The sequence below is a fragment of the Lithobates pipiens genome, unplaced genomic scaffold (genome assembly GCF_037356315.1).
Source record: "Lithobates pipiens isolate NorthernLeopardFrog02 unplaced genomic scaffold, aLitPip1_a1.2 Scaffold_16, whole genome shotgun sequence".
In the NCBI taxonomy this organism is placed as follows: Eukaryota; Metazoa; Chordata; class Amphibia; order Anura; family Ranidae; genus Lithobates; species Lithobates pipiens.
Genome location: NW_027507748.1, coordinates 568549727 through 568693905, shown reverse-complemented (window position 1 = coordinate 568693905; position 144179 = coordinate 568549727). Strand labels below are relative to the sequence as shown.

Here is a 144179-nt window from a genome sequence, read left to right as displayed (position 1 = left end):
GGTCATACCACAACATCTCAATAGGATTCAGGTCAGGACTTTGGCTAGGCCACTCCAAAGTCTTCATTTTGTTTTTCTTCAGCCATTCGGTGGTGGACTTGCTGGTGTGTTTAGGATCATTGTCCTGCTGCAGAACCCAAGTTCGTTTCAGCTTGAGTACACGAACAGATGGTCGGACATTCTCCTTCAGGATCTCTTGGTAGACAGCAGAATTCATAGTTCCTTTTATCACGGCAAGTCTTCCAGGTCCTGAAGCAGCAAAACAGCCCCAGACCATCACACTACCACCACCATATTTTACTGTTGGTATAATGTTCTTTTTATAAAATGCAGTGTTCCTTCTACGCCAGATATACAGGGACACACACCTTCCAAAGAGTTCCACTTTTGTCTCATCGGTCCACAGAATGTTGTCCCAAAAGTCTTGGGGATCATCAAGATGTGTTGTGGAGAAATTGAGACGAGCTTTGATGTTCTTTTTGCTCAGCAGTGGTTTTCTCCTTGGAACTCTGCCATGCAGGCCATTTTTGCCCAGTCTTTTCCTGATGGTGGAGGCATGAACGCTGACCTTAACTGAGGCAAGTGAGGCCTGCAGTTCCTTGGACGTTGTTGTGGGGTCTTTTGTGACCTCTTGGATGAGTCGTCGCTGCGCTCTTGGGGTAATTTTGGGCGGCCGGCCACTCCTGGGAAGGTTCACCACTGTTCCATGTCTTCGCCATTTGTGGATAATGGCTCTCACTGTGGTTCGCTGGATTCCCAAAGCTTTGGAAATGGCTTTATAACCCTTTCCAGACTGATAGATCTCAATTACTTTCTTTCTCAATTGTTCCTGAATTTCTTTGGGTTTCGGCATGATGTGTAGCTTTTAAGGATCTTCTGGTGGACCTTACTGTGTCAAGCAGCTCCTATTTAAGTGATGCCTTGATTGTGAACAGGTGTGGCAATAATCATGCCTGGGTGTGGCTAGAGAAATTGAACTCAGGTGTGGACAACCACAGTTATAGTATGTTTTAACAAGGGGGGCAATCACTTTTTCACACAGGGCCATGATGGTTTGGATTTTTTTTCACCTTTAATAATAAACACCTTCATTTACAAATTGCATTTTGTGTTTACTTGTGTTGTCCTTGACTATTGTTTAAATTGGTTTGATGTTCCGAAACACTTAAGTGTGACAAACATGCAAAGGAACAGGAAATGAGGAAGGGGGCAAACACTTTTTCACACCACTGTATGTACACTAAAGAAAATTGGATTTTTATAACATCTTACCTTTAAATTCCTTTTCTTGGAGTACATCACGGGACACAGAGCTCCCTCCCCTCTTTCTGGTTACACACGTATTGCTTTACTACAAAACTGAGGTACTCCTGGTAAGGGGAGGGGTTATATAGGAAGTTAATCTTTCTGTCTAGGGTGTGCCAGTGTCCATCACCTAAAGGTGCCTATATAACCCATACAGTAATTATGTGGCCCTGTGTCCCTTGATGTACTCCAAGAAAATGATTTTACAGGTAAGCTGTTAATAAAAATCCTATTTTTTCATTAATAGCACAAAAAAAAACCCCAGTGGTGAATAAATACCACCAAACGAAAGCTATATTTCTGTGAAAAAAAGGGCATATGAGTACAGTGTTGCATGACTGAGTAGTTGTCATTCATAGTGTGAGAGCACTGAAAGCTGAAAATTTGGTCTGAGCAGGAAGGGGGTATAAGTAACCAATAGGCAAGTGGTTAAACAACAAACACATTCTGGAAAAATAAAAACACTTAACATTAAGAGAGCACATTTTCCACGGTTGTGGGCTGCTCTCCAGGACTTAGAGGAGGAGGGAATATTGGCATCGATGAACAGAAAAGGGAATTCTTCAAAACGACTGTATGCGAACACACTGCAAAATATATTTCCATGGGCAAGTTTAAAAAGTTAAAAATAAAACCTATGTGGCTCATGGTCAAAGTTCTTATTTTGTATAAAAAAAACTAAAAAGATTTTTCTAAAAATATAAAAATTAATAAACGCTATCATCATTTAAAAATTACTAAGAATATAACAGAATATATAAAGAGGAAATCAAGGACGCAAAACTTAAAAACGAAAGACAGATTGCAAAAGCGAGTAGGACAAACCCTGCAAAATTCTCAAAATATATCAATATAGTAAAAAGGTCAAGTCTGAGCATGTATGCCCTTTACAAAATAATCTGGAGTGGGTGACTGGTGACAAAGAAAAGGCAAGTCTGTTAACCACTTCAGCTCCGGGAAGGTTTTACCCCCTTCCTGACCAGGCCATTTTTTGTGATACGGCACTGCGATGCGATGATGATGATGACATAGCCCCAAATCAACCAGTATTGCTCAAAATGTATATGGTCTAGATATATTTATACAGAATAAAGGTTAATAAAGCACCTTAACCAGATGGCATACACCCACATGTCCTAAAAGAACAGAGATCTATGAGTAGTGATGGACGAACTTCCGACGGGACGTTTCGCGAACGCGAAACGCGAACGGACACAAACGTTCGCGAAAACGACCGTTCGCCGCGGGCTCCATTGACTTCAATGGGAGGCGAATTTCGCAAACCTTTAGGTCGAATTTGCGGCCACGGGGTAATTATTAGGGGGTAGCACGTAGTCCCACCACCTGGACAATAGCATAATACATGTATGAGGTGAATTTGGGATCGATAACTACAAGCATTTTTTTTTTATTTGGGAAATTGTTCTGACAATTCAGGACTATGGAGCTAATGAAGGCAATGGAGGAGAGGGAAGGTCAGGGACCAGGGTAGGCAAACAAGAGGGTGCAGGAGATACAGAGCACTGACAGCAGCACCGTAATACAGAGCACTGACATCAGCACCGTGACATACAGCGCTGACAGCAGCTCCGTGACATACAGCGCTGACAGCAGCTCCGTGACATACAGCGCTGACAGCAGCTCCGTGACATACAGCGCTGACAGCAGCTCCGTGACATACAGCGCTGACAGCAGCTCCGTGACATACAGCGCTGACAGCAGCACCGTGACATACAGCGCTGACAGCAGCTCCGTGACATACAGCGCTGACAGCAGCTCCGTGACATACAGCGCTGACAGCAGCTCCGTGACATACAGCACTGACAGCAGCTCCGTGACATACAGCGCTGACAGCAGCTCCGTGACATACAGCGCTGACAGCAGCACCGTGACATACAGCGCTGACAGCAGCTCCGTGACATACAGCGCTGACAGCAGCTCCGTGACATACAGCGCTGACAGCAGCTCCGTGACATACAGCGCTGACAGCAGCTCCGTGACATACAGCGCTGACAGCAGCTCCGTGACATACAGCGCTGACAGCAGCTCCGTGACATACAGCGCTGACAGCAGCTCCGTGACATACAGCGCTGACAGCAGCTCCGTGACATACAGCGCTGACAGCAGCTCCGTGACATACAGCGCTGACAGCAGCTCCGTGACATACAGCGCTGACAGCAGCACCGTAAGCAGCCCCAGGAGGAAGTCAGCACAGCACAGGGATGGTGTGATCCCCTCATAATAAGAACCCCCAGGAGGAAGTCAGCACAGCACAGGGATGGTGGGAGCCCCTCATAATAAGAACACCCAGGAGGAAGTCAGCACAGCACAGGGATGGTGGGAACCCCTCATAATAAGCAGCCCCAGTAGAAATATGACACCGCTCAACCTCTTCAAAGAGGAGGGTAGGGGCATATAGTACGGTGTGCTTTTTTGGGTCAGGGAAGTGAGCCAAATGAATTAAGAAGGTCTGTGTGCTTGATTCCAAAAATTGTTTATAGACATATACATGGTCTACTGATCACATGTGTTGAATTCCTCCGAGATCCATGCCTCATTCATTTTTAGAAATGTGAGGTAGTTAACACTGTGGTGAGCTAGGCGAGTACGCTTATCGGTCACAATCCCCCCTGCTGCGCTGAACGTCCTTTCGGACAGGACACTGGATGAGGGGCAAGCCAACAGTTCGATTGCAAATTGGGCAAGCTCTGGCCAGAGGTCAAGCCTGCCCACCCAGTAGTCTAGGGGTTCATCACTCCTCAGAGCGTCCACATCGGCCGTTAACCCAATGTAGTCGGACACCTGACGGTCTAGGCGTTCCCTGATGCTGGATCCGGATGACACCTGTCGATGGGTCGGCTGAAAGAATGACCTCATATCCGAAGTCACCAACACATCTTCAAACCGGCCTCTTCTTGCAGGCGCTGTTGGATTGGTACCCGCAAATCCTTCTCTGGGAGTGGGAATTGCTCCTCTGCCAGCGCACGCAAAAGCAGAATGCAGCATTTCTCGAAGCAAGGCCTGCAAGTGCTGCATTCTGACAGCCCTCTGCGACGGCGGTAACATTTCCGCCATTTTGTGTTTGTACCGGGGGTCTAAGTACGTTGCCACCCAGTACTGGTCCTTGACCCTCATGCTTTTTATACGGGGGTCCCTATTAAAACACTGGAGCATGAAGGCCCCCATTTGCACTAAAGTGGAAGCGGTGTGGTGGCCTGGCTCCTGCTCATCATCCAGGATAATGTCGTCCTCTTCATTCTCCTCTCCCCATCCTCGCACAACAGGGATCCCAGAAAGGTTTAAAGCATGCTCTTCTTGCTCCTGCTCATCCGCCCCGGCACCATCCTCCTCTGACTCCTCATCAGACTCCTGTTGTTGACTTGTCTCAGATAGAGTAGCCCCCCCTGGGAATTCATCCAGCATTGCGACTTCCTCATCTTCCCGCTCCTGCTCCTCCACAGCCTGATCAATGACACGACGCAATGCACGCTCCAGAAAGAAGGCATAAGGTACCATGTCACTGATGGCGCCATGGCTGCGACTGACCAGTTTGGTGATCTCCTCAAATGGCCGCAGAAGTCTGCATGTGTCGCGCATGAGCAGCCACTGGCGCGGTGAAAAAAAACCCAGCTCCCCAGAACCGTTTCTTTCGCAGAGTTCATACAGGTAGACGTTAACTGCACGTTTCTGCTGGAGCAGCCTATCAAGCATATAGAAGGTTGAGTTCCATCGCGTCGGGCAATCGCAAATAAGACGTCTGACCGGCAGATGGTGTCGCCGCTGAATGTCAGCAAGGCGAGCCATGGCCGTGTAAGATCTTCTGAAATGGGCCGAGATTTTCCTTGCCTGCCGCAAGATGTCCTGGACCCCAGGGTATTTGACAAGGAATCGCTGCACGACCAAGTTTAAGACGTGTGCCATGCACGGCACGTGCGTGATTTTGCCCTGTTTCAATGCGCTAAGCAGATTGGCACCGTTGTCACACACCACTTTACCAACTGTCAAATTGAGCGGTGTTAGCCACTCATCTGCCTGTGAACGCAAAGCTGAAAGGAGTGCCGGGCCAGTGTGGCTCTTTGCTTCCAGGCACAACAGACGCAGCACGGCATGGCAACGTCTCACCTGGCATGTGGAATAGGTTCTGGGGAGCTTGGGCGGTGCAGTGGAAGAGACGCTAGCAGCGGAAAAGGAGGAGGCAGCTGAGGAGGAGAGGGAGGAGGATGGAGTAGGAGGAGGAGAAGAAGAGTCAGGCCTGCATGCAATCCGTGGCGGTAAAACCAAATCTACACGGGTGCCACGGGTTACATGCTTGACGGCCGTCAGAAGGTTCACCCAGTGGGCAGTAAAACTGATATACCTTCCCTGCCCGTGTTTGCTAGACCACGTGTCTGTGGTCAGATGTATCTTGGCACCGACACTGTGTGCCAGAGATACATTCACTTGCCGCTGAACATGGCCATATAGCTCTGGGATGCCCTTCTCTGAGAAATACTTCCTTCCTGGGACCTTCCATTGTGGTGTTCCAATGGCCACAAATTTGCGAAAGGCCTCCGAGTCCACCAGTTTATATGGCAGTAGTTGGCGGGCTATGAGTTCTGACAAGCCAGCCGCCAACCGTTGGGCAAGAGGGTTATCCGGCGTCATCATTTTTTTACGCTCAAACATTAGGCCCACGGAAGCCTGCCTTTTTGCAGAAAAATGTGAGCTTGGCGTGATGGAAGGTGGAGTGGAGGACAATTGTGAGGAGAGAGGAGAAGGAGAAGTAGAAGACGAGGCTGGACGGTGAGAGCCTGCAGTGTGGCTTTGTGTGTTCCGTTGCTCCCACTGGGCTCGGTGATGGCTGCTCATGTGCCTTCTTAAGGCGGTCGTCCCTAGGTGAGTATTGGGCTTACCGCGACTAACGCGTTGACTGCAAAGATTGCAGATGGCAACGCTATTGTCAGCAGCGGACACGTTAAAAAAAGCCCACACTGCGGAGCCATGTGCCGGTGTCCTGGGAGCGCCAGATGTGACCGTACATGGTCGATGACTCGCTCCTGATACATTTGCAGTCTGCTTTGTCCCTGCTGTGCAATGTAAGTCATTGCTGCTTCTCCTCCCTATCTGCTGGTCCATATCTCCCTCTGAACTCCCCTCCTCTTCCTCTCTTGTGGGCACCCACGTGACATCACTAGACACGTCATCATCAACGTCACCTTCCCCACCGCTATAAGTAGAGTAGGCAGCAACACCGGGGACCAACCTCCTCCTTGGGCTGATCTGGGTACTGGCGTCAGACTGCTGAGTAGCGCTTGTTGCTACCTCCTCTTCCTGATCCAATACCAAGAGTGGCTGCGCATCAGAAATGTCCTCTTGATATGGATCGGAAAATAATTCCAGTGACTCAAGCGGAAGGTATGTGGTGGTGGTGGTGGTGGTCGTGTTGTTGGTGGTAGTGTCTTTGGGGGTGCACATAGCAGAGAGTGAAGAAGAGGGTGCAGATCGAGAGGATGAGGAGGGTGCAGAAGAGTAAGGCTGAGCGAGCCACTCAACCAAGTCTGGTGCATCCTTTAAAGTAATTGAACGCACCTTCTGCAACTTCCCACTTTGGCTCAAGCCTGTTGCTCCTGCCCTACCCCTACCACCCCTGCGGAAGGGCCTGCCTCTTCCTCTGCATGTCATTTTTTAAATGACCCTGTGACAAAACTCTTAGTCCCTATACCGCTGAAGGACTGCTGCAGTATAGGTGAGCGGTCAGCAGTGGTGCACGTCAACCCTATCTATTGTGGACCGATAGCGGTCCTTACAGAACAGCAGACTGTACCGCACTCAAGCCTATGTACCGTAGCACCCTATACCAAGTTACCAGTCCTTATAAGAACTTTTGTGGACCAAGCAGGTTGTGTATTAGTGTTTAGCAGACTGTACGTCAGTCCCTATACCGCTGAAGGACTGCTGCAGTATAGGGCAGCGGTCAGCAGTGGTGCACGTCAACCCTATCTATTGTGGACCGATAGCGGTCCTTACAGAACAGCAGACTGTACCGCACTCAAGCCTATGTACCGTAGCACCCTATACCAAGTTACCAGTCCTTATAAGAACTTTTGTGGAACAAGCAGGTTGTGTGTTAGTGATTAGCAGACTGTACGTCAGTCCCTATACCGCTGAAGGACTGCTGCAGTATAGGTGAGCGGTCAGCAGTGGTGCACGTCAACCCTATCTATTGTGGACCGATAGCGGTCCTTACAGAACAGCAGACTGTACCGCACTCAAGCCTATGTACCGTAGCACCCTATACCAAGTTACCAGTCCTTATAAGAACTTTTGTGGACCAAGCAGGTTGTGTATTAGTGTTTAGCAGACTGTACGTCAGTCCCTATACCGCTGAAGGACTGCTGCAGTATAGGGCAGCGGTCAGCAGTGGTGCACGTCAACCCTATCTATTGTGGACCGATAGCGGTCCTTACAGAACAGCAGACTGTACCGCACTCAAGCCTATGTACCGTAGCACCCTATACCAAGTTACCAGTCCTTATAAGAACTTTTGTGGACCAAGCAGGTTGTGTATTAGTGTTTAGCAGACTGTACGTCAGTCCCTATACCGCTGAAGGACTGCTGCAGTATAGGGCAGCGGTCAGCAGTGGTGCACGTCAACCCTATCTATTGTGGACCGATAGCGGTCCTTACAGAACAGCAGACTGTACCGCACTCAAGCCTATGTACCGTAGCACCCTATACCAAGTTACCAGTCCTTATAAGAACTTTTGTGGAACAAGCAGGTTGTGTGTTAGTGATTAGCAGACTGTACGTCAGTCCCTATACCGCTGAAGGACTGCTGCAGTATAGGTGAGCGGTCAGCAGTGGTGCACGTCAACCCTATCTATTGTGGACCGATAGCGGTCCTTACAGAACAGCAGACTGTACCGCACTCAAGCCTATGTACCGTAGCACCCTATACCAAGTTACCAGTCCTTATAAGAACTTTTGTGGACCAAGCAGGTTGTGTATTAGTGTTTAGCAGACTGTACGTCAGTCCCTATACCGCTGAAGGACTGCTGCAGTATAGGGCAGCGGTCAGCAGTGGTGCACGTCAACCCTATCTATTGTGGACCGATAGCGGTCCTTACAGAACAGCAGACTGTACCGCACTCAAGCCTATGTACCGTAGCACCCTATACCAAGTTACCAGTCCTTATAAGAACTTTTGTGGACCAAGCAGGTTGTGTGTTAGTGTTTAGCAGACTGTACGTCAGTCCCTATACCGCTGAAGGACTGCTGCAGTATAGGGCAGCGGTCAGCAGTGGTGCACGTCAACCCTATCTATTGTGGACCGATAGCGGTCCTTACAGAACAGCAGACTGTACCGCACTCAAGCCTATGTACCGTAGCACCCTATACCAAGTTACCAGTCCTTATAAGAACTTTTGTGGACCAAGCAGGTTGTGTATTAGTGTTTAGCAGACTGTACGTCAGTCCCTATACCGCTGAAGGACTGCTGCAGTATAGGGCAGCGGTCAGCAGTGGTGCACGTCAACCCTATCTATTGTGGACCGATAGCGGTCCTTACAGAACAGCAGACTGTACCGCACTCAAGCCTATGTACCGTAGCACCCTATACCAAGTTACCAGTCCTTATAAGAACTTTTGTGGAACAAGCAGGTTGTGTGTTAGTGATTAGCAGACTGTACGTCAGTCCCTATACCGCTGAAGGACTGCTGCAGTATAGGTGAGCGGTCAGCAGTGGTGCACGTCAACCCTATCTATTGTGGACCGATAGCGGTCCTTACAGAACAGCAGACTGTACCGCACTCAAGCCTATGTACCGTAGCACCCTATACCAAGTTACCAGTCCTTATAAGAACTTTTGTGGACCAAGCAGGTTGTGTATTAGTGTTTAGCAGACTGTACGTCAGTCCCTATACCGCTGAAGGACTGCTGCAGTATAGGGCAGCGGTCAGCAGTGGTGCACGTCAACCCTATCTATTGTGGACCGATAGCGGTCCTTACAGAACAGCAGACTGTACCGCACTCAAGCCTATGTACCGTAGCACCCTATACCAAGTTACCAGTCCTTATAAGAACTTTTGTGGACCAAGCAGGTTGTGTGTTAGTGTTTAGCAGACTGTACGTCAGTCCCTATACCGCTGAAGGACTGCTGCAGTATAGGGCAGCGGTCAGCAGTGGTGCACGTCAACCCTATCTATTGTGGACCGATAGCGGTCCTTACAGAACAGCAGACTGTACCGCACTCAAGCCTATGTACCGTAGCACCCTATACCAAGTTACCAGTCCTTATAAGAACTTTTGTGGAACAAGCAGGTTGTGTGTTAGTGATTAGCAGACTGTACGTCAGTCCCTATACCGCTGAAGGACTGCTGCAGTATAGGTGAGCGGTCAGCAGTGGTGCACGTCAACCCTATCTATTGTGGACCGATAGCGGTCCTTACAGAACAGCAGACTGTACCGCACTCAAGCCTATGTACCGTAGCACCCTATACCAAGTTACCAGTCCTTATAAGAACTTTTGTGGACCAAGCAGGTTGTGTATTAGTGTTTAGCAGACTGTACGTCAGTCCCTATACCGCTGAAGGACTGCTGCAGTATAGGGCAGCGGTCAGCAGTGGTGCACGTCAACCCTATCTATTGTGGACCGATAGCGGTCCTTACAGAACAGCAGACTGTACCGCACTCAAGCCTATGTACCGTAGCACCCTATACCAAGTTACCAGTCCTTATAAGAACTTTTGTGGACCAAGCAGGTTGTGTATTAGTGTTTAGCAGACTGTACGTCAGTCCCTATACCGCTGAAGGACTGCTGCAGTATAGGGCAGCGGTCAGCAGTGGTGCACGTCAACCCTATCTATTGTGGACCGATAGCGGTCCTTACAGAACAGCAGACTGTACCGCACTCAAGCCTATGTACCGTAGCACCCTATACCAAGTTACCAGTCCTTATAAGAACTTTTGTGGAACAAGCAGGTTGTGTGTTAGTGATTAGCAGACTGTACGTCAGTCCCTATACCGCTGAAGGACTGCTGCAGTATAGGGCAGCGGTCAGCAGTGGTGCACGTCAACCCTATCTATTGTGGACCGATAGCGGTCCTTACAGAACAGCAGACTGTACCGCACTCAAGCCTATGTACCGTAGCACCCTATACCAAGTTACCAGTCCTTATAAGAACTTTTGTGGAACAAGTGAGTTGTGAATGTTTAGCAGACTGCAGCAGAAGGGCAGCAGTCAAGTATAATATCCTTTCTATATTTGGAAGAAAGAATATTATACATGTACAAGCCTATTACTGTACCACTGATACCAGTCCTGAAAAGAACCTTTGTGGAACTAATAATAACAGCAAGTCTTTAAAATTACCCTCACTGCCTGACAACACTGCTTCCTTCCTGTCCCTATACAAATTGGCAAAAAAAGAGAACGATTAGTGGTTACTGGAACAGCTCTTTTGTGGACCTTGATAGTAACAGCTAATGATGATGATGATGATGATGATGATGAAAGACTAATCTGGCTGTCCCTGTAGCATACACCGTCCTTTCCCTTTCTCTAAACTAACAAAAGACACTCAGGCTGCTGCAAGAATCAGCAGCACAGCAAACCTATCAACACCTAACACCTATACCAGTCCTGAAAAGAACTTTTGTGTACCAAATAGCTAGTGGTTTATCTCTCCCTACTCCACACAGGAACCTGTCCCTATCTTAACAGAAGAAAGAATGTAAAATGGCCACCGGATCGGGTGTATTTATAGGTTAGGGGGAATGTACAAGTGTCCATGTGCTGTCATGTCTCAATTGGCTGTCCTGTATCACATGATAAACGTGTCACCAAAGGTTAAAGTTCTTGTATACATTAAACACGTAAGTCCGCCGCGGCGAACGACGGAAAAAGGCGTTCGAACGTGCGGACCGCGAATGTCGGAAATTCGCCGCGAAACGACCGCCGGGCGAACCGTTCGGCCATCACTATCTATGAGGCTAAAAATGGCCATGAGCTGATTTTTACACTAGCATAGGCAGCCAATCATCACCCTATGCCATGGCCAATGTGTGGTCTAGTATGAAATTTGACCTTGAGCATAAGAGTTTACACATTCTGACACCTATATTAGTTATATTTAAGCTATGATGTGCTGTTTTCCTAGGCTGATTTTTAGTAAATGCAGAACTCAAAGGAAATAAACAGCTAATATATAACTATTCAAGGATGATTTGGGATATTTGTTCCTGTTTTAGGTAACTAGGTTTAAACATACATATTATGCAAACTATTCTTAATAGATTATACTCTGTTTTTCAAATGATAAATGTTGCTTATGCAAGGTTTTTCAAAACCCAGATGATTACTAGTATTTATGGTGTTTGCATATGCATTTTTCTTGCTAGTTCTCACCCCCGCCCCCCCCCCCCCCCCCTACAGATACACATAGGCAAACCTGAGTTTAAACATATATAATCTGTCTGTATGGACTATCTCCATCTCCCTTCTAATATACACAGTAGGCATGTGCGATACGTTTCGTACGAATCTCAAATTCATACGAATTTCCCTAAATTCGTACGTTCGGGAGGATCCGAAATACGAATTGCCATGCGTCCGAATTTTGTACGAAATGCGAACTTTTGTTTACGAATCCCCAGGAGGAAGTCAGCACAGCACAGGGATGGTGGGAGCCACTCATCTAACGAAAATTTGTATTTCGGATAGGAAATTCTTCAACAGAATTTCGTATTTCGGATAAAAACCAAACTTCCATCAGCATCGACTGTCATATTGAGGTATATTTTTGCGTTTAAATTAATCGTAACTAACGTTCGTACAAGTTAACGAACCTAACGGCAATTCGTATTTCGTATGAATTGAAAGGGAATTTCGGACACGAAATACGAAGTACGAATTAATTTTAATAGGAACCGTAACGGAACAGAACAAAACGAATTTACTGACGGCGCCCATGTCTAATACACAGAGCATTACCATTACATAGTTGTCAACATAAAAAAAAAACTTCCAGGGGTACCTATTTTGGAGTATACAGTGGTGTGAAAAAGTGTTTGCCCCCTTCCTCATTTCCTGTTCCTTTGCATGTTTGTCACACTTAAGTGTTTCGGAACATCAAACCAATTTAACTAGTTGCTGACCGCCGGCCGTCAAATGACGGCCAGGCGGCGCACCTATTGTGGCGGGAGGCCGTCATATGACGGCCTCCCGTTTAAACAGGGAATGCGCGCGATCGTGCGCGCGCATCCCTGTTTCTTCGGTGGCGGCGTTTCACGGAGACACCGCTCGCCACCGAAGGGGGTGAACAGCCATTCGTTATGGCTGTTTACCACGTGATCGCCCGTGATGAAGTCACGGCCGATCACAGATGGTCACACCCCGAACGTGCACGGCGCATGCGCGCGATTGCGAGCGCGCTGCGCGTGCACGTCGGTGGCGGCGTGTTCCCCGGGAACACTGCTCGTCACCGACGCTGGTAAACAGCCATTGGCCGGCTGTTTATCCACGTGATCGGCTGTGATCCTTTCACAGCCGATCACAAAAATGTAAACAAACTGCGGTAACGGGATGTTACCGGGTTCTCCTCCTCACACACCGATCGTGTGTGAGGAGGAGATTGCGGTAACATCTCGTCACCGCATACAGTGTACACCAATCATACTGATTGCCCCCCCCCAATAAAGAGGACCTGTCACCACCCCTCATAGTACCTGTCAATCACAGTCCATCAGAGTACCTGCCACAGTCCATCAGAGTATTTGAGTACCTGTCACAGCACATCAGAGTACCCGAGTACCTGTCACAGCCCATCAGAGTACCTGTCAGCCCATTAGAGTACCCGAGTACCTGTCACAGTTCATCTGAGTACCCGAGTACCTGTCACAGCCCATCAGAGTACCCGAGTACCTGTCACAGCCCATCAGAGTACCCGAGTACCTGTCACAGCCCATCAGAGTACCCGAGTACCTGTCACAGCCCATCAGAGTACCCGAGTACCTGTCACGGCACATCAGAGTACCCGAGTACCTGTCACGGCACATCAGAGTACCCGAGTACCTGTCACGGCCCATCAGGGTACCCGAGTACCTGTCACGGCCCATCAGGGTACCCGAGTACCTGTCACGGCCCATCAGGGTGCCCGAGTACCTGTCACGGTCCATTAGAGTACCGAGTACCTGTCACAGTCCATTAGAGTACCGAGTACCTGTCACAGTCCATCAGGGTACCCGAGTACCTGTCACAGTCCATTAGAGTACCGAGTACCTGTCACAGTCCATTAGAGTACCCGAGTACCTGTCACAGTCCATTAGAGTACCGAGTACCTGTCACAGTCCATTAGAGTACCGAGTACCTGTCACAGTCCATCAGGGTACCCGAGTACCTGTCACAGCCCATCTGAGTACCCGAGTACCTGTTCCAGTCCATCTGTGTACCAGAGTACCTGTCACAGTCCATCTGAGTACCCGAGTACCTGTCACAGTCCATATGAGTACCTGTCACCACCCTTCAGAGTACCCAAATACCAGTCACCAAACCATCAGAGTACCTGTCACCAGGCCATCAGAGTACCCGAGTACCTGTCACCAGGCCATCAGAGTACCCGAGTACCTGTCACCAGACCATCAGAGTACCCGAGTACCTGTCACCAGGCCATCAGAGTACCCGAGTACCTGTCACCAGGCCATCAGAGTACCCGAGTACCTGTCACCAGGCCATCAGAGTACCCGAGTACCTGCCACCAGGCCATCAGAGTACCCGAGTACCTGCCACCAGACCATCAGAGTACCCGAGTACCTGTCACCAGACCATCAGAGTACCCGAGTACCTGTCACCAGACCATCAGAGTACCCGAGTACCTGTCACCAGACCATCAGAGTACCCGAGTACCTGTCACCAGACCATCAGAGTACCCGAGTACCTGACACCAGGCCATCAGAGTATCCGAGTACCTGTCACCAGGCCATCAGAGTACCCGAGTACCTATCTCCAGCCCATGTCTCATAGAATATACGTTGGGGTGTTTGCTTTCCAAAATGGGGTCATTTTGTGGGTAATTTCACTGTCCTGGTGGTCCAGGACCTTCAAAAGTGTGATGGGTAGGAATGAAATGAGATGTGTCATTTATGCTCCTAGAACGCCTGAACGTACTACTTCAATGTTCGGCCTCTCTATGTGGCCAGGCTGTGTAAAAGTCCTACACATGTGGTATCGCCATACTTGGGAGGAGTAGCAGAATGTATTTTGGGGTGTCATTTTTGCTATATACATGCTATGTGTTAGAAATATCTTATAAATTGACAATTTTGGGTAAAAAAAAAAAGTGTTTTAATTTTTTTCCACATATTCCAAAAACTTCTGGAAAAAAATGAACCGTTCAAAAGACTCATTATGCCTCACAGATTATACGTTGGGGTGTTTGCTTTCCAAAATGGGGTAATTTTATGGGAAATTCCATTGTCCTGGTACTCCAGGGCCTTCAAAAGTGTAATAGGTGGTTGAGAAATGAGAGGCGTAATTTTTGCTCGTAGAACGTCTGAAGGTACTACATCAATGTAAGTACTCTGTATGTGGCCAGGTTGTGTAAAAGTCCTACACATGTGGTATCGCCGTACTCGGGAAGAGTAGCAGAATGTATTTTGGGGTGTAATTTGTTGTATGCATATGCTGCGTGTGAGAAATAACCTGATAATATGACAATTTAGTAAAAAAAAAAAAAAAAAATCGAACATTTTGCAAAGAATTGTGGGAAAAAATGACAACTTAAAAAAACTCACCATGCTACTTACTTAATACCTTGGGATGTCTACTTTGTAAAAAGGGGTCATTTGGGGGGTATTTGTACTTTCCTGACTTGTTAGTGTCTCAAGAAATGAGGTACACCTGATGTACTGAAGGCCTGATCAGAAGTGATCAATTTTCAGTGATTGGCACCATAGTTTGTAGACTCTATAACTTTCACAAAGACCAAATAATATATACTAATGTGGGTTATTTTTACCAAAGATATGTAGCAGTATAAATTTTGGCCAAAATTTATGAAGAAAAATTACTAATTAGCAAAAATTTATGACAGAAACGAAGAAAAAGGCATTTTTTTCACAAAATTTACGTTTTATTTTATTTATAGCACAAAAAATAAAAAACCCACTAGTGATTAAATACCACTAAAAGAAAGCTCTATTTGTGTGGAAAAAAGGACGCAAGTTTCATATGGATACAGTGTAGAATGACTGAGTAATTGTCATTCAAACTGTGAGAGCGCTGAAAGCTGAAAATTGGTCTGGTCAGGAAGGGGGTGTAACTGCACTGTATTGAGGTGGTTAAACAATAGTCAAGGACAACACAAGTAAACACAAAATGCAATTTGTAAATGAAGGTGTTTATTATTAAAGGTGAAAAAAAATCCAAACCATCATGGCCCTGTGTGAAAAAGTGATTGCCCCCTTTGTTAAAACATACTATAACTGTGGTTGTCCACACCTGAGTTCAATTTCTCTAGCCACACCCAGGCCTGATTATTGCCACACCTGTTCACAATCAAGGCATCACTTAAATAGGAGCTGCTTGACACAGTAAGGTCCACCAGAAGATCCTTAAAAGCTACACATCATGCCGAGACCCAAAGAAATTCAGGAACAATTGAGAAAGAAAGTAATTGAGATCTATCAGTCTGGAAAGGGTTATAAAGCCATTTCCAAAGCTTTGGGAATCCAGCGAACCACAGTGAGAGCCATTATCCACAAATGGCGAAGACATGGAACAGTGGTGAACCTTCCCAGGAGTGGCCGGCCGCCCAAAATTACCCCAAGAGCGCAGCGACGACTCATCCAAGAGGTCACAAAAGACCCCACAACAACGTCCAAGGAACTGCAGGCCTCACTTGCCTCAGTTAAGGTCAGCATTCATGCCTCCACCATCAGGAAAAGACTGGGCAAAAATGGCCTGCATGGCAGAGTTCCAAGGAGAAAACCACTGCTGAGCAAAAAGAACATCAAAGCTCGTCTCAATTTCTCCACAACACATCTTGATGATCCCCAAGACTTTTGGGACAACATTCTGTGGACCGATGAGACAAAAGTGGAACTCTTTGGAAGGTGTGTGTCCCTGTATATCTGGCGTAGAAGGAACACTGCATTTCATAAAAAGAACATTATACCAACAGTAAAATATGGCGGTGGTAGTGTGATGGTCTGGGGCTGTTTTGCTGCTTCAGGACCTGGAAGACTTGCCGTGATAAAAGGAACTATGAATTCTGCTGTCTACCAAGAGATCCTGAAGGAGAATGTCCGACCATCTGTTCGTGTACTCAAGCTGAAACGAACTTGGGTTCTGCAGCAGGACAATGATCCTAAACACACCAGCAAGTCCACCACCGAATGGCTGAAGAAAAACAAAATGAAGACTTTGGAGTGGCCTAGCCAAAGTCCTGACCTGAATCCTATTGAGATGTTGTGGTATGACCTTAAAAAGGCCGTTCATGCTCGAAAACCCTCTAATGTAACTGAATTAGGACAATTCTGCAAAGATGAGTGGAACAAAAATTCCTCCAGGACGCTGTAAAAGCCTCATTGCACGTTATCGCAAACGCTTGGTTGCAGTTGTTGCTGCTAAGGGTGGCCCAACCAGTTATTAGGTTTAGGGGGCAATCACTTTTTCACACAGGGCCATGATGGTTTGGATTTTTTTTCACCTTTAATAATAAACACCTTCATTTACAAATTGCATTTTGTGTTTACTTGTGTTGTCCTTGACTATTGTTTAAATTGGTTTGATGTTCCGAAACACTTAAGTGTGACAAACATGCAAAGGAACAGGAAATGAGGAAGGGGGCAAACACTTTTTCACACCACTGTATCCAGCAAGCTATTGTAGGCAAAAATGTACTTTAATTGTAAGTCGGGCATTTATTTCATATGGCATCATTCTACAAGGGTCATATTGTTAACCCAATGGCATACTTGAATTAACCATATATAAGAGAACTCTAGTTGTCATGGTTAGCCACTTCAGTTCCAGAAGGTTTTACCACCTTCATGACCAGGCCAATTTTGAAAAAAAAACTATATGTTCCACTTTTTGTTATGAAACATATCCAATAAAATCTAATTTCTTCATAAATTTAAGCCAAAATGTATTCTGCTACAAAAATGCCAATAAGTGTATATTAATTGGTTTGCGTTAAAGTTATAGTGTCTACAAACTATGGTATATATATTTGAAAATTGATCAGTCCTGATGTACTGATGGCCTATCTCATTTCTTGAGGCCCTTAAAATGCCAGGACAGTACAAACTGAACAGAAGGGGTTAATCAGTCAGAATGAACAGACAGTGAAGCTGAGGAAGGCAGTACATCCTAGAGCCAAGCCTCCCACCTTCACTCTGCCTCCTATTGTAAGATGGCCAGCATCATGCTAATATCAGCCTTTGTGTTGGAGGTTACAGAAAAGAGGGGGAAAAAAAACTACGTTTTTTTTCTGCTGCTCTAATGGGGGACTGAGTCAATTTCTGTTGCCTTTGGCGGGATAACAACTGCAACCTGCCCCCATCTTTTCTCCAATAAATACACTGGTCTGTCTGCTGCTCCCACCATCATGTCATTTTTTCATTTAAAGACAGTGTTTTTCAACTTTTTTTCAGTCAAGACACCCTTGAGAATTGTACATAATCTCAGGGCACACCATTTTAAGAGCTCGTTCACAACAGGAAGTGCGTCCGAGCGTACACGCTTTTTTGAGTGTTCCCATTTGTAGCATTTTCAGTAGGCGGTCCTATGTGTGTAAAACATGCAAAAAAGTGCCAGAATGATTTTTTAAATTGTGCCAAACCAAAATTCATTGTACTGTGGTACCCCAAGTTTTAGCAGAATATAAATGCAAGCGTATTTGCTAGATGCTCGGGGGTGCCATTAAGAATTAGCATTTTTGTGCGGGGTGGAAAAATGTGCAACAAGCCCAAAAATGTTGTTTTTGAGCCTGTCATCTGTAGGTTGTAAATTCATTTGAGTTCATTAATTTGTAATGGAGAGTTCAGACATCAGTAGTTTGTAAGGCAGAGAAATCTGCCTTTCAAACTACTGAACTGTCCTTTACCAACTACATAACTGTGTCTTAGATGTGTCCATAGATGAATAGAAAGTTAGCTGGTTCAGACAGGTCCAGACAAATTTTGATCCATTTATGGCCAGGCTAGTTTTCCCAATAGGCTCATTGTACAGAATCCAAACTAAGAACAAGAACAAGATACCACTCAGGTGTAGTATGCCATGGATTACTTACAGGCGCCGGCCCCTGCTCGCTACCACAGTCACATGCAAATGATAAGAAAACTGGTTGCACGCTGCAGTTGTAATCCTATAAATCATCCTTTATTCTTCGAACATGGGACAGTGTTTGAAATGTTTGACATTTGTTCCATGTTTGAAGAATAAAGGACATTTTATTGGATTACAACTGGTGTGTGCGACCAGTTTTCAAGGTTGTACAGAAGTCAATCGAGAGATTGACTTTTGGAAAACCAGCCTGTTGGAAAATTTTTACTCAATCAGTGCTGCAGGCTATAGCCAGTGGTGCTGTTGAGTGTATTCTGGCGGTAGGGAAGCCTGTCAGAATACAATAGCTCAGCAGGAGGGATTCCCCCATCCACCTCAAATGTGTGAATGACAGAATCGTTTTTTTTTTCTTTCGTCCAACCCGCTGGTTGAACAAAAGAAAATTATTCATGTATGACGAGCCTTAGTAACTACTAATTATATGATTATATATAGAGCTCACAAAATCAATGGGATAACTAACAAGATCCCTAACGGAAGTCAGTGTGAAGCATCATTCACATGTATCCGTATACAGTTAACCAGCTTGTATTCAATGTTAAAGAGCTGAGGTCTGATAAACTCTGTTGTAGGTGCCGACATATAAATAGACTATAAACTGTGATCATTGCTGCTGGCCTGTATAGAAGAGATAGCAGGAGCAGAATTGGCGAAATAACTAGCAGTCTCCTCCGTCCAGCCAATCCAGCTAAAATCAAACACTTCAAACTTTGCTGCTAATACTACCACTGGTATGGCAGCAAGCTCCCGGGAAGACACAGACATTTGAGTATGTACCGTAGCTGGGAGCTGTGTCTCTGCTTATCACTGTGGTGCCGGAATTAAAAGCAGAGTTTTAGATTTTTCACATGATACAAAGGTGCTTTGGCACCCCAGTTGAGAAAGGCTAGTTTAAAGGCACAGTATGATCCTGGACAGAGCCCAGGACTGAGCCATAGCAGGACAGCTTACCAAAAATTTGACTCACCCAGCAAATCCAGGACAGTTAAAAAGTATGGCATTATCAACCCACAAGAGAATGAGCATTGATCTTAGTGGTTACAAACCACCTGAAGTCCACCTTTGGAGGGGTTTTGAGAAATGGCCCTCCTCAAACAATATATTGCACTAATCCTGTAGGAAAGATAAGAGGACCAAAACCTTTACTAAGTGAAAGTGTGGGTTTGAGAATAAGTTGGCAGTGCCTTCGCCCAGGGCAGGGATTCCGTTTCTGGCAAATGAATCAGTAATCTAAAAGTAATTGGGAGCAGAAGAAGGTCTGCACCTGGCATACACCAGTATAGAAATAATATAAGCTTTATATAAGAAGAGATTGATAACATCAGAGACACATAAGGGCAGGGGGGATCAAAGGCAGATTTCTCCAATGAGTTCATTGAAGCAACCTCCAGACTGCCCAGCAGGATGGACTCCGGAACACCTTTCGCAACTCTGTCCTCATTAAGATTTCCAGGTTTGCTAACCAGCTCCTATGCCTCAAAGAAGAACGACAATGAGTGTATCGTGCCCAGCACTTCCCAGCCCCCAAGGGGACATTGAGCAAAACCTCTGGGAGCTCAGAAGTGAAGCCCTATGTCAAGAGAGCTGCTGAAATATCATTGTGACGTAGCCTCTGATTTAGCTCCAACCATGAGATTTTCAAAACACTTTCTCACCACAGCACATTTGTATAGCTTTCCTTGTTGCATCCCCCAGTCACAAGTAATTACATCATCTGTTCACTTGCTGATCCTGACCATGATCACTCTCCTGGTCACGTGCATTCCATCCAACTCAGTGTATCCTGCTGACTACACCAAGTGTTAGCATGGGAGAACTGCATGCTGTTGTTTTTGTATGGTTATTAATGTGGGTTCAGGGCCCCTGCATGGTCAGGGGCCAAATTACTTTACTGGGCTCACATATGTTAGAACGTTGTCCTTTACACTTGGCACTGTCACCTGTCCTGGGCCTGTCATTTTGAAGGGAATAGTATTAAACACTGATTTATTGCTATCAGCTATTCTTATATTTTACACTTGGTCATGTTCAGCCTGAAGACAAAAAGGGGAGCCACTGTACATACTCTGCAAGGCCTCGCACACCATGGTTCCAGGCCAGGTCCCTAGGAGGGTCCTAAAATAGGGGCCAAGTTGCTTAGTAGGATGCACTACTGTAAAAAACTTTTTCTATCTTCATCCAAAAATCAGACCAGGCATTGTTACTTAACCAGAACTTCTTTTACTGAAGTAAATCACTCGTACACAGAGTCCTTAGTTGTTAACACAACATCCCAAAGAAACCTAACATTGTTAATCAGCATCCTGCTAAGGGTTTGCCCTTCTAAATGGGAAGTGACACATGCAGGAGGAAGGCACAACCACAGCATGCCATTATCCTCTAAGTCACCAAACGTTAAGTTTTTGTGTAAAACACAAATAACATTTAGGCACCTGCCTACAAGGGGTTATCAGTTTCCTCTTTAATTTAGGCCCCATCCTTTAACTTTCCCAGGAAGTGATGTGATAGCACTTCCCTAGGTGGCAGGATCCTATATAAATAGTGGGTAAAGCTTAGCTGAGTGGAGTTGTATCAAGAAGAACCCAGCAAGATGGAGCAGTGAGGCTTTTTCAGTTTCCCCTTAGTGCGCATGGGCATGACAGGGGACTCTGTATGAAAGCACTGCTTTATTCTGATAATAATAACTGTCCAGTAACAAGGTAGGTAGATTACCTTCATCAGAAAATTGTTAATTTGGGAATAAAAGTGAACTATACCCTTTGTGTCAATACTCACCCAATAATCCACAGTGTTCTAAAAACATAATGGCAACTATCATTTTCTATCGTATTGTTTTTGCCAGTACATACTGACCTGTAAGCGATACCACAAAAAAAGCAACCACCCCCGGGGTGGTTTGCCAAATGGAAACTTCCATTTTTCTGCCTTCCCAAGACAATAAATAAAGTAAATTTTTTGGCACAAAGCCTCCTAGCAAACTTTATGTAAGCATTCAAAGTGTCCTTGAATAAGAAAGGACAAACATATTTGATAAATTCAGCATATGAAACATCTGTGAATATTCCCTCCTTATCTGCCAAGCCCGGCTATTAAATAGCAGGACCCCACTGTAGCTGCTGGTCTTCTCAGGAACACAACTCATCCAGAATGTTGAAGCTAGTTTTACTTGCGGCATTTGTCCTCTGTGGTAAGTTATAGCAATTAGAGTATATCTATTAGAGTACCATATGACTTTTAACTATCCTGATCATACCTTGTTTTTGTGGTTCTCAATCTGTTTCATTGTTCCGTATCCTGTCTCCTGTGCTTGACAGTGACAGATCACAGAATCTGGGCTTTCATAGTAGAGGGCTATTAAACCAAACTCATGTAAAAAAGTATTTACTTTTGCATGGAAGCAAGGAAGATTTGGAACCATGTCTGTTTCTCATTTTTGCTTAGGCCCTTATTGGGGAATGTAAAGTGATGTGAAATCTTTGTGAGTGAGAGTTTTTATTGTCGTATAGCTTTCCTCTCCCATAGACTCCCTTTCCTCAATTTTCTAATACCATTTTCTTATGTCATTGCCACAGGGACAGTAAATGAGGGATTATTTTATCAGCAGGGGCAGTAAATGAGGGATTATCCTATCAGCAGGGCCATAGAGAAAAATAAAAACAGAAATATTACCTCTTGGTCACTTTTTCAAGATCAACCCTTTCACAACACAGGACAACACAAACCTAAATGCCCCAACCCAGTTTTGCAACTTTTGCCTGTGTTAACATAACTGTACATATCATTGCAACTACTTAAGAAAAAATAGATTTGGTGCCTGGATCAACCTAATTTATTAACATTATTACATTTAGAATTTATTAATCAGCAACTAAATTCTAGACTAAAATTAGTCAGAAACCGTGACTCCCCCGGTCTTAAAGCATATCAGGACAAACAGGGAGAAATTAAACAAGAGAAAAATTCCCCAAGAAGAATGGCAGGAGACCTGTTGCTAGATTAATCTAAAAACTTTTAATAATAATAAAAAAAAAAAATGAAAAAACACTTCAAGAACTTCTTATAGCGAAAAGAGATCAAATAGGCAAAACCGCTGAGAATTAAAAAGAGACAACGTTGTCTATTTAAAAAGGGGAAGTGCAGCTGCACATACACTTTCACACAACTCACCACATTCTATTCACAAGCACTCCAATGATTACAGATTTAATCAAGCAATTTAAGAAAAGGGGCATATGACTATAGTCCATATGTCGGTGGTTTTGTGTGTGCAATCAGACAAGGCTGAATAGGGACATTATATTTCAGCAAAACAAGGAACAAGATGGTAATGCATTATTTTAGTACTCATAGAGCAGTTCCATAGAAAGCATTTCATAGGTTAATTTTTGTTTCACAGAACAGTCCGGCAGCACAGTGTGATATTCTAAGCCCTTGTACACACGGTCGGACATTCCGACAACCAAATCCGTCGGATTTTGTCTGACGGATTTTGTCCGAAACTGGTGTTGCATACACACAGTCGGACAAAGTTGTCGGAAAATCCGATCGTTCAGAACGTGATGATGTTACTTCATTACGACGGGACTACGTTCAGGCTAGTAGCCAATATCTTTGGTCTAGGAATTTGATCTGAGAATGCGTGGCACTTTGTCCGATTGGAATTCTCTACATCCCAGCTCTAAAACTTTGTCGGTCAGATATTCTGATGGAAACAGTCCGATGGACCCCACAGACGGTCGGATTATCCGACAGCACGGTCCGATCGGACATTTTCCGTCGGAATGTCCGACCGTGTGTACAAGGGCTAACAGTCCATAAGCACATAGCAATTAAGCACTAGTCACATATTGGTATATCCTTAATTCAGCAGGGTGCAGTGGATCAACATCCACATCATTGCAACTACTTAGTATATACATTTTTAAGACAGATTGGGCTTTCATTTGGTGGAAAATGTTAATAGATATTGCCTGATTTTGTTTTACTATGAAAATAAAACTGGCCCCAAAAAAAAAAAAATCATAATTTAATTATTAACCCGATATTTTATGCTCTTACTATGTACCACCACCAAAAAACCTGCAAAATAAATTCTCTTACTCCTGACGATTGTGGTGATACCAAACATATTTGCTAAAATTGTTCTTTGTACCCATAGTAGGGCCAGGCATCAATAGTATGCATTTTGTTTTTTCTCCTTCCTGAACTGACACTAAGCCTGAGTTCACACTGCACCCCATTTTCACGTCATACCCCAGCACGACTTGCATGCAACTACCAAGTAGTAAAGGAACCTTTTTCTAAGTTGGACCGACTCAAGTTGCACCAATTAGAACGTTTCCATTGCACAGAATGGGGTCCAACTGGGATCCAACTTCTGATGCGACAAGTGCCCCAGAGTGAGAGATTGCCGCATCAGTGTGAACTAAGTCTCACACTCACACTCACACTAAATATATAACGTTTTTTTTCTTACCTAAACACACACTGACATGAACACTGCCACTAACTGACACTTACACTAAATGGCCCTGACAGCTACACTCACTAAACTAGGTCAAGCTTTGAACTAGGTAATTTTTATTTTCTTAAACAGACTTTTTATTTTTGTACAGACATCTCCTCCAGCAAGGAAAAAGAGATACAATGTATTTTTTCCACCTTTCTAGCAGAGAAGTCTATTATCTCACCTGTTCACAGAGAAGAAACAACACAAGCACAGGCTACAAAATGAATGATCATTGTGACAATCTCTCAGAGGCTATCATGGCAATCATGTGATCAGGATCCAGTTCTGCTGGGTCCCACTCGCTGGTAGGAGACCTGGGTCTGTCACGACCCGGTCTCCCTTTTGGAAACGTGTGATTGAGCATGCTTCCAGCAAAAACAGAAGAATTCATATGTGGTGCCCACCATTAAAGCCCGTTTCTGGGACACCGCATATTTGTGTTACGCCCTCATGAAGGGGTTGAAAACAAAAATCTTGTTTGGCTTTACCAACACTATAGGTAGCTTGGTAGAGTTCTGGGGAATTGTTGTTACTATTAATTGCTTTACCTTAGGTCACTTTTCCTCTGACTTAAGCAGCTACCACTTTTATATTTTCTGTAGGGATTACAGTGAAACATACAATATGTAGACTTGTTTAGAATTCTCTCTTTATTATAAATTGGTTGTAGATTACTTTTGAAGCTGTTGTGGTTACCTGTTTGCTTTCGCAGACACAGGGGAGCAAAATAGAGAAGAATTTCCAATTTACACATTTCTTTTTTCTTCAAATTACTTTTCATTAAAGGATTTGTCATTTTACATAAAACAAAGAAAAAAATACAATAACCAGTACTTGCGTCCTCACATATTTCTGATGTTATCATACATTTCCAGAATAATTTCTGAGCAAAACCTAGCGTCAAAGGCGAACTATTAGATGAATATTGGGTTATATCAAAAAATTACATACCAAGCCAAATGCCCTTGATTTGACTATATGCTGACCTAGTGAGGAACATTTCTGGTACATGAACAAACTTAACAAAAACAAAAAGGAAAAAAAAAAAACTGTAAGCCACCCCTTTACTTTAAACTTTGTGTCAGAGCAACTCATGGGGCTGCAGGCCAGCAGTCAATACATCTGCCTACTCTAATTAGAATTGCAGCAGACTTAAAGATATTAAGGCTAGTGGGGCAAGGCTAGGAGTCTGTATCCATGGGTCCCATATTTTATTAAATTTACGGGGATTACCCTGGCATTTCAAAATATGTTTCTCTTTAAGTAGGGTAGAATTAACTTGTGTACGCCAATCCTCAAACGTAGGAGGCATAGGGGAAAACCATTTCAACAGAACACATATATGGGGTAGAAACAATAGCCTAGTGACATCGGTATGAAAATTTACAAATTTCTGATTTGCCTAAATAATTGCATGTAGATCTGTCTAATCTACAGAAAATCACGCAATTTAGGAATTCAGACACTTGTTACTTGGCAAAATACCCCACCTATAGATAACTGAGCCTAAAACGGTTTAATCCAAGAAACCAGATTTGCACCAGGTAGTCACCTGATTCTGTAAGCAATCTATTTGATATATCCTCCAAATAGTTTTTTTTTTTTGCCTTGGATATAGAATGTGTTTTATTTTGAATTTGATATTGTAGTCTATAGGAAGCAGATGAAAAACCTGCACATCCAAATAGTTTTTCTCTGCAGGATCCCCAAATACAAGGTCTGACATAATTATTGACTTAACTTCATGGGTTTAGAGTCAGGTCCAACATCTCCTTCCCAAACATTACTATTTATCCATGTTTGTCTGGGTGAGTTCAGAACTGTAACACAGAAAGCTGTATATATATATATATATATATATATATATGAACAGTTTAGGATTTAGGGATGTGTTGTTGAAGAGGAAAGTTAAATGGAAGTGGTACCAGCGGTAAGTATTTTTTCCTTGGGTTTTCTTTAGCATATGCATACAGATGAGCAACTTTCAGCACCTTTACATGTCTGGATTCACCTATATTCACCAAACTTCTGCCAGTTAACCCCCCAACCTGTTGGCAAATGTGGTGATTGCGATCTGGAGCGAATGCCTTTTATTAAATGTGTTCTCTTTTTTCCAAAAGGACACTGCCATGATGATGTTCAGTACATTGAGAATTCTGAGGAGAATGCACGTGTAGTGGGAGGAACCAATGCTGCCAAAAATGCATGGCCATGGCAGGTAAGATAGAAGAGATTAAAATAAACAGTGTTTTTAAATCTGCAAAAAACACCCTCTGAGCACACTTTACAGTCGTGACATTTTAAAGGTTGCTTTATGTACATAGTTAAATACCTATTATACACAGAAACAAGATGGTATACACATTATTGGACCACATTAATGCGTACATTTTGGTAAAATGATTATAGTCTTCCTTTAAAAAGCTTTTTTTTGTACAATACCAATTAGATGGGACACTCTAGTACAGCTAAAAAAATAATCTTAAGGTATTATTGTTTACACAAATTCCATTATCCATTATCATTTTCCACCTCTAGGTATCTCTCCAATATATCTCTGGCAGCAGCTGGTACCACACCTGCGGAGGTTCCCTCATCCGTGCTAACCGTGTCTTGACTGCTGCTCACTGCGTGGACAGGTAACCAAAAACATTGCTACATACAGGTTATTGGTCAGTATTAACAAGATAAAAGTCGCAATGGATTTGGGAAATATTATGAGAGGACCTGTATACTGTCTTAGGAGCAGGAGCACAACAAACAACCTAGTCCATGAAACATTGTAATAAAACAATAATAAATGTTGATTAGAAGCCATGTAGATACAAGATGTGTGGTATATGGATTAATTATCAACCCTTATTTTTGTCCAGTGATGCTCAGACCATGCAAAAGCCATTCTAAAAGTTTAGAGAAACCGTGGAGGTGCTGTACTCAAGTCCTGTTTAAAACTCTTCATTTTTTTTTTTATACATGTCAGAAAAAACAGATCAGATCAATTTTAGTAAATAAACCCCATTGCGCCCCCTTAAAATACCACAAACAGTGGTAATTTGGTTACTGGTTTTAGAATGGCAGGCTACCTATTTTTGCCATGGTACTTTTTTGGCTCCCTGGATTGAATCTGAGACCAAGGCACAAGTGGGATCATTTTAATTATGGTATGCATATGATACAAGGCACAGGTAGTCTTGAAAATGTAAAGGTTCATCTTCTGATGTGAGCAAACAGTATCTGTTATTATGTGTAAAACCAGATTTGCGTATACTTACTTTTTAATGATATTTAAGGGACTTTCTCTTTGACTATGTTCAGGGTAGCCACCTATCGTGTGGTGTTGGGAGAACACAACCTTAGCGCAAACGATGGAACTGAACAGGTGATCTCAGTGTCTGCAAAACGTATTCATGCTTCATGGAATACCAACAATGTTGCTGCTGGGTAAGAACTAAGCAGATAAAGCAAAATTTCAGTTTGCCATTCAAATATCACATTTAATTTAAAACATTTACTGCATAATACGCAAACAAGGAATGTCTGCATGTGTAACAGTTCCATTACCAACATGAAGCTCAACCAGAGCATTTTATAATAATAATATCTACATTGTATAGAATTTTGCCATACAACTGGTGCTTCAGTTTGAAAGATATCTTGATGTCACCTAACAAAATCCTGTAGACTGCACAAGACTTTAGCGTTAACACATGCCATGCAATATACAGTAATGAGAGTAAGAGGCACAACCACCACCAGAGAGGTGATATTAACTTGATTCATCAAGACATCTGGGTTTTATTAATATTGAGGTCTAGTTCACACCTATGTAGGTTGCAGTTTGCATATTCCAGGTGCATTTTGCAATTTTCAATACACGTTTTTGAGTCATTGAAGTTTATGGAGCTAAAAACCAGAAAAAAGTCCCTGGTCCTTTCCATAAAATGCACAGATGTGAACATGACCCATAGGAAACCATGTTAAATGGACTGTAGTGTGTTTCTGTAAAACTAAAAAAGCACTAAAAAATGCATAGGTGTGAACCAGGCCTTAAGCTGAACTCCAACCTCCAAAGAACTTGTATTTCTGTCCATCTATGATCTAAGATTTACCGAGCTCTGCCACACAGCCCAGCTGTCTGCAAAGAAGGGAAACCTGACTTTTCTCTGCTGCATTAAAAAAAAATTCTTGTTAGCACATAAGCACTACAGGGCAACCGGTTGACTCCTTTTGGCAGTCTGCTGTACTTGGGCTGGCACCAAGTTAAATTTAGCACTTACAATGCTTGCAGTTAAAAAATTCTGCGATCTAAGTAAGGATCTTACCTGGGTTGCAAATTATAGAATGTATCTACACTGCATACTTGGCAGGTATGTGAAAAAAGCTAAATGCTTAGTGTGCTAAGTTAAAGCCCATCTCCAGCCAAATCTTTTGCTTTTTCAGATGGTGGATAAGGACTCCTATCAGGTTTAAACTGCTGTTTCTCTGTTTTAAAGGTTTCCACTCACTTCCTGTGTGGTCTCTAGGACAGGAAGGGAGCAGAATCTTTCAAAAGAGATAGAAATTAGGGGTAGAGATTAAAAAAACAAACGTTTTCAATTCATTAGAGAAGACCTAGAACTTTTGTCAGGTTTTTTTTTATACCATTAGGGAGATTTCCCTTTACTTTTTGTGTGGTCACAGGCACAGGTAGCAAAGGAGATATACCCCAGTGAAGATACTGGTTGTGTACTTTCTGCTTCTCCTGTATAAAAATGTAACAAAGAATGTTTGGTTGCTGTATTTAACTGTGTATATATTATACTTTGTCATTGCAGTTATGATATTGCCGTCCTCCATCTGGCTGCTAGCGCAACTCTGAACAGCTATGTAAAACTGGCTACACTGCCAGCTGATGGCACTGTCCTGGCTAACAACTACAACTGCATCATTTCTGGATGGGGAAGAACTACCAGTAAGTTGCTGCAAAATACGTTTAGGAATAAAATAATCTGATGAATGCTGCATCATGGCTAGGTTTACCATCACATTCAAGATGCTTACCAGGACTTATTTTTACCTCCTACAAACACCACAAACCGTTGTTCCAAGCAGTATGACAGATGAAACAAAAAATTAAGTATCGGGTGTACTTAGCATAGAACTTTTTAGTTTCATTTTTACCTATCCAAACTGGCCACCTAACAGATACTGTTTTGGAGAGCTGTGTGTGGACACTTCTCATCATCTCATTGCGTTACAAACCTAAGCTTTCATGATGTGCTGATTTCCCTGTTCAGACCTGTGTAAGCTATTCTATCATATAGCATGATGTAGTGGACGGGGTGGGCACAGACATGAAATCGGTTGCATTTAATGATTTACCTGTTCTCTTCAGACATAAAGTATATGTTTACTTTACTATTAGGACGGAATTCTTTAAATTATAATTTTCCAGTTAATTAATCAAAGAACGTCTAGAACCTTTGAGCGCTAGATGTTTTGTGCTATTGTTCTTTATGTGAAACTCATACTTTACATTAGACATGTCCGGTTCTTTTCATTCCAAATTAATATTAGGACAATTTTTTCGTTATTCAGAGATTTGGATATATCCAAATATTCAAATTACAATATAAACAAATTTTACCGAATGCTCCGAATAACGTAACGAAATTCGTTCGAATTTCGGAAATTCGGTCTGAAATTCAAATCAAATTTTACATTGAACTCCAGTTGAATTCTTACTACACATTTTGCTGAAATCAAAGACTCTGTGTGCTGTTAGAGTACAATTTCAAAATAATGCTGCTTTTGTTAAGCCCAAAGGTGATTTAAAGAGTCATTGTAATCATTTGATGAAGATTTTTCTTTTGTTTGTTCACTTTGCTGCATTCAAATCGAAAACAATATACCGTAACATTTTTGTTTCGGCCGATTTGAAAATGTATTACCTTGATTGTTTCGAATTGAAAGAAATTGGTAAATTTGAAAATTTCAAATACGGATTCCGAATACGGATTCTGAAAATGAATTCCAAAAACAAATTGAACGAATCAACCGAATTTACTTAAGCGAAATAACTAGATTAATGAATCAAAGTGAAGCTAAACGAAACAATTTTTTTTGCCATGCACATGTCTACTTTACACCTTTGTAACTTTTAACATGGAAAGTCCAGTTACTCCTAGTTTTCTGCCAGAATCAGGATGAAACTTATAGCTATGAGCTAATAAGAGAAATGTTCATTCTACTAGCACTAAAAATAGTAGTAAATCTTTTTTTTTTTTTTTTTTTTTTACAGCCGGTGGATCTCTGCCTTCCATCCTCCAGCAGGCTCCACTGCCCGTTGTTGCCCACTCAACTTGCTCTACCAGCTCATATTGGGGCAGCACTGTGAAGACAACCATGGTGTGCGCTGGTGGTAATGGAGTCCAGGCTGGTTGCAACGTAAGTAAAACTGGCCATAAATGTCTCAGACCCATCCCTAATCAAAAGACCAACATGAAACACAAGCCATAGTCAGGCTGTATAGTGTAGGAAGTGATAACATGTGATTACATCTTTGAAAGTGGTCATTACTGTTTGTGTTCCAATCAGGGTGGCCACCTGTCCGTTTTTCATCCAGACAATCTGGTTTTTCAATCATCTGTCCAGATTTCAACCTATCAGAAACCCAGACACATTACACTACATGTGCCAAGGGCGGCGTCAGGGACGCGCTTCCTCTCGCCGGTCCCATCGACAGCCCATAAATAGCAAAAGATAGGAGCTGCCCTGTATTTCCACTCACTGCTGCTAGGGATCCCCTGAGCATGGCTCCTTGTTTCTGGGGGCTTTACTCACTGAAGAAAGAGGGACACCGCCCCCTCAGTCTCGGCTCAGGCACACACCCCACTCCCCGCCACCCGTGTGTAGCAGAATGACCAGAGTCTGCATGGAAGTTCAGCAGATCTTTTTCAATGTGTTGTTATGCAAATGCCTAATGTGAAGAGGGAGAGGAGCGGTGGCAAAGTGTAGAACTTTGTGGCATTATTGCAATGATACATTCCCCCTTCTGTATACAGACTCCATAATGATACAGCCTCTTAGCCCCCATCAATGTGGTCAGCTTGGGCATGGAAGACTGCATAGAGAGAATGGTCTGACACCAACAATGGGATTTACTTTAGTTACAGCAATTACGTGTTTTTTTTTAATCACTGATGGCAAAGGTAGGACATTGTTTACTCTGACAACAGTCAGTGGGCTTACTCTAGGTACAAACTGACTGCAATGGCCAACAAACTGTAATGCAAGTGTTTCAAGCTCACAGGTCAGGATTTAAGGGGACCATACACTACACAATCTACTTGTACAATTAGCTTTTGATCTGACAAGAATTATATAGTGTAAGGTCCTGCATATTCTATTTAAAGATTGTACAATCAGATTGTGTAGTGTATGGCCACCTTAAGCCCCTGTCATGGAGAAGCACATTGAAGGAGTAGGAGAAGGCCTGTTCCTACGTTCTGGCTTTGTGAGTTTGCACTACTTGCAATAAAGCTTGTTGAATATCAAAGCAGACTTTCAGCTTAAATTGACTGCAAACCCTCATTTTTTTCAAATAACAAACATATCATACTTACCTCCAATGTGCAGCTCGTTTTGCACAGTGTGGCCCCGATCCTCCTCTTCTAGGGGCCCTGGTGGCTCTCGTGGCTCCTCACTGCATCAGATAACCCCATAGGAGAAGCGCTCTCCCGGGAGGTTACCTTATGGGTGCACTACCGAGTCCAGCATTCGGCGTCCATAGACACAAATCTCAGGCTTTGCCCCACCCCCCAGCATCTGCATCATTGAATTTGATTAACAGCAGCAGGAGCCAATGGTTGCTCTGCTATCAATCTATCCAATAAAGAGCCGGGGCCCTGTGCAGAGAGGGAGAACATGTCTCCGCCGAGGGAAACACGGGGCTCAGGTAAGTAAAACGGGGGGGGTGGGGGGGGCTGGGGGGCCGGTCACTGCCAAGTGTTTTTTCACCTTAATGCATAGGATGCATTAAGGTGAAAAAACATGAAGGTTTACAACCCCTTTAAGGCTGCATTCACACCTGAGCTTTTAAAGACATGCGTTTTTACTGCGATTGTGCCACAATTTTGTTCAGGTCACCAATGTTAACGGCAGAAAAAAGCCTGTAAACTGCCGAGAAGCTCATGTTCTCTTTTTGAGCTTAGGGCATTTTTCAGACGTTTTTCTTCAGGTGAAAAAACACTCAGATGTGAACAGGTGCCATTGAAATGAATGGAATTTTGATTGTTGGGCGTTTTTCAGGCATTTTTTCAGGCATTTTAGGGGCATTTTATGAGCGGAAAACGCTCAGGTGTGAATGCAGCCTAAATGTCATGTTATGCTGCCTCTTCCCTCCTTCTCTTACAAATGCAAATTAGCCTTTGGGGTGCAGAAAAGTATATGTTGCATTGTGTTTTTTTAAATTATAGTTTGTCCCAAAGTTTGTGTGTCTTAGCCCAGGTTCACACTGATCTGCGGGAATGAAGTCGTGCGTGTTCAGCTGAATGATTTCACTTCCTTAGTCAGTCCCAATTTCAGACGTGATTTCAGAGACTTCTGTGCAGGTTTCTGCATAGATGTCAATGTAAATCGCAGCCTGAAATCGCAAAAAGTAGTACAGAAAATAATCGGTGCAGCCACGCAGATGCGGAGGCAATTGCCACCAATTTGACATGTGATTTGACATGTCAAAACGCTCCAGTGTGAACCAGAGCATAAAGTGGAACAAAAAGTTCTGTCATTACATGCTGCGAGCAGGCGGGCTTTTTTTTTGCAGAAGAGACATGCAATTTCTTTTCTACAATAAAATACACCTACCTGATTGCTTACAGCAATCCATGGAATGTAAGCTGAGCTGTGCTTACAGCAGCCGGCCTGATCATGTGTGCCAGGATGATTAGCTTTTGTGCATGAAGTAATTCAAAAATGATTCTGCTGAGTCTGGAAGACTCTTACTTGTGGCACAGCAAACAAAGGATATTTTATGGTTAAAAGAATGTTTTTGTTTTACTTAACAATGTCCCGTTAAGCCTCCTACTCTCAATTTGGCCACACTCAATGTTTGGCGCTACACGCGCCACATTACTACTGGCCTTGGGGCACCCAAAGCTGTCCAAGGTCTTTTACAATACTATAATTGCCATGCGCTGGCAAAATGTTCAGGTTTTAACTCGAAGAAAAGGTGGCAGCCCTAGTTCCAACCAGCTGGAAAATCTACTTCTAAATGCCCTTTGGGTGAAGATGAAAGAGGCAAGAAAGGTGTTGAAGCGCATATGAACTTACACCTGTCACAACATCAGCTAAATACATGAAACAAAAGGTGTGCGAAATCATACAGTTGACTTTCCTTAGAAAGCAGCCAGAGCAGACAAGTCTGTTCCCTGTCAGCATTTTGCAAAGAACAACAACTGTCTTACTGCAGAGCTCTGGCACACCCTCTACTATGTCAGAACTAGACCAGTAGGCAGCATTACATTTCTGAGACTCAATCAGTCCTTTGCAGGAAGACCACTACTTCCTTACAGAGAGCAAATGTCCTTCTCTACAGGATGCTTCCAAGGAACAGGCTGTTCTATTAATACTGTGGCTACTTTCTAAAGAAATTAAACTGTTAAACTTTACATCAGGGGTCTCAAACTGGTGGCCCTCCAGATGTTGCAAAACTACAAGTCCCATCATGCCTCTGCCTCTGGGATTCATGCTTGTAACTGTCAACCTTGCAATGATCATGGGACTTGTAGTTTTGCAACAGCTGGAGGGCCGCCTGTTTGAGACCCCTGCTTTACATGCTTTAAACTAATGATCAGTTTCTGATCAATCTCTTCCAGTAGGAATAATTGATCTATAGTCGACACCACAATTAATCAATATGCCACATACAGGAAAATGTCTTTAGATCAATAGTGAAGACACGATCATAATTTACAGTTGTAAGTTATCAAACGCATCTGTTACCACTGACAGTGACTAGTTCTCTGTTCACTGAAGACGAGAACTGAGCTCTGTGGTCTTTGATCGGTGTAGAGGAGGTGGGGGACAGATGCAGCACCGGGCCGATGCTGCATCCACCTAGGTGAGTATGACTGTTTTTTTTTTTTCATGTCCCGCACTTCTCTTTTAAACCAACATGAAAGCAAGAGTGGTAAAAACAATTGATGGGGTTCTATGTAAAACAGTTTTCCTGTATTCTCTCCTAAATTCAGTTCCTGTCTTTTTTAGGGTGATTCTGGTGGACCTCTGAACTGTGCTGTCGGTGGCGGGTACCAGGTCCATGGTGTCACCAGCTTTGTTTCCTCCCTTGGTTGCAATGCTTACCTGAAGCCCACAGTGTTCACCAGAGTGTCTGCTTACATCTCCTGGATCAACAGTGTAAGTTGCAAATTTTAAATCTTACACATAACATTAGCATCGACCGTTTAGCTTATCTACTTATTTCAGAGTGTAATTTTCTGTGTGCTATAGATATGTGTTGAGTTTTCCTTATTATTCTGCTTTGCTTAGGTTATTGAAATTTTATTTTGTGTGCATTCTTTGTTAACTTTGTTATGACCTGCCATTGTAGTTAAATGGCTGGTGGGGGACCTGTTCTTCTAAATGGATGTTTTAAATGATAGATGTTTACTGGCCTGGAAGGAAAGGGGATGTAACATACTGGTATTGAGGTGGTTAAAACAATCCAAAAATACAACAATAAACAGCGGGAATATATATTTGTACAAAATGTACTATAATCCCTGTAGTACATTTTTCCAAAACTTTGAACATTTTACTACAGGCATTATAGCAGGTTAAGGAGGTGTGGGGTATCATAAAACCAAACATGTATACCCACCTATATGGCAGCAGCATCTAGCTCTAAGCCCTTGTACACACGGTCGGAGAATCCGTCGGAATGTGTCCTATCGGACCGTGTTGTCGTGTGGTATGCATCGGACTGATTCCGTCGGAATATCCGTCGGACCCAATTTTGCAACATGTTGGAAATATTTTCCGACCAACTGGTCCGATCGGACATACTCCGATCATGTGTAGAGAATTCAGATCGGACCAAGTGCCACGCATGCTCAGATCAAATTCCTAGACCAAAGCTATTGGCTACTAGCCTGAACGTAGTCCCATCATAACTAAATAACGTCATCATGTTCTGAATGATCGGATTTTCCGACAACTTGGTCCGACTGTGTGTATTCAACAGTTTCGGACACAATCCGTCAGACACAATCCGTCGGACACAATCCATCGGACAAAATCCGACGGATTTGGTTGGCAGAATGTCCGACCGTGTGTACAGGGGCTAAGACCAAGAACTGATCACTTAGTTCTCAGTCTTCACTGAGTGTTGGGCAGTGGAGGGGGCAGAAGCAGTTAGCAGTGCGCTAAAGGCTGAGCCAGCTCCCAGTCAGACATCTGGGTGGATCTTGATTTTAAATTTTTAGCCCACTGTCGGCTGAATCTGGGTCACAGGAGTGCTGAAATAAATAAGCTCCTGTGACCCAGAAGAGAAGTATGGCCAAAAAAGCTTTGGCCATACAGTACTTCTGTAGCACTTATTCCTGGAGGAGCTGCTTGGTAGAATGGGTTCTCTGTTCTTTGCCACAACTCTGGGAACCGCTTTACTCCCTCTGACACCTGGATGGGTAATGAGTTGCTGCTAATGTCTATGTGAGCACAAGGAGCAATATTCTACACACAGCTGTAAGGGTATCCGAAAATAAGAACCAAACTGTTTAATTGTAAGCAAAGCAAGTATATTGTCCCAGAACAAAAGTAAATAGTAATGTACAAAATATCAAAGAGCTGGTAAAATAAATTGTTTGCTCAAAGTAAACTGATGTAACGACTAGGTTATAGCATAGCAGTTTAGTCTAAATCAATTACTAAAACAAGATTAACCTAGCAATAAACATCATCAGTAAAATATAGTATCAACAGTAATGAAAAACCCCACAGTAGTTCCTCTGCAGTCAATAGTTAGTAAAGGTTTTAGAGTGTGTGTGTGTGTGTGTGTGTGTGTGTGTGTGTGTGTGTGTGTGTGTGTGTGTGTGTGTGTGTGTGTGTGTGTGTGTGTGTGTGTGTGTGTGTGTTTTACAAACAAGTTAGATCTGTAGGTTTGTTCTTAAGTTGAATCTGTTTGTAAGTCGGAACAGGTACATTTTTTTAAGTGTAGCTTCAGCCAAAAAATCTATTTTTAAGCTTTTTGGATAGCATAGGCAAGGGTTGTCACTCCTATAACACTTTTTTTGCTGTCTGTGCCCCTGTTTAGAAGATTTCACCTCATTTTCTGTCCCAGTGACAATTGGATTTTGAAAATTTTGGATTGTTAGGAAAACATGGACTGGTGATAAATCATCAGTGGAGACACCTTTTTCCCATTTTAACTCTTACAGGAGTGAATTTCCCTTCCTAGGGGTAGATTTCCTCTCACTTCCTGTTGTCTCCCTCCGTTTGTAAGTAGGAGTCGTTTGTAAGTCGGATGTTTGTAAGTAGGGGACCGCCTGTATATATATATCACTGGGGAAGAAAAATTCAAAATCGCGCTTCCTCCCACCTCAGCGCTAAAGGTTCAAGTATCACTCCACGCAAACTATTAAATAAATATATGGTTTGTACCAAAAGAGCAGGCACTTTCAAATAGCTATTATATATAAATAAAAATGATTAAAACCATTTTACAATCGCTCAAAAGCAATTAAAATTCAATAATCAAAGCAGCGCTCCAGTCAACATATACTATTGACATAAATGTACATGAATAATATATACACAAACAGACTCAAAATAGTGCTGATAATCACTGTATTTTGACTGTGATTATCAGCACTATTTTGAGTCTGTTTGTGTATTTATTATTTATGTACATTTATGTCAATAGTATATGTTGACTGGAGTGCTGCTTTGATTATTGAATTTTAATTGCTTTTAAGTGATTGTAAAATTGTTTTAATTATATATATATATATATATATATATATATATATATATATATATATATATATATATAATCTATCTATCTATCTATCTATCTATCTATCTATCTATCTATCTATCTATCTATCTATCTATCTATCTATCTATCTATCAATATCCCTGGAGAGGTACCACTGACTATTCGTAGTGGTTCAGGGTCCTTGTGGAATAGTTGGTAAGTGTACCTGTTTGTCTCCTGAGTCGTGATCTTCAGCCAGCTAATCGGTGGGTCCTAGTCTTTAAGGTGGTGCACATCTGTACCATGCCCTATACTGTAAAAGTCTGCAGTGATTCAAGACTACTTGTAGGCAGGTGCAGTTTGCCTGCCTCTCTGTAGATGGCACGGTGTACAGACCTCAGTACAGAAGGACAGAGAATGAGAGGAGCTTTTGTTCCTCTGAATCCTCAGTAGATGCCACTAGGGGAGCAGTGTCCGACTGGACACTGCAACTTTGGATGACCTCAGCCGCCATCTTTGGTGTGGATAATGCTAATAAATAGCAGAGCAGGAAAAAGACAACTTCTCCTGCGCTTTGGTGTCTCGGTCTTCAAAGTGTGATACTGACAGTTTGAGATGGTAGTTTCAAAAAAGGTCTTGCAGCCCTCACCTGGCTCTGAGGAAAGGGGTTCTCCCCAGAAACGCGTCAGATATTTACGTTGGGGTATTCATCAATCAATCTATCTGACATCAGATCTGGATGTGTCGATGTTCGGTGCGATGGATCCAATTGTATTATTAAGCCTTTTATCAATACTCGTTTGTGAGTAGCCATTTTGCTATATGTTGTGTTTTCAATAAAGCTCTTTTTATGGTAATGCACTAGGTCAGTGCGCCTTCCCTTTTTGTTTTGCTTTTCTCCAATAAATAGCAGAGCCCCACTGTAGTTGGCATGCAGTTGTAAAGTGGATAGAGTAGGGAGGGACAGGTTTCCCACTGGTTAGGGTCAGCTTAGCCCTAGGGAAAGGTTCCCAATGAAGAGGAACCTTCTAAGAACACAACAGCCCACTCTCCTGAGCTTCTGGGCCACTAGTGCTGTGAACTAGGACTTGCACCATTATTGAATAAGCATATATATAGTCTGGTTGATAAAAGACACAAGTCAATCCAGTTCAATCCACAGAGGAAAAAAACATACACACAATGCAGCTGCAGCACAGTGTCTTTATAGTTGCTCTCTCCCTCTACCCAAACACTTGGCTACAGTTCTCTTTTAACACATGTACTATGCAATATATGTTTAATGTTGACTGTATTACTTTTTTCCTGCATCTTATTAGCTGTAAGAATCTGGTTCAAAAATCCTCTTGCTTTTTCTAAAAATAAAAGCCCAAATGATCAAAAAAAATTTAATTTAACATTAAGTACAATACTTTGCTGAATAACTAAAAGACAAGTATGCACACAATTAAAAAAAAAATTATTCAGAAAACATTTTGAAGTTGGTAAGTGGAAGGTGACGTAATATGTGTGTTACACTTTGCTCAATAGCATGCTTCAGCAGATCCACCCATTGCCTATGTGGTGTTTGGTATAGTTGAGAATTCTCACAGACTTCTGTAAAACCACTTACTGTATTTATTGGCGTATAACACTCACTTTTTCACCTAGAAAATTGGGTGCAAATAGCATGTGTGTGTTATACGCCAATACAAAAATGTATTTTTTTTCCTGAAACTTCCCTATTAAAATTAATGTGCGTGTTATACACCTGTGCATGTTATACGCCGATAAATACGGTATGTTGATTCAGACATTGCAGTACAGCACATAGACAGGAAGTGTGTGGCATTAAAGAAGAACACGTTTTTAAACATTGTAACCACACAGTGTGACACCAACATCTGAGTCTATTTTATTAATTAAATGTGCTTTTCCGTTTTAGAACCTGTAAGAACATCAGTCTAAGAATTGGTAAAGGAACATATCTGAAGACATCTATAACAATAAAAATATTGAGTGTCTGTCTAAAACCAATTATGTAATAAAAGATCCTTTTCCATCTGCAAAGGGTGCTGATTCTTCATTTTATTATGAACTGTTTACATACATTATCTTTTATACAGCATATCTACTTTCTGCAAAATCCTTATGTTATTTTAAATCCATGATTATGTATGAAATGTCTTCTCACTCCTGGAAGACAGAACAAAAGTTCATAGCAATAAATCCAATTTTGGGATCAGAAGGTGTGCAGCCTAATGCCTCCTCACACTTGCCCTCTCTAGAGCTTCGAACCTCACGTTATCACTCCCTGAAACCATAACCCTGACATTACCCTTCCTGGAGCCTCAACCTTCACACTAACATCCCCCTTAGACCTCAACCCTCTCACTAACCCTTACTAAAACCCTAACCCTTACACTAATCTTCCCTGGAACCTCCCCCCGTAAACGACCCCTCCCTGGAACCTCAGCCATCACAATAAATGTCCCTGGAACCTTTACAGTAACCCTCACACACATTCTCTTGGAGTCTCAATCCTTGCACCAAAACTATCTAAAATCCAAGCCTCCCTGGAACCCCTAGTCCTCACACTAACCCTGCCTGGAATCCTGGTCCTTACACTAACCATCCTTTGGAATCCCAATCCTCACTGAAATACCCACCATCACATTGATCCTCCATGTGCCCTTATCTCTCACACTAACCCTTCTTGGAACGTCTACCCTCACACCAACCCTCCCTAAAATACCAATTCTCACACTATCACTCTTTAAAAGTGTCAACCCCCAAATGAACCCTCCTTAGAGCCCCAAAACTTATATTAATCCTCCCTAAAACCCTAACACTAACCCTCCCTGGAACTCTAATCCTCATTGGAACCTTGGTCCTCACACTAACCCTCCTTGGAACCCCAATATAACACTTACATTAAATCTTACTGTAACCATTTACTTTAACAAGGATCCTAACCTCAGTTAATTTAACACCTCTCCTCTCTATCCTGGGATCATCGCTGCTTAAGGATACCATTCCTGTTTTGAAATATACCAATTGCAAAGTCCTGAAAAGAAAATCCTGCTTGGTTTTATATCCTTTCTCCTAGCGATAAAGTGATGAAGATGCTACTTCCACCAAATGTAGCACAGTTATGGAAAGAGTGGATCTTTGCACAATAATTATTATTAGCAATTTCCCTCTCCCTGTGTTTATTAATACATTTGTGACAGAACTACCTCTGAGTAATGAAAAGCCTATATTCATGGGGATGATTGTTACTGATACAGTATTAGAATCTGAAAATATTCATCATTATCACTAACAGTTAATTTTTCAGGATTAACAGAAGTCTCAATACTGGTCAACCACCCAATCCCAACCATAAACTAATCGGAAGGAAACTCCATTATGATTCATGGAAATAAATAGGGGGAACAAAACCTTGTAATGATAAACTGTACTGCCACACCATTTAATATTATTGGATTGCACATCTACATTCCCAGTAATCTGGTATGTTTCTTTCAATGCAACAAGGGATGCCATACTGGAGAAAAAGGAAAGAAGTTGGAAAACACACAAATCTACTCAGACACTACAAATCATCAGTTCTCACAACCAGACCTCTATGGCACACATGAGTACAGGGGTGTAATTACAATTCACGGGGGCCCCACAGCAAGACTCCCCAGTGACCTATCTCTGATACACTTGGCAGTATTAATTGGGACAATAGAGTAATTGATCTATAAAACATGTCTATATCAAGGAAATGCACCTGGATAGCTGTTAATATAGTCAGCACTCAACTAGGAACCAGTGCTGTGGATATAAAACCCCATACACACTATCAGATTTTCTGCTGATTTTTTCCTTCAGATTTACCAAAACCATATAATATGAGGTCAAACCTTAGGAGTTTCAATTTGTATGAAATCAGGTAGGCCCTTTCACTTCATTGTTTTCGGTAAATCTGAAGGAAAAATTCAGCAGAAAATCTGATAGTGTGTATGGGGCTTCAGTTGCCAATAAGCAGTAGCAGGGTAGGGAATTCACTTTTAACCATATGTAGCACCCTCTACTTAGGGGTAGATGTGATATGGTAGAATTGGAGGCGTAGGATCTAGTATAAGTAAATTTAGCCAGGCCTGCAGTTCTTTATACCATGCCTGGTTGTTTGATTCCGGGTTGAAAGTATTAGAGTAGTAGGGGGTGTGGCCATCTACATTTGGGTTCAGAGATACCTCCTTTGTCTGATGGTGAATTGCACTAGCAGGAGAGGATGAGCTGAAACCTGAGTTGCAGGAAGTTTATGTGGGAGTCCTGACCAATCATTAACTTGTGTGGTCGAAAGTAGGTCTCCTATATAAATGGGGGTCACATGCTTCTCGGGGAGGCCTGAGGGCCCGAGCGTGGACAGAGGGCCTGGGGTCCGGGAGAGAAAGGAAAGAAGTCGAGGAGTGCTTCAGGAGGTTCAGGCCGGATGCCTGGAGTGGAGCAGAGTCAGCATTAGATGCTGGGAGAGAACCGGACATTACCATGTCAACATTCCTATTCAAGTTAAAGTTCTGCAAATAAAACCAAGTATAAAATCTTAACCTGGACTGTCTCTGTTTCTATGGGTTGTGATGTGTATGGCAGTAGGGGTGATTGGCAGATTACTACAACTAATTCAGCAGCTCCTACGGGTGTAGTGCACTACACATAATTCTCAGTAGCTCACCAGCATTAGATAATCTTTGTCAGAGTATGAAAATCTTTGGTGTAAGTTCTAAACCCTCTCTTCCCTTTTACCACCCATACAACATGTGTTAACCTACATTTGTATAGAATACAAAACAAAATCAGGATAGAATTCTTATAGAGATCTAAAGTAGTAAAAGTAAATTATAACAAAACAGGACTCGGCTTCTATTCTAATAGTGTTGGTCTCAATATAATGTAGCGCCGGTACTCCTAATGAGTACGCGCTATATGTTCAAATTTAGATTTTGCTCAAAACTGTAGTGAGTTTTGGGGTTGACTGTGTTAAATTTTACTTTGACATCAGTTTGGCTGGGTTGTATAGAAGTTCTGCCTGGTCATACGTGGGGTTGTACACCTTTGGGAGGCTATAGAACGCAGTCTGGTTTGGTGCATTAGGTACCAATCTTTATCTCGGAGCCAATCAGTGGGCGCATTTGTCTCACTGCGTAATCCGGGAAAGGGTACTTAAGGTGCCGAAGTCACGTGGTTCTGGGTTCCGGTCCATAAGTTGTTGCTGACTCCATGCTCCTGACCAGCCCCCCGGGGCCCTCAAGGCCTGGGGTGCAGATCCATCTAGTTCGAGGCGCAGTAACTGGAAGGAGGATTCTAAGGTGTTTTGGTGCCATCTCGGGTTTGGAGAGGCCCAGCAACTCTACATGCGACCAGGGGAGGACTCTTCAGTAAGAGAGCCACGCACAAGGCTGATTGCTCGGTAAGGGCCTGGAAGCAGAGCTGCCATGAACATTGATCAAATCCACAATTCTTACAGTATCGCCGGACCGGCTGAAAGATTCTGGTACAGTAAGAAAGGTTCCTACTTCTACCCTTCCAGTTGTAACTAAGTTTCCAACCAAGTCTGTGTGAGAGACTTTGAAAAGCTAGAATTACCTGTTGACTGCTAAACCCAACACTTAAGGATGTATATAACAGTTAAAGGATCCAGTTGCGAGTGGCTGTTCCCTGGATTGTGTACATAGAGAAAGACTTTATTTTAAGTCAGCAGTTCCAAGCACCTGAGCTAAATTTTACCCTGATACCCTCTATTCCCAACTTAGAGACTGAGTTTGTTCATTCGTTTCATGCAAAATAAAAATCCTAACAAGGAATTCAAGTGTCGGTCTCTACAGTTACTGGGTTATCAACCCTGGGAACCCCTAGACAAGAACAACAAGTACGAGCTGGAGAAGGTAATCGTAAGCCCAGAAAATTTCAGCCGCTCCTTCGGGGGTAAGTGCTACATAATAAAGCCAAAAGAGGCGGATAAATGAATTGAGAGGATATGACTTAACACAAAAGATAATCAAAATAAGTATAGGCTTGTAATAATATTAGCATGGTCTACTGAGCTATAAAAATAATGAATTCAAAAGGTATTTTGTGATGTATAGTTTTGTCATAGTGTAACTTTACATGCCAGCTCAAGCAAACACTTTAACCAGTTCCCGACCAGCGCACGCCGATGTATGTCGGCAGAATGGCACGGGCAGGCGTACAGGTACGGCCAATCTTTAATGCCGTCCTGCTGGTCGGGACCCCCGTGAGTCCGGTCGCGGATCCCGCGGACTCGATCGCCGTGGGCATACCCGCGATCGTCTCACGGGGTGGCTGAATGGAGAGATGCCATTGTAAACAGCATCACCCCGTTCTGCCTAGTTACAAGTGACGCTGATCTCTGCTCCATGTGATTGGAGCAGAGATCAGTGTTCACTAAATGAAAGCCCAGCCCCCAACAGTTAGTAACACACCCCTAGGAATACTTAACCCCTACATTGCCACCCACGGGTTAACCCCTTCACTGCCAGTGTCATTTACACAGGAATCACTGTATTTTTATAGCAGTGATTGCTGTATAAATGACAATGGTCCCAAAAATGTGTCAAAAATGTCCGATGTGTCTGCTATAATGTCGCAGTCACAATAAAAATCGCCGATCGCCGCCATTACTCGTAAAAAAATAATTATTAATAAAAATGCCATAAAACTATCCCCTATTTTGTAAACACTATAACTTTTGCGCAAACCAATCAATATTCGCTTATTGCGATTTTTTTTACCAAAAATATGTAGAAGAATACATATCGGCCTAAACTGAGGAAAACATTTTTTTTTTGATATTTTGGGGGGATATTTATTATAACAAAAAGTAAAAAATAATGCGTTTTTTTCAAAATTGTCGCTCTATTTTTGTTTATAACGCAAAAAATAAAAACCGCAGGGGTGATCAAATATCACCAAAAGAAAGCTCTATTTGTAGGAAAGAAAGGACGTCAAATTTGTTTGGGAGCCACATCGCATGACCGCGCAATTGTCAGTTAAAGCGACGCAGTGCCGAATCGCAAAAAGTGGTCTGATCTTTGGCCAGCAAAATGGTCCGGGGCTGAAGTGGTTAAGTGATCCAACTGATGTTTATCAATACTGTAGAGGTGTAATCTCTAAAGTAAAAATGATTCTTTATGTGCCCATTATAAGCTTGTAATTGTCAGAATACAGTGCCTTGCGAAAGTATTCGGCCCCCTTGAACTTTTCAACCTTTTGCCACATTTCAGGCTTCAAACATAAAGATATAAAATTTTAATTTTTTGTGAAGAATCACCAACAAGTGGGACACAATTGTGAAGTGGAACGAAATCTATTGGATATTTTAAACTTTTTTAGCAAATAAAAAACTGAAAAGTGGTGCGTGCAAAATTATTCGGCCCCTTTACTTTCAGTGCAGCAAACTCACTCCAGAAGTTCAGCGAGGATCTCTGAATGATCCAATGTTGTCCTAAATGACTGATGGTGATAAATAGAATCCACCTGTGTGTAATCAAGTCTCTGTATAAATGCACCTGCTCTGTGATAGTCTCAGGGTTCTGTTGAAAGCGCAGAGAGCATCATGAAGACCAAGGAACACACCAGGCAGGTCCGTAATACTGTTGTGGAGAAGTTTAAAGCCGGATTTGGATACAAAAAGATTTCCCAAGCTTTAAACATCCCAAGGAGCACTGTGCAAGCGATCATTTTGAAATTGAAGGAGTATCAGACCACTGCAAATCTACCAAGACCTGGCCTTCCCTCTAAACTTTCAGCTCAGACAAGGAGAAGACTGATCAGAGATGCAGCCAAGAGGCCCATGATCACTCTGGATGAACTGCAGAGGACTACAGCTGAGGTGGGAGAGTCTGTCCATAGGACAACAATCAGGCGTACACTGCACAAATCTGGCCTTTATGGAAGAGTGGCAAGAAGAAAGCCATTTCTCAAAGATATCCATAAAAAGTCTTGTCTAAAGTTTGCCACAAGCCACATGGGAGACACACCAAACATGTCCACATGCCCACAATGCAAAACGATATGTTTGTCGTAAAAGCAACACAGCTCATCACCCTAAACACACCATCCCCACTGTCAAACATGGTGGTGGCAGCATCATGGTTTGGGCCTGCTTTTCTTCACCAGGGACAGGGAAGATGGTTAAAATTGAGGGGAAGATGGATGCAGCCAAATACAGGACCATTCTGGATGAAAACCTGTTGGAGTCTGCAAAAGACCTGAAACTGGGACGGAGATTTATCTTCCAACAAGACAATGATCCCAAACATACAGCAAAATCTACAAAGGAATGGTTCACAAATAAACATATTTAGGTGTTAGAATGGCCAAGTCAAAGTCCAGACCTGAATCCAATCGAGAATCTGTGGAAAGAGCTGAAAACGGCTGTTCACAAACGCTCTCCATCCAACCTCACTGAGCTCGAGCTGTTTTGCAAGGAAGAATGGGCAAGAATTTCAGTCTCTCGATGTGCAAAACTGATAGAGACATACCCCAAGCGACTTGCAGCTGTAATCGCAGCAAAAGGTGGCTCTACAAAGTATTAACGCAAGGGGGCCGAATAATTTTGCACGCCCCACTTTTCATTTTTTTATTAGTTAAAAAAGTTTCAAAAATCCAATAGATTTCATTCCACTTCACAATTGTGTCCCACTTGTTGGTGATTCTTCACAAAAAATAAAATTTTTATATCTTTATGTTTGAAGCCTGAAATGTGGCAAAAGGTTGAAAAATTCAAGGGGGCCGAATACTTTTTTGTTCCCCTTTGCTGTGATGTGTTGTTCAATGGAGTTTTGCACTTGCATTTGAAGAAATAAAGGCACTTTATTTTTTACCCAATCCGGAGTGCGGCTATCCAGAGTTTTGTTCAGATTTTGCACACTTGGGCCGAATACTTTCGCAAGGCACTGTATCTAAAAATATAGGAGGTAGATAAGACTAGTAATTCACTTGCAAAATGACCCTGAAGTAAGATTTGCTAGCATCTGGAAAGGAAGGTCAGAATTTAAACCATCTCTGGTTTATGTGAGTTATATGTAAATTGTGGGTGGTAGTAAGGGTCCTGCACTGGGCCTCTTCCCTTTTCTTTGGGGGGAGGGAATGAGAGAGGTGTTTTTTTTTCTTTTCTTCCCGTTCCTCTCTCTCTGCCCCTCATAAAGAGGCACATTATTAGGGGTATATAGTGGTGGTTGAGATATGATTCTCTCCACCTCATAAATAAATAAAGATAAGGGTTTGGGAGGATCACAGATTCACGTATGTTTGTATATAAAAAAAGAGATATTACTTAACAGCACTTAATAAATAAGGAAGGAGCAGGGAGGGTGTTTACTAAATAAATAATATAGAGTAGAGTGAGGATTGGGGATAGGCATGGTAAGAAACAATGAGGTTGGAGGGGGGGGGGGGGGTTGTATATAAAAACATGTGTAAAAAGGAAAAACTGCGCTAAACCAAAAATTCTAATGAAAAAAAATAATAGCTGCTGGCACTCACACAAACAAAGTCTATAGCAGTGGATAACAAAATTAAGTGCAGCGATAAATGATGAAACCATATATATGGGAACATCTGTGAATCACTAGCACACAGTGATACGTGAAAATATTAAGTGTAAACCAACTATGTGAATTGTTTCAGAACACAGTAAAAGGATTAATGGCAATGAATCGCTAATAAAAGTAAAGCTGAATTTTTTTTTTTTTAAATACACTGTAACATATAAGTGATATGTTCAAATGAAAAACATCAAAACAAATAGAAAACACAAAAGCCAATGTGATAGATCCTATTGTTCAAATATTTGTGACAAACAGTGAACATAAGTGTCCAAATAGAAGCAGGTGAATTGAAGAGGAGGAACTTCCAGACTGAATTCTGACATGAAATCCTGATATACCGATCGAATGTCAAAGTACACTTGAAAGGTGTTCAGATGGAAGGTTGTGTACTCTTACCGGATATGATAGACACACATACCATACGGCAGTGGGTCAAACTGGCACACAACACCTTGATTCCTGGTGTTCCAATACTGTATGGATATCACACTGGATGTAGTAACGGGTATTGCGACTCCAAATCATGCGACTCAAGACCATGTGTCAGAACAACGATGGAACTGACACCTAGATAGGTCCAAAAGATGGCAACATAGGGAAAAAAAGGAGTTCACCAAGCTCTCACCTTTTTATAGGAAGCTCTGTTTTCTATTTGTTTGGTGTTTTTCATTTGAACATATCACTTATGTGTTACAGTGTGTTAAAAAAAAAAAATTCAGCTTTACTTTTATTAGCGATTCATTGCCATTAATCCTTGTACTGTGTTTTGATACAATTCACATGGTATAGTTGGTTTACACTTAATATTTCCTCTGCACATAAAAACACATTATACATTTAAAGAGAAAGGGGAGAGGAGGAAGGGGGGAGATGGGGGAGAGGGGGAGGAGGTAAGGGAGGGGTGAGAGGAGAGGGAAGAAAAAAAGGGATGAAAGAGAAAACATTTTTTGATTATACATTTTCAGAAATATGGCCATTTGAGAGAGGATGATAAAGGATATATAGGTATTAGGATTTTTATTGCGTTGAGCAGGTGCCTGACTAGAGAGTTTTTGTATTGGCGTATAGGTTGTGTGGAAATATTAAGAAGCCAAAGGGCCGGGTCTAACTCAACAACAGACCCTGTTATCTCTTTTATTTGTTTACACACATCTTTCCAAATTCGGATATTAACCACTTTCAGACCGGACCATTTTGCTGGCTTAAGACCAGACCACTTTTTTGCGATTTGGCACTGCGTCGCTTTAACTGACAATTCCGTGGTCGTGCAACGTGGCTCCCAAACAAAATTGACATCCTTTTTTTCCCACAAATAGAGCTTTCTTTTGGTGGTATTTGATCACCCCTGCGGTTTTTATTTTTTGCACTATAAACAAAAATAGAGCGTCAATTTTGAAAAAAAATTGCATTATTTTTTACTTTTTGTTATAATAAATATCCCCCAAATAAATATAAAAGGCCAATACGTATTCTTCTACATATTTTTGGTAAAAAAAAATCGCAATAAGCAATTATTGATTGGTTTTCGCAAAAGTTATAGCGTTTACAAAATAGGGAATAGATTTATGGCATTTTTATTAATAATATTTTTTTTTTTACTAGTAATGGCGGCAATCAGCGATTTATATTGTGACTGCGACATTATGGAGGACACATCGGACATTTTTGACACATTTTTGGGACCATTGTCATTTATACAGCAATCAGTGCTATACAAATGCAGTGATTCCTGTGTAAATGACACTGACAGTGAAGGGGTTAACCAGGGGGTGGCAGTGTAGGGGTTAAGTGTTCCAAGGGGCGTGTTACTAACTGTGGGGGGCTGGGCTTTGTTTTAGTGAACACTGATCTCTGCTCCAATCACATGGAGCAGAGATCAGCATCACTTGTTACTAGGCAGAACGGGGAGATGCTGTTTACAACGGCATCTCCCCATTCAGCCGCCCCGTGAGAAGATCGCGGGTATGCCCGCAGCTATCGAGTCCACAGGACCGTGACCGGACTCACGGGGGTCCCGACCGGCACACGACCGCGCTCACGCGATGGCAGGGCGGCATATAAAAATGGACATACCTGTATGCCAATATGCCTGCCCATGCCATTCTGCCGACGTACATCTGCGTGCACCGGTTGGGAACTGGTTAAAGGGCAGTTCCACCAGATATGTAACAAAGTTCCAGTTTATTTCTTACATCTCCAGCAAGAGTCTGTTGTCTGTGGAAACCAGGAGTGTAGTTTGTCTGAAGTGGCATACCACAGAGTCAAAATCTTATATGAGGTTTCTTGGAGGTTGGTGCTAATCAAGCACTTGTGTGCTAGTATACAGGCCTTATCCCACTGGGCATCTGCAAAGGATTTTCCCAACACTCTTTCCCATTTAGCTTTAAAGTTAAGATTATGTTTGTTGACAACGTTTGATGCCATGAGTATGCTAGTGAGGTTGTTTTCTTTGTAACTGTGGCATTCAAACAAATGGTTTCTAGTTGTGTAGGAACTTGGGAAAAGGAGCATTTGGATTTGACCTTACTCAAGAATCTTCAGAGTTGCAGATATATCCATTGGGGGAGAGACCAACCACCACACAAGTCTCGCAAATTATCCCTTGATTTTATCAATCCATCCTACATGCAATGAGAAGCTAGAAGAGGGGCGTCATTGCTGGTAGTTGAATTCCGGGTTATCTGCTAATCTGGTTAAGGGTCCAGGAACAGAGCCTATCTTATAACTGCGTGCCAATAAGTGGAATATTTGTAGAGTAACGCCTATTAAGGGATGTTGCCTTATTATCAGCAGGATATGGGATTTGTGGATCCAAGGTAGAAATCTTAAAGGGAGAGGGGTGATTGCTTTTTCAATAACTATCCAATCCTTGTTTTTGGCGTGGCAATGCCAGTCTATGATCCTTGTAATGTATATAGCATAATAATATCTTTTAAAGTCAGGTGGGACCTAATTTCTATCCTGCCATTAGAGGCTCTTAGCCCTTGTACACACGGTTGGAAAATCCGATGGAAAATGTCCGATTGGACCGCGTTGTCGGATAATCCGACCGTGTGTGGGCTCCATCGAAAAATCCGACCAACAAAGTTTTAGAGCTGGCTATAAAATTTTCCGACAACATGATCCAATGCGTGTCATTTCCGATCGTGTGTAGCCTAGTCCGACGGACAGGGTGCCAGGCATGCTCAGAATAAATTCTGAGACGGAAGCACTCGGTCAGGTAAAACTACCGTTCGTAAACGATATAGCACATTTGTCACGCTGCAATGTTAAAAATTCTTTAATGCAGCGCATTCTCTTTTTCTTTAGAATGCTGCAAGGATGAAGTTGTTTTGCTGCTCATATTCACACACACTTCTCCAAAAGGTATTTCTTTATTCTTTTTCCTCATTTCATGAATACAATATTTTAATTTGTCACATCTCCCCATAATTTTTTTCATTTTTTTTGTTTTGAATTTTGTGGTTGGTTTTTTTAATCAACCTCCCGGCTGCCACTTGCCACAGCCTCCTCCCGGCTGAGGTTTTCCTGTGTATGAAAATGGGACATCGTTTTAGTTTTTTGGTCATCAGTCACACAATTTTGTGCTCATGACTGTTGCAAATTGAATGTTACCAAATAGAACAGACTATCATTCTGAGCTCAGCATTTTTCATTCTTGTCCCAATCATTTTTGGTCACTACTGTCTATTGATACGTAAACCACCTTGTTAAATCACAACTTACTGATCAATAATAACATCTAGTTAACATCATTAAATGTACAACAAGAAATATGTTCAACAATGCTATACCTGTCTCAAGCTGGGCCCCTCCACATGTTGCTGCCTGGAAGGCCCAGGTTGGACATTGGAAGCCTCAGCTGGGGGTGAAGGAAGCCTTGAAGGAAAACTGTAGATTGGTGGCCTGGGTTCCCTCTGGTCTGCCAGAAAATGCAGCCTCTCGTAGTGCAACATCCTGGGGACATAAATGTCATCTGGATCTCCTGATCTCAGGGAATCCTGGAACTTCTTGTGCTCCCTCAGATATGTAATCATCAGGACTCCAATTTTGGCCTTCACATAGGTCATGTCTGCCGTGGGGACCATGATCTTCACCAAACCAAGCAGTTTCTCCAGCGCTGCCTTCCTCTTTCTTAGGTACTTATAAAAGGGGTTGTTCATCTGCCACAGACAGGGCAGCTCCCTGAGCATATCAATGATTAGCTCCAGAAAAAGACAAACTTTAATAATGTCAGGCTAAACTCTCCCAATTTTGTCCCAAGATAGGCCTATATAGAAGCAGTATAGGCTAGTGATATACCAAGTTAAAATTGTACCTTAGTTTGAACGATCGGCGCGTCAGCTCCTCACACTGCTCACAGATCATACGTACGACACACGCGTGTTGTGTTTTATATACAGTGCGCATGCATGAAACTCCGCCCGCCCCTGACATTCTTTCTAGACTATTCCCCGCCCCATTTTCTTTTGGCACAGTAGGGAGAGCACATGGCGGAGACACAGCAGGGGTATGATCAGAATTCTACGAGGAAGAGGACGAGGAAAGCCCGGAGCCTGAAACGTCCCAATCCCGGAGGAGAAGATTTAAGGCCTCAAATATGTCTTTTGGAGAGATATTGGAGATGGTGGACATACTGAAGAGGAACGACTATGATGGGAAGTATGGACCTTACCCAAACCCAAATGTCAGAAAGGCCAAGATCATGACTAAAGTTGTGAAGAGTCTTCAGAAGAATTTTGGGGTATGATGATCCAAGGATCAACTGAGAAAAAGCTGGTCAGACCTGAAACTGAGGGAGCACGATCAGTACAGAAGGATCAAGCGAGTTCTTGAAAAAAAAAGTAGTTGTCATGTGTTCATATTATTATTATTGCTTGCATACTGCTCCATGTGCTTTGATTTAATGTTGTACAGTTTAAAATGGCCACTTTCATGTTCATGGGTTCAATAATTCCTAATAAACATCGTTCGTTATCCCACTCCAAAAATGATGTTTTGCCAACTTGCACTTGACTACATTTGTTCACACAACAGGTAAGTATTCCAGCTTTAGAAAGTGTCAAAAATAATGTTTTCACCTTTGAACTCTGCCAAAAAACACAATTGTACGACACTTCCAAGCAATGTTTCATATTCCTATTTCTGCCCTCAAATATCTGTTTGCTAAGTATTCCTTTTTTACATTCTCATAGTGGAGAGAAGACTTGGGACGTCTGAGGACACCAGGGACCCCACACCTCCCAAAGAAGGGGAAATACCAACACCAGAAGCAGAGGAGGAGGAGGAAGGAGAGATTGTCGAAATTGGCAAAATTGGCACCACAAAAGGTGAGTGTCGGAGACCACAGCTTCAGGTAAAAGTGAACAGAGTCCTGCGCAAATCAATCAAAAAGTCCTTATAAAGTGCTAAGGGCTGATGAAATATGAATAAATAAAAAACTACAAATATATCTGAAAAAAATTATTCAGCAAAATATAAAAGTCCATAAAGTAAATATCAACGTGTAATTCACAGGCACCAATGGTGAAAAAATGCAGATGAAAGTATTGTTATAAATCCCAGGACTAAAGGCTCTCAGAACTCTCACCTCCAAGTATAAAAAACAGGCACATCAGACCAAGCTCCTCCACTGCAGCCAACTAGGAAGCGATATTCTCCACACCGGGCCACAAGGGGGCCATATAATACATGTAAACTCTACTGTAGTTGCGGGGAAGATATTCACAGAGGTGTGCGGCTCAAAAATATAATAAAAAACATGGAGAGAGAGGGAAGGCTCTGATAGTGTAGTAATTAGTTAAAATATAATGGTTTAATTGAAGAAATAAAAATCAGACTCTCACATTTAAACATACAAAATACAGCACAAGAAGTAAAATGGTGTAATGGCGTCTTCCGCCAGTCCTACTTCACTTCCGGTACAATGTATGGCCACTCCCTACGCGTTGCGTCAATCACGTGACTTCTTTAGGGGATTGTGATTGGCCGCTATCTAACTCCTTAAATACAACCAAACCGGAAGTGCCAAATCGGCCATCTTGGTAATGGTAATCAGGAAATAAACAAATGTGGACCGGAAGTATTGATTCCGCCATCTTGCTACTCCGGCTGAAAACAACCAGAAGTGCAAGCTACGCCATCTTGGTGCTCTCGGCAGAAACATAAACATTGAGAAAATTAATAAGAGAGGAAAAAATATCAAAAATAATAAGAATAATGGCATCAAAGAGGAGGTATCATTCCCCATATACCACACAATAGAATATAGAACAACTCGAGAGAAGAATTTAAAACCGCCGACATCCGTATGCATATGTATATGGATCGCAATTAATCAATAGCATATGGCCATAAAAGGAAATTTATTATATCTCAGCAGCAAAAATTAAACATAGCTAAAAAGATGAATTAAACAATGGCTATATAAGCCTAGGGTATTGAAAAATAAAGATACCTTACCAATAAAATAAATCATCTGCATATAGCAGAGAAAAAAATGTATAAAAAATCTTTAAAATTACATCTGTATCATGGTGTAAACGTCTGTATCATGGTGTAAACTGGTATAACACCAAATGTAAAATCGCATACCGAAAATGAAGTAGGACTTTACATATGTTAGAAAAATTAATGTAAAAAAAAAAACAGCATCACAGGACTATAAAATAATATACTATTAAAAAATTGGGATAAGGATAACAATTCCTCCATAGACTCGTTGTCTATAAGACCATCATTTGGTGGTAATTCCCACCTAATACGTCTGGGAGCAATGTTTTCTCTAATATATTGTTCAAAAGTATTGGTGTCCCACCATAAACTAATCTTTTTTCCATATGGTGCCCTAATTTCCTAACCAGACTTTCCATGTCAGAGTTACGTGCTTTATTATGTGAAAAAACTTCATCTAAATAAATATTCCTATTATCCATATAAGTAAACACCTCCATAGTGGCAGCAAAGGGATAGTGTAAGTGCTAACAGTAAAATAGTGAAAAGGGGGCCTTCGCTCTACTATTCAACAAATAAAACCAATAAACAGGGTGAAAGTACCTCTTCAAAAAATCAGTGTATAAAATAGTAAATATAGAAAAAAATATAAATAAACGATCAAAAGTGCACGTGCAAATGTAAGGTGCAAGAAATGCCGCTGAACCTGATAGTATACACAAACTACCCAGCAAAAATAAAAGTGAACAAAGAGTCCTGCGCAAATCAATCAAAAAGTCCTTATAAAGTGCTAAGTGCTGATGAAATAGGAATAAATAAAAAACGACAAATAAATCTGAAAAAAATTATTCAGCAAAATATAAAAGTCCATAAAGTGAATATCAACGTGTAATTCACAGGCAACAATGGTGAAAAAATGCAGATGAAAGCAGTGTTATAAATCCCAGGATTAAAGGCTCTCAGAACTCTCACCTCCAAGTATAAAAAACAGGCACATCAGACCAAGCTGACCAACTCCACTTCTTGTCTCCAGCCACCAGGGGGGTCCTCCACTGCAGCCAACTAGGAAGCGATATTCTCCACAAGGGGGCCATATAATACATGTAAACTCTACTGTAGTTGCGGGGAAGATATTCACAGAGGTGTGCGGCTCAAAAATATAATAAAAAACATGGAGAGAGAGGGAAGGCTCTGATAGTGTAGTAATTAGTTAAAATATAACGGTTTAATTGAAGAAATAAAAATCAGACTCTCACATTTAAACATACAAAATACAGCACAAGAAGTAAAATGGTGTAATGGCGTCTTCCGCCAGTCCTACTTCACTTCCGGTACAACGTACGGCCACTCCCTACGCGTTGCGTCAATCACGTGACTTCTTCAGGGGATTGTGATTGGCCGATATCTAACTCCTTAAATACAACCAAACCGGAAGTGCCAAATCGGCCATCTTGGTAATGGTAATCAGGAAATAAACAAATGTGGACCGGAAGTATTGATTCCGCCATCTTGCTACTCCGGCTGAAAACAACCAGAAGTGCAAGCTACGCCATCTTGGTGCTCTCTTTGCAGAAACACTATTGTTCACTATTTTACAGCTTCAGGTAAGCTAATCAATGTATGCCTGCATATTTATAATACATGGTGTGGTTTTTTTTTGGTTTCTTTTTAGGTGATGTGGATGTTACCAGTGAAAGTGCACCAGTGTACCAGTGAAAGTGCCCAGATCCTCATTGGGGAGATAATGGGGTGCAATCGCGATTTAGAGAATATCCAGAAAAACATCAATGATGTTCAGCAAAAAATGAAGAACATCATTGATGTTTTAGGAGTCTGAAACACCCAAAACTAGCTAGCATCCATTTTAATTTTTCCAAAACACTTTTATATTTTTAGAACAGCCAAATTTGGAAGACGCACACAGTGTGACAACATGTACTATCTCCCATCATGGAGGATCAATGTACGCATTTTGTGGGTGCAACCCCTTCCTTGCTACTAAAGTGGCTGAGATTAAGGGGTTGCACCCCCAAAACATGTACATTGATACCCCATGATGGGAGATAGCACATGTTAACATTAGGCACGGGAACTGGAGGAAACTGGCCACTTTTTGATTCTCATTTTGTGTGCATCTTCCAAATTTGGCTTTTCCAGGAGTGACACCCCATCTGATGAAGGCAATATCAGCACAGTTTGTACATACTCATGTCTGATATTGTCTTCACTTTTCAAAGTTGAACTAAGTTCCTGTGTTCTGTATGTTATGCTTTGATACATGCCTGTTTACACAAAAACGCCAAGTTAGAAAAATGTTACCCAAAATAATGTTTTATATACACCAAATATGTTGGTTTGTTGTAAAACCCTTTTCTAAACGCACATGTGAATGTGCTTAGAGTAAAAAGTTAAATTATCAACAATGTGTGCCTTCCTTTTTCAATGCGCAAAAGCAGTATTTGTAGTAAAGTTGTTGTTTTCTGTGGCAATGGGTGGTATTTACTAAAGGCAAATCCCCTTTGCACTCCAAGTCGATTTTCAGGTGCACTTTTGCAGTGAACTTGTAGTGCATAGTGGATTTGCCTTTAGTAAATAACACCCACAGTGATGTTTAAATTTTCCCAATCACGCCATTTTCATGACCCCACATATTTCTGCCATGGTGCTGAAATTGGGTTTGCACTGTTGTAGAAAAAGGCCCAGAAAAACCCCAAATAAAACCTAGGAGACAAAGCAAGCAGTAAATGAAAACAAAGATTATTGGAGTTTCAAAGAAAAATATATTTCAAAAATGCCTCTCAGACATTGTCTGGCATATCAATGGCGCCCCTACCCACAAAGTACTCCACATATCTTGATCTGACCTCACGGGGGCTTTGGGGGGGCAAGCCAGGATGACCAGCTTCAAGGGCCGTGAAGATGACATTTTTCAGTAAGTCTGCATCAGGCTCAACTGAGGCCACATAGTTTGCTGAGTGTTTTTAAAAAAAAATTGGGCAGAACGCAGCACGAAAGCACAATATGATTTAGTTTATATTCCGCCATGTGGAGTCAAAAATAGGCAGAACCGGCTGGCCATTATCCCGAAAGTGTTCTCCACTACTCTTCTGGCTCTGGCCAGCCGGAAATAAAAGATCCTCTGATCCGGGGTGAGGGTCCTCATCGGGAAAGGCCGCATCAGATGGTTTGCCTGAGAAAACGCCTCATCCACAACGAAAATGAAGGGGAGTCCTTCCCCATTCTCCTCTGGAGGTGGCAAGCTCAGACTGCCACTCTGGAGATGCCAGTAGAACTCCATCCGTGCGAACACTGCACCAACTGACATACGGCCATTTTTCTCCACGTCCACATACAGGAAGTCATATGTCGCTGACACCCCTGCCAACATCACGATACTATTATACTCCTTGTAATTATAATAGTAGGACCCTGAGTTGGGGGGTGGGACGATGCGGACGTGTTTCCCATCAATTCCACCTCCACAATTGGGAAAGTCCCAATGACTGGCAAAGTGGGAGGCCACAGTCTGCCATTCCTGTGGTGTTGAAGGAAACTGTGGAGTCAAACAAGAAAAAAAAAATAGTCATTTTGCACATCTACATTGCAAGCAGATTAGACACAAACATTTTTGGCCAAGATCAGTATAACATTTTTGGAAATGAGTATTTAAAGCCAAAAGTATCAGATTCCTCACCCCCCATCTGATGGCCCACTGCAAAAAATTGGGGGGGGGGGGGGGGGGGGTGTTTTGGACAGGTAACCTTCTCCACTTCATTGAGAGCTGAATGCAGAAATAATGTGTGATACTTTGGCCAGCCCCTCCCTACTTACACTATTGGCAGCCCACCTGACAGGTAAGAAGTGTCATAATATAAAAAAAGGAACAAATGGAAGCACATTTTGACATTCTGCTATTACCTATCAAGATAATAATAGGAGAAAAAAAAAAACTTTAAACTGTAGCATTTGAAAGTATTGAGCCAGGCCCTTGCACTACATGTTTTGGTGAATTCAACCATAAATCTGACCAGAAAAAAGGTAGGTATAGTGTGTATTGGGTTTGGCAAAGTCAGCAGATAGAGCATTGCTATCAGCTGACCTAGCAATTGCGGGGAGGGTGGCTCCTAATGAGTTTGGCCCACCAAAAAAAAAAAAACTCTGGCAATCTGCATGAATTTAAGCACACACATAACATTTGTATTCATTTTAGGGGGTGTTTAGGGGAAAGCGATACGATGGAGCTGACAAAATACATTGCTAAGGTTTATGGGCCCAAAAGAGCATGCTGGGGAAGTTAGTGAAGGCAAATATGCATGAAGGACAAAACTCCAGAACTTGAGAAGATTCCAACATGCAGGAGGACAAAGGGGCACAGCATATCAATTACAGCATATTGCAATCATGGTAATTAGGGAATGAGGAAAGAAATCCAATACATTAGCAAACATTAACTACATAGAATGTGATGTTAAAGGAGAAAACTTACCTTAATATAGTCCTTCTGCAGGACCTGTACGATGGCAGAACAGGTCTCTGGAATAATGATTCCCAGAGCCTGGGGGGAGATGCCTGTCGAGAACTTCAGGTCCTGAAGACTTCTCCCTGTCGCCAAGTACCGCAACGTGGTGATGAGCCTCTGCTCCGGAGTGATGGCTTGCCGCATGCAGGTATCCTGCCTGCTAATATAAGGGGACAGCAAAGCCAGCAGACAGTGAAAAACGGGGTCTGTCATCCGGAGATAATTCCTGCATTCTTTAGGATTATTCTCCCGGATCTCACAAAGCAAAGGCATGTGCAAGAACTGGTCACGCTGGAGCAACCAGTTCTTGGTCCACAAACTCCTCCTCGCCCTGTTCATGGACTGGGCTTTTGTCAAAGGTAAAAGCCCAACACCAAGCCCCTGCACAGCACAAACTCTACGACGAGTACGTACACTAAACATGGCTTAAACCGGTCGGCTGGTCAGAACGGACAACATTAGGCACCGATAAACAGCAAGGCCTGAAAGAATGAACTGAAAACCAGAAAAGAGTGGACAATAAGCACTGTAAATCAAAGCGTACTATATACCAAGATACAGTCCGCAATGACCAACAAAGGCGAACTGACTAAACGCACTGATAATCGGATACGCACCAACAAGCACAAACTGAAGAGCAGTAATGATCTGAAGCACAAATCTGAAAAGCGCGAATCGTCTCTTACCAAACTTCTACTAACACACGATAAACACGAGATCAGCAGAAGGAGCCCAAAGGGTGCCACACGTGGTGCTGAACTTCCCTTTTCTAGTCCCGTCGTATGCGGCTTACGTCACCGTGTTCTTGTGGTCCAGAAATTCCGACAACTTTGTCCTACCGTGTGTATGCAACACCACTTCCAGACTAAATCCGTCGGAATTTATCCGACGGATTTTGTGGTCGGAATGTGCGACCGTGTGTACAAGGGCTTAGAGCTAGGTGGGTGCAAGATATACCAGATTTAGATATGGAGGATTGGGGGTGTGTGGGCGGTTTTCCTCTGCGAAAATTGATATCTTTAAGAGATTGTATGCTCCAATACAAATTGGTACATAGAGCATATATCATGCCACACGAACTTAAAAAGATAAATCCCCTGTGCTCCTCAGAGTGTTGGTGATGTGGAGCGATTCAGCGGGATTTTACACATATCTTTTGTACTTGCCCACATATAGTTATTTTTTGGGTAGAAGTAGTGGATCTATTGAATTCTATAACTTACTGTCAGGGCTGGTTTAGCCCTTCCTTCTCTGGGCTGGCTGTTCAGCTGCCGGCTAATTGCCAGCTCTCATCTCTCTCCACAGTTACCAGCTGTTCCTGATTATGCTCATCTGACCTGCCTACTTAAAGCTGTCCAGCTCACTTCAACTCTGCCTTCGCCTTGATAACATCACAAGAAACCATCTCCTGCGGTTCTGTTTAAAGACTGGCTTGCTGACATCCCTTCTGGCTCCTTATCCTGCTCTACTTGGATCCCTGACTTCTGGCCTGGCTGATTACCCGATCTGGTTATTGAACTCTGGCCTGGCTGACTACTCTATCCAGTTACTGGACTCTGGCTATGCTTTGTATACCCTTTTTCTATTTACCTTTTTATTTTTATTTAATAAACAAGTGTGATTTAATTGTACTTCTGTCTTGGTCTGATTCGTGGTTTCTGACACTTCCACTCCTTTACTGGTTTCAATGTCTGTCTGTTTATTGGGTCTGGTAGAGACTATTTTTCCAACAGTGTCTGAGCGAGTGTTTGCTAATATAGCATTATTCTATGCAAGAAAAGCTATCACGTTGCATTGGAAGAAACCTCGTCCCCCTACACTTTCATATTGTGTAGAAACAGAACGAAACTCTGGATAGCCGCACTCCAGATTGTGTAAAAATTAGATGCCTTTATCTTCAAAATGCAAGTGCAAAACTTCATTGAACAAAACGTCACAGCAAAAAGGGAACAAAAAAGGATTTTTTAATAAAATAGCTAACGCGTTTCACGCTACAAACAGCGCTTACTCATAGCTTTCATATTGGAAGCAATTGGTAAGCAATAATCTTCAATGGTATAGAAACACTTGCATGAATAGGGGTTGCCCTAGTAAGTATGACAAGGTGTGGGCAAAGTGGCTAGATAAATCATATACAGCATTGAACGGCCATGGGGCTATTGCATTTAATATAAGTATTCTCATATTTGAGGTCATTGGCAAAAGAGGGAACCAATGTTTACTTTATGTATTCATTTACCTGTTTTTTTTTGTCTCCTTTTCTTTTTTACTTCCCTTTTGGATTAATAATTGCCATATTGGATCTTGGAAATCGTACCATTATATCTTTGGTTCAATATGTATGATGTTTTGTTGTGTTTTGTGTGTTTTGGCTGTAATTAAGAAACGTAGATTTATATATAAAAAAAAGTCAGGTAGGCCCTGATCATGTTTTTTTCTGAGCTCAAATTGCCACTGTATGTGTTGTAAGTGTCTAAAAAGGGGGAGATGGGATTTTAATGGGTAACACATGCATGCAGTATAAAAGTCTGGGAATAATGACCACTTTGATAAAAGCAACTCTGCCAAACCAAGAGAAGCCTCCAGATTGCTACTTTTAGGTCTGAGGAAATGTTTTTATCAAAGGTTAAAACTTGTTTAATACACCTTTAGATAGCAGAGTGAGCCAAATTACTAAGTATTTCAGTGTTTTTCTTCCCATTTGAAAAGGCAAATTCTATGGGCTGTTTTAAGTTTTCCTTCTGGTAGTAACATATTTAGAGCTTCTGATTTACTGAATTAAATTTTTAGGTTTGAAATATACCCAAAAGTTTTAAAGTTTTCAAAAAAATTGGGGATAGAAATATGTATCTGCTTCAGAAAAAGAGGAGGTCATCAGCATATGCTGCTAATTTGAATTCTCTTCCCGCTGTTTTAAAACCATGAATGGAAGTGTTTTGATTAATTAAACGGATGAAGGGTTGCAGAGAAATGGTAAATAATAAAGGTGAAAGGGGACAGCTCTGTCTAGTACCGTTTGTCATTTTTATGGTGTCTGAGAAAGTGCCATTGATCTTAATGTTTGCCGTCAGGGAAGAATAGACTGGTGATCCAGGAAAGCATTTTGTTTTGTAGGCCAACGTGTTTGCATGTCGCAAACATATAGTACCAATTTACTCGGTCAAAGGCCTTCTCCACATAAGTGGACAGAAGAAGGCCTTTGATTTTATTTAGATGTGCAACATGAATCAGGAGGATTAGAAAGGAAACAAGGTTTGCCAAACTAAGTGCATTATATTGGAAACTATTTATTTAAATCAAAGCCAAATGGCTACTCACACAGCATTGGGGAGAAATGAGCATATAAGGTAAGGTTGTTCGTGGTCTCTATGGGATCACTGTGAAATCCAGAGCTATATCCTATGGAGCATCCCTGCGGGCTGCAGCAGGGGAATCAGCAGAGTGATGTACAGGACCAGCCTGGTTACTGCTTAGCGGCGTGTGCACCACCGTGGAATGCACTCGGAGGAGCCCATGAACCGGAAGTGACGTGTGGGCGTCTGACAATATAATCTACCGAGTGCGTTACACGCTGGTGCACCCGCCTCTAAGCAGGAACCAGGCTGGTCCTGTACATTACCCTGCCGATTCACCTGCTGGATTTCACAGTGACCCCATAAAGACCACGGAAATCCTTACCTTATATGCTCATTTCTCACCGATGATGCTGTGTGAGTAGCCAATTGGCTTCATTTTAAATAAATTGTTTCCAATATACTGCACTTAGTTTGGCGCACCTTGTTTCCTTTTTACCCTGTTTTCCAGAGTTTGTTTCAACTCCCAAGGGAGCTGCCACTGGTGCTTATTACCCACCCTCATCATCATTTACTGGGACTTGTTGTTCACCAATTATCTTCTTACATTTTAATAATTGATATATTGTTTTTTATTGCAATTTTATTGGAAATTTGTTATGCTGTGCATGTTCTGTTTCTTGCTCCATCTCTCCTTTTCTATGAATCAGGTTTAGGGCTTTGGTGATTTGTCCCTAGCTTCTCTTCCTGGCATGAAGCCGACTTGTTCTGGGCCAATTATCTTTGCTAAAAGGGGTCTGAGACGAGTTGCTTAAATGTTTGCAAGAAGTTTCATATCCACGTTGAGTAATGAAATTGGTCTGTAGCTTGAGCAATCTTTAGGGTCTTTATTTGTTTTTGGGATCACCATGATGTGAGCTTGTAGGAAGGTCTCAGGGATATTTGGATGTGTATGCAAAGAATTAAGATTTACAAGGAGAGGGATTTTTAAGATTTCAACAAATAGGTTAGAATATTGGGCAGTTAGGCTGTCCAGTCCTGGACCTTTTCCTGGTTTGAGTCCTTTGATCACCTGTACTAATTCAGCTTCCTGTATCGGGAGGTCTAGCTCCTGTACATCTTTTTTCTGTAAAGTCGGGAGGGAACTTTGTTTTAGGAATTCTTCAAAGATTTAGCGTCTGTCTCCACAGAGATTGTTAGGTTTGTGAGGTAATGAGAGGTCATATAGTTTTGAATAATAATCATAAAAGTGGGCTGCTATTTTGTCTGTCAAGTATTCTAAATTTCCATTGTTTGAGGGTATGCAATCTATATTTGAGATACCAGTAATATGTTCCATACCAGTAATACGTTCCATTCCATTGTTTGAGCGTATGCAATGTATATTTGAGAAACCAGTAATATGTATATCTGAGATACCAGTAATTTGGCATCTCTTAAGGCTCTGGCTAAGTAGTTCCTGCTTTTTTTTGCCATGCTCATAGTAAAGAAATTTCTTGAAAAAAAAATACCTTTCTCTTTTTGATCTCTATTATAGTAGTTCTTTTTTGGCTTCTAATAACACAGAGGCTGTAGCCACTGAGAGTGATTGTTTATGTAGAGATTCTAAATGGGAATTAGTAGTGCAGAGAGTGGTAGTTTTTTGTTTAGATTCCTTTTTAAGGTGAGCACCCCATTTAATGAATTTACCTCTAATTAGGGATGGCCGAACGGTTCGCCCGGCAGTCGTTTCGCGACGAATTTCGACTGTTCGCCGTCCGCCCGCGGACTATTGCCGCCGTTCGCCCGGCGGACTTCCGTGTGTACTGTGTAAAAGAACTTTGACCTATGATGACACATCCATCATGGGGTACAGGACAGCCAATTGAGACATTACAGCACATGGACACTTGGACATTCCCCCTAACTTATAAATAGACCCGATCCGGCGGCCATTTTACATTCTTTCTTCTGTCACTATAGGGAGAGGTTGCTGTGTGGAGCAGGGAGAGATTGCAGTGACCCAAATCGCTAGCTATTTGGTCCACAAAAGTTCTTTTCAGGACTGGTATAGGTGTTAGGTGTAGTTCAGGATACAGGTTTGAGGCACTGCTGTTCTACTAATTGTTGCAGCAGCCTGTCTCTTGTCAGTGTAGAGAGAGGGACAGGATGCTGTGTGCTGCAGGGACAGTCAGTTTATTCATTAGCTGTTACTATTAGGTCCACAAAAGTGCTATTCAAGTTATTATTCCAGCAGCCTCTGTTTTGCCAGTTTAAATAGGGACAGGCAGGAAGCTGTGTGTGAGGCAGTGAGTGACAGTCAGTTTAATCAGTAGCTGTTACTATTAGGTCCACAAAGGTTCTTTTCAGGACTGGTATGGTAATAGGCTTGTACATGTATAATATTCTTTCTTCCAAATATAGAAAGAATATTATACTTGACTGCTGCCCTTCTGCAGTAGTCCTTTATGAGTATAGGGACTGAGGTACAGTCTGCTAATCAATCACAACCTACTTGTTCCACAAAGGTCCTTATAAGGACTGGTAAGGTCTAGGGTGCTACAGTAAATAGGGTTGAGTGAGGTACAGTCTGCTATTCCTTAAGAACTGGTATAGGTCCACAATACATAAGGTTGAGGTGCACTACAGCTGAGTCTGACTGCTGCCCTATACTGCAGCAGTCCTTTATGAGTATAGGGACCGAGGTACAGTCTGCTAATCATTCACAACCTACTTGTTCCACAAAGGTTCTTATAAGGACTGGTAAGGTCTAGGGTGCTACAGTACATAGGGTTGAGTGAGGTACAGTCTGCTATTCCTTAAGGACTGGTATAGGTCCACAATACATAGGGTTGAGGTGCACTACTGCTGAGTCTGACTGCTGCCCTATACTGCAGCAGTCCTTTATGAGTATAGGGACTGAGGTACAGTCTGCTAATCATTCACAACCTACTTGTTCCACAAAGGTCCTTATAAGGACTGGTAAGGTCTAGGGTGCTACAGTACATAGGGTTGAGTGAGGTACAGTCTGCTATTCCTTAAGGACTGGTATAGGTCCACAATACATAGGGTTGAGGTGCACTACTGCTGAGTCTGACTGCTGCCCTATACTGCAGCAGTCCTTTATGGGTATAGGGACTGAGGTACAGTCTGCTAATCATTCACAACCTACTTGTTACACAAAGGTCCTTATAAGGACTGGTAAGGTCTAGGGTGCTACAGTACATAGGGTTGAGTGAGGTACAGTCTGCTATTCCTTAAGGACTGGTATAGGTCCACAATACATAAGGCTGAGGTGCACTACAGCTGAGTCTGACTGCTGCCCTATACTGCAGCAGTCCTTTATGAGTATAGGGACTGAGGTACAGTCTGCTAATCATTCACAACCTACTTGTTCCACAAAGGTCCTTATAAGGACTGGTAAGGTCTAGGGTGCTACAGTACATAGGGTTGAGTGAGGTACAGTCTGCTATTCCTTAAGGACTGGTATAGGTCCACAATACATAGGGTTGAGGTGCACTACTGCTGAGTCTGACTGCTGCCCTATACTGCAGCAGTCCTTTATGAGTATAGGGACTGAGGTACAGTCTGCTAATCATTCACAACCTACTTGTTCCACAAAGGTCCTTATAAGGACTGGTAAGGTCTAGGGTGCTACAGTACATAGGGTTGAGTGAGGTACAGTCTGCTATTCCTTAAGGACTGGTATAGGTCCACAATACATAGGGTTGAGGTGCACTACTGCTGAGTCTGACTGCTGCCCTATACTGCAGCAGTCCTTTATGGGTATAGGGACTGAGGTACAGTCTGCTAATCATTCACAACCTACTTGTTACACAAAGGTCCTTATAAGGACTGGTAAGGTCTAGGGTGCTACAGTACATAGGGTTGAGTGAGGTACAGTCTGCTATTCCTTAAGGACTGGTATAGGTCCACAATACATAAGGCTGAGGTGCACTACAGCTGAGTCTGACTGCTGCCCTATACTGCAGCAGTCCTTTATGAGTATAGGGACTGAGGTACAGTCTGCTAATCATTCACAACCTACTTGTTCCACAAAGGTCCTTATAAGGACTGGTAAGGTCTAGGGTGCTACAGTACATAGGGTTGAGTGAGGTACAGTCTGCTATTCCTTAAGGACTGGTATAGGTCCACGATACATAGGGTTGAGGTGCACTACTGCTGAGTCTGACTGCTGCCCTATACTGCAGCAGTCCTTTATGAGTATAGGGACTGAGGTACAGTCTGCTAATCATTCACAACCTACTTGTTCCACAAAGGTCCTTATAAGGACTGGTAAGGTCTAGGGTGCTACAGTACATAGGGTTGAGTGAGGTACAGTCTGCTATTCCTTAAGGACTGGTATAGGTCCACAATACATAGGGTTGAGGTGCACTACTGCTGAGTCTGACTGCTGCCCTATTCTGCAGCAGTCCTTTATCAGTATAGGGACTGAGGTACAGTCTGCTAATCATTCACAACCTACTTGTTCCACAAAGGTCCTTATAAGGACTGGTAAGGTCTAGTGTGCGTCAGTACATAGGGTTGAGTGAGGTACAGTCTGCTATTCCTTACGGACTGGTATAGGTCCACAATACATAGGGTTGAGGTGCACTACTGCTGAGTCTGATTGCTGCCCTATACTGCAGCAGTCTTTTATGAGTATAGGGACTGAGGTACAGTCTGCTAATCATTCACAACCTACTTGTTCCACAAAGGTCCTTATAAGGACTGGTAAGGTCTAGGGTGCTACAGTACATAGGGTTGAGTGAGGTACAGTCTGCTATTCCTTAAGGACTGGTATAGGTCCACAATACATAGGGTTGAGGTGCACTACTGCTGAGTCTGACTGCTGCCCTATACTGCAGCAGTCTTTTATGAGTATAGGGACTGAGGTACAGTCTGCTAATCATTCACAACCTACTTGTTCCACAAAGGTCCTTATAAGGACTGGTAAGATCTAGGGTGCTACAGTACATAGGGTTGAGTGAGGTACAGTCTGCTATTCCTTAAGGACTGGTATAGGTCCACAATACATAGGGTTGAGGTGCACTACTGCTGAGTCTGACTGCTGCCCTATACTGCAGCAGTCCTTTATGAGTATAGGCACTGAGGTACAGTCTGCTAATCATTCACAACCTACTTGTTCCACAAAGGTCCTTATAAGGACTGGTAAGGTCTAGGGTGCTACAGTACATAGGGTTGAGTGAGGTACAGTCTGCTATTCCTTAAGGACTGGTATAGGTCCACAATACATAGGGTTGAGGTGCACTACTGCTGAGTCTGACTGCTGCCCTATACTGCAGCAGTCCTTTATGAGTATAGGGACTGAGGTACAGTCTGCTAATCATTCACAACCTACTTGTTCCACAAAGGTCCTTATAAGGACTGGTAAGGTCTAGGGTGCTACAGTACATAGGGTTGAGTGAGGTACAGTCTGCTATCCCTTAAGGACTGGTATAGGTCCACAATACATAGGGTTGAGGAGCACTACTGCTGAGTCTGACTTCTGCCCTATACTGCAGCAGTCCTTTATCAGTATAGGGACTGAGGTACAGTCTGCTAATCATTCACAACCTACTTGTTCCACAAAGGTCATTATAAGGACTGGTAAGGTCTAGTGTGCTTCAGTACATAGGGTTGAGTGAGGTACAGTCTGCTATCCCTTAAGGACTGGTATAGGTCCACAATACATAGGGTTGAGGAGCACTACTGCTGAGTCTGACTGCTGCCCTATACTGCAGCAGTCCTTTATGAGTATAGGGACTGAGGTACAGTCTGCTAATCATTCACAACCTACTTGTTCCACAAAGGTCCTTATAAGGACTGGTAAGATCTAGGGTGCTACAGTACATAGGGTTGAGTGAGGTACAGTCTGCTATTCCTTAAGGACTGGTATAGGTCCACAATACATAGGGTTGAGGTGCACTACTGCTGAGTCTGACTGCTGCCCTATACTGCAGCAGTCCTTTATGCGTATAGGCACTGAGGTACAGTCTGCTAATCATTCACAACCTACTTGTTCCACAAAGGTCCTTATAAGGACTGGTAAGGTCTAGGGTGCTACAGTACATAGGGTTGAGTGAGGTACAGTCTGCTATTCCTTAAGGACTGGTATAGGTCCACAATACATAGGGTTGAGGTGCACTACTGCTGAGTCTGACTGCTGCCCTATACTGCAGCAGTCCTTTATGAGTATAGGGACTGAGGTACAGTCTGCTAATCATTCACAACCTACTTGTTCCACAAAGGTCCTTATAAGGACTGGTAAGGTCTAGGGTGCTACAGTACATAGGGTTGAGTGAGGTACAGTCTGCTATCCCTTAAGGACTGGTATAGGTCCACAATACATAGGGTTGAGGAGCACTACTGCTGAGTCTGACTTCTGCCCTATACTGCAGCAGTCCTTTATCAGTATAGGGACTGAGGTACAGTCTGCTAATCATTCACAACCTACTTGTTCCACAAAGGTCATTATAAGGACTGGTAAGGTCTAGTGTGCTACAGTACATAGGGTTGAGTGAGGTACAGTCTGCTATCCCTTAAGGACTGGTATAGGTCCACAATACATAGGGTTGAGGTGCACTACTGCTGAGTCTGACTGCTGCCCTATACTGCAGCAGTCCTTTATGAGTATAGGCACTGAGGTACAGTCTGCTAATCATTCACAACCTACTTGTTCCACAAAGGTCCTTATAAGGACTGGTAAGGTCTAGGGTGCTACAGTACATAGGGTTGAGTGAAGTACAGTCTGCTATTCCTTAAGGACTGGTAAAGGTCCACAATACATACGGTTGAGGTGCACTACTGCTGAGTCTGACTGCTGCCCTATACTGCAGCAGTCCTTTATGAGTATAGGGACTGAGGTACAGTCTGCTAATCATTCACAACCTACTTGTTCCACAAAGGTCCTTATAAGGACTGGTAAGGTCTAGGGTGCTACAGTACATAGGGTTGAGTGAGGTACAGTCTGCTATTCCTTAAGGACTGGTATAGGTCCACAATACATAGGGTTGAGGTGCACTACTGCTGAGTCTGACTTCTGCCCTATACTGCAGCAGTCCTTTATCAGTATAGGGACTGAGGTACAGTCTGCTAATCATTCACAACCTACTTGTTCCACAAAGGTCCTTATAAGGACTGGTAAGGTCTAGGGTGCTACAGTACATAGGGTTGAGTGAGGTACAGTCTGCTATGCCTTAAGGACTGGTATAGGTCCACAATACATAGGGTTGAGGTGCACTACTGCTGAGTCTGACTGCTGCCCTATTCTGCAGCAGTCCTTTATCAGTATAGGGACTGAGGTACAGTCTGCTAATCATTCACAACCTACTTGTTCCACAAAGGTCCTTATAAGGACTGGTAAGGTCTAGTGTGCGTCAGTACATAGGGTTGAGTGAGGTACAGTCTGCTATTCCTTAAGGACTGGTATAGGTCCACAATACATAGGGTTGAGGTGCACTACTGCTGAGTCTGACTGCTGCCCTATACTGCAGCAGTCTTTTATGAGTATAGGGACTGAGGTACAGTCTGCTAATCATTCACAACCTACTTGTTCCACAAAGGTCCTTATAAGGACTGGTAAGATCTAGGGTGCTAGAGTACATAGGGTTGAGTGAGGTACAGTCTGCTATTCCTTAAGGACTGGTATAGGTCCACAATACATAGGGTTGAGGTGCACTACTGCTGAGTCTGACTGCTGCCCTATACTGCAGCAGTCCTTTATGAGTATAGGGACTGAGGTACAGTCTGCTAATCATTCACAACCTACTTGTTCCACAAAGGTCCTTATAAGGACTGGTAAGGTCTAGGGTGCTACAGTACATAGGGTTGAGTGAGGTACAGTCTGCTATTCCTTAAGGACTGGTATAGGTCCACAATACATAGGGTTGAGGTGCACTACTGCTGAGTCTGATTGCTGCCCTATACTGCAGCAGTCCTTTATCAGTATAGGGACTGAGGTACACTCTGCTAATCATTCACAACCTACTTGTTCCACAAAGGTCATTATAAGGACTGGTAAGGTCTAGTGTGCTACAGTACATAGGGTTGAGTGAGGTACAGTCTGCTATCCCTTAAGGACTGGTATAGGTCCACAATACATAGGGTTGAGGTGCACTACTGCTGAGTCTGACTTCTGCCCTATACTGCAGCAGTCCTTTATCAGTATAGGGACTGATGCACAGTCTGCTAATCATTCACAACCTACTTGTTCCACAAAGGTCATTATAAGGACTGGCAAGGTCTAGTGTGCTACAGTACATAGGATTGAGTGAGGTACAGTCTGCTATTCCTTAAGGACTGGTATAGGTCCACAATACATAGGGTTGAGGTGCACTACTGCTGAGTCTGACTGCTGCCCTATACTGCAGCAGTTCTTTATCAGTATAGGGACTGAGAATTTTGTCACAGGGTCATTTAAAAAATGACAGGCAGAGGAAGAGGCAGGCCCTTCCGCAGGGGTGGTAGGGGTAGGGCAGGAGCAACAGGCTTGAGCCAAAGTGGGAAGTTGCAGAAGGTGTGTTCAATTACTTTAAAGGATGCACCAGACTTGGTTGAGTGGCTCACTCAGCCTTACTCTTCTGCACCCTCCTCATCCTCTCGATCTGCACCCTCTTCTTCACTCTCTGCTATGTGCACCCCCAACGACACTACCACCAACAACACCACCACCACCACCACATACCTTCCGCTTGAGTCACAGGAATTATTTTCCGATCCATATCAAGACATTTCTGATGCGCAGCCACTCTTGGTATTGGATCAGGAAGAGGAGGTAGCAACAACCGCTACTCAGACGTCACATGGGTGCCCACAAGAGAGGAAGAGGAGGGGAATTCAGAGGGAGATATGGACCAGCAGATAGGGAGGAGAAGCAGGAATAACTTACATTGCACAGGAGGGACAAAGCAGACTGCTAATGTATCAGGAGCGAGTCATCGACCATGTACGGTCACATCTGGCGCTCCCAGGACACCGGCACATGGCTCCGCTGTGTGGGCTTTTTTAAACGTGTCCGCTGCTGACAATAGCGTTGCCATCTGCAATCTTTGCAGTCAGCGCATTAGTCGCGGTAAGACCAACACTCACCTAGGGACGACCGCCTTAAGAAGGCACATGGGCTGCCATCACTGAGCCCAGTGGGAGGAATGGAACACACAAAGCCACACTCCAGGCTCTCACCGTCCAGCCTCGTCTTCTACTTCTCCTTCTCCTCTCTCATCACAATTGTCCTCCACTCCACCTTCCATCACGCCATCCGCACGTTTTTCTGCAAAAAGGCAGGCTTCCGTGGGCCTAATGTTCGAGCGTAAAAAAATGATAACGCCGGATAACCCTCTTGCCCAACGGTTGACGGCTGGCTTGTCAGAACTCATAGCCTGCCAACTACTGTCATATAAACTGGTGGACTCGGAGGCCTTTCGCAAATTTGTGGCCTTTGGAACACCACAATGGAAGGTCCCAGGAAGGAAGTATTTCTCAGAGAAGGGCATCTCAGAGCTATATGGCCATGTTCAGCGGCAAGTGAATGTATCTCTGGCACACAGTGTCGGTGCCAAGATACATCTGACCACAGACACGTGGTCTAGCAAGCACGGGCAGGGAAGGTATATCACTTTTACTGCCCACTGGGTGAACCTTCTGACGGCCGTGTAGATTTGGTTTTACTGCCACGGAATGCATGCAGGCCTGGCTCTTCTTCTCCTCCTCCTACTCCATCCTCCTCCCTCTCCTCCTCGGCTGACTCCTCCTTTTCCGCTGCTAGCATCTCTTCCGCTGTGCCGCCCAAGCTCCCCAGAACCTATTCGACATGCCAGGTGAGAGGTTGCCATGCCATGCTGCGTCTGTTGTGCCTGGAAGCCAAGAGCCACACTGGCCCAGCACTCCTTTCAGCTTTGCGTTCACAGGCAGATCAGTGGCTAACACCGCTCAATTTGACAGTTGGTAAAGTGGTGTGTGACAACGGTGCCAATCTGCTTAGCACATTGAAACAGGGCAAAATCACGCATGTGCCATGCATGGCACACGTCTTAAACTTGGTTGTGCAGCGATTCGTTGTCAAATACCCCTGGGTCCAGGACATCTTGCGGCAGGCAAGGAAAATCTCGGCCCATTTCAGAAGATCTTACACGGCCATGGCTCGCCTTGCTGACATTCAGCGGCGACACAATCTGCCGGTCAGACATCTTATTTGCGATTGCCCGACGCGATGGAACTCAACCTTCTATATGCTTGATAGGCTGCTCCAGCAGAAACGTGCAGTTAACATCTACCTGTATGAACTCTGCGGCAGAACAGGTTCTGGGGAGCTGGGTTTTTTCTCACCGTGCCAGTGGCTGCTCATGCGCGACGCATGCAGACTTCTGCGGCCATTTGAGGAGATCACCAAACTGGTCAGTCGCAGCCATGGCGCCATCAGTGACATGGTACCTTATGCCTTCTTTATGGAGCGTGCATTGCGTCGTGTCATTGATCATGCTGTGGAGGAGCAGGAGCGGGAAGATGAGGAAGTCGCAATGCTGGATGAATTCCCAGGGGGGGCTACTCTATCTGAGACAAGTGAACAACAGGAGTCTGAAGAGGAGTCAGAGGAGGATGGTGCCGGGGCGGATAAGGAGGAGCAAGAAGAGCATGCTTTAAACCTTTCTGAGATCCCGGTTGTTGTGCGTGGATGGGGAGAGGAGAATGAAGAGGATGATTTTATCCTGGATGATGAACAAGAGCCAGGAAACAACACCGCTTCTAGTTTAGTGCAAATGGGGTCCTTCATGCTCCAGTGTTTTAATAGGGACCCCCGTATAAAAAGCATAAGGGTCAAGGACCAGTACTGGGTGGCAACGTACTTAGACCCCCGATACAAACACAAAATGGCGGAAATGTTACCGCCGTCACAGAGGGCTGTCATAATGCAGCACTTCCAGGCCTTGCTTCGAGAAATGCTGCATTCTGCTTTTGTGTGCGCTGGCAGAGGAGCAATTCCCACTCCCAGAGAAGGAGTTGCGGGTACCAATCCAACAGCGCCTGCAAGAAGAGGCCGGTTTGAAGATGTGTTGGTGACTTCGGATATGAGGTCATTCTTTCAGCCGACCCATCGACAGGTGTCATCCGGATCCTGCATCAGGGAACGCCTAGACCAACAGGTGTCGGACTACATCAGGTTAACGGCCGATGTGGACGCTCTGAGGAGTGATGAACCCCTGGACTACTGGGTGGGCAGGCTTGACCTCTGGCCAGAGCTTGCCCAATTTGCAATCGAACTGTTGGCTTGCCCCTCGTCCAGTGTCCTGGCCGAAAGGACGTTCAGCGCAGCAAGGGGGATCGTGACCGATAAGCGTACTCGCCTAGCTCACGACAGTGTTAACTACCTCACATTTCTAAAAATGAATGAGGCATGGATCTCAGAGGAATTCAACACATGTGACCAGTAGACCATGTATATGTCTATAAACGATTTTTTTAATCGAGCACACAGACCTTCTTTCTTCATTTGGCTCACTTCCTTGTCCAAAAAAAGCACACTGTACTATATGCCCGTACCCTCCTGTTTGAAGAGGTTGAGCGGTGTCATATTTCTACTGGGGCTGCTTATTATGAGGGGCTCCCACCATCCCTGTGCTGTGCTGACTTCCTCCTGGGGCTGCTTATTATGAGGGGCTCCCACCATCCCTGTGCTGTGCTGACTTCCTCCTGGGGCTGTACCTCTGCTGTGCATATTATGAGGGGCTCCCACCATCCCTGTGCTATGCTCATTAGGAGGGGCTCCCACCATCTCTGTGCTATGCTCATTATGAGGGGCTCCCACCATCCCTGTGCTATGCTGACTTCCTCCTGGGGCTGCTTACGGTGCAGATGTCAGTGCTCTCTATCACGGTGCTGGTGTCAGATCACTTTATCACGGTGCAGTTGTCATTGCTGTATGTCACGCTGCTGATGTCAGTGCTCTCTATCACGGTGCTGCTGTCAGTGCTGTATATCACAGTGCTGGTGTCAGTGGTTTATGTCACGCTGCTAATGTCAGTGCTCTCTATCACGGTGCTGGTGTCAGATCACTCTATCACGGTGCAGGTGTCATTGCTGTATTTCACGCTGCTGATGTCAGTGCTCTCTATCACGGTGCTGCTGTCATTGCTGTGTATCACGGTGCTGGTGTCAGTGGTTTATGTCACGCTGCTGATGTCAGTGCTCTCTATCACGGGGCTGGTGTCAGATCACTCTATCACGGTGCAGGTGTCATTGCTGTATGTCACGCTGCTGATGTCAGTGCTCTCTATCACGTTGCTGCTGTCAGTGCTGTATATCACAGTGCTGGTGTCAGTGGTTTATGTCACGCTGCTGATGTCAGTGCTCTCTATCACGGTGCTGGTGTCAGATCACTCTATCACGGTGCAGGTGTCATTGCTGTATGTCACGCTGCTGATGTCAGTGCTCTCTATCACGGTGCTGCTGTCAGTGCTGTATATCACGGTGCTGGTGTTAGTGCTTTATGTCACGCTGCTGATGTCAGTGCTCTCTATCACGGTGCTGGTGTCAAATCACTCTATCACGGTGCAGGTGTCATTGCTATATGTCACGCTGCTGATGTCAGTGCTCTCTATCACGTTGCTGCTGTCAGTGCTGTATATCACGGTGCTGGTGTTAGTGCTTTATGTCACGCTGCTGATGTCAGTGCTCTCTATCACGGTGCTGGTGTCAGATCACTCTATCGCGGTGCAGGTATCATTGCTGTATGTCACTCTGCTGATGTCAGTGCTCTCTATCACGGTGCTGCTGTCAGTGCTGTATATCACAGTGCTGGTGTTAGTGCTTTATGTCACGCTGCTGATGTCAGTGCTCTCTATCACGGTGCTGGTGTCAGATCACTCTATCACGGTGCAGGTGTCATTGCTGTATGTCACGCTGCTGATGTCAGTGCTCTCTATCACGGTGCTGCTGTCAGTGCTGTGTATCACGGTGCTGGTGTTAGTGCTTTATGTCACGCTGCTGATGTCAGTGCTCTCTATCACGGTGCTGGTGTTAGTGCTTTATGTCACGCTGCTGATGTCAGTGCTCTCTATCACGGTGCTGGTGTCAGATCACTCTATCACGGTGCTGGTGTCATTGCTGTATGTCACGCTGCTGATGTCAGTGCTCTCTATCACGGTGCTGCTGTCAGTGCTGTGTATCACGGTGCTGGTGTTAGTGCTTTATGTCATGCTGCTGATGTCAGTGCTCTCTATCACGGTGCTGGTGTTAGTGCTTTATGTCACTCTGCTGATGTCAGTGCTCTCTATCACGGTGCTGCTGTAAGTGCTGTATATCACGGTGCTGGTTTTAGTGCTTTATGTCACGCTGCTGATGTCAATGCTCTCTATCACGGTGCTGGTGTCAGATCACTCTATCACGGTGCAGGTGTCATTGCTGTATGTCACGCTGCTGATGTCAGTGCTCTCTATCACGGTGCTGGTGTCAGATGACTCTATCACGGTGCAGGTGTCATTGCTGTATGTCACGCTTCTGGTGATCATCTCCTGCACCCTCTTCTTTGCCTACCCTGACCTTCCCTCTCCTCCATTGCCTTCATGCGCTCCACAGTCCTGAATTGTCACAACAATTTCACATATAAAAAAAGAATGCTTGTAGTTGTCGATCCCAAATTCACCTCATACATGTGTTATGTCATTGGCCATGTGGTGGGACTATGTTTGCACAGCTAGTAATTATTTTGTGGCTGCAAATTTGACCTGTAGGTTTGCAAAGTTCTCCTCCCATTGAAGTCAACGGGGCCCGCCGCGAACGTTACAGTTCGCGAACTATTGGCCGCGTTTGCGGTCCATGTTCGCAAAACGTCCCATCGGAAGTTCGTCCATCACTACCTCTAATCACACATTTGTATGCTTCCCAAGTTATGAGTGGGGATGTTTCATTGTTATTATTTAAGGCAAAATTTGTCTTAATTGACTCTGTGATCTATTTTAGTATACCTGGTTTTAATAGTTAGGAGGGGTTCAGCATCCAGTTGCAGGTTTTGGTGCCATTAACAGATTGGGAGAGTGAAATGGCAATGGGAGCATGGTCAGATAGGGACTGAAATCCTGTTTTGGCTTCTGTAAATAAGGCAAGATCCCTTTGTTTTATGAAAATAGAGTCTATCCTTGAATATTTGAGTGTGATATTTAGTGAAATATAAAATCTTTCTCTGTAGGATTTAGGAATCTCCAATAATCCATTAGCATCAAGGAATTCAGCATAGAATTGATGTGTTTTATTATTTTATAAGCTATTGAGGTTTGGCCATTGAAGGTGTCCTGAAGTGGATTCAGCGAGATATTGAAATCTCCATCAAGTATTACCATTCCTGTCAAGAACCACATCAGTTAGGCTACAACTTTTTTGCAGAAGGAGTTGTGTACTTTATTAGAAAAGTATACATTCACAAAAGTCGTTTGTTGTCCAATTAAAGATCCTTTTAAATGAATTTACCTAGCCTCCAGGTCAGCTAGTTGATCTGTAACTGAAAAATGTGAGCTTTTACTGAGCAATATTGCGATCCCTTTTGTCTTGGCTAAGGAATTAGTGGTGTAAAATAATTGTTAAGAAGGTTAGGGGTTTTGTTCATTTTGAAATGGGTTTCCTGCAGGAATACTATTTGGGTTTAGCTTTAGTAAGTTCTCTTAATAATGACGTTCTTTTTTCAGGGATCTTGAGTCCTTTTGTGTGGTTGGAAATTAATGTAGGATACTTCCCCAGTTTGGACTAGGCCAAGCTAAAAAAAAAAAAATAGAATAAAAAAAAGGTGGGGGGTATATATAAGGGTTAGAGTAGTTGGGGGAGACTAAAGAGAGTTATAATTCAAGGCCTCTATAAGCTTAGACCTTAGTCTAATACTAATGGCAGTATATTAACTGTAAGTCTATTTAGAAACTGCACATGGGATTGTTTTATTTCCTCGTTTTAAACTACAGTTTTTTGTAGGGGTAGTGGGGGAGTTGTGATTCACAATGCTAATGTGAGAGAGAACTGTTATTTGAAAAGAAAAACAAAAACAAATTTGAACACATATATTTGTCAGAACTGCTAAGGGACCTTAGCTCCACAGAATCAATATAGCAATATAAAATAACGGAACAATAAAAGGTGAGGCCCACAGCCTCTGGACTGGTCAGTCACATTGGCTGTATCTCTGGGAACAAAGTAATAACCAAAACAATATATATTCCATAAAACCCAACCAGCAGAGTAAACTTATTTTCAATATGTTTAGCGAGGATCAGACTCCCTTAGATCCATCTGTGGATGGATACACTGTGATCATAAGCGTAATACAAGAAATCAAGTACCGGTGTCAGGAAGCATCCCCTATAGCTATGTGGCAAGGCTGATGCCCGTCAGGTATTGGAAAAAGTCACCTGATTATTTTGCTGTGACTGCTGTTTGTATAGGTATGTATCAATGTTTTGTTTTGGTGTTGTTGATATATGCAGTCCAGGAGGACCGAAAGGTGAAGGGCTACATTTTGACTTAAGGTTAGGGATTTATCCCTATCAAGGTCAACCCTCATGAGGGAAGGGACACCCCTAGAGATCGGATTAAGACTAAAGGACACCCCTACCTGTGAGGTACAGACTGTTACAATGTACCGTATATACTCGAGTATAAGCCGAGATTTTCAGCCTCTTTTTTGAGGCTGAAAGTGCCCCCTCGGCTTATACTCGAGTCACCGCTGTCTGACTGCTCGATCAGCGTATCGAGCAGACAGACGGCGGACATTAAAATTCAAAAGCCGCGCCTCCTTCTCCGCCTCCGCCTGTGATAGGCGGAACACTGAATTTCCCAGCAGTCAGTGTTCCGCCTATTACGGACATCCGCTCATCCTCGTACTACGGACGAGGATGAGAGGATGTCCGTGATAGGCGGAACACAGGCTGCTGGGAAATTGAGTGTTCCGCCTATCACAGGCGGAGGCGGAGGCGCGGCTTTTGAATTGTAGAATGGCCGCCGAGAAGAGCGGCGATCCTGGAGCGGCGATCCATCGGCACGACACGGGACGGAGGAGGCACGGGACGACGGAGGCTCGGGACGACGGCTCGGGACGGAGGAGGCTCGGGACGACGGCGGCTCGGGACGACGGCGGCTCGGGACGGAGGCTCGGGACACAGGTAGGCTGGACACACACACAAGGCTGCACGGACACACACACAGGGATGGATGGATGGACACACACACACACACACACACACACACACACACACACACACACACAGGGATGGATGGATGGATGGATACACACACAGGGATGGATGGACGGACACACACACAGGGATGGATGGATGGATGGACACACACACAGGGATGGAAGGACGGACACACACACAGGGATGGACGGACACACAGGGATGGACAGCCATGTCTCACCCTCGGCTTATACACGAGTCAATACGTTTTCCAGTTTTTTGGGGGTAAATTGGGGGCCTCGGCTTATATTCGGGTCGGCCTATACTCGAGTATATACGGTATGTGTGTATGTGGAGAAGACTTAGCTGCTTGGGGCATGGCAGGGGACTCTGTATAAAAGCACAGCTTTATTCTGATAATACTAACGGTCCAGTAACAAGGTAAATAGATTATCTTCATCAAAAAATTGTTCATTTGGCAATAACAGTGCACTATCCCCTTTGTGACAATACTCCCCCGATAATCCACAGTGTTCTAAAAGCTTAACGACAACTATCATTTTCTATTATATTGTTTTTGCCGGTACATACTGACCTCTGAGCGATACCACAAAAAAAAGAAACCTCCCCTGGGGTGGTTTGCAAAATGGCAAATTCAATTTTTCTGCCTTCCCAAGACAATAAATAAAGCACATTTTTTTTTAGCAAAAATCCTCCTAGCAAACTTTATGTAAGCATTCAAAGTATCCTTGAATAAGAAAGGAGACATGCTAAATTAAGCATATGAAACACCTGTGAATATTCCCTCCTTATCTGCCAAGCCCGGCTAATAAATAGCAGGACCCCACTGTAGCTGCTGGTCTTCTCAGGAACACAACACATCCATAATGTTGAAGCTAGTTTTACTTGCTGCATTTGTCCTCTGTGGTAAGTTATAGCAATTAGAGTATATCTATTAGAGTACCATATGACTTTTAACTATCCTGATCATACCTTGTTTTTGTGGTTCTCAATCTATTTGTTTCATTGTTCTGTCTCCTGTGCTTGACAGTGACAGATCACAGAATCTGGGCTTTCATAGTAGAGGGCTATTAAACCAAACTCGTCTAAAAATGTTTTTACTTTTGCATGAAATAAGGAAGGGTTGGAACCATGTCTGTTTCTCATTTTTGCTTAGGCCCTTATTGGGGAATGTAAAGTGATGTGAAATCTTTGTGAGTGAGAGTTTTTATTGCCATATAGCTTTCCTCTCCAGTAGACTCCCTTTCCTCAATTTTATAATACCATTTTCTTATGTCATTGCCACAGGGACAGTAAATGAGGGATTATTTTATCAGCAGGGACAGTAAATGAATGATTATCCTGTCAGCAGGATAATAGAAATAGAAAGAAATACAAACAGAAATATTACCTCTTGGTCACTTTTTCAAGATCTACCCTTTCACAACCAAGAACAATACAAACTTCCCCAACCCAGTTTTCTAACTTTGGCCCAGGCATGTACTGGCCATTGGGACTACGGGGAGTTTCCCGGTGGGCCGATGGCTCAGTGGGCCGGTTTCAGTGACAAAGTAATGGCTGCCCGGCTTGCCCTCAACTTCACGCAGTGATGTGAGAAAGATGAGAAAAATACAGAGGAGAATAAGTGAAATAATAAAAGAGGTTAGTGAGTACTCCTTAAGTTATGCTACTTATGTTTTTTTGAACAATTACGTATAGTTTTATATACTGTTTTTGTGCTTGTTTGCAAAATTAAAGTGGGCTGGTCTGGATGAAGTCCAGGGCCAAATTTTTGTCCCAGTCCAGCCCTGCTTTGGCCTGTGTTGCAACTCATTGCAACTACTTAGTGCATACATTTTTAAGACAGATTGGGCTTTCATTTGGTGGAAAATATTAATAGATATTGCCTGATTTTGTTTTACTGCGAAAGAACAACTGGCCCAAAATAGTAAAATAGTAAAGAAAAAATAATAATTTAACAATTGTCCCAATATTTTATGCTATTATTATGTACCACCACCAAAAAAACCTGCAAAATAAATTCTCTTACTCCTGACGATTGTGGTGATATCAAACATGTTTGCGTAAATTTTTCTTTGTACCCGTAGTAGGGCTAGGCAACAATAGTATGCATTTTGTTTTTTCTCCTTCCTGGACTGACACTAAGCCTGGGTTCACACGGCACCCGAATTCCGCAGACCCCAGCACGACTTGCATGCAACTACCAAAAGTAGTAAAGGAAACTTTTTCTAAGTTGGAGCTACTCAAGTCGAACCGATTAGAACGTTTCCATTGCACAGAATGAAGTCCAACTACAATCCAACTTCTGCTGCGACAAATGCTCCAAAGTGAGTGATTGTCACAACAGTGTGAACCAAGCCTCACACTCTTACTGACACTAGATATATAACCTTTTTTTTCTTACCCAAACATACACTGACACAAAAACTGACACAAACACTGACACTAAGTGACACTTACACTAAATGGCACTGACACCTACACTCACTAAACTAGGTCAAGCTTTGAACTAGGTAATTTTTATTTTCTTCAACAGACATTTTTTTGTACAGACATGTCCAGCAAGGAAAATAGATACAATGTATTTTTTCCACCTTGCTAGTAGAGAAGTCTATTATCTCACCTCTTCACAGAGGAGAAACAACACAAGCACAGGCTACAAAATGAATAATCATTGTGACACTGTGCCAATCAGAGGCTATTACGGCAATAATGTGATCAGGATCCAGTTCTGCTGGGTCCCACTCGCTGGTAGGAGACCTGGGTCTGTCACGACTCAGTCTCCGCTTTGGAAACGTGTGGTCGAGCATGCTTCCAGCACAAATAGAAAAATTCATATGTGGTGCCCAGGATTAAAGCCCATTTCTGGGACACCGCATATTTGTGTTACGCCCTTATGAGGGGGTTGAAAACAAAAATCTTATTTGGCTTTACCAACACTATAGGTAGCTTGATGAGTGCTGGGGAATTGTTGTTACTATTAATTGCTGTACCTTAGGTCACCTTTCCTCTGACTTAAGCAGCTACCACGTTTATATTTTCTGTAGGGATTACAGCTTGATTTATAAATCCCCCTACTGTGGTAAAACTATGTCAAAATTCAGTGAAACATACAATATGTAGACGTGTTTAGAAGGTGATTTATTCTCTCTTTATTATAAATTGGTTGTAGATTACTTTTGAAGCTGTTGTGGTTACCTGTTTGCTTTCGCAGACACAGGGGAGCCAAATAGAGAAGAATTTGCAATTTACAATTTTTTTTTTTCAAATTACTTTTTGTTAAAGGTTTTGTCATTTTACATAAAACAAACAAAAAGGAAACATACAAAGAAAACAATACAATAACCAGTACATGCGTCCTAACATATTTCTGATGTCATCATACATTTCCAGAATAATTTCTGAGCAAAACCTGGCATCAAAGGGGATCACTAGTGACTAGATGAATATTAGGTTATATCAAAAAATTACATGCCAAGCCAAATGCCCTTGGCTTGACTATGCGTTGTCATAGCAAGGAAAATTTCTGGTACATGAACAAACTTAACAAAAGCAAAAAAAAAAAACTGTAAGCCATCCTATTACTTTAAAGTTTAAATCATGAAAGCATGTGTCAGAGCAACTCATGAGGCTGCAGGCCATTAGTCAATGCATCTGCCTACTACAATTAGCATTGCAGCAGACTTAAATATATTAAGTCTAGTGGGGCAAGGCCAGGAGTCTGTATCCATGGGTCCCATATTTTATTAAACTTACGGCATTTCAAAATATGTTTTTCTTTAAGTAGGGTAGAATTAACTTGTGTACGTCAATCCTCAAACGTAGGAGACATAGGGGAAAACCATTTCAACAGAACACATATATGGGCTAGAAACAATAGCCTAGTGACAGCGGTATGAAAATTTACAAATTTCTGATTTGCCTAAATAAATGCTGATTCTGTAAGCAATCTATTTGATATATCCTCCAAATAGTTTTTTTGTTTTTTTTGCATTGGATATAGAATGTGTTTTATTTTGAATTTTATATTGTAGTCAATAGGAAGCAGATGTAAAACCTGCATATCCAAATAGTTTTTCTCTGCATGATCCTCAAATACAAGGTCTGACATAACTATTTACCCAACTTCATGGGTTCAGACTCAGGCCCAACATCTCCTTCCCAAACATTACTATTTGTCCATGTTTGTTTTAAGGAGCCTCAATGGACAATAGTAAGGTGGGATGGGTTAGTTCAGATTTGTGACACAGAAGGCTGGATTGATATTTATATATCTGAACAGTTTAGGATTTAGGGATCCTGTGGAAGCTAAAATGGAAGTGGTACCAGAGGTAGGTATTTCTTCCTTGGGTTTTCTTTAGCATATGTATACAGATGAGCAACTTTCAGCACCTTTACATTTCTGGATTCACCTATGTTCATCGACCTTCTGCCAGTTTACCCCCAACCTGTTGGGCTAATGTGATGATTGCAATCTGGAGTGAAGATATGCTTTTTATTAAATGTGTTCTCTTTTTTCCAAAAGGACACTGCCATGATAGTGTTCAGTACATTGAGGATGCTGAGGAGAATGCACGTGTAGTGGGAGGAACCAATGCTGCTAAAAATGCATGGCCATGGCAGGTAAGATAGAAGAGATTAAAATAAATAGTGTTTTTAATCCTGCAAAAAACACCTTCTGTGTACACATTACAGTCATGACATTTTAAACAGTACTTTAAAAAAATGAAGGTAATTGAAATGCAACAGCAAAAATACATGCACCAACAACATGTCAATATGTTTGTATGTGACCCTGCTCTTAAAGGGGAAGAACTATCCATTTAAAACTTGGCCACACATTTGCGGCTAAGCTTTCCCCACCCCCACTATTGTGCCAAATCCATTTCCAATGATATAGTGCATCCAGAAAGTATTCAGAGTGCTTCACTTTTCCACATTTTGTGATGTTACAGCCTTATTCCAAAATTAATTAAATGCATTATTTTCCTCAAAATTATACAAACAAGACCCCATAATGACAACAGGAAAGAAGTTTGATATGTTTGCAAATTTATTAAAATTTAAAAAAGAAAAAAATCACATGTACATAAGCCTTTGTCATGACACTCAAAATTGAGCTCTGGGTGCATCCTGTTTCCACTGATCATCCTTGAGATGTTTCTACAACTTAATTGGAGTCCACCTGTGGTAAATTTAGTTGATTGGACATGATTTGGAGAGGCACACACCTGTCTATATAAGGTGCCACAGTTAACAGAGGATATACTATAAGGCCCCTTTCACACGGGGCGGATCAGTAATGATCCGCTCCGTGATGATCCGCTCGCTCAGTGGGGATCGATCCGTTGTCCCCGCTGAGCCGGCTGCGGTCAGGGCGGTCTCCGCACACTGTGCAGGGACCGCCCTGTCAGCTCTCCGCTCTCCTCTATGGCGATCGGACGAGCACGGACCGTCTGTCCGTACTCATCCGATCCGCTCTGCAGACGGATAGAAAATAGGATTTTCCTCCGTCTGCAGAATCGGACACTTGCGGAGGCGGACAATAGCGGGTGTCTGCGGATGTGCATCCGCAGACACCCGTTGTCCCATAGGGATGCATGTATGTCCGTATTTCATCCGATGAAATACGGACATACTGTCCGCATGTGTGAAAGGGGCTTAAAGAGAAAAGAGCTGGTGTGGGATGAATAGAGGTGCTACCCAGTGCCCATTAGTATACACACAACAACAATAAAAATGCCCATGGGACTTTTAAAGAGCACACTTCAAAACATACTAAGTAAAATTTATAAATGATTTATTCAATGCACATCTAAAAACAACGTGATACATAAAGAAAAAATATAGTAAATGTCATTATATTGGTAAATTTTGCATTCATGTAATCAACCTTTCCATGAGACCTGGATGTGTCACAAAGATGACTGTCGGTAGTCTGGAATAGCCGTGGTAGATCTCGACACGTTTCACGAGAAGAGTCTTGCTTCTTCGGGAGAAGCACAGATAGATGCAATTGATGAAACACTCCTGGCCTACTGATGTAGTATAGATGTAGTATGGATGACTCTTTTTAAAGTAGTCAGAAAATTTCTGTATATGGGCAGGTATATCACTCTAAATGATAAAAGCCACTTCAAACCAAAACGTCCATAGAGGTAAAATGATTAACCACTTTACGATGGCGCACAATGATGTACCTCCATTTTTTGAAGAGGGATATCTCGGTAATGGCAGCAGCTTTTTTTTATTGCATTTAAGTCCAAATATGAGATCTGAGGACTTTTTGACCCCAGAATTCATATTTAAGAGGACCTGTCATGCTTTTCTCTATTACAAGGGATGTTTACATTCCTTGTAATAGGAATAAAAGTGATCCAATTTTTTTTTTAACCACTTTCAGACCGGACCAATTTGCTGGTCAAAGACCAGATCGCATTAACTGACAATTGCGCGGTCGTGCGACGTGGCTCCCAAACAAAATTGACGTCCTTTTTTTCCCACAAATAGAGCTTTCTTTTGGTGGTATTTGATCACCCCTGCGTTTTTTATTTTTTGCGCTATAAACAAAAATAGAGCGACAATTTTGAAAAAAACACATTATTTTTTACTTTTTGTTATAATAAATATCCCCCAAAAATATATAAAAAAACATTTTTTTCCCTCAGTTTAGGCCGATACGTATTCTTCTACATATTTTTGGTAAAAAAAATCGCAATAAGCGATTATTGATTGGTTTGCGCAAAAGTTATAGCGTTTACAAAATAGGGATAGTTTTATAGCATTTTTATTATTAATTTTTTATTATTTATTTTTTTACTAGTAATGGCGGCGATCAGCGATTTTTATTGTGACTGCGACATTGTGGGGGACCCATCGGACATTTTTGACACATTTTTGGGACCATTGTCATTTATACAGTAATCACTGCTATATAAATGCAGTGATTCCTGTGTAAATGACACTGGCAGTGAAAGGGTTAACCAGTGGGTGGCAGTGTAGGGGTTAAGTGTTCCTAGGGGAGTGTTACTAACTGTGGGGGGGTTGGGCTTTCATTTAGTGTACACTGATCTCTGCTCCAATCACATGGAGCAGAGATCAGCGTCACTAGTTGCTAGGCAGAATAGACAAATGTTGTTTACACAGCATTTGCTCTATTCGGCCGCTCCGTGAGACGATCGCGGGGATGCCCGCGGCGATTCGAGTCCGCGCGTCCCGCGACCGGACTCACGGGGGTCCCGACCAGCGCGTGAGCGCGCTGTCGGCGGCGCGCTACCAATGGCAGGGCGGCATCGAATATTGGACGTACCTGTACGCCAATATGCCTGCCCATGCCATTCTGTCGACGTACATCGTCGTTGTGCGCGGGTCGGGAAGTGGTTAAACAGTGTAAAAATCAATATAATCAAGTAAAACAAATAAGATTTTTTTTTTAAAAAAACACCCCGTCCCTGCTCGTGTGCAGAAGCAAACGCATATGTGAGTAGTGCCTGCATATGAAAGCGTTATTCAAACCACACGTGAGGTATCGCAGCGATAGGTAGAGCGAGAGTAATAATTATATCCCTAGACTTCCTCTGTAACGCAAAATATGCAACCTGTAGAATTTTTTAAATGTCGCTTATGGAGATTTTTGAGGGTAAAAGTTTGATGCTATTTCACGAGCGGGCGCAATTTTGAAGCGTGACATGTTGGGTATCAATTTACTCGGAGTAACATTATCTTTCACAATATAAAAAAATTGGGCTAATTTTACTGTTTTCTTATTTTTTTATTCAAAAAAGTGAATTTTTTCCAAAAAAAGTGCGCTTGTAAGACCACTGTGCAAATACGATGTGAAAAAAGTATTGCAATGACTGCCATTTTATTCTCTAGGGTGTTAGAAAAAAAACAATATATAATGTTTGGGGGTTCTAAGTAATTTTCTAGCAAAAAAAAATGTTTTAAACATGTAAATACCGAATCTGAAAAAGAGGCCTGGTCCTTAAGTGCATGAAAAGCCAACAATGGCAAAAAACCTCCCCCAGGAGCTGTGTGAGATGGAAATCAGTGGCAGCCTCAAGAGACAAGAACCTGGGCGGAAGATGTATATTTCACCAAGAAGGTACCCATACCCTCAGAGGGAAACAGATTGCACAGCTGATGGCTGGTAATATGGCAGGCTGCAAATTTATTAAAAATAAAAACTGAAAAATCACATGAACATAAATATTCACAGCTTTTATCATGACACTCAAAATTGAGCTCTGGGTGCATCCTGTTTCCACTGATCATCCTTGAGATGTTTATACAGCTTGATTGGAGTCCACCTGTGGTAAATTCAGTTGATTGGATATGATTTGGAGAAGCACACACCTGTCTATATAAGGTCCCACAATTAACAGTGGATGTCAGAGCACAAACTAAGCCATGAAGTCCAAGGAATTGCCTGCAGACCTTCAAGACAGGATTGTATTGAGGCAAAGATCCAGGGAAGGATACAGAAAAATGTCTGCAGCATTGAAGGTCCCAATGATCACAGTGGCCTCCATCTTCCGTAAATGGAAGAAGTCTGGAGCCACAAAGACTCTTCCTAGAGTGGGCCACCCAGCCAAACTGAGCAATCGTGGGGGAAGGGTCTTAATCAGGGTGGTGACCAGGAACACGATGGCCACTCTGACAGAGCTCTAGCCTTTCTCTGTGGAGAGAGGAGAACCTTCCAGAAGAACAGCCATCTCTGCTGCACTCAACCAATCAGGCCTGTATGGTAAAGTGGCCAGATGGAAGCCACTCCTCAGTAAAAGGTACATGACAGCCCGACTGAAGTTTGTCAAAAGGCACCTGAAGGACTCGCAGACCATGACAAACATAATTCTCTGGCCCGATGAAACAAAGATTAAACTCTTTGGCCTGAATGGCAAGCATCATGTCTGGAGGAAACCAGGCACTGCTCATCACCAGGCCAATACCATCCCTATAGTAAAATATGGTGGTGGCAGCATCATGCTGTGGGGATGTTTTTCAGTGGCAGGAACTAGGAGACTAGTCTGGATCGAGGGAAAGATGAATGCATCAATGGACAGAGTCATCCTTGATGAAAACCTGCTCCAGAGCGCTCTGGACCTCAGACTGCTGAGAAGCTTCATCTTCCAATAGGAAAAGGACCCTAAGCACACTGCCAAGATAACAAAGGTGTGGCTATGGGACAACTTTGTGAATGTCCCCGAGTGGCCCAGCCAGAGCCCAGACTTGGACACGATTGAGCATCTTTAGAGAGATCTGAAAATAGATGTGCACCGATGCTCCCCATTCAACCTGAGAGAGCTTGAGAGGTCTTGCAAAGAACAATGGATGAAACTGTTAAAAAGTATAGTATAGTATAGTGTATAGATACATATATATATATATATATATATATATATATATATATATATATATATATATATATATGTATAGTTCAAGTCATAAATAAGCTGACTCTTATCATCTAAATGCACCTTCTAGAAATTACCCAAGGTGCCTTTGACCCCCTTTGTGTTGGAGAGCTACCTATCCAAAGCCATTGTACTCTACAACATGGACTTATCTTCACACTGAGGAACTAAACAAATTTCCTATCCAGCACCCCTCAAGCTACATATTTAAGGTTTTTATTGGTGTTTGGGGAGATTTTCTCTCACTGCTTATCAGGTTGATTGTTGTGAAAGGAAAAGAAAGAGGGGAGGAATATAAAGTTTAGGCCCCTTTCACACGTGATGGAATCCGGCCAAGTGGATCCACCTGCTCAGCGGGGGATCTCTCTGCTGATCCCCGATGAGGATGACAGGTCCGTGTTTGCTCCACTATACAGAACAGACACAACCCACTGCTCTCAGGGGGCAGTCAAATGGAGATGGACTGCATGCCTGTTTCCATCCGACTGTCATCTGATCTGCCGGGTGGATGGCAAACGTATCCCTATCTGTCTGTTTTTAGCAGATTTCATCAGACTGGATGCTGGCGGGTGTCAGCGGACACATGTCCACTGACAACCGCCGTCCCATACAGAACAATGGGTGGTCCGATCAAATCTGCCCGAAAAATTGACAGGCAGATCCGATTGGTCCACTGGTGTGAAATGGGCATTATAGCTCTCACTGAAACAGTGTAGCAAGAAACATTATTCAGCATATTACACATCCTCCAAAAGTCTTCAGTTCATTGAAATAGCACTAAAACAAACAGAGCAACCAGCTGACATGTTTATGCCTCACAGGGCTTTAGACACTGAAACAGTAGTAGTGTTTAAAAAAACAAAAGTTTAACAATAAAGGTCATATATAGCTTTTTAACAGATGTTTGAATGCGTATAGCCAAAAGGACAAATATACAAGCTCCCCTATATAATCTCCTTTATATCCATTAAAAAACAGATCTCAAATGAATTGCCTTCCCATAGTCAGGCAGTGTTTGGGGTTGGCAGTCCAAGGGGTACTGCACATGTGCTTGACTAATCAGTAAGGGGAATAGGTTCCATAAATCAATAGAGCATATGCCAGCAAATTAAAATATCATTGTAAACTGAAAGGTTTCTATCTCTTTCCATGAATAAACATCTGATGTTCCCCAGCTGCCACCATAGGCAGCCTAGATCAGTGTTTCTCAACCTTTTTTTTCAGTCAAGGCACCCTTTAAAATTATGGACGGTCTTGGAACACCCCATTCTAAAATGTAAAAACTATTCTAATAGTTTTACATAACCCAGCAATAAACAAGCAAGTAGGACACTGAATATTAGAGGTGATTTATTCTCAGAAAGCAATTGCACTTTTGCAAACTGGTACTGACTAGTATCCCAATGTTTCTCTTTTCCCTTAATTTCTCTCCATCACTCAGCTAATGTGACCCCAGTATTGATGGAGAGAGGCAGAGAAGGGTCAAACAAGCATGCTTTGCAAGTGACTGACATCCTCCTTATCAGCTGATGATGCCATTGCTAAAATGTTGTAATGGTGCACAATGAAAACCTGTGGCATAGTGTAACTAAAAGGCAGGCTTCATCCACACACTGACTTGTATACAATTTTTGGCCAATTTTTAGGCATTTTGCTAAGGCACACCTGAAGAAACCACAAGGCACCCAAGGGTGCCTGGACACCCTGGTTGAAAAAGGCTGACCTAGATCACATGATCTCTTGCTACAAATCATGGACTGTTTTTTAACAGCGGGATTAGGGAATCAACATAGCTGCTTTATGTACATAGTTAACTAAATATTATACACATAAACAAAATTATATATGCATTATTAGACCACATTAATGTATACATTTTGATAAAAAGATTATAGTCTTCCTTTAAAAAGCTTTTTTTGTACAATACCAATTAGATAGGACACTCTAGTACAGCTAAAAAAATAATCTTAAGGTATTATTGTTTACACAAATTCCATTATCATTTTCCACCTCTAGGTATCTCTCCAATATATCTCTGGCAGCAGCTGGTACCACACCTGCGGAGGTTCCCTGATCCGTGCTAACCGTGTCTTGACTGCTGCTCACTGCGTGGACAGGTAACCAAAAACAATGCTACATACAGGTTATTGGTCAGTATTAACTAGATAAAAATTGCAATGGAATTGGGAAATATTATGAGATGACCTAAAATACAGAAGGAGCACAACAAACAACCTAGTCCATGAAACACTGTAATAAAACAATAATAAATGTTGATTAGAAGCCATGTGGATACAAGATAAGTGGCATATGGATTTATTATCAACCCTTATTTTTGTCCAGTGATGCTCAGACCATGCAAGAGCCATTCTAAAAGTTTGTGAGAAACCGTGGAGGTGCTGCACTTAAGGCCTGTTTAAAACCCTTAATTGTTTTTATACATGTCATAAAAAACAGAACAGTCTGCATGTTTATTGACCCAAAGCAATAAGCAATGGTCTTCGTTTGGGATAGAGTAAGGGAAAATTCGGACCCGTCAGGTTTTTATTACTATATATGTCTTCTTAAGGCTCGATTCACACTAGTGCGTTTTTTGATGCATTTTGCATTTTGCAGAAATGCAAGGAAATTTTTTAACATATTCCTATGGAACATGTTCACATCAATGCATTTTTGTGCCTCTGCATTTTTGGAAAGGGTCAGGGACTTTTTTTTCATGCAAAATGCAGCATTTTGCATGTAATAGAAGTCAATGGACCTGCATCAAAAATGCAAGTACCGCGTTTTTTACCGCGTTTTGCATTTTTTTTCTTTTTTTTCATTGTATATATCTGGTTGCTAAGCAACCACAGTGTAAAAACAAAACAAAAAAAAAAAAAACGCAAAATGCAAAACGTGGCAAAATCGCTGTAAAAACGCGTGTCCAAAAACGCGGCAAGCACCGCAAAAAGCACTGCAAAAACACTCAAAAGCAACATGCATAGATGTGAATCGAGCCTTAGAGGGTTTCCCCCTCACTTGCTGTTCTGCTGACACTGTTTACACCAAGCAACGTAATTCTCAGCACAGCAAACAGGCAAAAATGTTTTAAGTAGAGTAGGGGAGGGTTAGAATCCCTGCCAGATTTTTATTTTTGGCTCTGTCACTGTTTCAGATGTTTTCTCACTTTCTGAGGAGTATTTCATTGTCAGCAGGACAGAAAGTGACGATAAACCTCTCTAACAGAAATGTGGATATATGTATTGCAATTTTCTAAGATGGGAAAGAGGAGCATATTTAAATAGAGAGTATGTAGACAAAGGACATTCCCAGTTGCACCGACCACAACAAATCTCCTCAAAATGATTTCAAGCAATTATTTTATCCAATGTAAACAACAAGTGTTTTTTTACCATTATATTATTTCCATATACATTTTTATAGGTAAATATTTTGTTTATAGGATTATATATATATATATATATATATATATATATATATATATATATATATATATATATATATATATATATATCTGACCAAAAAGAGGGACAACTGAGAAGGAATGAGAATTCATAGGTTAGACTTGATGGACTTGTGTCTTTTTTCAACCTCACCTACTATGAGAAACAAAGGGGAATTGTTCCCAAAGAGGGGCAGTCTAAATTGAGGGCAGTTGGGGGCTACAGTATGTGAATAGCAGTAAAAAAAAACAATAGCAGGAGTTTAAATCTTTCCTGACTCTTTCCAAAAGTTTTTTGCTTGGCATATGATGCATTTTTGGTGCTTTTTGCACTTTGCAGATTTGCACTACAGTACATTTAACATGGGTTCCTATGGAACACGTTCTGTAGAGCAAATCTGCAAAATGCAAAAAGCACTAAAAATGCATCGGTGTGAATCCAGTCTTAGTCATGTTTTGCATGGCTTATTGCAGGACATGATTGGTATAGAACAGTGCCATATAGCTGCCATACTGTTTTTGGCATTTATGCTGTGCCGTTGGGGTTTATTTACTAAAACTGAAGAGTGGAAAATCTGGCGCAGCTCTGCACAGAAACCAATCAGTCTCCAGGCTTTATTGTCAAAACTTAATTGAACAAGCTGAAATTAGAAATTGGAAGCTGATTGGCCACTATGTACAGCTGCACAAGATTATGCACTCTTCAATTTTAGTAAATCAACCCCATTGCTCCCCCTCAAAATACCACAAACAGTGGTAATTTGGTTACTGGTTTTAGAAAGGCAGGCTACCTATTTTTGCCAAGGTGCTTTTTTGACTCCCTGAATTGAATCTGAGGCCAAGGCACGTGTGAGATCATTTTAATTATGGTATGCATAGAATACAAGGCACAGGTAGTCTTGAAAATGTAAAGGTTCATCTTCTAGTGTGAGCAAACAGTATCTGTTATTATGTGTAAAACCAGATTTGTGTATAATTCGTTTTTAATGATATTTAACGGACTTTCTTTTTGACTATGTTCAGGGTAGCCACCTATCGTGTGGTGTTGGGAGAACACAACCTTAGCGCAAACGATGGAACTGAACAGGTGATCTCAGTGTCAGCAAAACGTATTCATGCTTCATGGAATACCAACAATGTTGCTGCTGGGTAAGAACTAAGCAGACGTGATCTAAAGCAAAATTTCAGTTTGCCATTCAAATATCACATTTAATGTAAAACTTTTACTGCATAATACGCAAACAAGGAATGTCTGCATGTGTAACAGTTCCATTACCAACATGAGGCTCAACCAGAGTATTTTATAATAATAATATCTACATTATATAGAATTTTGCCATACAACTGGTGCTTCAGTTTGAAAGAAATCTTGATGTCACCTAACAAAATCCTGTAGACTGCACAAGACTTTAGCGTTAACACATGCCATGTAATATACAGTAATGAGAGAAAGAGTGACAACCACAACCAGAGAGGTGATATTAACTTGATTCATTAAGACATCTGGTATTACAAATATTGAGGCCTAGTTCACACCTATGCAGGTTGCAGTTTGCATATTCCAGGTGCATTTTGCAGTTTTCAAAACACATTTATGATTCATTGAAGTTTATGGAGCCAAAAAACAGAAAAATGTCTCTGATCCTTTCCATAAAATGCACAGATGTGACATGACCCATAGGAAACCATGTTAAATGGACTGTAGTGTGTTTGTGTAAAACCTGAAAAGCACTAAAAAAAGCATAGAAGTGAACAAGGCCTTAAGCTGAACTCGGAACTCCAAAGAACTTGTATTTCTGTCCATCTATGGTCTAAAGCCCCGTACACACGAGCGGACTTATGTCTGACAGACTTCCGAAGGAGTTCTGCCGGAGTTCCGACAGAGTTCTGACGGACTTTTCGAATGAGCGGACTTGGACACACACAATCACACCAAACTCCGACGGATTCGAACGTGATGACGTATGACTGGACTCGAATAAGGAAGTTCATAGCCAGTAGCCAATAGCTGCCCTAGCGTCGGTTTTAGTCCGTCGGAATAGCATACACACGAGCGAATTTTTCGGTAGGAACTGGGTCCGGCGGAGTTCCGTCGGAAAAATTTGAAGCATGTTCCATTTTCTAAAGTCTGTCAGACTTTTGCGAATCAAAAGTCCGTTGCAGCCCACACACGATCGAAAAGTCTGACGGAATCATTCCGTCAGACTTTGGATGTCGAAAAGTCCGCTCGTGTGTATGGGGCTTAAGATTTACCCAGCTCTGCTATACAGCAAAGCACTGTCTTTTCTCTGCTGCATTAAAAAAAATCTTGTTAGCACATGAGCACTACAGGACAACCGATTGGCTTCTTTTGGCAGTCTGCTATACTTGGGATCACAAGAGGCTGGCACCAAGTTAAATTTAGCACTTACAATGCTTTCAATTAACAAATACAGCGATCTAAGTAAGGATGTTACCTGGGTTGCAAATTATAGACAGTATCTACACTGCGCACTTGGCAGGTATGCTTAGTGTGCTAAGTTAACGTCCAACTCCAGCCAAATCTTTTGATTTTTCAGATGGTGGATAAGGACTCCTATCAGGTTTAAACTGCTGTCTGTTTCTCTGTTTTAAATGTTTCCACTCACTTCCTGTGTGGTCTCTGGGACTGGAAGGGAGCAGAATCTTTCAAAAGAGATAGAGATTGGAGAGAGATAGAGAGTAGAGATTAAAAAAAAATAAAAAAAACTTTTTCAATTCATTGGAGAAGACCAAGAACTTTTGTCAGTTTTTTTTTTATAACTGTCTGTGTGTCCATTAGGGAGATTTCCCGTTACGTTATGTGTGGTCACAAGAACAGGTAGCAAAGGGAATATACTGGAAGATACTGGTTGTATACCTTCTGCTTTTCCTGTATAAAATGTAACAAATAATGTTTAGTTGCTGTATTTAACTGTGTATATGTTATACTTTGTCATTGCAGTTATGATATTGCCGTCCTCCATCTGGCTGCTAGCGCAACTCTGAACAGCTATGTAAAACTGGCTACACTGCCAGCTGATGGCACTGTCCTGGCTAACAACTACAACTGCATCATTTCTGGATGGGGAAGAACTACCAGTAAGTTGCTGCAAAATACGTTTAGGAATAAAATAATCTGTTGAATGCTGCATCATGGCTAGGTTTACCATCACATTCAAGATGCTTACCAGGATTTTTTTTTATCTCCTATAAACACAACACAATATGACAGATGAAACAAAAAATTAAGTACCAGGTATACTTAGCATAGAACTTTTCAATTTCATTTTTACCTTGTGCTCCAACAAAATCCAAACTAACCAACTAACAGATACTGTTTTGGAGAGCTGTGTGGGGTCTCTTCTCATCATCATCTCTTTGTGTTACAAACTTGAGCTTTCATGATGTGCTGATTTCCCTGTTCAGACCTGTGTAAGCTATGCTATCATATAGCTTGATGTAGTGGACGGGGTGGGCATAGACATAAAATCTGTTGCATTTAATGATTTACCTGTTCTCTTAAGACATAAAGTATATGTTCCTTTACTATTAGGACGGAGTTCTTTAAATGATCAATTTCCAGGTAATTAATCAAAGAATGTCTAGAACCTTTGAGCGCTAGATGAATGTTAATAGATTTTTGTGCTATTGTTCTTTATGGGAAATTCATGCTTTACACCATGTGCGGTTCGTTCCAAATTAATATTCTGACACATTTTTCATTATTCAGAGATTAGGATATATCCGAATACCCGAATTACAATATAAACAAATTTTACCAAATGCTCCGAATAACGTAGCGAAATTCGTCCGAATTTCGAATTTAATTTTACATTGAACTCCAGTCGAATTCTCACTCGAAAAAAAATCAATAAATTAGAAGAAAATTAGAAAATTCTGAATACAAATTCTGAAAACGAAAAAAAGTCTACTTTACACCTCTGTAACTTTTAACATGGAAAGTCCAGTTACTCCTAGTTTTCTGTCAGAATCAGGATGAAACTTATAGCTATGAGCTAATAAGAGAAATGTTCATACCAGCAGCACTAAAAATAGTAATAAATCTTTTTTTTTTTTTCCAGCTGGTGGATCTCTGCCTTCCATCCTCCAGCAGGCTCCACTGCCCGTTGTTGCCCACTCAACTTGCTCTACCAGCTCCTATTGGGGCAGCACTGTGAAGACAACCATGGTGTGCGCTGGTGGCAATGGAGTCCAAGCTGGTTGCCAGGTAAGTAAAACTGGCCATAAATGTCTCAGACCCATCCCTAATCAAAAAACCAACATGAAACACAAGCCATAGTCAGGCTGTATAGTGTAGGAAGTGATAACATGTGATTACATCTTTGAAAGTGGTCATTACTGTTTGTATTCCAAGTTTCCAACCTGCTGGAAAATCTCCTTCTAAATGCCCTTTGGGTGAAGATAAAAGAGGGAAGAATGGTGTTGAAGTGCATATGAACTTACACCTGTCACAACATCAGCTAAATACATGAAACAAAAGGTGTGCAAAATCACATAGTTTATCTTCCTTAGAAAGCAGCCAGAGCAGAAAAAAAAGCCTGTGCCCTTTCAGCATGTTGCAAAGAACAACAACTGTCTTTTCTGGCACACCCTCTACTGTGTCAGAACTAGAGCTACCCCACCAGTAGGCAGCATTACATTTCTGAAACTCAATCAGTCCTCTGCAGGAAGACCACTACTTCCTTACAGAGAACAAAGGTCCTTCTCTGCAGAATGCTTCCAAGGAACAGGCTGTTCTATTAATACTGTGGCTACTTTCTAAAGAAAATAAACTGTTAAACTTTACATGCTTTAAATGAATGATCAATTTCTGATCAATCTCTTCCAGTAGGAATAACTGATCTATAGTCGACACACCAATTAATCAATTATCCACATACAGGAAAATGGCTTTAGATCAATAGTGAAGACACAATCATAATTTACAGTTGTAAGATATCAAACGCATCTGTTGCCACTGACAGTGACTGGTACTCTGTTCACTGAAAACCGAGAACTGAGCGATTTGTGGTCTTTGATCGGTGTAGAGGAGTAACATCGGACCAATGCTGCATCCACCTAGGTGAGTATGACTGTATGACTTCTCTTTTAAGCCAACATGAAAGCAAGTGTGGTAAAAACAATTGATGGGGTTCTATGTAAAACAGTTTTCCTGCATTCTCTCCTAAATTCAGTTCCTGTCTTTTTTAGGGTGATTCTGGTGGACCTCTGAACTGTGCTGTCGGTGGCGGGTACCAGGTCCATGGTGTCACCAGCTTTGTATCCTCCTCTGGTTGCAATGCTTACCTGAAGCCCACGGTGTTCACCAGAGTGTCTGCTTACATCTCCTGGATCAACAGTGTAAGTTGTAAATTTTAAACCTTATACATATCATTAGCATCAACCGTTTAGCTTTTCTTCTTATTTTAGATTGTAATTTTCTGTGTGCTATAGAAATGTGTTGAGTTTTCCTTATTTTTCTGCATTGGTTACGTTATTGAAATTTTATTTTGTGTGCATTCTTTGTTAACTCTGTTATGACCTGCCATTGTAGTTAAATGGCTGGTGGGGACCCGTTCTTCTAAATGGATGTTTTAAATCATAGATGTTTACTGGCCTGGAAGGGAAGGGGGTGTAACATGCTGGTATTGAGGTGGTTAAAACAATCCAAAAAGACAACAATAAACATAGAGGGAATAAATATTTGTACAAAATGTACTATAATCCCTGTAGTACATTTTCCAAAATGTTAAACATTTTACTACAGGCATTATAGCACGTTAAGGAGGTGTGGGGTATGATAAAACCAAACATGCATACTCACCTATATAGCAGCAGCATCTAGCTCTAAGACCAAGAACTGATCACTTAGTTCTATTTCTTAGTCTTCACTGAGTGTTGGGCTGTGGAGGGGGCAGAAGCAGTTAGCAGCGCACTGAAAGGCTGAGAAAGCTGAGCCAGCTCCCAGTCAGACATCTGGGTGAATCCCGATTAAACAATTTTAGCCCACTGTCGGCTGAATCTGGGTCACAGGAGTGCTGAAATAAATAAGCTCCTGTGACCCAGAAGAGAAGTATGGCCAAAAAGCTTTGTCCATACAGTACTTCTGTAGCACTTATTCCTGGATGAGCTGCTTGGTTCTCTGTTCTTTGCCACAACTTAGCCACAACTCTAGGAACAGCTTTACTCCTTCTGACACACCTGGATGGGTAATGAGTTGCTGCTAATGTCTATGTGAGCACAAGTATCAATATTCTACACACAACTGTAAGGGTATCTGAAAATAATATCCAGACTGTTTAATTGTAAGTAAAGCAAGTATATTGTCCCAGAACAAAAGTAAATAGTAATGTACAAAATATCAAAGAGCTGGTAAAATAAACTGTTTGCGCAAAGTAAACTAACCAATGTAACAACTAGGTTATAGCATAGCAGTTTAGTCTAAATCAATTACTAAAACAAGATTAACCTAGCAATAAACATCATCAGTAATATATAGTATCAACAGTAATGAAAAATCCCACATTAGTTCCTCTGCAATCAATAGTTAGTAAAGGTTTTAGCGCGTGTGTGTGTGTGTATATATATATATATATATATATATATATATCTCAGGAGAGGTACCACTGACTATTTTTTTTGTACGAATTAACTCTATCTTGAATTATTTCTTGGTGCCCAAAAGTAACCTCTTTTGCAGTTTGAGTCTTTTCAAACTGTGTTTTTTCTTTTTCCCATATGCTATTTGGTTACGGCACCAATACCTTAATTAAGGACTTAATTGTGGTCAAATAAAAATGACCCATTATTAGTGGATAAACTTGCGCCTCTTTTCCCCTTCCCCCTTTTTTCCTAAAATACATTTATTGACTATTAGTAGTAGTTTGGTGTCCTTGTGGAACAATTGGTAAGTATACCTGTATGTCTCCTGAGTCGCAGTCTTCAGCCAGCTAATCAGTGGGTCCTAGTCTTTAAGGTGGTGCACATCTGTACCATCACCTATAAAAGTCTGCAGTGATTCGAAACTAGTTGTAGGCAGGTGCAGTTTGCCTGCCTCTCTGTTGATAGCACTGTGTGCAGACCTCAGCACAGAAGGATGGAGAATGAGAGGAGCTTTTGTTCTCCTGAAGCCTCCATAGATGATACTAGGGGAACAGTGGTCCGACTGGACACTGCAACTCTGGATGACCTCAGCCACCATATTTGGTGTGGATAATGCTAATAAATAGTAGAGCCCCACTGTAGTTGGCATGCAGTTGTGAAGTGGATAGAGTAGGGGCAGGTTCCCCGCTGGCTAGGGTCAGCTTAGTTAGCCCTAGAGAAAGGGCCCCGATGAAGTGGGACAGACTAAGAACACTATGGCCCACTCTTCTGAGCTTCTGGGCCATAGTGCTTTGAACTAGGACTTGCACCATTATTGTACTGCTGTATGCACCGCGCTCTGCCTATCAACTATCCCTTTTCAAAAATGTTCCCTTGTAGTGTAAGATTTATCCAAGGGACAACATTGCTGCTGGAAACTTGCCATTGTGTGTCAACATTGTAGACCTTCCACTCTGGTGTGCCTGTGTTCTGGTACCACTGTTTCCATATTGCCTGAAACTATGAAACAAGTAGTTGTCACTTTTACTGCAGACAAAATATCAAATGTTGCTGTGATTGTTGCTTCTGTTTTTTTTATCTGTTATCTTTAACTTAACCAAATAATAATTTTTCAACCCTCCGTTGGACTTTGTGCCATTCTTCTCTCTTGGGTGCCAACCACCTGGCCCCTGCCCATATAATGGATGGATGGTCAGTCCCTTACTTACTCAGTCCGCAAGCAGTGGTAAAATCAAAAGCCACAAGCGGCTGCTCACCAGTCCCAAACACCCAGAGAACTCCAAGCTGGATGCTTGGCTGTCAGCAATCCTTCTGGCCCTGCACTCAGACTCCAGTCCTCAGCACTCCAGTCCTAAGGCTACAGATGATGAATACACACACAGCAGCCGAGATGTGCAGTCTCCTTCAGCAAGAAAGTTCTCTCCCGTAAAACCCAGAAAACTTCTTTTTCCCCTTCTATATCTGGGAGTTGTAGTCAATCATTTGATTTACTTTTATGCAAGAACCTCTTCCCAGGCTATATTTCCACTGTTCAATGTGACCTGCATTAAAGTCTCTCAAGTCCTTCATACCCACCAGCTCTCTCTGCTGGATGGATACTAAATGGCATTGAAGCCAGCATAAAAGTCTTGTATAAGCATACACAGTTATGCTATGTGCGCAGGATCGGAATTTTGGTTGGAAAAAGCCCTGATGTTTTTCCCTACGGAATTCCTACTGGATTTCACTCAAGCTGTCTTGCACACACATGGTCACACCAAATTCCGACCGTCAAGAATGCGTTGATGTACAACACATACAACGGGACTAGAAAAAGTAAGTTCAATAGCCAGTAGCCAATAGCTTCCATCTCATAGTTGAATCTGAGCATGAATGAGTTTTTGTACATCGAAATTGCATATACACTAATGCATTTTCGGATAGGAACTCTCTCCGACTGAAATATTGAGAACATGCCCTCACTCTTTTGCTGGCCAAAATTCGGCCAGCAAAAGTCCAATGGAACATACACACTATTGCATTTTCTGACCAAGCATTAGTCTGATTGATAAAAGACACAAGTCCATCCAGTTCAATCCACAGAGGAAAAAAAAAACCACACAGTGTCTTTATAGTTGCTCTCTCCCTCTAGCTAAGTACTTTTCTACAGTTCTCTTTTAACACATGTACTATGCAATACCTTTATTGAACGTATATTTTAAATGTTTATTCTCCTTATGTTGACTGTTGTACTTTTTCCTGCGTCTTATTAGCTGTAAGAATCTGGTTCAAAAATCCTCTTGCTTTTTCTGAACGAAAAGCCCAAATGATCAAAAATTTTTACATTTAACATTAAGCACAATATTTTGCTGAATAACTAAAAGCCAAGTATGCACACAGTTAAAAAAAGAAATTCAGGAAACATTTTGAAGCCGGTCAGTAGAAGGTGACATAATATGTATCTTACACTTTGCTTAATAGCATGCTTCAGCAGATCCACCCATTGCCTGTTTGGTGTTGAGAATTCCTACAGACTTCAGTAAAACCACTTATGTTGATTGAGACATTGCAGAACAGCACATAGACATAAAGTGTGTGGGCAGTAAGAGGGCATTACAGAAGAACAAATTTTTAAAACCACTTACGTTGATTGAGACATTGCAGTACAGCACATAGACATGAAGTGTGCAGGCAGTAAGAGGGCATTACAGAAGAACAAGTTTTTAAACATTCTTTGTAACCACACAGTGTGACACCAACATCTGAGTCTATTTTATTAATTAAATATCCTTTTCCTTTTTAGAACCTGTAAGAACATCAGTCTAAGAATTGATAAAGGAACATATCTGAAGACATCCATAAAGATAAAAATGTTGAAAGTTTCTGTCTAAAACCAATTATGTAATAAAAGATTATTTTCAATCACCCCCTGCAAAGGGTGTTAAATCTTCATTTTATTATAAACTGTTTACGTTATCTGTTATACAGCATATCTGCTTTCTGCAAAATCCTTATGTCATTTTAAATCCATGATTATGTATGAAATGCCTTCTCACTCCTGGAAGACAGAACAAAAGTTCATGGCAATAAATCTGATTTTGGGATTAGAAGGTGTGCATCCTAATGCCCCCTCACACTTATCCTCTCTAGAGCCTCGAACCTCATGTTATCACTCATAACCATGGCATTACCCTTCCTGGAGCCTCAGCCTTCACACTAACCCTCAATGGAATTCCAACCCTCACACTAAACCCCCCCTTAGACCTCAACCCTCTCACTAACCTTTACTAAAACCCTAACCCTTACACTAATCCTCCTTGGAACCTCATCTCTTAAACTACACCTCCCTGGAACCTCAGTCATCACAATAAATGTCCCTGGAACCCTTACAGTAACCCTCACACACATTCTCCCGGAGTCTAAAACCTTGCACCAAAACTATCTGAAATTCAAGCCTCCCTGGAACCCCTAGTCCTCACACTAACCCTGCCTGGAATCCTGGCCTTACACTAACCATCCCTGGAATCCCAATCCTCACTGAAATACCCACCCTCACACTGACCCTCCATGTGCCCCTAAATCTTACACTAACCCTTCTTGGAACCCCTACCTTCAAACCAACCGTCCCTAGAATCCCAATTTTCACAACTGACATCTTTTTTTTTTACTTTAATACTTTTTAAAATTAATTTATAGAGTAATATTACATAAGTGGCCTAACAATGACAAAAATTACAATATAAAAAGTAACAGATACCTTTCTACTTATTATAAATATTGCAAGACTTATATATTATAGCAATACTCTTTCCTCAGCTACCCAAACCCCCCCCCCCAACCCTCCCCACCCTCACCCCCGCACCATCTTAATGTACATATATCAACTAATCATATATTACAAAAGCTATCAGATAAGGAAAAAGGTGGGGAAAAAGAAGTGAGAAAAACAGAACAAAAAAAAAAAAAAAAAAAAGGACCAAAGTACAACTCAATCCCCCCTTAGGGGGAGTACCCCATCTCATCTAGCCAGGGTTGCCATATTCTGATAAATTTCCCGTAGTTGCCCTGTCGAGTATACATCACTCTCTCATTCCCCATGACTGAGTTAACTGTTTTAAGCCAACTCTGCACTATCGGGGAGGTATGAGCCTGCCATTTCTGCATGATCATTTTTCTTTCCTGAAAGAGGCATCTCCGTACTGGCTCTAAAGTATCTTTCAGAACTCTACCCCTCTCCACACTTCCCAATAGGCAGATCTTAGCTGTTGGTTCTATTGTTGCGCTAAAATTTTTATTTATGCTATTTACTATTTCTTTCCAATACTTATATAGCTTCGGGCATTTCCACAACATGTGGATAAAATCACCCGATGCACCGCATCTGGGGCAGTGGTTGTTTCCATCCAAGCCGAAACATTTTTACCGGAGTGTACTATACCCTATGTAGCAAAAAAAAGTGGGACACCTTCTGCGCGGGGGAAATTGAGACCAACATTCCCCTCTCCAGAATTTCTTCCCAGTCCTCTATTGCTATTACCACCAGGTCACTTTCCCATTTCACTCTGCTCTTAGAGGGCCCTGTTCTGCTTATTCTTACGGCTTCCAAGCTGGTATATATTTTAGAAATTAAACCTTTAGATGTATTTGAGTTAATTATGCTGGCCAAGAATGGGAGCTGGGTCCATTCAATTATTTGTGACCTAAACTGTATCTGAGTTGCATGCCTGAGTTGTAAATACTTATAGAAAGTTTTATTTGATATATTAAATTCTTGCTTTAAGTCTGAAAATACTTTCATGTTGCTGCCCTCATATAGCTGACCTAAACGTCTGATGCCCTGCCGCTCCCATTCTACTGATTTCTCTATATTGCTTAATTCTGTCAGATTTCCGTTGTTCCGTAAGGGCGCATATATTGATACCCCCTTATACCCTAGTAACAACTTTGCTGTCTGCCAGACTTTTTTAATAATTTTAAGTGTCGGGCATCTATAAGAGAATGAATCTGCCTCTAGGACCTCAAGCAAGGAATTATGTACTGACCCTGTTAGCAACAGGCTCCTGTTGGGGTTTCCACCCTCGGAATCTCCACAACCCCCTAAGTGTTGGAGCTGGGCTGCCAGGAAGTATGTCCTTGGATGGGGAACTGCCATACCCCCCTCTTTTAATGGTAGCTGCATAGTTTGTAGGCCTATCCTGGGTTTTCCCTTTTTCCATATCAAGTCTCTAAACAGAGATTCTATTGGTTTTAATCTATTTCTGGCCTATCCAAACTGGAGAGTTGTGAAAGAAATATAATATCTGGGGCAGCCATATCATCTTTATTAAATTGCAGCGATCCGGTACTGACAGGGGGAGGCAGCACCAAATATCCCCCTTTTGCTTTAATTTAAGTAGTAATGGGCTTAAATTATCCATAAGGTATTGGCCTTATAAGTCCCTATCTATCCAAGCACCCAGATACTTTAATTTTCCCACTATTTTTATTTTGGGGATATCTACACAGGTCTGATTGCCAAGAGGGTCGGTAACAAGGTGGACTTGTCCAAGTTGACAACCAGACCAGAAACTTGTCCGAACTCTCCGACCATTTGAATCACAGACTTCAGAGAGGACTGAACATCGCCCAGAAAAAAAACATCATCTGCAAACAGTGATATTCTGTCCTCCTGTGTCTGTCTCCGAAAACCTTATATCTCTAGCATTGATCTAGTCCTTATTGCTAGGGGTTCAATTGCAAGGGCAAATAATAGTGGAGACAGGGGACACCCCTGCCTTGTTCCTCTCTCAAGCTGAAAGGGGTTTGAGTATTCATTGTTAATCTTTACCCTTGCACTTGGTTCAGTATAGAGAATTTTCACCCATCTGATAAAGGACCCAAGCCAAAACTCTCAAGTACTCTCCATAAATAGTCCCATTCCAAAGTGTCGAAGGCTTTGGCTGTATCCAGGGCCAACACAGCCCGAGAGCTCTCCTCGTCAGTTGGAATCTGCATATTTAAAAAGACTCTCCTAATGTTAACACTAGTCGATCCGTTAGGGATAAACCCTGATTGATCCGGGTGTATCAGATTCTGTATATATCTATTTAAACGGTTGCTAAAATTCTGGCTAGAATTTTTACATCGGTACAAAGGAGGGAGATTGGGCAATAGGAAGAGGGTTCTAGTTGGTCTTTCCCCTCCTTATGAATTAAAATAATGTTGGCTTCCAACATCGAAGTGGGCAAACCTCCACTAGATAATGCCCACTTAAAAGTCTTTAGCAATTCTGGGAGCAAGACCTCCCCGTACTTTTTATAAATTTCTACGGGCAACCCATCTGGGCCTGGGGACTTCGAATTGGACATCCCGGGCTACAGCACATTGGATTTCCTGTAAAGATATTGGAGCATCTAGCTCTATTTTACCCTCTGCTGATAAGGTTGGGATTGATAGTTCCCGAAGAAAATCATCAATTCTCCCTCTCCCTGGCTCTCTGATGGATGTATAGAGAGACTTATAGTAGTTACTAAATATTTGAGTTATCTCAGTTACATCAGTTTTAATCATCCCTCCTGGAGTTCTGGCTGCTAACACAGCAGGGGAGGAAGTGTTGGAACTAATCAGAAGGGATAACATACGACCGACTCTCTCTCCTTCTCCAAATTGACATTGTTGCTGGAATATATGTCTGTTCTCTGACTTCCTCGTGATAGTCATTTTATAAGCCTATTGTTTTTCTAGCTATTCCCTCTGGCTGACCGGGGTTAGATCCATCACGTGGCGCCTCTCTGCCAGTAGCATCTCTTTTTTAACTTTGTTCTCCCGCTTTCTAGAGTTCCCCTTAACTCTAGCTACCTGTAGGATCAAAAGACCTCTGAGATAGGCTTTCAGGGAGAACCAACAACCCCGCCAACGCCGTACCAGTATTTATTTGAACAAATTCATGCAGTTTGTCTACTATTTCTCCAGGGGAGCATATCAACTCTAGCCAAGCTGGGTTTATTCTCCATTCATTTCGCTGGGCTTTACCACCAGTATTTACCATCAGCGTCAGTGGGGAGTGGTCAGAGACCCCTCTTGGGCCATACTCTATATTCCGTATCAGAAAAAGTGCGATTCTGGATAAGGTGAGATATGAACTTGAAAAGCAGAAATATTGTCGCTCCTGAGGATACCGAGTACGCCATATATCGCATAATCCTGTTTCAGATAAGAAACGGGATAGGCGTCCCTCAGCCGCTGGATTAGAACTGATTCCTATTGGGAACCTATCTAGACCTCTATCTAAGACTTCATTGAAGTCCCCCACCACAATAATAGGGATACCCACTTTATTTAACGAAAATGCCACCAATTCTCGTAGTACCTCGAAATTAAATGGGGTGGTATATAGATATTCGCTAAAACATATAGTTTATTTTCAATAGAGCAAAACAGAAAGACAAACCGACCCTGTGTATCAATATAACTTTCTCTGCAGGAGAACATTAGTTCCCTCCCAATCATTACACTCACCCCCTTGAATAAGAGGAGTGAACCGAATGATATTGAGAACAAAATTTCTGACTCCGCAATTGCGTAGTGGTATCTTTGGTCAAATGTGTCTCCTGCAGACAAAGAAGTCCGGACCCGGACCCCTCTAATACTGAAAAAACTGTCTTTCTTTTAATTGGGTCCCTCAGACTTCAGACATTCCAAGAGATTATACTAAAGGTTTTGTCCTGCATAAAAAAAATAATAAACAATATTTCAGAAACAGAATCAGAACAAAAAAAACGCACAAAGGTCAAATATGCTGATCAAAGGACAATAAGTCCCCCACAAAATGATCTGGCCTGTATCCCATTTATGTCCCTTCTCCCTAAACACTTGATCCCTCCACTTTACTAATTGTGTTTTAAGACATGTCCGTATCTGTGTCTGTGTCGATATTCGTGATACTTGAAATGTTTGTAATAAATGTGGTGCTTCCACCCAGCAACCTCCCTCCCCTCAACCTCCCATACCCTCCCCCCTCTGTCCAATTGGGCTACCCCTCAAGGGTTTTTCCGTGACCTTACCATACCTAACCCCTCTCCTGACCCTCTCCCTTAACGAACAACCATACAAATCGAAGTGCACTCACCCTCTTCCACTCCTAATTATCCTTTGTTCATAACATTAATATAGCCTATTGTAGCGTTCAAGAATATTAATAAAAAGAGACAGAGAGAAAAAAAAATCCAAGCTATCATAAAGCATTGCAATCCTATAAGACATCACAAGTCCTTCTTATTGTCCTCAAGCCAATGATCTGCATCAGCCAGGGTGTTGAAAAAATAAGTTCAACCTAGAGTTGACACCCGTAGGCATGCTGGGTACAATAATGCATAGGTTATCTTATACTTCATTAAAGTGCGTTTGATTGGTATATATTCAGCTCTACGCCTTTGAAGATCCGGAGAGAAATTTGGATAGAAAGAAATCTTAACCCCATTATACTTGATATTTCCCATCTCCCTGGCCTTTCGTAGCAAAGCCACCTTATCGTTATAATTAAAAAATTTCAAGAGTAGGGGTCTGGGATGACTGACAAAAAAAAGGTGTAAAAATCGCAGAGCATAGTGTGTCCCTAATCCACCTCTCCAGAAACACTATGGGATTAGAGCCCTCACTGTGCTCTGGGAGGCCTAGCACTCTCACATTATTTCTGCGATTTCTATTTTCTATCGCGTCAAGTTTTTCTGCTGTATGTCCATTCGTTCCTTCAGACCCTTTATTTCACGCGCCAGTGGGGAAAAATCATCCTTACTCTTTCATCTAGAGCTGAAGTCCTTTCTGCAATCTTACACAGTTCTTGACCAGTAGTGTGAAATTCCTCTTTTATACTTTTCAGCTGGCTATCAAGGCTGTCAATTGCAACTTTACAAGTTTTTACCACCTCAAAGATGTCTTTTAATGAGGGCTCGTCGCTCGCTTGTATAGAATCAGCCATTGGGGGGGCCGCTAGCCCCTCTGTGACTTGAGAAGGCTTTAAAGACATAGTTCCAGTTTTCACCTCTTCTGTCCCTTTAGTACTCACAGTTTTGTTGGATGTTGGAGTAGATGGATTGGAAGCAGACGACTGTCCTTGGCTCCTTCTGTCTGTAGAAACGATTGTCTGCATTTTAGCTTGCGTGGCCCCTGTTGAGACCCCCCTTTGGCTGGCGACACATGAGCGTATTTCTCCAATTTAGCAGCAGCTGCTGCTGTCTGGCTCTGATTCCCCTTGTCTTTACTGGTTCACATTGGTAAAGACCCCTCCAGGGGTGGCAGATCCTCTGCCGCTCACCTCCTGGACATGTTAACCTTGTGTAGAGTTTATAATGCCAAAAGCCAAGTCTAATGAATATTATCTAATATATATTAGCATGCGATTATATACTCTCTCTTGTTTCTTATATATTTGTATAGCACTACTGCGATTGACGCTGCTTTTTTTTTTCCAGTACCGGTAGGGGAGGGAGGTGGTAAATACCAAAAGAACCAGAAGTCACTAGGGTATCTCCTGCTGCTGCCCCACCAATGGAAATACATGCCGATTACAAAATCTGCATTTTTCAAGCGTCTTATATTGCCACCTGCCAACCTGCTCAATGTCCAGAGGCACATCTATAATAACATTAGCGGTGGCGGCAACAGTGACAGAGGTATATGAAGGCAGAGTAATGATGACAGACAGGTTGGGTTATCAGAATTAGCGCGAATTACCAGAATTAGTGCGCCGTCTGCGTCTTCTCGTGGGGTTCAGCAGTCAATAACAGTCCGTTCCTCAGCCACCTCCGATCATAGCATCGCTGATCCTTGCCACTCCCTGCGCTCCCTGCCAGATTAACAAGAACTTCCTCTCTCACTCGCCACAGATGACAGGGCAGAAGCTCACCAAAGCGGAAGCCACACACCGCACAGAGCAGACAGCAAGCAGCAGTCAGTAGTTAGTAATCCAGGCTCGGAGAGGAGAGGGGAGACACCTGCATGCTTCACACACTCATCCTCTCTCTTTCCTTCATTCGGTCACGCCCCATCACAACTGACATCTTTAAAGTGTCAACCCCAAAATTAACCCTCTCTAGAGCTCCAAACCTTACATTAATCTTCCCTGAAACCCTAACATTAACCCTCCTTGGAACTCTAATCCTCATTGGAACCTTGGTCCGCATACTAACCCTTCTTGGAACCCCAATATAATGCTTAAACAAAATCGTGCTGTAACCATTTACTTTAAAAAGAATCTTAACATCAGTTAATATAACACCTCTCCTCTCTACCCTGGGATAATCTGTGCATAAGGATACCATTCCTGTTCTGAAAGATACCAATTGCAAAGTCCTGAAACAAGAAAATCCTGCTTGGTTTTATAACCTTTATCCTAGCAATAAAGTGGTGAAGATGCTACTTCTACCAAATGTAGCACAGTTATGGCAAGTGTAGAATATTAATTATTAGGAATTTCCCTCCCCCTGCATATATTAATACATTTGTGACAGAACCACCTCTGAGTAATGAAAAGCTTACATTCATGAGGATGATTGTTACTGATACAGTATTAGTATATTAAAATAATCATTATTATCTCTAACAGTTCATTTTTCAGGATTAACTGAAGCCCCAGTACTGGTCTTCTGACAACCACCCAAACCCAACCATAAACTAATCGGAAGGAAACTTCGTTCTGACTTAATTGGGAAATAAAAAAAAGAACAAAACCTTGTAATGATAAACTGTAAACTTCTTCCATAGTGTGGAAGCTATTCATTTCTGATAACCAGTTTCTTATTGAAGGGGTATAAGTGGATTTCCAAGCTCTAGGTATTACAATTTTTATTGCGTTGAGCAGGTGCCTGACTAGAGAGTTTTTGTTTTGGCGTATAGGTTGTGTGGAAATATTAAGAAGTCAAAGGGCTGGGTCTAACTCAACAACAGTGCCTGTTATCTCTTTTATTAGTTTATACACATTTTTCCAAAATTCAGATATTAAAGGGCAGTTCCACCAGATATGTAACATGGTTCCAGTTTCTTTCTTACAACCCCTGCAAGAGTCTGTGGTATGTGGAAACCAGGAGTGTAGTTTGTCTGGAGTGGCGTACCACAGATTGCTTGTAGTAGGAATGAATTTATTACTAAGCCCAGGGTTGAATTCCGGGTCATCTGCTAATCTGGTTAAGGGTCCAGGAATAGGTCTCGTAATTTTGTGCCAATAAGTGGAATATTTGTAGAGTAGCGCCTATGTAGGGATGTTGCCTTATTATCAGTGGGATATGGGATTTGTGGATCCATGATAGAAATCTTAAAGGGAGAGGGGCGATTGCATTTTCAATAAATATCCATTCCTTGTTTTGGGTGTGGCAATGCCAGTCTGTGATCCTTTTAATGTATGTAGCATAATAATATATTTTAAAGTCAAGTAGACCTATGCCTCCTGTCTCTTTGGAGCGTGTGATCATGTTAAAGTTTAATCTCGTTCTTTTATGAGGCTAAACAAATTGCCACTGTATGTGTTGTAAGTGTCTAAAAAGGGGGGATGGGATTTTAATGGGTAACGCATGCATGCATTATAAAGGTCTGGGAGGAATGGCCATTTTTATAATAGCAGCTCTGCCAAACCAAGAGAAGCCTCCAGAGTGCCACTTCTTAAGGTCTGAGGAATTGTTTTTAAGCAAAGGTGAAAATGTTTATTTAATAGCATTTTAGAGAGCAGGGTGAACCAAATTCCTAAGTATGTCAGTGTTTTTCTTCCCATTTGAAAGAGCAAATTCTGTGGGCTGTTTTAAATTTTTCTCATAACATATTTAGAGCTTCTGATTTACTATAATTGATATTTAGGTTTCAAATATATCCAAAAGTTTTAAAGTTTTTAAATAAATTGGGGATAGAAATATGTGTCTGCATCAAAAAAAAGAGGAGGTGTCAGGGCTGGGCTCAGCCCTTCCTTCTCTGATCTGGCTTCTCAGCTGTCGGCTAATTGCAGCTCCTACCTCTCCACAGTTACTCAGCAGTTGATGATATCCTGCTCGTCAGTCCTGCCTACATAAGCCATCCAGTCCAGAGGAGCTCTGCCTTTGCCTTAGTCAACATCACAGAGACGCTCTCCTGCATTCCTGTCACCACGTCCTCACCCTGTACAGGCTGAGAACCATGAGGAGTATGAAGTACAGTCCATTGTACTCTTGTATGTTCCGTGGGTGCATACAGTATCTGGTGCATTGGAAAGGGTACGGTCTGGAGGAACGCTCTTGGGTCTCATCTTTGGATGTACATGCCCCTGTCCTCCTTTGTGATTTCCATAGATGTTTTCCCCTCAAGCCTGGTGGTCCTCCGAGGGGGAGGGGTCATTGAGGAGGGGGTACTGTCAGGACTGGGCTCAGCCCTTCCTTCTCTGAGCTGGCTGCTCAGCTGTCGGCTAATTGCCAGTTCCTATCTCTCCACAGTTGCTCAGCTGTTGATGATATCCTACCCGTCAGTCCTGCCTACTTAAGCCGTCCAGTCCAGAGGAGCTCTGCCTTCGCCTTAGTCAACATCACAGAAATCTCCTGCAATCCTATTCAAGACTTGCTTGGCTGATATCCCTTCTGGCTCTAGATCTTGCTTGCTATTTTACTACGCTCATCTCCGGCTCCCTGGCGTTTGGCTTGTCTGACTATCCGTTCCGGATCCTGAACTCTAGCTATGTTTTGACTACGTATGTTCTATTTTTTTTTTTTTTATATAATCTATATTTATTTTTATAGGATAACAAACATAACAAACAACAAAAGAGGCAGGGGAAATATTTGTCAAGCATTGACCACAATGAGCAAATAAACATGTTCGATTCATAAGGTACAACTTAATAACATGGAATCAAGCTGCTTTTTTCTAGGTAGATCAACAATTCCACTGGGGGGAAACTCGCCCACCCAGTTTTCACTCCTATCTGCTACAATTTCCAGGGGTTAAAGGTCAAAATTCTCAGGGAGGGCCTGCCTCCTCTCACCTCGTATGGGGAGGGGGGCCACGATAGCCTCCATCAAACCCTTCCCTGGCTAAAATCAGGCCTACGGCGCGGGGAGGTAAAGAACCTGGCTCCTCTATGAATCAAATCCCTCCAACCAGAAGGGGAAGAGACCACTTCTGTTTATAAATAACAGGGCCACAACTAGACACTAACCCTGCAGCCTGTATGCTGCCTAGCCTGAGTAAACATGCAGAGATCTAGAGTTTAAAACAAAAACAGAATGTGGAACAGTAAAGTAGAAAAGTCAGAAGAAAAGACAAAAGGAAAGGCTAGAGGAAAACAAGACCACCTCCACCAGACGTGCACGCCCATCACTACGTGGCGCTTCCGCTTATTGGCTTACTATAGCGTTCAGCTCAGTTTGAGGACTCATGTGTCTCTGGTCTCCCCCTCTGGGACCCGCATTGCCCTGTTCCTATGTCCCCACAAGGAGGGCTCCGCAAGCTCCAGAAGAGCAGTATCCAGACTCGAGGGAATAAACCTCTCATCAGAAGTATGTTGTAACCATGCAGCCCATATGGTTTTACAGCGATCACTTGTGCCATTGCAGGTTGCCACCCATTCCTCTGCCTCCTGGTCCAATCCTCCAGACCAGGTACATGAGCCTGCTTCCAGTAAATGGGAAGCAGGTGTTTGGCTGCGTTTAGGAGGTACGGTAGTACACACTTTCTATAATGGCTGATCGGTATAGAAGGTACATGGAGGAGAAAATGCATTGGCAAAAGTGGGACATTGATATCTAGTATGATGTTAATTTGTGCCTGAATTGTGCGCCTCGGAGAACTCCCTCCCCAGGTCTCGCTCCCACTCTCTAATGTACACCAGCTTGGTTTCCACTTAGGATGAGCTCAGTAGCTGGTATAGCTCGGAGATCATGTGGGGGATAGGCTCGTTTGCAGCAAAAAGAAGCTTGAGAAGTGTAAGTTAAGAAGGGGCTCTGATGGGTATTTCCAGCGTGTCAGAAAAATGGCTAAGCTGCTTATGTGGCCAGGAGTCCATTGGAAAACTGCCATGGCGTGCCCTGAGAGACTCCAGTGTGGGAAGTTTCCCACCCTCCAAAAGTTTGGATCATCTGCCCATCTCTTAAAGAAAGCCCTTTGCTCCCCCGGAGGGAACCAACGGAAGCCCCCAAGCGGGGCCAATGGGGATCCAGGGGGCGCTAAGGAGTGTAAGGTATTAATACTATCCCTAACCCTAAGGGTCTGTCTCGTGAGGGGGGTCATATCTGAAAGACCCCTGTGCTCCTTCGCGAGCCATGGGGCATAGGCCAGGTCCCTACCAGCCATACATATTTCCAGGGGAACCCATAATCTAGTGCAGGTGCGGAAACACCAATTCAGAATCCGTTGGAGGACAATGTCCCTGTAGTACCTTTGGATGTCTGGAATCCCCAGACCCCCAGCCCTCTTGGATTGTTTCAGCACCTTCATAGCTATTGTAGGCCTCCTTGCACTCCACACAAAATCTATGAGCAAGCTGTTAAGTGAAGAAAAAAGGGACCAGGCAGGGGAATCTGCAAAATCTGCAGATAGAATAATACTCAGGGAAGTACATTCATCTTAATAATGTTCACTCGTCCAAGCCAAGTGAAGGCCGTTTTAGTCCATAGGGAGAATTCGGCTTTAATAGTTGTCAGCAAGGATGGATAATTGTGATGGTAAAGAGTCTCATAGTTGTCCGTCAATTGAATACCCAGATACTTAATAGAGGACATAGCCCATGTGAAGGGGAAGGCCGCCTTTAAGCTATCTTTAAGTGACTGAGGGAGCACTATCGGTAGAATTTCTGACTTTGAGTAGTTAATTTTAAAATTGGGTAAGGCTCCAAACACTTGAAGTTCTTTCAGGAGGTTCGACATTGAGATAAAAGGCTCAGTAAGATGGAAAAGGACATCATCCGCATATGCCGATAGCTTGTGTTCCATATTTCCCACTGTCAGTCCCTTAATGTCCCTGTTTGCCCTCACCCTGCACAGCAAAGGTTCCAGGGTAAGGGCAAACAGGAGGGGCGAAAGGGGGCAGCCCTGCCTCGTGCCATTCTTAATCAGAAACCTAGGGGAGAGAATGCCATTGATTTTAACCTGGGTGCTTGGGGTCGAGTAAAAGGCCATGATCCAAGTCAACATAAGCGGGCCCATTCCCACAGTCTCTAGGGTTGTTCGCAAAAAGGATCAGTCTACCCGATCAAAGGCCTTCCCTGCGTCCGTCAAGAGGACCAGGTATGGGATCTGTTTTGGGTTAGAGCATGCCCAATGAATAAGATGGATAGCCTCGTGTCCTGCGACAAACCCCGTTTGATCGGGGTGCACAATATGTGGAATGAGATGTTTTAAGTGGTTGGCCAGTATTTTAGCTAAGATTTTAACATCTACATTCATTAATGATATTGGCCGATAACTCTGAGCCAGGGAGGGATCCTTGCCCTCCTTAGGGGGCACCGTAATGTGGGCTAATAAGGCCTCGGGAGAGATGGGGTCCCCGCTGGCTATTGAGTTAAAGTATTTACACATAGGGCCAGCCAGTTATGGGAGAAAGGTGCTGTAATACATCTTTGAGAAACCATCAGGCTTTTTCCCTTAGGCAAAGATTTTATTATTGCCTCGATGTCAGAGGGCACCACCGGAGACTCCAACTCCGCCTGTTGTTCCTCAGTCAAGGAGGGAGTTTGCCAGGTATTCCTGAATATCATGATATTTGGATACCGCAGTGTCAAGGCGTTGTGTCTGAGTCTAAAGAGTAAAGCTTTACATAATAATCACGGAACAGAAAGGCAATTTTGAAGGAATGGAAAACCACCTCACCTGAAGCGGATTGAAGTTTGTGAATGAGAGTCTGGGCCCTACATTTCCGGGGGCCCTGGCTAGCATCCTACTGCATTTGTTACCATGCTCATAATATTTATGAGAAATGTAACGGAGCTGCCTGCAAACCTTGCAATCCAAGAGTTGAGAAAATAGTTCTCTCAGCTCCAACAACCTCTCCAAAGCCTCCGGATCTCCTCAACGCTTATGATGAAGCTCTGCTTGCTGCAGACTTGCCAAAACCCTCTGGAAGTCAGCCTGTCATGCCCTCTTGCACCTAGTTTGTTGCAAAATCAGTTCCCCCATGATGACAGCCTTATGGCCCACCCAGATCGTCCATGCACTGACATCTTCAGTGGAGTTTTCTTTAAAGTAATGTGTCATAGCCTCAGAGACCTCTGCCACCACCACAGTGTCATCCTATAGATTCTCATTAAGGCGCCAAGACCATGTGCGCTGAGCATATATAAATATAAAAGTGACTGTTACCACAGCATGGTCAGATATGGTAATGTTCTCTATGGAATACAATATGCACTTTGTGGCAGAGATGACGACAGCAGTCGGCGCTCACCAGCCTTCTGGGATGCCGGGGGAGCCACGCGTGGGCGGCTCCTCTAGCGGCCCCCACGCCATACCTCTTGCACGGATAACAGGGGGGAGATGAGCGCCTGTGTAGGACCACCCCATCTGACATATTGATAGACATATAAGAGACTGGCAGGTCTCAGAATCATTTTATGATTCTATGCAGGCCAGGATGGATGGCACCGCATCTACTCTCTCTCAGTCCCGACCTCTCTTGCATATTTGCAGTCAGGTTCATAGTAACAAATAAGCTCGATAAGCCCAGACTACTTACAAGTCTATATGAACTACATTATTATACAAGGTAAACTATATTATTATATGAACTACATTATTATACAAGGTATATCACATCACCATATTAATTTTCACATTTTTGGTTCTTTTCTTTATTTACATTTATCTTTTATTATTTAGCATTTATTATTATTATTTTTATTCACATCACGGCAGCATTTGAACCACTTCAGTCACATTATTAATTCGCACACAGCACACGTTTTGACTGTACTGATTGTCAGTCTGTTACACATGCACACATTTTTCTAATATTATACTCCTATACACCATACTAATTAACATAAACTACCTATATACCTTTATTACATTATCATATTGATTCATCAAATAATTTTGGTTAGCTCTATTTCTGGGACAGAAAGACATTGTGACAAATGTATACATTGACAACCTCTATTTACTGACAGTCTCTATATGCATATTTAGAAAGACTTATATTACAATTGATACTCTGGCAGATCTGCTATGAGTTAATTTATTTATTTATTCAGTATTTCATTTTCCTAAATTACTAAATGGCTATTTTTGGGTGTTCATTGCAGGCATGTACCCCACCGTCCCTCCAAGCGCATGTACAGTTTGGCTCCTTGTAAGCCCTTCAGGGTGGGCTCTTCTCCCCTGGGGAGGTGGGGGGGGGGCCTATAAAGCCCTCTGAAAAAATAAAATGGCTCCCATTATTTCTGGTTACAAGAACGCTCTTGAGCGGTAAATATGCCATATCGCTTATTCAGTGTGACTAATAACGATATGTCTCCTCAAAGTTTGAATATATGTCATATCTTCTAGATCCATTTGGCCCCCTGAAGAGACCGCACATGTCGAAACACATCGGGACCCATGTACTATACAACATTATGTAATGTAACAATATGCTTAAATGTATTTGTTAATTGGAGAGTGGAATTTATATTGTATTTTGTACCAGATTTTATATTGTATATACTGTATTCAATTATACTAGATATTGGACATTTTTCTAAATAAATTACTCTTTATATATCAATTAAGAATAACTAATCTGACTTTGTCATATTGCTGTTTTAAAGCCCCACTGGGGAAAACCTTTCCATAACATGTTCTCTATGGATGCCTCCTGTAGTAGCTCAAGGGTATTCTGATCTACATATAGGAGGTCTATGCGGGTGTAAACATCATGAACTTTAGAATAATAACTGTAGTTCCTAGCTGAAGGGGACAGTACTCGCCAGCTGTCAAACAGATGGGATTGGATATATTTTTTAAACCTTTTCAGGAACGCATGGGAATGAGCAAAGCGACTATGAGAGGTGTCGAATAGGAGATCCGGGCTGATATTAAAGTCCCCCCCTAGGATTAGGTGTCCTCCCCTAAATTCAGTCAGTCGGTCTAGTACGGTTTCAATGAACATCAGCTGATTAGAATTAGGAGCGAAGATATTAGCAAAAGTGTAAAGAGTGCCAGCTATCCCTCCTTTCAATAACACAAACCTGCCCATTGGGTCTGAGAAATGTGCTTTGAGGTGGAAGGGGCAGGATTTGTGTATTGTTATGGCCACACCCTTAGCCTTAGGAACCTTGGAGGTGCTAAGAAACCATTGGTTAAATAAATGGGTGGGGAGTTTCGGAGTCGATTGGGCAGTGAAATGAGATTCCTGCAGGAACACTATCTTGGCCCCCAAGCGCTTTAATTCCAACCATAGCTTGCTCCTTTTTTGTGGAGAACAAAGACCCTGAACACTATAGAATACTACCTTGATCGATGCCATTAAAACCCGGGAGGTCGGGCAGTGCCGGTGAGTAGGGATTAGCTTCGTGTTCGAGTCGAACATACGTTCCACTCAAACATCGGCTGTTCGCCCGTTCGGCGAATTCCGAACGTTATGGACCGTTCGCGCCAAATTCGTGTTGCGCTCACGGCCCACAATGCACTGCATCATCGCAGTGCATTGCTGGCTCATGATTGGCCAAGCATGCACTGTGACCCCGCATGCTTGGCCAATCACAGCGCCAGCAGCGAGGAGAGCCATGATTGGCCACAGGCAGGATGCCTGTGGCCAATCATAGCTCAGGCTGTGTAGTACACGCCCAACACTATATAAGGCCGCCAGCGCGGCGGCCTAGTGTAGTGTGTTGGCGTCTGAAGCAGTTAGTGAGTGTTCTGTGTACCTTCAACACAGTACACACCGATCGTTATCGGCCGATTTTCGATCTTGCTCTTCTGTAGTGGTTGTTGTCTGTGTGCCCTGACCGCAGTATACACCGCTATATTCACCTCACCTATATAGCTAGTGATCTATCTTTTATAATAGAGCTTTCAGTCAGTAGTGTTAGGAGCTTGTGCGTGCTGTCTGTATGCTCTGTACCCAGTACACACCGCTATATCCACCTACATAGCTCTTCTCTATTTGAGCCCACTTGCCATCTGCAGGAGTTATTGGAAGTTGTGTGTGCCTCCAGCACAGCACAGTATACATCTGTATATACCCCTTTATCTCTGGTGTTCTATAATAAAGGCATCTGCAGGAGTTAGTGGGTTTTTTGTGCCTCCAGCACAATATACACCTGTATCTACCCTTTATTGCTGTTCTCTAATAGAGGCATCTGCAGGGCTTAGTGGGTGTTGTGTGACTCAATTACAGTATACCCCTTTATCTCTGGTGTTCTATAATAAAGGCATCTGCAGGAGTTAGTGGGTGTTGTGTGACTCCAGCACAATATACACCTGTATCTACCGTTTATTGCTGTTCTCTAATAGAGCCATCTGCAGGGCTTAGTGGGTGTTGTGTGACTCCATTACACTGCTGTTTTACCCAACTCCCTTCAGGCCATTACCATGTCTGGAAGGCCAGCAAGGAGAGGCATACAGGCGCGAGCCGATAAAAGAGGGCAAGCAGGCTCTGTGTCTAGAGACAACAGTGCTGGTCGTGGACGCGGTGCATTGTCATCAGCACGTGGCCATGGGACATGCTTGTCCTTCTTTTCGGCAGCTGGACATGTTGAACCGCAACATGCCAACGACTTGGTAGAGTGGATGACCAAGCCCTCTTCATCCTCCTCATCCTCTCTCACCCAGTCTCAGGGTACTAGCAAAGCAGCTGCCAACGCATCGTCTTCCCTCCTCTCAATGTCATCATCAGTGACTCCTTCCCTAGACCCACCACGTCCTCCTGAGGAGTCTCCTGAACTCTTTGAGCACAGTGTTGGGTACATGCTCCAGGAGGATGCCCAGTGTTTTGTGGGCTCTGATGATGACACTCAACTAGAGGAAGGCAGTAGCGTGAGCGCAGAGAGAGGGGATGCTCAAGAAGGACAGCAATCTGGCAGTCATGTTCCACAAGCTGCAGCATACTGCCAGGTTTGCTACAGCGATGAAGAGGGAGGGGATGATGAGGGCACTGACTCCACGTGGGTGCCTGGTAGGAGAGAGGAGGAGGAGGAGGAGGAGGAGGCACATGTCCAACGAGGCAGGATGCCCTCCGGGGGCCAGCTTAGGGGCAGCACACCGACTGAATCACACCGCAGAGCTCCGCCTGTTCCGGGGCGCTGCCTCTGCGCGTTATTCTAAAAGTTTTTTGGTGTGGGCCTTTTTTGAGACGAGTGCATCAGATCGCACCACTGCTATTTGCAACATATGTCTCAAGCATATCTCGCGTGGCCAAAACATCAGCCGCTTGGGCACCACATGCTTGACCAGACATATGTTGACCTGCCATGCAGCTCATTGGCAAGCGTACCTCAAAGACCCACACCAAAGAACAAAGTGGACCTCTCCTTGCTCCTCATCAGCTGGCATCTCCAAACCCACTAGACCTTCAGTCCTCTCTGAAAAGTTGATCGACTGACCTTCATCAAGATGAATCAGTCTTGGATCACCCACAGCTACCAAGCACCTGAAGCTGATGTAACCGAATAATTTTTTTTGAAATATCACATCCCTTCAAGACTGCCTAGGCTGATGCTGAGTGACTGTCCTGTTATGTTGATTGTCTATCCTCTTCCTCCTCCGCTGATATGTTGGAAGAACATTTCTGGTTCTGGGTGATGCCATCAGCCTAATTTTTCTGCCCCTGTTTAACAGGGGTGTTTAAGTACAATTTTTGATGCAATGCTTTGCAGCAGGGCTAATTCCTGCAATAAAACTAGAGTATATGGGAGAGGTTGCAGTGTCGTGGCACCAGCACCAGTGCCTAAGGCCCAATTTTTCTGCCCCTGTTTAACAGGGGCGTTTAAGTACAATTTTTGATGCAATGCTTTGCAGCAGAGCTAATTCCTGCAATAAAACTAGAGTATATGGGAGAGGTTGCAGTGTCGTGGCACCAGCACCAGTGCCTAAGGCCCAATTTTTCTGCCCCTGTTTAACAGGGGCGTTTAAGTACAATTTTTGATGCAATGCTTTGCAGCAGGGCTAATTCCTGCAATAAAACTAGAGTATATGGGAGAGGTTGCAGTGTCGTGGCACCAGCACCAGTGCCTAAGGCCCAATTTTTCTGCCCCTGTTTAACAGGGGCGTTTAAGTACAATTTTTGATGCAATGCTTTGCAGCAGGGCTAATTCCTGCAATAAAACTAGAGTATATGGGAGAGGTTGCAGTGTCGTGGCACCAGCACCAGTGCCTAAGGCCCATTTTTTCTGCCCCTGTTTAACAGGGGCGTTTAAGTACAATTTTTAATGCAATGCTTTGCAGCAGGGCTAATTCCTGCAATAAAACTAGAGTATATGGGAGAGGTTGCAGTGTCGTGGCACCAGCACCAGTGCCTAAGGCCCAATTTTCTGCCCCTGTTTAACAGGGGCGTTTAAGTACAATTTTTGATGCAATGCTTTGCAGCAGGGCTAATTCCTGCAATAAAACTAGAGTATATGGGAGAGGTTGCAGTGTCGTGGCACCAGCACCAGTGCCTAAGGCCCAATTTTTCTGCCCCTGTTTAACAGGGACATGTAATTACAATTCTTGATATAATATTTCACAGGAGGGCCTGTTCCTGTGCCCACCCAGAGTAACTGTGAGGACTTATAGTGTTGTGGCACCAGCACCACAACCACCAAAGGTCAATTTTTCTACCACTGTTCAACAATGGCATGTAATTACAATTCTTGATATAATCGTTCACAGCAGGGCGCTCCAGCGCCCAGCAAGAGTCACTTTGAGGGCTTACAATGTTGTGGCAAAACCAACACCTTGTTCCGCCATTTCTGCAGAGCATATAGGGCAGGCCCCTACTTTCAAACATCCAACTTACAAACATCTCCTACTTGCAAATGGAAGGAGACAACAGCAAGTGAGATGAAAAAAGATGGACGACAAAACAAATGATACAGGGGTGATAACCCTTCCCTATGTTTTCCAAAAAGCTTAAAAATAGTTTTTTTGACTGGAGCTACACTTTAAAAATGTACCAGTTGAAAATTACAAACAGATTCAACTTAACACAACAAACCTACACAGTCCCTGTCTTGTTTGCACTGCCTGTATACTGCTGTTCTGAGTATATAAGGCCTGGGGTCCACACGCATTTCCTTTTTTTAATATGGGTACAGGGTTCCCCTTGATATGCGTACAAGACCCAAAGGGGCTGGTAATGGGCAGGGAGGGCTACCCATGCCATTTTTCTCAATGGTTTTCAACCATATTGCAGGAACCAGATATAACATTAAAACCGCAAGCAGTTTTCAATGATGTTATTTCTGTTTAATGTCATTTTGTGCAGGGACTGTTCTAAACACAGGAAACACGTGGCACTTCACAGGCATACTACAGACACCCCCCAGGCACCATATTTAAAGGAATATTTCACTTTTTTTTTCACTTTAATCATCATTAAAATCAGTGCTCCCACCAAAACGGCCATTTTTAAAAACATTTTAGGCATTGACCCATGTCCCCTTGGGCAGGAGCCAGGTCCCCAAACCCTTTTTAGGACAGTATCTTGCATATTAGCCGTTAAAATTAGCACTTTTAATTTCGACCGTTCGAGTCCCATAGACGTCAATGGGGTTCTAAAGTTCGTTCGAATTTGGGGTCCGTTCGAAAGTTCTGGTGTGAACCGAACCGGGGGGGTGTTCGGCTCATCCCTACCGGTGAGTAGTCGTTGGTCCCAACCTGAGCAATTTGGAGGTAGGTGTGTTGTGGAAGACTCCAGGTGGAGGTAGAGGAGGGGGTGGGAAGGAGAGAGGAAAAGATCAAAAACAAAAAAGACATGAAAAGCCAACATGACAACATATTGGATAACACTATTAGGCAGGTCGGGAAACACAGCCCACCGGAGTGGGTCATGCCTAGCCAGCCCGCAAATGAAACAGGTGGATGCAGGGCCGGGAAGAGGTGCTGGTGGAGCGGTGTCTGTTGTTCCTCCTGCACCTTTTACCACTCACTGTTTGTCAAGGCTGTGGAAGAGGGAAAACTGGTAGATCTGATGTTCCACTCCAGTCAGGGAAATCCACATCTCTAAGATGCAGAGCAGAGAGGAAGTGTGGCAGGTCGTCCTTGTTACGTAGTGTTACCTGACGTCCCTCTTTCATTACTTGTAGGCTAAAAGGAAATCCCCATCAGTGAGTGAGGCCTGCATCCTGATGGCTGTGAGCAGGAGTCGCAGGGCCCTGCGTTGCATAAGGGTGCGCCAGGAGAGGTCTTGGTAGAAAAACTATTTAGCCCCATCAAAGTCAAAATAGGGTTTATTCCTCATCTTCTGCATTATGCGGTCCTTCAAGGTATACTTATGGAGTTTACAGATAATGTCACGTGGGGATTCAGGGTCTTGGGAGGGCGGCTTCAGGGCTCTATGGGCCCAGTCAATTTCTGTCTGAGTGGTGGCTGGAAGTCACAATATTTCCCTGAACACCCCCTCCAGAGATGGGATAAAATCCCGTGGAGCAGTGGCTTCGGGCATGCTGCGAATGCGTATATTAGCTCGCCTGCTGCGGTTTTCAAAATCATCCATTTAGGATATTAAGGCCTCCATCTTGTGACTCTGTGTATTATATTTCTCTTGCAGCATGGCTATGCAGGGGAGAGACAACTGCTTCAAACAATTGCTCTAAAGTCTCTATTCTGCCCCCCAGATGTGCAGTGTCAGTTTTTAGTTGAGCTATATCCTGGGTAAAGGCTTTCTCTATCCTGGCAGTGAAGCACTCTAGATCTTCTCTGGCGGGCAGAGACCAGATATGGCATTTTAGATCCTCATCACCCGGCAAGTCTGAGAGATCTGGGCCTTGTCCCTGAGAGGATAGGGAGCCTGAGGATGCAGGGGGGGCACGTCAATCACCAGCCGAGGAGATGGAATTGGGGATGCCGCTGCCTCGGAGGCTGCATCCACATGCTGCTTGGGGCCTTTCTTCTCTACTGCCATCTTTGTGCCTGCCTTCCCGGGCCGCCGGGTCTCAGTGCAGAACGAGTCTATCGTTCCCTGCTTCCCCCGCTCCTTCCTCAGTGGCTGGGAGGACGCCCTTGATCGCTGGGACATTTTTGTCTGTATTCCTGGACGAATTCACCCCGCTAAGAGCTGAAGAAAGCTGCAGTAAGAGCGAAGCTGAGAACACATGCGTCCTCACTCTACCATCGCTTGGCCATGCCCTCCACTTTTGTTCTATTTACTTTTATTATTAAACAAGTGTGATTGTACTTCTGTTTCCGTCTGATTTCATGGTTTCTGACAGTAGGCGAAGGCCATAAATTCAGAAGATGCAGGCAATCCACTTGTTGGTAATGTTTTTTCCAGATTGGATGAACTGGATCACCTCATGGATCAGTTTGCCATAGCGCTACAAATGCTCCTGAGTTGCACGGCTCACCTGGAATCTCCCTCTGTGGCCTCCCCGGTTCAACCTATGTTGCAGGGTGACCCTGCTGCTGCTCCAATCTCTGTGCAGGCACATGCCTCAAGTATTACCTCTATAAGAGGTATGTCTGGTTCCACTCCGCTTTTCCAGTGATTTGGGGGTGATCCAGTCAAATGCAGAGGGTTTCTCAACCAGGTTGAGATATGCTTTGAGATGCTGCCCCGGATGTTTCCAATGGACAGAATAAAAGTAGGTTTTGTGATATCTTTGCTTTCTGAGAGAGCCTTGGCCTGCGCAAACCCTCTATGGGAGACGCAACAACCTGTTGTCTTGAGCTACCTTGAGTTTGTGGCTTTGTTTAAAAGGGTATTTGATGTTCCTGCATTCTCCGCTTCTGCTGCCAAGTGCCTCATGTATATCAAACAGAGTACGAGAACTGTTACCGACTACACCATTTAATTCTATACTTTGGCAGCAGAGGTTGCGTGGAACAATAAGGCCCTCTTGGTGGCTTTTCCTCATGGTCTCTCGGATACCATCAGGGATGAGATAGCAGCCCGAGATATACCCACTGAGCTGGAGAAGTTGATCACATTTGCCATCTTCATTGACTCCAGACTCTCTTTTAAGGTGCGCTTGCGCTCCTGTCTCAGAGCTTTGCAGTCCCACCCGTGCCTCCTTCACCTCCCCTGCCTCCTAGTACCGAGTTGGTCAGTGAAGGTGAACTCATGCACTTGGGCTTCATGCATCTCTCTGCGGATGAGAGAACCTTTAGGAAGGGGGAGAGATTGTGCCTTTATTGTGGACAGGCAGGTCCTACCCATCCAGGAAATGCCCGAACCTTGAGGTCCTATCAAGGACAGTCCTTAGGTGGCGTTGTTTCATCCCCAGTTATCCAGAAGGATAGTCCCCTGGTTCCGGTTACCCTTTCTTGGGCTGAGTCGTCCATCGAGATACAGGCTCTAATCAACTCTGGGGCTGCAGGCCTGTTCATTGATGTTGCCTTTGTATCGAAGCACTCGATTCCTCTGCAGCTGCGTGACACTCCACTTGCCATTGAGGCTGTTGACGGGAGACCTCTACAGCCTGCCCATGTGACTCATGATACGGTTCCGTTGATCATGGTCGTAGGGGCTCTTCACTATGAGATAATCCAATTCCAAGTTATTTCCTCACCTAAGTTTCTGCTGATTATTCTTATTATTATCCTTGGTTACAGATTCACAACCCCTCTTTTAATTGGCTCCATGCTGAGGTTCTCTCCTGGTCACCACAATGCAGTGAGACATGCTTCCAGAAAGTAGCCAAGGTCCTGTGCACCTCTTCACTCTCCTACCTGCGATTAGGAGTACCGCGATTTTAGCGATGTCTTTGACAAAGGTCAATTCAGTAGTTTGCCTCCACACCGGCCATATGATTGCGCAATTGACCTTCAGCCTGGTGCCATACCCCCTTGTGGCCTGATTTACCCTTTGTCAGTCTTGGAGGATAACAAAAGCAGAGACAAGCAACGCCAACCTAAGTGCAGCAATATAGTACACATTTTATTTGTTTCAGTAGAAATGCACTCACTCTTTGTAGTATAAAAACAGGCACATCATGTTTAGGAATATTCGGGAGTATTCAAATAGATGATCTGGTTGGCGACAAAGAATCCAAAGGAGGTGATCCTCTTGCGCTATGCGGTCCTGTCCGGAGGAGCCGGTGGTTTCCAGTGTCCCAGGCTCAGGTCGGCACATCGTCACAGGGGCCGTCGGTAGAAATATCTTTATAGACATTTTAATTTTAATTTTAATCTTCACTTATATTCATTGACTAATCGCTGTTTTTTAAAAGCATCTGACTTTTTAACAGCATCTGATCCTAAGACATTCTCTAATCTTCTGGCTCCAGATCCTGCTTGCTGTTTTACTCCATCTCCATCTCCCTGACGTTTGGCTTGTCTGTCTATCCGTTCCGGATCCTGAACTGGCTATGTTTTGACTGCATTTGCTCTATTTACTTTTATTATTAAACAAGAGTGATTTAACTGTACTTCTGTAAATTCTCTTCCCACTGTTTTAAAACCATGAATGGAAGTGTTTTGATTAATTAAACGGATGAAAGGTTGCAGGGAAATAATAAATAATAAAGGTGAAAGGGGGCAGCCTTGTCTAGTACCGTTTTTGATTTTTTATGGTGTCTGAGAAAGTGCCATTGATCTTAATGTTTGCTGTCGGGGAAGAATAGAGAGGTGATCCAGGAAAGCATTTTGTTTTGTAGGCCAACGTGTTTGCATGTCACAAACATATAGTCCCAATTTACTCAGTCAAAGGCCTTCTCTACGTCAGTGGACAGGAGAAGGCCTTTGATTTTATTTAAATGTGCAACATGAATCAGGTTTAGAAAGGAAACAAGGTGTGGGCGTCTGACAATCTGATACACATCACTTCCGGTTCACGGACTCCTCCGAGTGAATTCCACGTTGGTGCGCATGCCGCTAAGCAGGAACCAGGCTGGTCCTGTACATCGCTCTGCCGATTCACCTGCTGCAGCCCACTGGGATGCTCCTCAAGATATAGCTCTGGATTTCACAGTGACCCCATAGAGACCACGGACATCCTTACCTTGTATGCTCGTTTGTCATCGATGCTGTGTGAGTAGCCAATTGGCTTTATTTTAAATAAATTGTTTCCAATATACTACACTTAGTTTGGCGCACCTTGTTTCCTTTTTACCCTGTCTTCCAGAGTTTGCTTCAACTCCCAAGGGAGCTGCCGCTGTTGCTTATTACCTACCCTCGTCATCATTTACTGGGACTTGTTGTTCATCAATTATCTTCTTACATTTTAATAATTGATATATTGATTTATTATAGCAATTTTATTGGTAATTTGTTATGCTGTGCATGTTCTGTTTCCTGCACCATCTCTCCTTTTCTATGAAGCAGGTTTAGGGCTTTGGTGATGTTGTCCCTAGATTCTCTTCCTGGCATGAAGCTGATTTGTTTTGGGTGGATTATCTTCCCTAAAAGAGGTCTGAGACAAGTTTCTAAAATTTTTGCAAGACGTTTTATATCCAGATTGAGTAATGAAATTGGTCTGTAGCTTGAGCAATCCTTAGGGTCTTTATTTGTTTTTGGGATCACCATGACATGAGCTTGTAGGGATATTTATGACTGCTTGGTCCCATTAGACTGTGGGTGATATGCAGAGGAGAAAGCAAGCTGAATTCCCAACTGTGCACAAAAGGCTTGAAAGAACACAAACTGACTACCCCTGTCCAAGACGATCACCTTGGGTGATTCAATCCCTATCTGACCATGCACCCATTGCCATTTCACAATCTGTTAATCGGACCAAAACCTGCAACTGGAGGCTGAACCCTACCTTACTATTAAAACCAGATATACTAAAACAGATCATGGAGTCGATTAAGACATATTTTGCCTTAAATAATAACAATGATACATACCCACTCATAACTTGGGAAGCACACAAATGTGTGATTAGAGGTGAATTCATTAAATGGGGTGCTTGCCTTAAAAAGGAATCTGAACAAAACGACTGCTCTCTGCACAACTAATTCCCGTTTAGAATCGCTGCATAAACAATCACTCTTGGTGGTCTGAATTGTTAGAAGCCAGAAAAGAACTACAATCTGTAATAGAAAACAAAATGAGAAGGGTATTGTTCTTCAAGAAACAACTTTACTATGAGCATGGCAATAAAAGGAAATACTTAGCCAGAGCCTTCAGAGATACCAAATTACTAGAAAATATACATTGCATATGCTCAAACAATGGGAATTTAAAATACTCGACAGACAAAATAGCAGTCCAATTTGACTATATGATTATTATTCAAAACTATATGACCTCCCTTTACCTCAAAAACCTAACAATCTCTGTGGAGACAGAAGCCAAATCATTGAAGAATTCTTAATACAAAATTCCCTCCCAACTTTAGAAAAAAGACGTAGAGGAGCTAGACCTCCCGATACATGAAGCTGAATTAGTACAGGTGATCAAAGAACTCAAACTCAAACTGGACGGCCTAACTGCCAATATATCAAACTATTTGCTGAAATCTTAAAAATTCCTCTCCTTGTAAATCTTAATTCTTTGCATACACATCCAAATATACCTGATTTGACTTACCTGTGGGAGGCCCAGATTTTCAAAAAATCTTGTAGCTCCTGTGGTAACCTCAGATGGTATTGTTTTCCGTTGGAGGTTACTTGAAGGGCGAATGGGAATTTCCATTTGTAGGACAGACCATTTTCCCTCAGAGCTTCCAGCAGAGGGCGCAGTGCTCTCCAGTTATTTAGTGTGATAGGGGAAAGATCTTGAAAAAGCTTAGTTGGGTCTCCATTTAAAACAATGAGGTCATTTTGCCTTGCTTTATTTAGGATTTCTTCTTTTAGTGTAAAGCTTGATAGACAAAAAATTACATCCCGAGGAGGTACATCTTCCGGGCCTTTAGGTCTCAGGGCTCTGTGAGCTCTTTCAAAATTAATTTGAGTGTCAATGTCCCTTTCCAGCACGCTGTTGAAGATTTTTTGCAAAGTTGGTTTTATTTGTTCTGGTTTCTGGTATTCCCCTCACTCTCACATTGCTTCTCCTTCCTCTGTTGTCTAAGTCATCCAAGTGTCTATTAACATTGATAAGGTGCTTAGAGTGCGTCTCAGAGATTGATTCCAACCTGATGATGGCTTTGTCTCTTTTTATGCCTGCTCTGTCTCAGGAGGTCAATTGATCAGACATGTGTTTAAGCTCCATTTTAAGGTCACCGATTTTGTGATATCAGCAGCAATCACCGTCATGTCTGCCAGCGTCAGGGGAGAGTCATTATGCAAAGTGTCTCCTCTGAAGCAGCAATAGATCTGTCATTGCTGTCCTCCTCATGTTGGGACAACGCCATCTTGTCAGTTAGTGTTCTGCTCGGGGAACCAAAGCGGGGCTTGAATATACCTCTTTTGTGAAGTATTGGCTGACTGCTTCTGTTTAGGTTGTTGGGTCGCTCTGGTGATTCTGCTCGTGTTTGGGGAGAAAGGACAGTTTTTCTGTGCCGTGGAGCCTTAGAGAACCAGAGCTCTCTCAAAATGCTGCCATCCATTCCACGTGTCAAGCCATGCCCAAATAATTTTATATTATTACATAAACGTTAGTGTTCCTATGCACAATTATTCTATAATAAAAATACAACTTTAAAATGTATTCCAGGTATGACATTTTTACATACATTAATTATCTTGAACCAATGTACCTACGCATATACCATACTTATTGGATCCCTCTACTCTAGAAGCTGAAAATCACCGCTACTCCATTGATCTCCACTACCTTCTGGTTCCAGTGCTAATTGGCTGCCCTGCTGCATTTGAGCACAGGAGGTCAGCTGCTCAGAGCAATTCAGAGAATGCTTTGCTTTTTCTCAATGAATGCAAAGTGTTCTCTAAATGGATGTGGTGGGTCATGCCAGTGCGGGGAACTTTAAAAATACTCAGGAAAGGAAAACCTCTGAACTGCAAATGATAATTCTGATAATAGACTAAATCAGTATCAAATCGTTTTAGGACCATTCTTACCTCTCAACTCTGTGACTCTTCTCCAAATGACCCCCCCCGACAATAATGTGTGATACTGCAAGCACCTTTTTCTACCATTCAATTCAGGACTATTGCCCCAGGATAGAAAAATCTAGTGTTGCAGCCAATACATTAATAAAGGTTTTTTAAGTTGTAAAGAATCATATTGGGTGGCGCCGCTTTATTTAAACCAAGCAATAATGTAATAGTAAAAGCATCAATTACACATTCAAAATATGCAATGGCAAAATATGCTGACCCTGACCATGAGAAATGTACTGTTCTGTAATACCACATATAACGTAAAGGCATCTACTAAGCATACATTTTAAAGGGCTGGTGTTTTTCCTATGTCGCCCTCAAACTAACATTAAGAGGTGGACCTGGTCCTTGCTGTATGGTGTTCAGGGGCGGAGTGACAACTCATGGGGCCCCCGGACAATAGAAGATCATGGGGCCCCCTGTGTCCCCGTCCACACTCAAGCCACACCTGCACAAAGCCCCACCTACACATTGCACTGTCCACATTACATGCGTTTGTCACAGAATGTTTGATAAGTTAAGAAAAAAAGAAAAATAAATTTACATTAAAGTACATCTATGGTAAATTTCCAAAATGTACCAAAGAAACATCCACAATACACAGGGGCAGCAGGGGAAGGGCACGGGGGAAACTTGGCAAAGTATAGGAGTCAGCAGGTCAGAGCACAGGGGGTCAGGAGGGCACACTACATGGGGAGCAGCAGGGCACATTATGGGGCATGCCTTTGCACATTACGGGGGGGGGGGCGACAAAGCAGGGCAGGTTATAGGCTCATCATTGGGCACACAGTAGCTCATCATTGGGCACACATGGCACACAGCAGGACACAGGGATGGGAGCACATCACAGGACATGAAGTTCACAGTGGGGCGCACAGCAGGGCACATCATGGGGCACAGTTGCAGCATGCTAGTGTGGGATCCAAGGGGTTAAAGCTGATGGTGAAAAGGCGATAAAATGCCTCCTTACCGTCTGCTTTAGCCTCTTGGTCACTGTGATGCACAAGGTTGCAGGGTAATTGCAGAGCGGCCCCATTCACTTGAATGGGTCATGCTTTTCAGGCAATATACAGGGTAGGATAGGGTGTATAATTCCTGTTGCAACATGTGTACAGCCCTGGCCACTGTAGTGGGGTACAGTTGGGGGGGTGTTAAAAAACTGGGCTCATCTATGGGAGTTTTACCACCCCCAAACTGCAAATGTAAACAAGTGCCTACTGTCTTAAGCCCCCTATCATAGTTGCCTTTTAGGGGATACCGTCGGAGGAGAGCAGAGAGGGATGCTGTGAAAGGAGGACAGAGAGGGATGCTATGTGACAGGGAAAGAGACAAGGACAGAGAGGGATGCGGGGACAGAAAGAGACGCAGTATGACAAGGACAGAAAGTGATGTCGGGACAGAGAGGGATGCCAGGGACCGAGAGGGATGCCAGAGAGAGAGAGAGACGCAGAGGACAGAGAGGGAAGCTAAGGACAAAGAGGGACACCGGGGACAGAGAGGGATGCCTGGGACAGAGAAGGACGCCAAGGACAGAGAGGGACGCAGTGCACTGGGAACAGAGAGGGATGCCAGGGACCGAGAAGGATGCAGTGCGACGAGGACAGAGAGGGATGCCAGGGACAGAAAGTTACGCAGTATGACGAGGACAGAGAGAGACACCGGGGACAGAGAGGGATTCCTGAAACAGAGAAGAATGCCGAGGACAGAGAGGGACACCAGGGACAGAGAGGGATGAATTGCGATGAAGACAGAGAGGGATGCCAGGGACAGAGAGGAACGCAGGGCGATGAAGACAGATAGGGATGCCGGGGACAGAGAGGGAGGCCAGGGTCAGAGAGGGACGCAGAGGACAGATGGGAACGCTGGGGACAGAGAGGGACACCGGGGAAAGAGAGGGATGCAGTGCGACGAAGACAGAGAAGGATGCCAGGGACAGAGAGGGACGCAGTGTGCTGGGGACAGAGAGGGGTGCCAGGGACAGAGGGAGACAATGGGGATGGAGAAGGACGCTGTGGACAGAGAGGAATGTCGGGAACAGAGAAGGACGCAGTGCGAGGAGGACAGAGAGGAATGCCGGGGACAGAGAGGGATGCAGTGTGACGAGGACAGAGAGAGATGCCAAGTACAGAAAGCGGCGCAGAGGACAGATAGGGACATGGTGTGACAAGGTCAGAGATGGACAGAGACGGGACAGAGAGGGTTGCCAGGGACAGAGAAGGATACCAGGGACCGAGAGGGATGAAGTACGATGAGGACAGAGTGGGGTGCCGGGGATGCCGGGGACCAAGAGGGATGCAGTGAGACAAGGACAGAGAGGGATGCCGGGGACAGAGAGGGGCACAGTGCGACAAGGACAGAGAGGGATACCAGGAACAGAAAGGGACGCAGTGCGACAAGGACAGAGAGGGATGCTGGGGGCACAGTGCGACGGGGAAAGAGAGGGATGCCGGGGACAGAGAGGGATGCAGTGCACTGAGGACTATGAGGGACCCCGGGGACAGAGAGGGAGGTCAAGGACAGAGAGTAATGCAGTGTGACAAGGACAGAGAGGGATGCCGGGGACAGAAAGGGACACTGAGGACAGAGAGAGATGCCAGGGACAGAGAGGGACGCAGTGCGACGATGATAGAGAGGGACGCCAAGGACAGAGAGGGACGCAGTGCGACAAGGACAGAGAGGGACACCAGAGAAGGACACAGTTTGACGAGGACAGAGAGGGACGCCGGAGACAGAGAATGATGCAGTGTGATGAGGACAGAGAGGGACACCAGGGACAGAGAAGGATGCAGTGCGATGAAGACAGAGAGGGAAACCAGGGACAGAGAGAGACACCATAGGGGGGAGGAGACAGGGACACTGTGGGAGGATGCAGGACACGGGGGAATGCTGTGGGGTGGGGGATGGACACAGGGGACACCGTGTGGGGGGAAACAGGGGGATGCTGCTGTGGGGGAGGACGCAGGGGGACACTGTGGGGAGGCGGACACAGGGGGACACCATGGGGGAGGAGGACACAGGGGGATACTGTGGGGGAGAAAGCTACAGGGAGACACTCTGGGGGAGGAGGACACAGGGGGACACTGTGGGGGGGAACTCAGGGGGACACTGTGGGGGAGAGGACCAGGAGAGTATAATGGTACCTCCTGCTGTCCTGTTGGGACCCCTACATCTGTACTGCCTCTCCCTGATGGCAGCCCTGGTTTCTAGACTCCTGTAAAAAAAAAAAAAGTATATAGCCTCACCTGATGCCTGTAATATAAAGACCTCTCATGGCCCAGCCTTGATGTCATGTACAAGCACCTGTGGTGGATGGGAGGGAAGGAGGGGCTGGCGGGGAGCAGCGTTCTATTAGAAGTCTTATTAGAGCCACTCCCCATGCTAGACTGCATGTGTTGTAGACTCTGCAGAGCCTCTCAAGGACCCAATGGGTTAGTACACCCCTGGCGGTATTTTAACATTTTTTTGGCATCGGTAAATGTCCCTCATATACTCCGCTCTCCATGCCCTTTTTTATTATTATTATTTATTTATTTATTTTTTACAATCCCTTGAATATTAGCCTTGTAGATAGGCAAAATTGATTTTCAAGATTCTCCACTTCCATTGACTTTAATGGGTTTTGGGCTTAAAATGGAACAATACACACCTTCTATCTAGTGCTGCGGCGTCCCGGAGCTCCCCGTCGGTCGCTGTCATCTACAGCTAGATCAAATTTGAGGTACCAATCTTCAGCCGTTTTCATTGACCGGGCGGAAATGGCATCACTTCCAGACATGCTCAGGAGTTAATTCATCTCAGCATTGGCAAAATTTGTACACTGAGCTGCATATAGTAGACATAGTGGGGTTTATTTACTAAAACTGGTTAGTGGAAAATCTGGTACAACTCTGCATAGAAACCAATCGGCTTCGGGGTTTTATTGCCAAAGCTTAATTGAACAAGTTGCAGTTTGAAGCTGATTGGCTGCCATGCACAGCTGCACCAGATTCCGAGTTCACCAGTTTTAGTAATTCTACCTCACTATGTCTCTTCTGCATTAAAATCCTGCCTCTTTTTCCAGGTTAAAGTTCCACTTTAGGTTTACAATGTTCAAACTTTGCTATAGGTTCAAGAAACATCTAATAACATTCATTGCACAAATGTATATAAAAAAATGTGTTTTGTATCATTTTTAAGTATAACTTTTGACAGGAAAACTCTTCACCCGAGATCAGTCACAACTCCGAGTATTATGAAAGCAAGAAAATTTATTTCAGATGCATCGATGCAAATGGATGATGCTTACATGCTGAGGAAAAAAGCAAAAGTCATACAGACACAGGATGTGTGACCTTTTTATAAGATCAACAGACAGAATCTTACTGGCTAAAAGTTCACTGGTGGCTCATGATGCATAACAGCTTTATTGCCAATTGCATCGTCTTTTTACAATCTATTCCCTTATATAACAAAGCTTGTGGTTTTCTGGCCTTATGCTGTGTACACACGATCGGATTATCCGGCGGATCAGAGTCCGCCGGACAATCTGCCCATGTGTGGGCTCCGGCGGACTTTTTGTTCCCAAAAGTCCGGCGGACTTAGCCCACGTACACACGGTCGGAGATTTTGCCAACCAAATCCGTCGGATTTTGCCCGTCGGATTTAGTCCGACGGATTGTTTCCGAAACTGTTGCATACACACGGTCGGGCCAAGTTGGCGAAAAATCAGATCTTTCAGAACGTGATGACGTAATTTCGTTACGATGGGACTACATTCAGGCTAGTAACCAATAGCTTTGATGTAGGAATTTGATCTGAGTATGCGTGGCACTTGGTCCGATGAAAATGCTCTACACATGATCGGATTAGGTCCGTCCGGCCCAGTTGGTCGGGAAATATTTCCAACATGTTGGAAAATTGGGTCAGACGGAGATTCGGAGGGAATCAGTCCGATGCATATCACACACAGTCGGATTATCTGACGACACGGTCCGATAAAACTCATTCCGACAGATTCTCCGACTGTGTGTACAAGGGCTTAGAAAGAAGTCTTGACTCAAAATTGTCAATCCGACCGTCTGTGTGCTAGTCTGTCGGAAATTTTCAAATGAACGGACTTGTCCACACACGGAGTAAAGTCTGTTCATTTTGAACGTGACTCCAGGTAGACAGAACTAGCGAAGGAAGTCAATATCGCTGCCTCCATCAGCGAGATTGACACCTTGCGAGCCCCATCACCTGGTATGGATTTAAAGGAGAAGCCCTACGCCGAAAAAACGGCGTGGGGGTCCCCCCCAAAGTCCATAGCAGACCCTTATCCGAGGACGCAGCCCGGCCGGTCAGGAAAGGGGGTGGGGACAAGCCAGCCCCCTCCCTCCTGAGCAGTACCAGGCCGCGTGCCCTCAACATGGGCAAAGCACCTTGTCCCCATGTTGATGAGGACAAGGGCTTATTCCTGACAACCCTGGCCGTTGGTTGTTGGGGTCTGCGGACGGGGGGCTTATCAGAATCTGGGTGCCCCTACCCATTCACCTGAGGGAAAAAGTGTACCTAAAAAAACACAACACTTTATTAGACAGCACCGGGAGTATTCTTCCGTCTTCGGGGGTCTTCTATGTCCCTTCTTCGCTTCTTCTTTCCGGGCCTCCGCTTTCTTCTTCCAGCTCTTTTACTAGCGTTGGCCCGGTCTTCTGTCATTGTCGCTGCCACCTTCTTCTTCTTCTTCTCTTCTTCTTCTTCTTCTTCCTTCTTCCGATGTTGACACAATGCTCTCTCTGGCCAAAATGGCAAGGACGCGTTGGGCGGCGACTTATATAGGGACAAGGGGCAGGGTCTCCGGGTGATGTCACATGGTGACCCTACCCCTTATGATGTCACAGTCCCAGCATCCTCCGGGACTGTGACATCATAAGGAGCAGGGTCACCATGTGACATCACCCAGTGGCCCCGCCCCTTGTCCCTATATAAGTCACCGCACAACGCATCCCTGCCATTATGGCGTTGTGTTAACATCGGAAGAAGGAAGAAGATGAAGAAAAGAAGCAGAAGCAGAAGAAGCAGGAAGAAGAAGCATAAGGTGGCACCGCCAGCACCAGAAGACTGGGCCAACGCTAGTAAAAGAGCTGGAAGAAGAAAGTGGAGGCCCGGCAAGAAGAACCGAAGAGTGGGACAAGACCCCTGAAGAGTGGGACAAGGCCCCAAAGTCGGAAGAAGACCCCCGGATGGCGGCGGCGACGAAGGAGAAAACCGGGCTCCTCCGGTAGTAAAAGAGCTAGCAAAAGAGCAGAAGATAGCGGAGGAGCCTGGTGAGAAGACCCCTGAAGATGGAAGAAGACCCCCGGAGCTGTCTAATAAAGTACTTTAAAAACCTGTGTTGTGTTTTTTTATGTACACTTTTTTCCCCAGGTGAATGGGTAGGGGTACATCATACCCCATACTCATTCACATAGGGTAGGGGGCTCCCGGATTCTGATAAGCCCCCCTCCCACAGACCCCGACAACCAATGGCCAGGGCTGTCGGGAAGAAGCCCTTGTCCTCATCAACATGGGGACAAGGTGCTTTGTGGTGGGGGGGCCACAGAGCCCCCCCCTTCCCCAAAGTACCCCCCATTGTTGAGGGCACGTGGCCTGGTATGGTTCAGGAGGGGGGGGGCGCCCGCTCATCCCCACCCCCTTTCCTGACCGGCCGGGCTGCGTGCTCAGATAAGCATCTGGTATGGACTTTGGGGGGACCCCCACACCGTTTTTTCAGCGTAGGGGTTCCCCTTTAAATCCATACCAGGTGACGGGGCTCGTGACGTGTCAATCTCACCGATAGAGTCGGCAACATTGACTTCCTTCGCTAGTTCCGTCTACCCGGAGTCATGTTCAAAATGAAAGGACTTTACTCCGTGTGTGGGCAAGTCCGTTCATTTCAAAAGTCCGGCAGACTCCCGCCATAGTCCACTGGAAAAGTCCGGTCGTGTGTGGCCAGGTCCGCTTGTTCGTAAAGTCTGGTTGACCTCTGCTGCAAAGTCCACCGGATAGTCTGGTCGTGTGTATGCGGCATTAGGCAGTTAGTTAATAGACAAAAAACAAGTTAAAGCAACGTGTCCTTGGAAGCCATTTTAAAAATCAGTCTCCATTTTATATGCAATAGTCACACAATAAAGATTAAAACTTTTCCAACAAGTTTCTTACACCCCCTCAATTGCTCATGACCCACATTACAACTGTGGGTTCTCATAGCGGGTGAATTCTTGTCCAGTCATCAGAGTGAAGGTGCACCCTGGGTTTGTGTTGACTACAGTGGGGATGTTTGGATAGTTATCCTGATTTATGGAGATTTATTAACATTTTCTGTGCAAACAACTTGTTGTTGTGCATAATTTGACACTATTGAAGCTTGGCAATACTGGACAGGAACTATTATTATAGGTTATTGGTGTGTTAAAACATTTTGTTTTTTCTGAGATCATTTGTGGTAACACCACACTGACATCTATTTATGACACCTGTTTTCAGTGTTTGCACAATAAGGGTGGTAATTTAACTACGGTATTTGCATTCATCTTTTTGGATTATGCGAGTGTAGCAATATCTGTACAATATATGAGCTTTTTCTTTCTTTTTAGCAGCAGCTTTTGTTATAATTATGCTGGGTTACTGTATTGTCAGCACAGCATTGTAATGATCAGTAGGAACAGTAATTTTAGAACTTTTAAGTTCAAGAAAATCCCACTAAAATAAAATGGATATTTCTCAAATGAAGGCCATAAAATACCCTGATGCTTAAGGCTAGGGATGAGTGGAACACCCCCCGGTTCGGTACGCACCAGAACCTTCGAACGGACCTAAAATTTGTACGAACTTTAGAACCCTATTAAAGTCTATGGGACTCGAACGTTCGAAATCAAAAGTGCTCATTTTAAAGGCTAATATGCAAGATATGCAACACACAACACCAGCAATAAGGGGTATCTTCAGGTGTATACTGTGCTGGAGGCACACAACACCCACTTTAACTCCTGCAGATGCCTGTGTAGCGGGGTCTCTTTAAGGAATATAAAACTACTGTTCCCAGAACCCCGCTGGTTCCCAGGATGTTTGGAGTTATGCCCCAGAGACTCATGGGGGAGGACATATAAGGAGGGGGAGAGGCCTAGTTCGCTCTCTTTGGACACCCCCCTTTCTCCTAGCAAGAGGAGGTCTGTGCTGGACTGCTGGAGGCACAAGGCCTGAAGCCTGGGCCTTGTGCTCTTTTCCAAAGAGCCCTCTGCCAGCCTAGCTGTACCTGAGAGACATCTTCTCATCCTTGCTGCAGTACACCAGAAGGATTGAAGACTCGGAGGTCGGTGGATTCCTGTTCCTAGACGAATCGGACTTGGACTTGTCCGGGTGGTGAGAGCTGTTTAAAGACAGATACTTTATCTTTATTATTCGTTTGGATTACAAAGTTGTTCTTCAAGTGCACCACCGAAAGATTGCTAGCGAATATTGTTTCACTGGACTTCCATCTAGATCAGTCAGGCCTGACTGCATAGGTAGATAGTGCTGGGTGTTAGTTTACCCATGCGGGGAAGTAGCTGAAAAAGGGCAGCGTTAGAGTTGCATAGCAATACCTTATTATGCTGATTACTCTGTTTATCTTTATTACTGGTTACTGCAGGGACCTGCTTATGTGTTGCAATCCAAATGTTTGATTCGTGTTATTCCTTTTATAAAAACAACAAGTAAAGTCAGTTATATACTTTCAAAGATTGTCTATGAGCTTGAGTTATCCACCCACGCACACACACATATTTAGAGTATAAGCGATTTAATGTGTATTGCTAGATACTAACTGTGCCAGAGTGGGTAGAGCAGATTGCCGGGGGGGTTGGCGGAGCTGTGCTCAGGGCCCAAACCAAACTTGCGGCCCTCTTAAGTGAGGGTATCGCTATACGTGGGGGCTCGTAAATCCGGGATTTCTGAGACAGCGGTGAACACGCCAGAGGTACCGGAATGGACCCACAGGGAGTCAGAGCGTGGTGTGAAGCGGCTAAGGCCGACCCAAGTCAGTCAGTGGTCATTAGCCTCCCAGGGGAGAAATGGTCGACTGAGACCATAGAGGAGTTAATGAAGTCAGTGTCCCCAGACCATGAACCATGGGTGATGGAGATAAAATCAGACCCAGACATCTCATATCAGTACGCGCTAGTGGAATACTGGGATGGGATGCCGGAGGCTTGCAAGCGCAACCGTGTACGGACACAAGACAACAGATCCTTTAGGTTGGCGCACGCAATAAAGGAGGAGCCATCGCCAACGGGATCACCGCAGGCTGCGGCCCGTACCTCACCCGAGAGTCTCAGACCAGCACCGGCCACCCTTAGCGCAGAACTGTGTGCTGTCCTGGGGGAGATTGTGGCCCAGTGCAAGAAGGATCCCACAGATTACCCGATGTCGGGGTACAGAAAACTCCGGATGTTTTCAGGGAGGAAACCTGTACCTTCGGAAGAAGAGGGATTTGAAGAGTGGTTAGATAGCGCAACACAGGCACTAGAGGAATGGGAAGTTCCAGAGTGCAGAAAGAAGCAGAGGATTGTGGAAAGTCTAAAGGGGCCTGCTCTAGAGGCCGTACGCAACCTGAAGATGAGCAGGACAGACTGTAATGCGCAGGAGTACCTAGATGTATTACAGAATGTGTTTGGTGGGACAGAGAAAATCTCTGAGCTTGCTTATCAGTTAGAGCATTGCTACCAGAAGAAAGGTGAAAAACTATCAGACTACATGGGACGTTTAGATAAAATCCTGCATAGGATGATCCTAAAGAAGGGGATCAGCCCAGGAAAAGTAGATGAGGCCCGTGCTCAACAGGTACTGAGGGGAGCTCAACCCATGGATCCTATTGCATGGACACTGCGTGCCCGACTGGATGGGAAGAATCTGGAGTACACTGACCTCATCCGAATGATCAGAGAGGAAGAGGCCCTACTGGAAGAAAAAAGGGAAGAACATCTCACCGAGCCCGTCAAACAACCGGTAGCAATAGTTACACCGGCCATGACTCCCGCTAGAGATAAGGAGGTGGACACTTTGAAGTTACAGATGTCCCAGGTGATGGAGATGTTGACTGCTATGATGGCGAAAGGTCAAGGGAGAGCCGAGAAATCAAGTCCTAGGAGGGAGTTGTTTCCAGATACACCAACACCAAGCCCCACTCGAGACCGAGAAGAGATGCTATGCTACAACTGCGGGGGCAGTGGCCACTTCGCCAGTAGATGTTCCAGTCCCAAGAAGAAGAAGATAGATAACCGCCAGCCGGCGGGAAACTTCAGAGGGCCCCGGTGAGGGAGTCAACCGGGTGCCCATGCCTTTCAGTGAACTCCAAACTGAATAGAAGGAAGAGAGAGGGAGAAAACCAGACCCCTCAGAAGGAATGTCTACAAATAGGAGACAATAACATCCCTCAGCGGGTTTGTACTCCCATTACTGTGGGGAGGGTCAATGCATACCAGGCTCGAAAAAGAACAAAGTCTAAAACCAACTGGATGAAGACGGGTCCCCAGAAGAGGGTGGCCTCAACCCGGCCCTACCCAGAAGAATTGGTCGGCCCGTCCCCCACTGTCTCCATCCAGGTGGAAGGAGTCTACACGAAGGCCCTCCTGGACACTGGAGCTCAAGTGACTTTGTTGTACAGAGACTTCTATGATAGGCACTTGAGCCATTTGCCTATACAGAAGATAGAAGAGCTGGAGATATGGGGCCTGGGAGCTCAGAGTTTCCCCTACGATGGTTACCTGCCCATAAAGCTGACCTTCGATCCCTCTGTGGTGGGGAAAACAGAGGTGTTTGACACCCTGGCAGTTGTGTGTCCTAGACCGCCCGGGGCCAGCAAGATGTCCCTCATCATAGGGACCAATACAGATCTGGTGCGAAGACTTCTGACCCCTCTAGTGGAGACGAGAAACCATCAAGGTCCCAATATCCATCCCATGCTGAAGACAGCCTACCAACGGTTGGAGCTAGAGCAGAAGACCCTAGGAGAGGGGATAGGGAAGGTGTGGAGACTTGGTAGAGAGGGAGTGGTGCTGCAGCCCGGAGAGGTAGCCTGCCTCAGGGCCACGATGAAGCTTACCTGGGAGCAGCCTGGCCCCTTTGTCATGCTGGAATCCGATCCAAGGGAGGACCACTCAGGCCTGGAAGTGATACCGGAAGTGATTTCAATCAAGGCCCTGAAGAAGGCTCGAGGAAGAGTCCCAGTGAGTGTGAGAAACCCTACGGAGAGACCCATAGAGATCCCTGCCAGGATGCTGTTGGGGCAGGTGAGTCCTGCGGCCCCAGTCAGCTGGTCAGAAGTAAAAGGAACGGGTGAAGGAGGAGATGTTTGGGAGAAACTTTCCATGGAGAACCCGGACCTACCTGGAGCCTGGAAGGAGAGAGCCAAGGCCCAGCTGACTAGATGGGAGAGGATTTTCTCAAAGGATGAGTTTGATGTGGGATGTGCCAGGAGTGCCACCCACCGAATCCGCCTCCAAGAAGACAAACCCTTCAGGGAAAGGGTTAGGCGGGTCCCTCTAGCTGACCTGGAGGATCTGAGGGAGCAGCTTGCGGAGTTGAAGAAGACTGGTGTGATTTGGGAGTCTAGAAGTCCCTATGCCTCCCCCATAGTGGTGGTCAGGAAAAAGAATGGGTCGTTGAGGCTTTGTATTGACTACAGGACTCTCAACAGGAGGACCATCCCTGACCAGTATACCACACCGAGAATAGAGGATGCCCTACAGAGTTTGGCTGGTGCCAAGTGGTTCAGTGTAATGGACCTCAAGAGTGGGTACTACCAAATCCCCATGCACCAGGAAGACCGAGAGAAGACAGCTTTCATAACCCCAGTGGGATTCTTCGAATTCAACAGAATGCCTCAGGGCCTGTCTGGAGCCCCTGCTACCTTTCAACGCCTCATGGAGAAGACCGTTGGAGACATGAACCTCATAGAAGTCCTTGTGTACTTGGACGATGTCATTGTCTTCGGGAAGACTTTGGAAGAACATGAGGCCAGGTTGGAGAAGGTGTTGAGAAGACTCAGCGAGGAGGGACTCAAGCTTTCTCCCGAGAAGTGTCGGTTTTACCAATCCTCTGTGAACTATCTGGGACACATAGTGTCTGAAAAGGGAGTGGCTACAGACCCTGAGAAGTTGGAGGCAGTTACCTCTTGGCCAAGACCGACAACAGTCACAGAGCTCAGATCTTTCTTGGGGTTCTGCTCCTATTATAGAAGATTTGTGGATGGGTTTGCCCGGATTGCCAAGTCACTAAACGAATTGCTCAAGACTGAAGGAGAAGAGGATGGCTTGGGACCTAGGAGGGCCGGTGAGTCGGTGCAAGATCAGTGGAACCCAAGGTGTGAAGAGGCTTTCCGAACCTTGAAGAGGAGCCTTACCACGGCCCCAGTCCTGGCCTATGCCGACCCCACCAGACCATATGAGCTACATGTCGATGCCAGTCATGAGGGCCTAGGCGGAGTGCTCTATCAAGAGTATGAAGAGCAGCTACGACCAGTGGCCTATGTGAGCCGGAGCCTGACTCCCTCGGAGAAGAACTACCCCACTCATAAATTGTAGTTCTTGGCCCTCAAATGGGCAGTAGTAGACAAACTGAAGGACTATCTCTATGGGGCGGAGTTTACCATAAAGACAGATAACAATCCTCTGACCTACCTCTTCACTACTGCAAAGTTAGATGCAACCGGACACAGATGGTTGGCTGCATTATCCGGATTCAACTTCAGTCTAAAGTACAGACCAGGGGCTGGAAATAGGGATGCAGATGCCCTGTCCCGAAGATCTCATGTCATGGTCAATGACTGGGAAGACTGGACCCAGGTAGCACCGGAAGGAGTGCGAGCACTCTGTCAGGGTGCTGAGTTTCAAGCAAGAGGGGGCCCCAGAGCAGAGGAGATAGGAGTCACCACGCAGTGGGAGTCCCTCAACCCTACTGTGGGGTAACTCAACTAGCAGAGGAACTCCTGCCAAAGCTGTCCAGAAAGGAGCTGAGCTATGACCAATTGGAAGACCCCATGGGGAGATTGGTCCTTGAAGCTTTGGAGAACGAGAATCCAGAGGGACTTCGACATCACCCTTCCAAGGAGGCTCGCCTGCTGAGGAAAGAGTTGGATAAGCTACAAGTACATCAGGGAGTGGTCTACCGAAGGGGCCCCTCTGATAACTCAGAAGATAAGTGGCAGTTGTTTCTCCCAGAGAAGCACCGAGAGACGGTACTAATTGCCTTACATGACCAGCATGGCCATCTAGGGGCGGAGAGAACTTTCCAGCTTGTCAGAAGCCGGTTCTATTGGCCCTGTATGAGGGCAGAAGTGGAGGAATATTGCCGTTCTTGTGCACGATGCATCCAGAGGAAGACTCTACCCCATCAAGCTGCCCCAATGGGCCACCTACAGAGTCAGGGTCCAATGGATCTGGTGTGCATTGACTTTCTCTGCCTCGAACCCGATTTGAGTGGATTGGGAAATGTTCTGGTGGTAACCGATCATTTCACCCGTTATGCCCAGGCTTTCCCCACCAAAGACCAAAAGGCCTCCACTGTGGCCAAGGTGCTCATGGAAAAATACTTTGTCCACTATGGATTACCACAGAGAATCCACTCAGACCAAGGAAGGGACTTTGAGAGTCGTCTGATCCGGAACCTACTGGACTCATTGGGAGTAGAGAAGACCAGGACTACACCTTATCATCCACAATCGCCTAGAGGCGATTCAGTTCGCATTGTGCGCTATATAAGTATTTCATTCATTCATTCATTCACAAGGAGATGCCCAACCTGAGAGGTTTAATCGGACCTTACTAAACATGCTTGGAACTCTAGAGACAGAGAAGAAGCAACACTGGAGCCAACACATATCAGCTCTGGTGCACGCTTACAACTGCACCACAAGTGATCTGACGGGTTACTCCCCCTACCGGCTCATGTTTGGGAGAGAAGCAAGATTGCCGGTGGATCTGGCCTTTGGCATTTCCCTAGACCATGCCTCTGCTACCTCCCACAAGGGATATGTGGATCGACTTAGACACAATTTGAAAGTGGCCCATGAACGAGCTCAGGTGGCCTCGGACCAAAGGGGAGCCCGCAACAAGAGGAACTTCGATCTGAAGGTTTGAGTGCAAGACCTGCAACCTGGGGACCGTGTACTGCTACGCAATCTGGGGGTCCCTGGGAAGCACAAGCTTGCTGATAGATGGAGATCGGAGCCCTATGTCATTTGCAGAAAGCTACCTGGATTGCCTGTGTATAAGTTAAAACCAGAGGGGAAAGTGGGGCCCTTGAAGACTTGGCACAGGAATCATTTGCTCCCGCTTACTGAAGCAGTCAGAATACCTCCAGTGAGAAATCCACCTGAATCTGTTTCCATTCTGGATACCCCGGGACCTAGTACTCGGTCTCAGACCTCCCGGGTTAGAGATGGACAAGATTCCCAACAAGGTGAAGGTGGAAGAGGAGAGCTTGAGTGGCTGTGGCCTTCATCAACTCCAGGAAATTCTGCCATAGATCTCCCACCTACTGAGGATACACATGATGGGACACTGAACCCAGAAGCTACAGAGTTCATTCCATCTAGTGGTGTGCCTGAAGGCTGGGAAGATATCCCTAGCATTTACTCAGAAGAGGAAAGGACCGATGTTCCAGAACCAGTGATGCTGTCAGAATGTGTTCCTGAAGTAGAGCCTGTGGCACCAGAGCCTGAAGTCCCAAGAGAACAGAGAGCTCGCCGAGTTGTGAGACCCCCCAAGAAGCTAACCTACTCTCAAATGGGGGAGAGCTCTGAGGACTCTGTTGTGACTGCTAGAAGAAGTGCTGAACGCTCTAATCCCTCCACTGACCATTTGGTGGAGGGCAATCCCAGCTCACTCTCTGGCACAGTTAGGCAGGCCACTCATGCCAGTGTGACCTGTGGGACAGGGAATCCCACCTCTGAGTTCTGGTGGAAATTCCCTGTACCAACATCATACCCAGCACTTTCAAAATTGGTACAGGATATGTGTTAAAAGTTTATCTTTGGGGACCAAAGAGTTTAAGTGGGGGGAGTGTGTAGCGGGGTCTCTTTAAGGAATATAAAACTACTGTTCCCAGAACCCCGCTGGTTCCCAGGATGTTTGGAGTTATGCCCCAGAGACTCATGGGGGAGGACATATAAGGAGGGGGAGAGGCCTAGTTCGCTCTCTTTGGACACCCCCCTTTCTCCTAGCAAGAGGAGGTCTGTGCTGGACTGCTGGAGGCACAAGGCCTGAAGCCTGGGCCTTGTGCTCTTTTCCAAAGAGCCCTCTGCCAGCCTAGCTGTACCTGAGAGACATCTTCTCATCCTTGCTGCAGTACACCAGAAGGATTGAAGACTCGGAGGTCGGTGGATTCCTGTTCCTAGACGAATCGGACTTGGACTTGTCCGGGTGGTGAGAGCTGTTTAAAGACAGATACTTTATCTTTATTATTCGTTTGGATTACAAAGTTGTTCTTCAAGTGCACCACCGAAAGATTGCTAGCGAATATTGTTTCACTGGACTTCCATCTAGATCAGTCAGGCCTGACTGCATAGGTAGATAGTGCTGGGTGTTAGTTTACCCATGCGGGGAAGTAGCTGAAAAAGGGCAGCGTTAGAGTTGCATAGCAATACCTTATTATGCTGATTACTCTGTTTATCTTTATTACTGGTTACTGCAGGGACCTGCTTATGTGTTGCAATCCAAATGTTTGATTCATGTTACTCCTTTTATAAAAACAACAAGTAAAGTCAGTTATATACTTTCAAAGATTGTCTATGAGCTTGAGTTATCCACCCACGCACACACACATATTTAGAGTATAAGCGATTTAATGTGTATTGCTAGATACTAACTGTGCCAGAGTGGGTAGAGCAGATTGCCGGGGGGGTTGGCGGAGCTGTGCTCAGGGCCCAAACCAAACTTGCGGCCCTCTTAAGTGAGGGTATCGCTATACCTGTATTAGAGAACACCAGCAATAAAGGATAGATACAAGTGTATACTGTGCTGGAGGCACACAACACCACCTAACTCCTGCAGATGCCTTAATTAGAGAAAAACAGCAATAAAGGGTAGATACAGGTGTATATTGTGCTGGAGGCACACAACACCACTTTAACTTTAAGATGCCTGAGAAAAGAACACACTGTCCCTGCCTATCTAGCTCTTTCCCTGCACGCCGAAACACACTACACAAGGCCGCCGCCATATATAATGTGGGGCGTGTACTAATCCCCCTGAGCTATAATTGGCCACAGGCATCCTGACTGTGGCCAATTATGGTTCTACTCGCTGCCGGCGCTGTGATTGGCCAAGCATGCGGGGTCACAGTGCATGCTTGGCCAATCATGAGCCAGCAATGCACTGCGATGGCGTAGTGCATTGTGGGCTGTTTGTGCCACACGAATTTGGTGTGAACGGTCCACAAAGTTCTGAAATCGGCGAACGGCCAATGTTCGACTCGAACATGCATTTGAGTCGAACATCGAGCTCATCCCTACTTAAAGTGGTTATAAACACTTACAAACCACTTTGACCTACAGGTAAGCCTAGATTAAGGCTTACCTGTAGGTCCAAGAAATATCTCCTAAACCCAGGCATGTACTGACCATTGGGACTACCAGGAGTTTCCCGGTGGGCCGATGGCTCAGTGGGCCACTCTGATGCAAGGGGGCTGGTGATGGGACACTCTGATATAAGGGGGCTGCTGATGGGACACTCTGATGTAAGGAGGTGCTGATGGGACACTCTGATGTAAGGGGGTACTGATGGGACACTCTGATGTAAGGGGGTGCTGATGGGACACTCTGATGTAAGGGGGTGCTGATGGGACACTCTGATGTAAGGGGGTACTGATGGGACACTCTGATGTAAGGGGGTGCTGATGGGACACTCTGATGTAAGGGGGTGCTGATGGGACACTCTGTTGTAAGGGGGCTGGTGATGGGACACTCTGATGTAAGGGGGTGCTGATGGGACACTCTGATGTAAGGGGGCTGTTGATGGGACACTCTGTTGTAAGGGGGCTGGTGATGGGAAACTCTGATGTAAGGGGGCTGTTGATGGGACACTCTGTTGTAAGGGGGCTGGTGATGGGACACTCTGTTGTAAGGGGGCTGGTGATGGGACACTCTGTTGTAAGGGGGCTGTTGATGGGACACTCTGATGTAAGGGGGCTGTTGATGGGACACTCTGATGTAAGGGGGCTGTTGATGGGACACTCTGTTGTAAGGGGGCTGTTGATGGGACACTCTGATGTAAGGGGCTGCTGATGGGACACTCTGATGTAAGGGGGCTGCTGATGGGACACTCTGATGTAAGGGGTGCTGATGGGACACTCTGATGTAAGGGGGCTGGTGATGGGACACTCTGATGTAAGAGGGCTGTTGATGGGACACTCTGATGTAAGGGGGCTGGTGATGGGACACTCTGATGTAAGGGGGCTGGTGATGGGACACTCTGATGTAAGGGGCTGTTGATGGGACACTCTGATGTAAGGGGGCTGGTGATGGGAGACTCTGATGTAAGGGAGTGCTGATGGGACACTCAAAATGTAAGTGGGCCGGTCTGGATGAAGTCCAGGGCCAAATTTCTGTCCCAGTCCAGC

General features: G+C 43.7%; 2 protein-coding genes across 2 annotated transcripts; both read left to right on the top strand.

The window, feature by feature from the left end:
- The first annotated feature begins 21662 nt into the window (after positions 1-21662).
- Positions 21663-39138, top strand: LOC143983697 (chymotrypsin-like elastase family member 1). The gene is made up of 8 exons (XM_077483699.1): positions 21663-21815; positions 26258-26355; positions 26676-26776; positions 27453-27578; positions 28952-29088; positions 30418-30563; positions 34383-34532; positions 39014-39138. Exons 1-8 carry the CDS (start codon positions 21776-21778, stop codon positions 39020-39022), a joined length of 807 nt encoding a protein of 268 aa, XP_077339825.1. The 5' UTR covers positions 21663-21775; the 3' UTR covers positions 39023-39138.
- A 38722-nt stretch (positions 39139-77860) lies between these two features.
- On the top strand, positions 77861-99469 carry LOC143983696 (chymotrypsin-like elastase family member 1). The gene is made up of 8 exons (XM_077483698.1): positions 77861-78013; positions 81633-81730; positions 88537-88637; positions 90986-91111; positions 92925-93061; positions 94045-94190; positions 95174-95323; positions 99348-99469. Exons 1-8 carry the CDS (start codon positions 77974-77976, stop codon positions 99354-99356), a joined length of 807 nt encoding a protein of 268 aa, XP_077339824.1. The 5' UTR covers positions 77861-77973; the 3' UTR covers positions 99357-99469.
- Positions 99470-144179: the final 44710 nt, after the last annotated feature.

Excerpts from the sequence above, each read along its gene's own strand:
- LOC143983697 (XM_077483699.1), top strand. The coding sequence starts at position 21,776 with ATGTTGAAGCTAGTTTTACTTGCGGCATTTGTCCTCTGTG. Across the intron at positions 26,777-27,452 it reads GCTGCTCACTGCGTGGACAG|GGTAGCCACCTATCGTGTGG; the intron begins GTAACCAAAAAC and ends GACTATGTTCAG. Across the intron at positions 27,579-28,951 it reads ACCAACAATGTTGCTGCTGG|TTATGATATTGCCGTCCTCC; the intron begins GTAAGAACTAAG and ends TTGTCATTGCAG.
- LOC143983696 (XM_077483698.1), top strand. The coding sequence starts at position 77,974 with ATGTTGAAGCTAGTTTTACTTGCTGCATTTGTCCTCTGTG. Across the intron at positions 78,014-81,632 it reads TGCTGCATTTGTCCTCTGTG|GACACTGCCATGATAGTGTT; the intron begins GTAAGTTATAGC and ends TTTTTCCAAAAG. Across the intron at positions 88,638-90,985 it reads GCTGCTCACTGCGTGGACAG|GGTAGCCACCTATCGTGTGG; the intron begins GTAACCAAAAAC and ends GACTATGTTCAG.